Here is a 144,053-nt window from a genome sequence, read left to right as displayed (position 1 = left end):
GCTTGTTACAGCATGGTGTTGGTGTAGTGACAAAATGCAATCAAGCTGTGATCATTTCTCACTACTTCATCTGCATATATATATATATATATATATATATATATATATATATATATATATTTTCATTCACATTCACTCACAGTTAAGGGACCACTACTAATTAATTGCACAAACTGATATATATAGTATATTAATTAAGCACCATTTTATATTTTTATCTTACAATTACCCTTCCATTTCTATTCTAATGACTGTGTATTCATTATGTACACGTAGATCATCGTTATGTAATACGAAGAGGGTGTTTGGCAGCTTATAAGCTCCGACAGATTATAAAATGTTCAAAGAGCTTATAAGATGTAGTTTCTCAAAAGTTTATAAGTTGCCAAAACATGTGTTTGGATAATTGAGCTTATAAGTTAAAATCATTGAAGTACTAATTAATTAATTAACTACGAGGGGGTGGTTGATCGGGATTATAAATTCTTTAAAATAACTTATAAGTTTCTTTAAAATATTTGACAGCATAAGCTAAAGAATTTGATAAGGTTAAGGTTACTTTTAGTGATTGGACTCCTTTTTGAGCTGTAAATTATAAGCACCACTTTTTGAGGTCCATTTCTGTGAGGGGTTTTAGGCCCATTAGAAAGAAAATAAAAAAATTATAATTACACTTGGTAAAAATCATTACTTGGGACGCAACCATTGTATTTTTTTTTTCCGTTTACTGAATACTAATTAATTCTAGAGGAGTATTCGTAATTCAATATTCTCTGTGTGTGTGGTAACTGGTAATTAATTAATAGGCTACAATATTGACAAATGACAATTTGGATCTTAATCTTTAAATTAGTTATTGGTTTTCGTAGTTAGAATGTGAATGTTAGAAAGAAGGGTGAGCAGTAGATTAGAAGAGGGCCTTATGAAATTTTTGAACAAAAAAAGAAATTTGTGTTTTTCATAATAAAAGATAACGTAGGACCATTTCTTTTGTTTGTGCCTATCATGTTGCTTTTGACTTGTTATTTTCGGTATCGCAATGCTTCGAAATTTTGTGGGTTAAGATTTTGAATTACTACGTTTTTTCATATCACAAATCTATATAAAATAGTTCAGTGCCCTAAATTACCAAAAATACTATACATATATATATGTATAAAAGGAGAATCATTAGTAAATATAATAACATACTATTTTCCCGCTAAATCGTATTTTTATTTATGGAAAAAACTTATAATTATATATTATTATTATATAGGGGAGCACTCCAATGAGACCCCTTATTTTAGTGAGATCTTAAACACGATCTCGTACGTTTATTTTATCAATCTTATGGCTGATATTGTACCAAGAGGACGAATTTTTTTTCTCAGAGTTCGAATCCTGGAGGGTGCGAAATATTTTAAATTTCGTTATTGATCAGTATATATTGTCTTATTCATCAGTATATAGAGTATATCTTATTCATTGAAAAATAAAGGTCTCAATGTCTCACGAAAAATAAGGGTCTCATTGGAGTGCACCTCTATATATATGCACATATAGGGAGCGCGGATCATATAAATTCGCCCCTTATTATAGTATATAGATCCCAAATATAGACCACACAATGTGTGTATGTGGCGCACTAGGAGCATGACACGTGGAAAATGTCTTACAAGAGCTTTCAAGGAAAAATACACACAAAGGTAAAACAGGAATAAATTTTTTGAAAATAAAATTAAAAAATATAAATTTTTAAAAAAATTAGTCGATTTTTTTTTTTTTGGGCATGGCCACCGTCATAATTATGTATATATGTGAACATAAATATGTATAAATATAAACATAAATTCTTCTTTTATTCATGAAATTTGTAGTTACACTTTATAGACATCTTCCAATCATTTATTAAAACTTGTTCCCTCCAAACCACATTGCAATTTTAAAGAACAAATGGAGTATAAAATAAAAACTGTTAAATCTTAGATTGTGAATATATATAGTACTCGAGCCCTAGGTAAGTATAGTATATATGTAGTACTCAATTTAATCCATCCATCTCATAGATTCATTGGACTAGATTTTTTGACTTTTTTTTGCATATTTTAAGCTAATTTGTTCTAGTAAGGATATCATTGTAATTCAAAATGTATACAAATATATATGAGGCTAATTGTTTCAAATTTTATTCTCTTTTCATATAGGGATTGTTTGCTTCCTTATAACTCCATAATTCAAATGAAGATAATGGATTAACAAGAAAGAAAACAAATGATCAACATATAAGATTGATTTGATCGGATTTTAAGTGAGAACGAGTGAGAGATCTGCGAAAATGAAAGAAAGAGAAATAATACAAGAATGAAAGACATGCATGTTTCGATTTTAAAATATGCAAAGTTTCCATTTTAAAGCATGTCAAGTGAAGAAGAATAAATTTTAATTAATGCAACTTTTTGATGTATTCAAGTGAGAATGAGGCAAAACCTGACGACCTGTGCAGACAAAGTCGATGGGGAATTAAGTTAATCATACAAAAGTATCCCCATTAATTGGCAAATTTGACCTTATCAATTTAAGTGCAGTAGTGGAATGTGTAAGTCCATGTTACTTCCTCCGTCCCATGAAACATAACACACTTCTTTTCGATACGGAAATTAAAAAATTGATATTTTGTGTGTTAAGCATGGTAGGTGAAAAGTGAAAATGTGAATAAAGGGTGAATTTTTTGTTATTTTTATAAACGTGTCATGCTTCGTGGGACAGATAAAAAAAAACTGTGTCATGCTTCGTGGGACGAAGGGAGTATTTATATTCGTTTATTTTTCATTAAACCTTACCATTTTTTGTGGGTGTGTATTCAAATACATGCAACTTAAGGTGGATGAAACAAAACTTGAGTTTTTCAAATATTATTAAGCTTAAATATTACTCCCTCAGTCTACTTATTTTGACACACTTTTTTTTTTAGTTTGTCCTATTTATAATAACACTTTTCAAAAATAATACTCCCTCCGTCTCATTAGGCTTGTCTCATTTCTTTTGAATATGGTTATTAAAGAGAGTTAAATTAGTGTAGTAAAAGTGTGTAAATGTGTGTGATCATATTATTTGTAGTGTAAAATCATTAACAAAAAGAAAAACAGGACAAGATCAATGGAATGGATGGAGTATATGGTCTCTACCTTCTCTACACGCATTAAATAAGTGGTCCCTATCTACTTTACAGTTTACACTCTTAATATCTTATTTTTAATCTTCATGCCCAAAACAAATGTGTCAAAATTAGGGAATGAGATTCAGTGTACCATATTTTATGTCCCACTTCGTGTCCCACTTTCAATTTTACTTATTTTCTTATATATTTTTTCTTCAAATTCAATTTTATATGCTTTAGTTTAATTTTGTGATTATTAACTAGGATTTATTCCATCAAATTAGGGTATATAATTATTTTTTATTATTTAATTTCACTTTTATTAGCTAATAATTAATTGATAAATTCAAAGTCATGGTATATATTTTTTTAAAAATTTAATTTTTTGAAATAAAATTTAAGTATAATTCATAGTATTATAATAAATTTTATTTTTATAAAAAATATTTTTAAAATAATGAATATAAAAATTGAACATATTGGTACATATAAAATTGTGGGACACTGAATCTCGTTCCAAAAATTAGTGGTTACTATTTAGTTTTCATCTTCACTATTGGTCGAGTGATTAATTGAAGTTAGCTACTAAGAGAACAACCACTTAGGGCAAATGACTACTAAATTTGGGGAAGTGAACATTACTCGCTCACCCAAATTTGGTAATGTTTGGTTTCATGTATTTATATATGTTTTTAAAATTATATTAAATATATTTAAATTATCTACCATACTTATTTAAGGTGGTGCATATTTAAATATTATATTCAAATTTACATTGATTAACATGATTTATGCAATTTTGATTTAATTAATTGTTCAGGTATTTTTAGCTTAATTATTTAAATTCAAATTATTTTGCGATATAAATTTGTTTTAATACTACTTTCTTATTAATAAACAAATTAATCAATTAAGTAAGATGATCAAACAAGTGATAGTGCTCGGGTTGAGGAGTTTGTTGCTCCATATATATAGTAAGGGCAGTTGGATTTTAAACTGCATAAGTTGAGCATTTGTGGTAGCAATTTACTAATTTTGACCATTATCGTTAAAAAAAATATACACTTTTATTTGAATGCCGTTGTTTGGTATGATCACTAAACTAAATATATACCTCCTCGGTCCTTACAATGATTAGAAGAAAGAAATCGAGAAAGATATGATAAATATCTTTGTTAACTACATTTTATTAGGAGGAAGATAATCATTGCCTACTTCCCGAATTTAATAAATCAGCAACATACCTCACACACCAAATCAAATATGTACCTATACCAATTATAAAATAACATTATTTAGGTTATAAGAGACTCTCTGTAAACATAAATTTATGTATTTAGTTTAATAAATACTCCCTCCGTCCCAGCTTTTTGTATCCACTTTTAGTTTTACAAAAAGCTGGGACGGAGGGAGTATAAAATTACGTACAATTTCAATATTTATAGATCAAATGTATTTGTGAGGGTTGCTATCTCTATTTGTTCCTCTGATTCTTCTCTTCAATCTGATTCTTGTTGGTCTTTGAGTAGTCCTTGAGATTTGTTGGAGAAATATGTCTCCGATCTTCTTGGACTTGATCTTTGAGCTTTATGACGTTGATGTGGAGGACTTTGTCTTGCTTCCCAAGTATATGTTGAGCTCGACTTCATCTTTGATTTGAAAGTATATGCCGACGTGCAGGACTTACGCCTTGCTTCCAAAGTATACGCCGATGTGGAGGGCTTCGCCTTGCTTTCAAAGTATGCGTCGAGCTTCAAGCTTTATAACGCCTACGTGGATGACTATCGCCTTGCTTCCAAAGTATATGCTGACGTGGAGGACTTACGCTTTGCTTCCAAGGTATACGCCGATGTGGAGGGCTTCGCCTTGCTTCCAAAGTATGCATCGAGCTTCGAGCTTTATAATGCCTACGTGGATGACTCTTGCCTTGTTTCCGGATCAACGCCAATTTTAAGAAGATTCCATCGAAGAACTTCGTAGGGACACCTTGAAGAACGCCTTGAATGTTGGAGAGAATTCGTAGAGAATTTCTCTTCAACTCTTGAGCTCTTGAATATAATTTTTGGTGTGTTTATACAGAACTGATATGGAGACCCTAATTTATAGTTGTAGGAAGAGTCAGGCTTTGGGCCAAAGCCCACATGATTATGGGCTTAGGGCTGACGTGGCACGATCCTATTGGCTCTTGAAGATTGATATATATCAATATTAGATTTGACTTGCTGCCAAAGAAATTGATCTCTATCTTTGAAATATGGTAATATCTTTATTAATAATATATCATATTTAGTCTTGGATTTCATAAAATTCCAAAATAAACAAAGATATAAAATCAATAAGATATCATTATTTTCTTATAAAATTTTCGTGCCTACACTCTCATCTTGTTTTTCAACCGTGATTTACTCTTTACGTGTGATTAACAGGCTATTGCACATGAACATGAGTTTACCCATTACGTATAATCGTACGGGATGTAACGGTTGCGAGTTTCCATGAAACTAAAAAAATAAGGGTTATGGCGGCCAAAAAATACACGAACTTTGAAAAAATTTACAATTTTCACCTGAACTTTCAATTAAGCTAAAAAAATACATGAATATATACTTTTGTTGCAATTTTCACCTAAGTTTGACTTTCAATGAAATTAAAGCTTAATTGACCGTCGAAATTAAGTCAAATATATTAATTTTTGCTTTCTTAGACTTCCGAGCTTCTAAATATACTCCTCATCATCAAAAGTTAGACCAGCATCAGGTGAACTTTTGACTATCAATTAAGCTCTAATTTCGTCGAAAGTCAAACTCAGGTGAAAATTGTAACAAAAATATAAATTCATGTATTTTTTTTACTTAATTGAAAGATCATGTAAAAATTACAATTTTTTCTAAAATTTCCCATCTTCGTTGAAAATTATAAACGCTAAAGAAATGTGAATATAGTAGCAAGAAATTAGGGTATTTGCAATGTTTGGATTGAGTAGTTTGGAGGCAAACGGTCCCAAAGCATCATTTCCCTCTCACACACCACCTTCTATATATTGTGTGTTGGTATCCAAAGAGGAAACGGACAATTTTACCCAGCTGTGCTTCATCCATCGCCCCTAATCCCACTGGACATTTTTGTCATTTTCATATTTAAAGCCTTCTATCTTTCTCCCCTGTTTCGTCAATTTTTTCTCTTACATTATAATCGGACACTCGTGACCCATATGTTTGTCCTAGGTTTTTTTTATTTATTTATTTCATAACTTCTGATTATTGTACTTAAACCTTTTATGGACAAGAATATTTTCTTTTTTGGACATTATTTTTGCCTGCACTGATATATGAAAGAATAAAATACAGTTTTTATGGCACTTAGGTCGATTAGGTGTACGATTTGGGCTCCTTGCGTTTGTTACTAAATCAATAATTTTAGTGTGTCTGTCTTATTGCTTGTAATAATCAGAGTCTTTTCTCATTCAAGAAAAGGCCCACAACTTGATTTTTTTTTTCTTTTTTCCTTTTTCTTTTGTAGGAGGATTTCTTTTTAGATTCATGATGTAGTAGTACCATATTTATGGATAAGTAAGTTGTTCTAATTATCTTCATGTGTCAATGTCTGTTTATTTCATAAAAAAAGAAAAAGAAAAATGGGCATTAAAAGCAGTCTAATTCTCAAATTTAAATGACATTTGTTTTAGGATTAATTATATTTTATGTTCTCAATTTTTAATGTTTTCTCAAAATGCTCCCAACTCTCGTTTTCTCTTTAAAAATCCCAAATTTTCAACTTTTTCCTATAAAATGTCTTAAACTTTCGTTCCTTATTCAAAAACCCCAAACTTTTAGCGTTTTATAGAAAATATCCTCAACTTTCAGCGTTTTTCAAAAAATGTCTCCTTATACAAAATTCGGCGACGGAATGATGAGTCACCTTAATAGATCTTTAGGCAGAACGATGTCATTTTGTTGGTTGAGGTGGAAAAAAAGAATTCGGCGAAGTAACTCATCATTTTGCTGCCGAATTTTATGTAGTGAAATATTTTTTGAAAAAATGCTGAAAGTTCGGGGTATTTTAATGTAAAACGAGAGTTGAAATATTTTTTGAAAAACATTGAAAATTAGAGATCTTTTATTAAAAAAAATTAAAAATGAAGTTTTGAAGAGAAAATAAAAATTAAAGATATTTATGAATAACGCTAAAAATTAACGACATACAATATGATTAATCTTTTTTCCTTAAATATACACTTCTTGCACATCAAAGCTGAAGACTCCATGCATTTAATTTTACTCACAACATATTTATTAAAAAGGTTAATTGCCTATAAATACATGAACTATACCCAAATTTTGGTTTTTAATCAAATCTATTTTTTTGGTCAAAAAATACATAAATTTTTACTTTTTTGGAATTTAGCCTGACTCCAAAAGTTCGTTGATTAATAACTTAATTATCTGAAGTCCGATATGCAGTTCGAAGGTACAGTTGGAAACATATTAATGATAACTTTCTAATGATATCCATATTATTGAGTTTTGGTCACCGAAAAAAGTCGAAAATCAGAAAAATGCAGAGTTTCATGACATCATTTTTCATGTCATTTTTCGATCACTTACAATGACCAAAACCCAAAATTATAAGTATTATTAGAATGATAATGTCAAGAGCTTTCTAACGGGATATTCGGATTGTCCATCGAACTTCAGACAATCAAGTTATTAACCAAAGAACTTTGAGCTCAGGCCAAATTTCAAAAAATTAAAAATTTATGTATTTTTTGACCAAGAAAATAGATTTGTTTAAAAACCAAAATTCAATTATAGTTCGTGTATTTATAGGCAATTAATCCTTATTAAAAATGTTCTGGCACTTAATTCCAACATCCGATGTTCACTCAATCTAGAATAAGTTTTGTGGCAATGTGATCATTCATTTAGATAACATAATTAGAGTTTTCATATATGGACGCGTTCTCTTTAATTGTAAATTTATCATGAGAAAATGAAAGATAAACAAAATTCCACCCTTTAAATGAGGAATGAGTAAGAGTCAAGTAGGAAATGTGGGAAAAGAAATAAAGAATTTAAAATGTGAAATTTTGTTTATCCTTCATTTTTCTATGATAAATTTACAATCAAATAGAACGCATAAAAAATAAAATATTGTTTTTTTTATAAGAAAACCCCCAATATTTGGTCCAAAAGCTCAAAGTGTCAATTTGGTAATTTTCTCTTATTCCCTTTTCTTTTTCAACTTTTTATCCGTGAATTATATGGAAGACTCTGAATCTCTGATTAACAACTTGACAGACAACATTTCAATATACACGTTTTTTTTTTTGTGCGAACAATGGTCGTGAGAATTATGCGTCATTTCATAGAAGTTGATTCAGAATTTAGTAATATCGTGGGCTGAAAAAATATTTAAATTGACTGTGGCGTCGATGCTATGATAGTGATCGAATAAGTTTGTTTGAGAAAATTGTGTTGAGGTATTCAGTCTGATTTCTTCGCTCGTATCGAGCACTTTATAGTTATAATAATTTTATTTTATTTTTTTGATAATTTTGAATTGGACTAATTTCGAATTGGCTCTAATATAATAATCCCTTCATTTCATTTCAAGTATGTTGTTTTCTTTTTTGTGTTGTCCCACTTCAAGCGTTATGTTCCATTTTAGAAAAAAATTAGATCCAATATTTACTTGTCACCTACTATGTTTGATTAATTAATTGAGAATCTTTAAGATTCACTCTTTTTTAACTTTGCACCCACCCTTTAATAATTTAATTAACTTCATCCTAGATAATTATGTAAAAAAGAAACAAGTTGAAATAGGACGGATAAAGTATATAAGTATAAAAAAAATGGAGCTACATTGGGCTGGATCCACCCATAATTTTATGGACGTTTACTTTGAGTGATACGGTAGATTGCTAAAATATGTAATTTAGTATTTAAAAGATAAAAATTATCAAATAGGTTCAACATTAATAAATTTTAAAAAATAAATAATAAATTAGCTTAGATTATTTTTATCTATTCATCTTATGACTCAAAGTGAACGTCCATGAAAATAATTGAATTGTCTATTCAGGAATAGTTATGGAGTGGATATTCTTCGCATAAAAATAGAGTTTAGAATTCAATATTTATATAGATTTCGAGTTCAAGAGTTCAAGTACCATTTTTTAAAAAATTTAATTTGATGGTTTGTGCTTTTACACAACGATTCTTATCTTACAAAGTTAATACAATGCTCTATTCATTTCGCCACAACATTATAGGAGTATTTGCTTTCTTCTATGAAAAGTATTGTTATATACTCCCTCCGTCCCCAAAATAGGTTCATCTTTGGGGACGGCACGGGTTTTAAGGAAAAATGGTAAAGTGTATTGATAGTGGAGAAAAATATGTTATACTTAATTAGTATTGAGAGTGATGAAAAGGTGAAAAAGTGTTATAATTAGTATTGAGAGTGGTGAAAAAGTGAAAAGTAAGAATAAATAAAGTATTATTAGTGGTGGGGTAGTTGTCCAAAAATGGAAAGAAAGAAAGAGAAACTTATTTGGGAGACATCCCAAAAAGAAAAAAGAGGAACTTATTTCAGGGAGGGAGGGAGTATGTTGTTCCACGCAACTGGTCTTACATATGACTATATGAGACCAATCTTGCATTCTTTGTATTTTTAAATAGTTAAGTTAATGGAATCAGTGATAAATCTCATAATCTTGTTAGTCCAACTAAAGTAGTATAAGTCCTATATTTAATAATAATAAAAAAAACCAAATCATAATTCAACATAATGCTAATGATTAAATACATGAAACTAAGCTTCTAAGTAAAAAATTAAAATAAACTATTAGAAAACATCTAATAATTGAAAAATAATGCGAAGTTTAGGATTTAATTATTCTGTATGAGGTATTATTATGTCAATAGTTAATAGTTAGCTTATTAAACTACCACCACACTTGGCAATACTTTACACAAAGGTTAAAATTTGTGTTAAAATATACGTTACCCCAATTCAAGGATCGTGTTTGTCGCCAAAAGCTAAAAACAGAATCATGCATTTTTTTTAAAGCTTTTCTATTTTTCTCTCTTCTTTAGTAAAGAAAAAAGAAAAAGAGAAAGAGGAAACAACTTTAACTTATTTCTTTATTTCTCTTTGGAAATTAAATATATTTGTTGTTCACAAACTTGGCCTAACAAGGTGTAGTATTTTCTTTTTGTTTTAGAATTATAATAATATATATCTATTATATAATTAAATAAGTCACCCCCACATGCAGGCGGGTGCACGCAGACGAGATTGAACCCAAGACCTCTCATAAATGAGAGTCTTTGAATATCTTAACTTTGATTGCTCGATGAATCTTGTACAAATGAAAATAAAGATTCTGTGTTGTTTGTTCCTCTTTACATGAGTTGCCATGTCCCATGTGCAGAGATAATGTAATGTGGTATCGATGAGTAATCTTTTTGTAAGAAAAAAGAAAAAAGCAGAAACAAAAGATGATAATAAAGAGAAGAAGAAACATGTTTGTCTCCTATAATCATAGAACTAATGTCACGCTCTCCAAATGGGCTGAATCTAAGCCAAATTCTCTGCCTCTTCCATCATTTTTACAAAAAAGAGATTGTGAGGCGTGGAGCTCCACTGCTTTATTTTGCTCAACTCTCTCTCTCTCTCAATTAATAATTTGATACACCTCTCTCCTCTCTCAGTCTCTCTCTCTCTCTCCACTTTGTAAGTGGAGCTTATCAGTATGATTTGCATACTATTGCAGACTCGCAGTCGTATTGCATAGAAAAGAGTTTGCAGGTTGTTACACACAAAACGAAATTTACTTCAAGAGTAGTATAAACACTTACAAATTTTCCTCATCATAAAACTAAAATTACTAATGCCATCACAATTATTTTTGTCATGTGAACATTTAAGACACACTAGTGTATTATGGGCTCGTTTGATACGCGATATGAGATAATGTGTGATATATTTTATTGAAAGTGTATATATATAAAAATACCCACCCCCATAATATGTCTATGAAAAATACCCACCCCCTTACTTTATTAAAATGTCTTTTACTACATGCAATATTAATATAGTGTTTGGTAGAATGCATTAAAATATCCATAAAAATATAATATGTTGTTTAATTGGTATGATGTAGGTGGTATACAGAATCTCTCAAATCAGTATAATATTTTCGAGCTCTTAATTTATAAATGCTTGTGTGCTTCGTATTACCTACTACCAAACAAGATATTAGGGTATCATAGGTATACATACTATACACCCAAATCACCAGTATCAAACGAGCCCTAGAAGTTAAGCTGAATATCATTGTGTTCAAGCTTAATTAATTTATTCTTATGTTGAGCCTCACTGTAGAAGTTCGTACTGCTTGGTGTCTCCTAGGGGACGTGGTCTTAATTGCTATTGGATTTTGATGATTTTTCATTGTTTTTTGTGTAAAGTCTCACACTTTTTTTTACACAAGTACAATTATGTAAGAAAACGTGTAAGCCTTGACCGTCTCACTAAGTAGGTTGCCGCCTTGTAAGCCTTGACCGTCTCATCGGCTCACACAACAAGGTATTTTTGCCTTGTAAGTACATTGATTGAGACATTAAGGGTAAAGTTAGTCCATTTGAGCATAAACACAATAGTTTATAAAAGTGAGCATCTTTCATTACAACTTAACAAAAGTGGGTATTTTAAATTTTTACTATCTTTTTTTTAAATTGTTATTACCCAAAGAAAGGAAAAACACACTCACACTCTAGCCCTCTAGGTGACTCGAACCCACAACCTATTGGTTGGAGGAGAAACGTCTTACCAACAGACTGCGTTTCATCGTCAAATTTTTACTATCTTTTTATCACAACCTAAGAAAAGTTCGTATTTTTAATTTTCATTTAAAATATATTATCTCAACCATTTTATTAAAACCAATGTCCTCAATTCCACCATACAATTTTCGTGGACGGAGGAAGTAATATAAGTTGTATCTAATTATTAATCGGTATATACACTTTAAACTCTAAATTTTTTTCCTACTATCAATTATATCTTAAATTATCTAAAATATACATTTTTCAAATTATGAATTATCGATTTTGTATTAATTAATCCTCCATCAATTTTTCAGAATCGAAAAAAAAAATTAACGTGACTCACCAAATGCACAGTATATATTTTTAAACTCACATGGCACAAAATGACGTCTTTTTGTGTCTTACTAATTGAAAAAAAAAGTCACATCAATTTTTCGTTGCCAAAAAATAGACTGAGGATACAAGTGATACAGAATCGACAGTTCGTGTTTTTTTTTTTTTTGATCAGGAAGAAAGTAATTAGATAAAAAGAGGGAAAGAGCCCGGTACAAGAGGTACCAATGTACAGCAAAACAAAAACCAGCCCACATCAAAACAGAAGCTGATGCGAGCAAAAAGCAGAAAAGGAGCCAAACAGCCTAGCCAAACGAACACAAAACTGAGCCTAATCAGACAGCAAAACATCTAAGAACCAAGTTCTAAAGTCTGAAGAAGAGTGAGCCACCTTATAAGCAATAGTCCAACTCCACACTCTTGACTTGATCTCCGCCAACACTTTGTCCGAGCTCCACTGAACTTGGTTAAATTTACAATCGTTCCTCCATTTCCACAGGCACCAAACACAACAAAACCAAATGCAAGTAAGAAGAGGGCAATCTGATTTCTTTCCGAGATTAGAAAAGAGATGAAGGTGAGACTTAGTATTGGGTGGAAGCGACGAGCTTTTTCCGAGCCATTGTAAAATTTTGTACCAGATTTCTGAAGAATCCGAGCAAACGAAGAAGAGATGGTCTGCGGTTTCTGTCTCTCTCTTACAAAGGATGCAAACTGCGTCGCTGCTCGAGGTGATGACGTTTCTTTTCTGGAGATTATCACACGTTGCCATCCTTCCTTTCAAGATCCTCCATACCATCGTTTTTGCTTTCATCGGTACAGGTGCTTTCCATGTGATTGCGAATTCCGGTTCTTTGTCACAGGTTCTGTCGGATTCAGCAGCCTAACTGAGAGCATCATACGCTGATTTGACCGAAAACGAACCCTTCGGATCAGCCTTCCATCTCCATCCGTCAGATGAACCTGCAAGAACTTCGACATTTTGAATTAATGAAAGAAGGTTAGAGCATTGATCGATTTCCCTCCCTCTCAACTGACGGATCCAGCCAAATTTCCACTCCCAAGCCCCCTCAACCCTCTCCCCCATGTTACGAATAACTCCCCCCTGATCATTGCTAATCCTGAAGAGTCGAGGGAACAGATCCTTAAGACTCTTGTTACCAACCCAAACATGATGCCAAAATAAGAACCCGTCCCCCTCACCGATTTTGACAACAAAATTATCCCTAAGCCATTTTCCGTTCTCTCCACGACTCAAGTCCAACACCCTCTTCCACCACCCCGACCTTGCCCCCCTATTTCCAAGAGCTTGAAAACCTTCACCATCCCACACTAGCTCCCCCCTGCATGCTCTAATCACCCGAACCCACAAAGAATCACGCTCCACAAGGAAGCGCCAGATCCATTTTGACATAAGTGCCTTGTTAAACCAGCCTAAGTCTTTAATCCCAAGTCCTCCAAGACCACGATCTCTACACAGGATCTCCCATTTGACCCAATGAATTTTCCTTTCCTCCACCCCCCTCCCCAAAGAAAGTTACAAAGTAAAGCTCGGATTTGAGATAACAGACATTTGTTCAACAGAGAAAACGACAGTTGGTAGATCGGAATAGACAAGAGAACAGAACGGAGAAGAGTTAACCTCCCAGCAAAAGAGATTTTCCTGTTTTTCCACTTACCAATTCTATTCTTAACCTTCTCCACTAGATAATTCCAATCCGCTGAACTGTAAGTACTCGAACCGATCTTAATGCCAAGATACTTGATAGGAAAGCTGCCCGTCTGACAATCAAGGATCGCTGCCAGTTCGTTGGTTCTTTGAGCATCCAAACCAATTCCCACCATCACGCTTTTATCAAAGTTCACTTTAAGGCCCGAAATCAGCTCAAATAACTTAAGAATGCTTTTAAACGCCCACGAATTTTCTCTCTTATCAGTGGCAATAAGCATCGTATCATCGGCATACTGTAGGTGGGAAATTCGAGTCTCTCCGTTGCCGATAGGAAACGGTTCCAACAGCCCCTTAGAAACCGCCTTTTCCAATAATAGGTGCAACCCTTCAACCACAATGATGAAAAGGAACGGGGAGAGAGGGTCTCCCTGACGGAGTCCTCTCTCAAGCTGGAAATTCCCCGAAGGGCAACCGTTGACAAGAACGTTGGTCGAAGCCGACTGAAGACATCCCGAAATCCACCTTCTCCACTTCGGACTGAAATTCATTTTCTCAAGCATTGTATCAAGAAATTCCCACTCAACGGAATCATAAGCCTTTGCAAAATCAATTTTGAACATAGTAAGACCTTTCTTTCTCCTTTTAGCCTCGGCCACGATCTCGTTAAGCACCACCACTCCATCAAGAATGAACCGCCCTTCGATAAAGGCACTTTGACACTCAGAAACGATGAAGTTCATGACCTGTTTAATTCTGGAAGCAAGAACTTTTGCAATGACCTTGTAAAGGCAGTTGATCAGAGAAATAGGCCTGAAATCTTTCAGCTCAGCAGCACCTTCTTTCTTAGGGATTAAAGCGATGAAAGAAGGGTTACAACCTCTAACCAATCTCCCATGAGAATAAAATTCATTCATAACCTCCAAAAGATCTGCCTTGATAATATCCCAACAATGCTTCATGAAAACAAAATTAAAACCATCAGGGCCTGGGCTCTTTCCCCCTTCGCAATTCCACACTGCTTTTTTAGTCTCCTCCTCTGTGAATGGAGAATCAAGCCACTCTCGATAGTTGTCAGGAATTTTCTTTTCCACAAAGTTATCTGGGAGCAGAGGTCGAACTCGGGGCCTGCTCCGGAACTGAGCTTGAAAGAAAGCTTTAACAACGTTTTTAACCTCAGAAGGTTCATCGATCCATCGATTATTGATCCACAAGCCTGAAATCTCATTTTTAAGTCTTCTACCTTTGATCACCTTATGGAAATAACTGCTATTAACGTCCCCATCGGCAAGCCAACGAACTCTTGATTTTTGGGAGAGTAAGCTGTCTCTATTCTTCAACTGTAAGATCAAATTTGCCGCGGCTTCGTTTCTCTTGATAAGTTCTCCTTCTTCCAACCCGAACGAATCATCAATAACATCCCATCTCTGGATTTCATCCTTCAAGTTTTTTATGTTCACCTCAATAGAACCAAAAGTCGAGGAGTTCCACTTCTTAAGATCTCCCTTTAGCCTCTTCATTTTCTCTTTGAACACAAAGCTTTTCCACCCGAATATGCCACTCCTGTTCCACGAATCTTTTCGACAGTTCGTGTTTTAAAACTATGTTTTTGATAGTCCAAAATATAATCGATTATATGAAAATAATTTGGGGTTTGAAGTGATATTTATCCTTATAACTTTATTATTTCTAAAGTAATAAGTTAGTATTTTACTTATTTAGCTTGTTCGTCAACAGAAACGATCACCGTGGATAAGTATAACGTGTCCACTATTGATGCGATAATTTTAGTTCATATGTTAATTTTATGAGTGGTAGACACATTATACTTGTCACAGTGAATAGATGTTCGTCGATCAACGAGCTTAATACTACAAAACTAAAAGAGTTCGAATAAATTTATTGTTATCTGAATAATTTACAAATAACACACATTGATTGAAGGCTCATAAATCATAAACATTTGATGATTTGAAGTCGATAACTAACGAATCTAACCCACTAAATCCTACTAGAATTGAGAAGCTTTTCTACTCAACATTAACACCCAATAAAGCAATTTTGTTTCCTCTTCTTTTCTCATGTTTTTGGGGCAAGAAGACACGTTTATTTGACCGATCAAATTAACGTTAACTCAAGTGGGTCACACAGAATTCATGTTGTGATTCTTTTTTCACCACGAAAATAATGATGAACAAATGCATCAAGTACAGCAGCCAAAGGGAAAAGATGATGATATAAATGGTCTTTGCAAAAATTCTTTTTTATTGGATAATGGTAATGGGAAGGTGACCAAAACCACTATCAATATCTACGCTACTTTCATTGAAATTCTCACATTCTTCTTTAAATATATATTAAATTTTGGGATTTTATTGAATGGCCAAACTCAGGGAATGTTGGATTCCCCCTCTGTCCTTCGCCATAACTGTGTATACAGTATATACATCAAAAATTCGTATTTCCCAAAGTGAAAAAAATAATTACTATTATCATTATATAAAGTTGAGAGAGAAAATGACAAGATTATGTTGTATACTTACTCCCACATTTACTTTTTCCATGAAATAATATGGCTACCTAGTGAACTCACTGGCCCATGTAGATACTTGGATTTATTTTGTCTGGGCATTATTTTTTATTTTTTTAATTTGTTTTTTGTCTTGATTAACTACTCGAAAATTTTGAAATCTTGAATGAATATCACAAAGATTTTCTTAGACAACAAAAATTTAGATGATGTGGTGGTAATATTTATCCCATCTTAGGCTATACTTTTTTTGAAGTAAAATATTATTTTCCTTGACAAGCACCTGACCCGTGACAGCATGCTAGTTTCCTTTATACAACACAAAAGACTGAGCAACTTTTCTTCTTGGACTGCCAGAAAATGAATTTGCTGCAAAGAATTCAAGAACTCGCTTCTCCTCATCTTGAGATTATTACAACCTCAGACATTGCAAAGCCTCATCTCCTTCACCACTTGCAGTAGAGAGTTTCTACAGCATTCCCTTTTGTTTTGTTTTGTCAATGGAAACGCCAAGAAAGAGTGAAGCAGCGGTTTGGGCCGTCGTGTTTCTTTGCTTTTGGAGCTCTGCAAACGGTTTGCTTTCCGCAAAAGGTGTAAACTTTGAAGGTAAAAGAGAGAGAAAAAATCATGTCCCAGAAATGAAAAATGCTGTCTTGAATATGCTTTAAGGGTGTTGTACCTTCCTTCAACTAGTGTATTTAATTTTCTGTGTTTGTACAGTACAAGCTCTGATGGGGATAAAAGCTGCTTTGAGGGATCCACATGGGGTTCTTGATAATTGGGATGGTGATGCTGTTGATCCATGTAGCTGGACTATGGTCACTTGTTCTTCACAGAATCTTGTGATTGGCCTGTAAGGATTTCTGATGTAGATTTCTCCAAATTTTGGAGGGTTTGAGAAAGATTGCTTTTTTTTTTGGGTTAATTTGGTTATTAGATTGTTGTATTGTGCAGAGGGAGTCCTAGTCAGAATTTATCTGGCACACTGTCTCCTAGCATTGGGAACTTGACTAATCTTCAGATAATGTGAGTGAAAACAATGAATGTTTGAGATTGATGTTTTCACACATTTTCTTGATTGTTATTCTGTGAAAGAGATTTGATTTTTGATGGATGGATTGTTGTATGATAGATTGTTGCAGAACAATAACATAACCGGACCTATTCCATCTGAGCTTGGGAGGCTGTTGAAGCTTCAAACACTTGATCTTTCAAATAATCTGTTTAGGGGCAGCATCCCTCCTGCTTTAGGCCACTTGAAAATTCTTCAGTACATGTGAGAATCGAGCTTCGAATTCTTGAAAATAATTACCAAGAAACATATATAAGTCTGCAAATTGTTTTGAGATCTAATGGTGTCTGTGTTGTTATATCAGGAGGCTCAACAACAACAGTCTCTTTGGAGAGATTCCAATGTCACTAACCAATTTGACTCAGCTTTCTTTAGTGTAAATGAATCCCTTTTCCCTCTTCGATTTTCTTGAAAACTTCTCTATTCTGTCAAGAACTGTGTTTTTTGATGTTGGTGTGTCTTAATTTCAGGGACTTGTCTTACAACAACTTGAGCGGCCCTGTGCCTCGTTTCCCTTCAAAGACGTTCAAGTAAGCCATATGCTATGCTACGCTGTTTTGATCTCGTTGCTATCTGTTTATGTTGTAAGGAATGGAAGTTAGAGAGTTTGGCTTATTTTACTGTGATGGCAGTGTCATTGGGAACCCCTTGATATGTGAGAGAGGTTATGAACCTCAATGTGCTGGCGGCATAGCATTGATGCCAATGTCCATGACCTTAAACACTTCACAAAGTATGATGCAAAATTCCTATCTTGTTGTTCAAATCTTGCATATATATATATATATATATGTCTGTTTATCCTTACATTGCCTTGCATTCTTCTTCTCTGAGCAGCTCTTACCTCTGCCAAATCAAAATATCGCAAGCTTTCCCTTGCAATTGGGACAAGTGTGGCGGCCATCTGTCTGCTTGCTGCTGGATTTGGGCTGTTTTTCTGGAGAAGGCAGAGGCGTAAGCAGCAAAGGTTCTTCGATGTCAATGGTATGAATCCCCAATCCTCATCTGCAGAAGTAGGCTAGGCCAGTTGAGTTCTTGAACTGATCCATACACATCGTGTCAATAATCTCAGATCGTGAGCACGAGGAAGTCTCACTCGGGAACTTGAGGAGGTTTCACTTCAGGCAGCTGCAGCACGCGACGAACAACTTCAGCAGCAAAAACATCCTAGGAAAAGGCGGCTTTGGCAACGTCTACAAGGGCTATCTCCAAGATGGCACGGCCGTGGCTGTGAAGAGGCTCAAAGACGGCAGCACAGCAGGCGGGGAGAGACAGTTCCAAACAGAAGTCGAGATGATCAGCCTTGCTGTTCATCGCAACCTCCTCAGATTGTATGGTTTTTGCATGACAGAAACCGAGAAGCTCTTGGTCTACCCCTACATGTCCAACGGCAGCGTTGCTTCTCGTCTCAAAGGTAAAGCTAGAGATTTAAAAAATCAAAACATAACAAAACAAAACTTGTCCTTGCTTGATTGATCATGTTCATGTATGCTGATGCAGCCAAACCAGTCCTAGACTGGAGCACGAGGAAGCGGATCGCCCTAGGAGCTGCGAGGGGGCTGCTGTACCTCCACGAGCAATGTGACCCGAAGATAATCCACAGAGACGTCAAGGCTGCAAACATACTCCTTGATGACTACTGCGAGGCAGTGGTGGGTGATTTCGGGTTGGCAAAGCTCCTAGACCATCAGGACTCACACGTCACGACTGCTGTGCGTGGCACAGTCGGCCACATAGCCCCCGAGTACCTCTCCACGGGCCAGTCCTCCGAGAAGACCGACGTCTTTGGATTTGGGATCCTTCTCCTTGAACTCATCACTGGGCAGAGAGCACTGCAGTTTGGCAAATCAGCTAATCAGAAGGGAGCAGTTCTTGATTGGGTGAGCCACATTAGTTAGTTTCGATTTGATCTTGTTAGAAAATGTCTCTTACATTGTATATACTACCATTTGCAGGTGAAGAATCTTCACCAAGACAAGAAGCTAGAGGATCTAGTAGACAAAGATCTCAAGAACAACTACGACAGAATCGAGCTAGAGGAGATAGTGAAGGTGGCATTGCTGTGCACACAATATCTTCCCGGGCTGAGGCCGAAGATGTCGGAGGTTGTTCGTATGCTTGAAGGCGATGGGCTTGCAGAGAGATGGGAGGCATCTCAGAGAGTGGACTCACACAAGTTCAAGACACAGGAGCTCTCCTCGTCGGAGCGATATTCCGACCTCACCGATGATTCCTCGTTGCTTGCACAGGCCATAGAGCTCTCTGGTCCGAGATGAGAAGCAACTGCTTGTGATTCTGATCATCACATAATCAGACTTCTCAAAGGGGAACTTCATACAGAGTTATAAATTTGAAAAAGCCCATTTTTCTTCATGTTTGGAAATAGCATACCAAAAATGGTTTGATCTTTCATCATTACTGTATATAGTGTTGGTGTTCTTTGTTAGAGGATAGCTGATTGTTTCTCTTATGCTTGAGTGATTTTGTAAGTTAGAGTGTTTGATTTTTTTTTTCTTTTACTTTTTTGTTATATTTGTGGAAGTAATATATAAACCATTAGTGGTTTGATTATTTATTATGTCTTGTTTATTGCTAAGTATCAATTGTGATGTTCTATTTTATCTCACTTTATTTTTAATTTTTTTTTCACGGATTTTTTTCACTTTAAATTTTAATTTTAATTTTATATTATTATTGATCAACCGACAAAATTGTACCTATTAATTAATAATTGTTCAAGTAAATAAAAAGGCAAATTACGATTAGTACTCAAGCTATTTACCTTGTAACTAAAATGCTCTCTAGGTAATTTATGGGATTTCATATAATATACATACTCCTTCCGTCCGCCAAGATTATGTAAAAATTACTATATTTGGCGTCCGCCAAGATTATGTCACTTTCCTTTTATGGCAATGGTCCCACCATCTTCTTTAATATTTTATCCTTACTAACACTCTTTATTTACAAAAAAACCCACTCAAAACTCAATCTCAACCACACATCTCATAAAGTGGTGGGACCCTTTCTCCACTACATCAAAATCATCACCAATTTTATTAAATCTCGTGCCCAAGCAATTTTACATAATTTTGGCGGACGGAGGGAGTACCTTTTAATTCTACAATATATTTAATACAGTAAAATGTCATTATGTCAACAAATTTCAATTTATATACTAAGGGCCTGTTTGATATGAGTTTATAGGTAGGATAAATTAAATTAATACAGATTAGTGTGATGTTTGATATCATGTGCAGTTAATATGGTCAACTCATACTTAATCCTACTTCTCCATGCTATTTTGTGGGATTAACTCATACTAATAATCCGCCCACCCCCCTCGGATAAATTTAATACTGAGAAGTTGGATAAAAATTGTCACGACCGGACTTAACTAAGGATAGGTAAGCCGGGAAACCGTGACTAGGGAAGGGAAATTAGGAGAGGGGACAGAAAGGGGTGATAAAAAAATTATAAATGAATTAAATTAAGATTTAGACATCATATGAGAATAAGTCACACATATATATAGATAATAACGAGTAATCGGTCATGAGTATCCGATTTAAGTGTTTAAACAATAACTTGATTTGACAATCCAACATAATAGGATAAACTGCATCATAACTGAGTGTTCGCAGCGGAAATGAGAACGTGATACATGTATGAAGACATGTATCGCCAAGAGTTTATTTAGTAAATATGACAAAGCTCCGCACGACACCCCATCATCACTCATCACTGCTCAACCTGCACATTTAGAAATACATGCAGGGCTGAGTACAAAGTACTCAGTAGACATATGCCGAAAATCATATACATACATAATCAATGTAAATTGTCATGCCATTTCAATAGTATAACCAAGGGTTTTTACTTAAAAAGGCCCTAAGCATACTAAATTCATTTGTGATTCTAAAGTTCGTCTGATCAGACTAAGTTCTTTTGTAATCTATCATATCTGAATCTGTATGCCGGAGAGGTGGCCACCTCTCACGGTCACTTGACCGGCCAACCCGCTAGATGACTCACGGTCACTGGTGTACACTAGCCAAGGCAGGATAGCTATCAACTGCTCAAGACCCGAATTCGATTACATGATAACTGGCAAAGCCATATCAGATAGATATCATACTGAAATTAAAACATTTTATGGCAAGACAATACTTGAAATAACTTCAACTCAAAGATTTTGTCATGAAATAACTTGCTTGAATGTAACATTTTAAGCTCATTTGATATATACGAAAGTAATGCCTACCTGATTGCAGTGTTTTGCTACTTAAGACAATGATTCTCTTTCCTTAGCGCGATAGGTTACTCAGGCGCTTTTGTTTATTTGAACCTTTGATAACACGAAACATGTGTTCGAGTGAATAATAGAAAAGATAACAACAAATGCAGTGAATCACTATTCACTCATTTCTCTAACTACCCATATTTCCTTAAACGACTGTATCTAACTCATATACAATGGTTCTTCTTTTATCGAAATACTTCATGTACCTTTGAGGATGTAGGAAAGCCCATTTTATATTATTCCTTTATTTATCCATTATAAATAAAGAATAATTTATAAAATATTTTCCTTTTCCCCATTTAATAATGCCAATCAATATATATATATTGCTATTATTAAAAGAACTAATAAGTCATTAATAAATTCTAATTAATTCCTGATGAAAATTTCATTGTGAGATTTTAGGAACATTTGTAAAAATATTTTAAAATAATAAAAGGAGTTAACTATAAAAGAAATTTTCGAGAAGATCTAATAATTTTAATATTTTAACCATTTAATTAATAAATCTTTAATATTTCATTTATCAACTATTCCATCTAATATAATTTTACCAACAAGTTCTCATGAAATCTTTCTCAGAATATTTATATATCTCAATAGCTCATTTATAAACTAAAAGTGATATTTTATCAACAATAAAACTTTAAAATCCTTAATAAGAATTATTTAGAAACATTTCAATCTCAACAAAACTGTATAGATTCAACTTCAACTAATAAACTGCTTTTACTCCGAACTCGTATGGAGTCGAATTTTATATCAATAGAAACCTCTTTGAGTCTAGTTTAATTGAAAAAAAAGTATGTTGAAAAACTCCAAGTAGTTTAAGAGATATAGCGATTTTCCCATCGCCTACCAGATTCGGCAGTTTCTGCCAACTGAAAGTCCAGATTTTTGAAAACTAGCAAACGTTACCTGAATGAGCTCAAATTTTATATGTAGATAGCTAATACATATATCTTCATAGAATAAAAATTTGAGAGCTAAATATCAACATATGGTTACTGAAATAATTAACTTAATCATCTGCCTCACAACAGTTTTAGCAGATACGGGCAGTAGACTTCTCGAATTTTAAAAGGGTAGTAAACGAAGTTCAAATGATATGAAACTTTGTACGAATATTTATCACACTCCCATCTATACCCCAGAAATTTCTCATAATATAATAGAAACGGGAATGCATCGAAATAAGGGCGTCAACTTACCCTTGTCCAAGTGAGCACTAATGGAAGTTGTTTGCCGGGGTTTTTTTTTCTGGTCGTCGTTCCGCGATGGGGTTTAGCCGCGAAGGTCTACGACTTAGTTTTCCTCGTGCGAGATAGATCAGGCTACACAACGGTGGTTTCTCGATCCTTTTTCGTCGTAAGGATAGTGAGAAACGAAGGCCGTAAGTTGGCCGGTGGCTAAGTCGGGAATTCGACGTTGGCCTCCGAAGGATATTGTGGCCTTTGGTCGGGAAAATATAGAGAAGGTTTCGGCCTTTCGATTGTTGGGTTTGGTAGCCTAAAGATGGAGGAACGAGTACACGTTCTCGGTTCAGAGCCTAGTGGCCGGTCGACGAAGTAATGGCCCGGCGAAGGGAGCTCACTTGAGCTCTTGCAAGTAAAAAAAAACAAATCTCAAACTCTCTCTTGCTCGCTGCACTTCTTCCTTCTGCAGAACTCTCCTCAATTTATAGAGGAGTTTCTGCAGACAACAGAATCAAAATGGTGGAAATTTTGGTACCTGGAGTTGCAACTTTTGAAGATTTGATCGTTGAAATTTATATCCTTTGACAATTGTGATCTTACCGTGAAATTTCTTTCTCGGCGTGCTGAAGCTTTTGAAAATTGTGGATATTGGCGTGATTTTCTTCTCCTACAGGAGACTTTGGGGTGTGATGGAGTTAAGATATACTACAGGAAGAAATCTGCAATCTTTACAATCTCCTTCTGCAGTAATGGTGTATTGGAGGGGAAGATGAATAGTATAGGGAATAGTGTAGGGAATAGTGTAGGGAATAGTGTAGGAATTGATGTGTTGGATGAAAAATCGAGACATACGTGTAGTGCCGTGATCTAGTTTCTCCTAGTTCCTGTAATAATTCTCCAATTCTCGTTTAATAAATACTCGTCGTATTTATATAAATTAAATCCTCAATCTTGAGATTTAATACGTGAAAGTCGGAATTAATTCGCGACTTAATACCTTAACTCATATAATGCGAAATAATAAAATTATTATGCATATGATCTCAAGTTATAATTCTAGCAATTTGATTTAAATAACACGATTTATAAAATCGGTTATAAATCTAAATTTTCTAATAATATTGATTAAATCAATAAACTGGTAAAACAAAGTCTCAAACGTATAGTTAAACCAATAAATTTAATTATTGGTTTCATTCATGACTGAATATTAAATCGCAGCTCTGTATCTCTTATACAGACTTTTGCTGAAATAATATTATCTGAACAAAATAATCACCATAAATAATTAAAAGAATTTTATAACTAATGCACATATTTAATCTAATATGTATTTAAAAGAGCGGGGCATCACATACTACCCCCCTTAAAATAAATTTCGTCCCGAAATTTGCATACCTTCGTTAAACAACTCTGGATATTTTTCTTTCATCTTGTCTTCGAGCTCCCACGTAGCTTCTTCTTGTCCATGGTGCCTCCAAAGAACTTTCACTGAGGTGATTGATTTATTTCGGAGTTGTTGCACCTTTTTATCTAAAATCGCTTCGGGTCTTTCTTCATAGCTCAGGTCTGGATTAAGGATCATCTCATTTTGGTGTATCACGTGCTTTGGATCGAAAACGTACTTCCTAAGTTGTGATACGTGGAAAACATTATGGACATTTCCTAGACTTGGCGGTAATGCCAGCCTGTAAGCCACTGGGCCTATTCTTTCTAGGATCTCATAGGGTCCTATAAATCGGGGTCTAAGTTTCCCTTTAACTCCGAACCTAATGATCCCTTTTGATGGAGAAACTTTCAGAAAGACTTTTTCTCCATTCTCAAATTGTAAGTCAGTTCGGCGTTTATCAGCATATGACTTTTGTCTATCCTGGGCCTCCTTAATCCTCTGTCGGATTTGGCGAACGATTTCAATCATTTCACCTATTGTGTCTGGCCCTAGGATTTTTCTCTCGCCCACTTCATCCCAATAAAGTGGCGATCTACACTTTCTCCCATACAGTGCTTCGTAGGGTGCCATAGCGATAGTCGCTTGGTGACTATTATTATATGCAAACTCGATGAGTGGCAAAATGTGCTCCCAGTTTTCACCCTGGTCTAGCACTACTGTCCTCAGCATATCCTCCAATGTTTGAATCGTTCTTTCAGACTGACCATCTGTCTGTGGGTGAAAAGTTGTACTAAAATTCAATCTTGTGCCCAGTTCTTTTTGTAAACTGATCCAGAATCTGGATGTGAACTTGGAATCTCTGTCCGATGTAATTGACTTTGGCACTCCGTGCAAACGCACAATTTCTCTAACATAAAGTTGAGCTAACTTGTCGGATCCATGGGTGATTGGGATTGGTATAAAGTGCGCACACTTCGTAAGTCTGTCCACAATGACCCATATAGTCGTGTTACCTCGCTTGGATCTTGGCAATCCTGTGACGAAGTCCATTGCTATATCATCCCATTTCCATTCTGGTATCTCCAAGGGTTGTAGTTCCCCGTAAGGCCTTTGGTGTAAGGCTTTCACTTGCTGGCAAGCAAGACATCGTTCAACAAACGAGGCTACATCTCGTTTCATTCCTTCCCACCAGAAATTCTCTTTTAGATCTTGATACATCTTAGTACTTCCCGGGTGGGCAGTATAAGGGGTATCATGGGCTTCGCTCAAGATTTTATTCTTAAGTTCTTCATCTTGAGGAATGCATATCCTTCCTTCAAAGAGTATGGCATTGTCTGGTGCTTCTTGGAAATCTTTGAGATCTCCTAATCTTATCTTTTCCCGTAATTTTTCCATCTTCTCATCCTTTCTTTGTGCTTCTAGCACCATTTTTCTTAAACTAGGTATTGTCTCAACAACGCCTGCTATAGTTCCAGGTGGTTTAATCACTTCTATCTTCATCTTGTCAAATTCTTTTATAAGCTCAACTTCTCTCGTGAGAAGATGTCCTAATTTTGACGAGACTTTTCGGCTTAATGCGTCGGCTACTACATTAGCCTTGCCTGGGTGGTAGTTAATACCACAGTCATAGTCCTTTACTAATTCGAGCCATCTCCTTTGTCTCATGTTTAGATCTTTTTGCTCGAAAAAGTACTTCAGACTTTTGTGATCAGTAAAAATCTCACACCTAACTCCATATAGGTGATGTCTCCAGATTTTTAATGCATGTACTACTGCAGCTAGTTCCAGATCATGAGTCGGATAATTCAACTCATGAGGTCTAAGTTGTCGTGATGCATATGCTATTACCTTGCCATCTTGCATCAACACGCAACCTAGTCCATTTTTGGACGCATCCGTGTAGATTACATATTCTTTGTCTGGTTCGGGGACTGCTAAAACCGGCGCAGTAGTTAGCATCTTCTTGAGTTTTTGGAAACTCTCCTCACACTCGTCCGTCCAAGTATACTTGATCCCCTTCTTGAGCAGTTGCGTCATTGGCCTTGCTATTTTCGAAAATCCTTCAATAAACCTTCGATAATAGCCAGCCAATCCTAAGAAACTCCTGATCTCGTTTGGATTTGTTGGCGACTTCCATTCTTGTACTGCTTCCACTTTAGCAGGATCTACCTTGATTCCTTCTGATGATACGATGTGTCCTAGAAATGTGACTTCTCTCAGCCAAAACTCGCATTTGCTGAATTTGGCGTAGAGTCGTTCATTCCTTAGCGTTTGTAGAGTGGTCCTCAAATGCTCTTTATGTTCTTCTTCATTTTTGGAGTAGATGAGGACGTCATCTATGAACACTAAGACGAACTTGTCCAAGTAGGGGTGAAAAACCCTATTCATGAGATCCATGAATACAGCTGGTGCATTTGTTAGCCCGAATGGCATAACTACGAACTCGTAGTGGCCATACCTTGTTCGAAAAGCTGTTTTGGGTATATCTTCTTGTCTGACCTTCAGTTGATGATAGCCAGATCTCAAGTCGATTTTTGAAAATACACTCGCACCCCTAAGTTGGTCAAACAAATCCTCTATCCTTGGCAAAGGATATTTGTTCTTGAGTGTTAGCTTGTTCAGCTCTCTATAGTCAATGCACATTCTCAAGGTGCCATCTTTCTTTTTGACAAACAAAACTGGTGCTCCCCATGGGGATACACTAGGTCTGATGAAACCTAGGTCCAGTAGTTCCTGCAATTGAATTTTTAGTTCCTCCAATTCTTTTGGAGCCATCCTATACGGTGCCTTTGATACTGGCGCCGCTCCCGGTTCTAAGTCTATGGTAAATTCCACTTGCCTATTAGGTGGCAATCCTGGCAAGTCTTCTGGAAACACATCACGGAATTCTCGTACGATATCCACATCTTCAATTGCTCTTTTTGTCTCAGCTTTCCCGTTTAGGTACACGAGGAATGCCTGAGAGTCCTTCTTATTCATCATCTTTCTTGCTTGTAGGGTGGATATAATTGGTATTCTCCTACCCATTCTTATCCCGTGAAATTCCCAAGCATTTTTCTCTGGAAATTTGAAAGAGATCTTCCGCTCCTTGCATAAGATTGTAGCGTAGTTTTCAGCTAGCCAATCCATTCCTAGGATTATATCAACGTCCGACATCGGTATAACATATACGTTGTTTGCTATGACCTCTAGTGATCCTATGTTCAATTCTAAGTTCGAGCAAACATGCGTTACTGTCATTGTTCCTCCTATTGGTGAAGAGATACTCATGTCCTGATTAGATCTTTCTATTTTGAGTCCTAGGGTGTCCACACATGCACTTGCAATGAAAGAATGTGAAGCACCCGTATCAAACAGAAGTACAACAGGTGTGTTGAGTAGCATGCCCATACCTGCCAGGTTTCCCTGGTTTTTCTCGGGCTGGTTCTGTTTGATAGCATAGGCTCTTGCGTGATACGGTTGCATCTTTTGTTGCTGCTGACGTGGCTGTGGTGTTGTGGCAGCTGTGGTTGATGTGATTGTTGAGGCTGCGGCAATTGCAGATGACGTGGCTGGGGTAGCGCTTGGATAGCTCTCAGATGTGGGGCTTGGAATGGTGGGTTTGGCCTTAAGCTCATCCCGTGTTGCTTATTTGGGCAACGATTTGCATAATGCCCCTTCTGGTTACAGATGTAACAACTATCACTGCCAGCCTTGCAGATTCCACCATGGTTTTTGTTGCACTTTGGGCAGGGTGAAGTTTTCTGTTGGTTGTTCCCCGCCTGATTAGGAGCAACTTGCCTTCCAAAGCCCTGTTGCTGGGGTGGTTGTCCCTGCCATGGTTTCTTCTCAGTTTGGCCATTGTAATTGCCTTCCCATTTTCGTTTCCCTTTGTAGTTCTGGGATTGGGCTTGTGGGGGTGGTGGCATAGGTGTTGCCACTGGTCTTTCCCATGGCATTGCTGCCTCAATGTCTAGAGCTCTACTGAGGGATTCAGTATACGACAACCCTCCATGACTAGCCAAAGCCATCCTGATTTCATGCCTTAGACCGGCACAAAATTTTTCAGCCATTTTCTCGTCTGTATCAACTAGTTCTGGGGCATATCTGGACATGTCGCAAAACATCCTATCATACTGTGTAACCGTCATCCTCCCCTGTTTCAGGTTATAGAATTCCATTTCTTTCTTCTTTCGGTAACTTTTGGGTATATATTTATCATATATCCCAATCTTGAACTGCTCCCAGGTGAGGTTTTCTAGTTGATCAGCTGTCATTGTCTTCATTCTGGCTTCCCACCAGAAGTCAGCCGATCCCGTCAGTTGGAAAGATACACAGGTTAAACGTTCCTGGTCGGTGCAGCGCAGAAAGTTGAAGATGCGTTCGATTGCACGCACCCAAGTTTCAGCCTCAGCTGGATCTCCTGTACCGCTGAATACAGGTGGGTTTTGACGTAAAAACAATTCCTCTATTCTACGTTCTGGCCGTATTGGTTGTGGAGCTATTTCTGGTTCTGGCCCTGGTTCTGGACCTCTTTCATCATTTTGTGGGATTCTTCTCCCACCTCTTGGACGTCCTCTCTTTGGTGGCATTCTGATAAGTCAATATAATATGTTTATTAGTACATGGTAGATGTATTCTAACACTCGTTCATTGCTTCTTCAATTCCTTGTACTAGCTATATCGTATGCAAAACTTTTAAATCAACGAAATATAATAAGTACTTAACACACGAATTTACTGAAGGCGTGAATTTATATATAAGTACTTAAAGATTCTGCCTCCTAGAGGCCTCTTCGAATAATATGGAGTTATAGAACGGTCCATAGGTAGTTACCGTTCCTGTAGTAACAACTTCCTAGATAGATGAATATTACAACCCACGAGTTCGAGATACATCATACAAGCAAATACAACTGCCCTAGACTATCGATCCATGGGAGCTAGCAGACTTGCTCTTCTCCGGATCCTCTTCTGGGTCTTCCTCCGGATCCTCTTCTGGGTCTTCCTCCGGATCCTCTTCGGAGTCGATATCCAGGTAGTAGTCCTCTGTTTCCTCACCCTCTGCCCCGAGCTGAACACGACCACCGAGAAGTCGGATTTTCACCACATCCTTGCAGGGCGTTCCTGCATCGGAGGTCGTAGTACCCTTCTTAAGGGAAAGAGGCTGAGCAGGTAGTGGCTTCCAACTCGTCTTGCCTGGAGTTTTCTTCCTACTTCCCCCAGTGTCATCATGGGCTGGAGTTTTCCCTTTTTCAGCAGTCTTGAGTGCCTGGCGCAAGATCTCACCTTCATCGTTGTCAGTGCCTGCCAGGGCTTTGCCCTTATCAATAAGTTCGCGTGCTTGACGCAAGACTTCTTCTAATTGTTTCATGGCCGCACTGTAAATGGGGTCCTCTTCCCCTGGTGGAGGTGGCTGTATCGGGGGTGTACCGACTGGTGATTGGGGTGGTGGCGTCTCTTTCCTTTGGGTTTTTGGACGTGATGTCCCGGCCTCGAAGTCGTTTCGGCATCGACGACCGAGAACAGACAGTTGTGGGGAAACACTCTGCACTGGGATGGGTGGATCTGCTGTTATAGGAGCCTGAGTAGGCATAAGTGGGGTCCTTTCTTCCGGACGAACTCCAACAGGAGCAAGGTCTCCTGGCCTCATATATGGTCCCCTGAATGCTCTGCCAAAGGCATCATAGGTGTAGTGAATTGCTGCGATGAACCGTGGAAAATCGCCTTCTGGATCAAACGACTCTTCTGCAGTGTGTACGTAGTCACCTGCGAGCTCTGTAGCCCATCCCTGCCAGTCTGGTGGAAGTAATAAGATCAAGCGCATGATCCCGTCATAACCAGTGGCTCCATGGGGATGTGCAGCTTTCCACAGTCGATAATAATGGGCGAGGAACTCTCCTAGGTCATCTCTCCAACAACGTGTGTAGGTTCGGTATTCCCTGAGGATACTTTCAGGACTTGGTCGCCTCGTCATTTGCTTTCTAGCGGTGCGTCGTGTTCTTGCCATCTTTGAAAGAATGACGTTCTATAATTAAACTCATAATAAGTTATTATAGCAGTAGGTTTCTAATTACTCTCATGTATTAACAACACAAGTCGTGATCATATCATAAGTAATATTGGTCTTAATCTCTGACTTATGCATAATTAATAATTCACAAGTCCTAGATCGTGCAGTCATAATCCCAATACTTACATATGTATTGAAATTTTAAGGGTTGAAAGAGATTCAACTCATTGCACAAATAGTAAATCATTCAATGCACTTTTGTCACTACGAGCTTATATAATAAATAATTTTATTGGGTAAGGCAATAGTTGATATGTTTGAACAATTCGAACTATGCCCGTATCATCATGAGTGACACGCTCCGTCATGTCTCTATCTTTATACATCCTCGAGTGACGCCTGATTTTCTTTCTTCTATTGTGTTTTTCATTTCAACTGTAATGAATGATAACTAAATTCATGTATATGTTTTGCTTCTATGTTCTTTGTAAGAGTGATCAAACATTTCTAACGCATCTAAGTTCATCAAGGAATCTACTCAATCATATAGCATGAGATTTAAGCACTTGTACAAACATTTGAAAATACAACTTTCTCAACATTTAATAAATATTTACCTCTGTTTCTCTGTTGAGCAGGATGTTGTGATGAGGTGCTGAGCTTTTGTCAACTGACCTTTCTAACACTAGTATTCAGTAAAGAATAAATTTTGGGATAACTCTTGGGTTCAGAGCAACCGAACTGCTCTGATACCATTCTGTCACGACCGGACTTAACTAAGGATAGGTAAGCCGGGAAACCGTGACTAGGGAAGGGAAATTAGGAGAGGGGACAGAAAGGGGTGATAAAAAAATTATAAATGAATTAAATTAAGATTTAGACATCATATGAGAATAAGTCACACATATATATAGATAATAACGAGTAATCGGTCATGAGTGTCCGATTTAAGTGTTTAAACAATAACTTGATTTGACAATCCAACATAATAGGATAAACTGCATCATAACTGAGTGTTCGCAGCGGAAATGAGAACGTGATACATGTATGAAGACATGTATCGCCAAGAGTTTATTTAGTAAATATGACAAAGCTCCGCACGACACCCCATCATCACTCATCACTGCTCAACCTGCACATTTAGAAATACATGCAGGGCTGAGTACAAAGTACTCAGTAGACATATGCCGAAAATCATATACATACATAATCAATGTAAATTGTCATGCCATTTCAATAGTATAACCAAGGGTTTTTACTTAAAAAGGCCCTAAGCATACTAAATTCATTTGTGATTCTAAAGTTCGTCTGATCAGACTAAGTTCTTTTGTAATCTATCATATCTGAATCTGTATGCCGGAGAGGTGGCCACCTCTCACGGTCACTTGACCGGCCAACCCGCTAGATGACTCACGGTCACTGGTGTACACTAGCCAAGGCAGGATAGCTATCAACTGCTCAAGACCCGAATTCGATTACATGATAACTGGCAAAGCCATATCAGATAGATATCATACTGAAATTAAAACATTTTATGGCAAGACAATACTTGAAATAACTTCAACTCAAAGATTTTGTCATGAAATAACTTGCTTGAATGTAACATTTTAAGCTCATTTGATATATACGAAAGTAATGCCTACCTGATTGCAGTGTTTTGCTACTTAAGACAATGATTCTCTTTCCTTAGCGCGATAGGTTACTCAGGCGCTTTTGTTTATTTGAACCTTTGATAACACGAAACATGTGTTCGAGTGAATAATAGAAAAGATAACAACAAATGCAGTGAATCACTATTCACTCATTTCTCTAACTACCCATATTTCCTTAAACGACTGTATCTAACTCATATACAATGGTTCTTCTTTTATCGAAATACTTCATGTACCTTTGAGGATGTAGGAAAGCCCATTTTATATTATTCCTTTATTTATCCATTATAAATAAAGAATAATTTATAAAATATTTTCCTTTTCCCCATTTAATAATGCCAATCAATATATATATATTGCTATTATTAAAAGAACTAATAAGTCATTAATAAATTCTAATTAATTCCTGATGAAAATTTCATTGTGAGATTTTAGGAACATTTGTAAAAATATTTTAAAATAATAAAAGGAGTTAACTATAAAAGAAATTTTCGAGAAGATCTAATAATTTTAATATTTTAACCATTTAATTAATAAATCTTTAATATTTCATTTATCAACTATTCCATCTAATATAATTTTACCAACAAGTTCTCATGAAATCTTTCTCAGAATATTTATATATCTCAATAGCTCATTTATAAACTAAAAGTGATATTTTATCAACAATAAAACTTTAAAATCCTTAATAAGAATTATTTAGAAACATTTCAATCTCAACAAAACTGTATAGATTCAACTTCAACTAATAAACTGCTTTTACTCCGAACTCGTATGGAGTCGAATTTTATATCAATAGAAACCTCTTTGAGTCTAGTTTAATTGAAAAAAAAGTATGTTGAAAAACTCCAAGTAGTTTAAGAGATATAGCGATTTTCCCATCGCCTACCAGATTCGGCAGTTTCTGCCAACTGAAAGTCCAGATTTTTGAAAACTAGCAAACGTTACCTGAATGAGCTCAAATTTTATATGTAGATAGCTAATACATATATCTTCATAGAATAAAAATTTGAGAGCTAAATATCAACATATGGTTACTGAAATAATTAACTTAATCATCTGCCTCACAACAGTTTTAGCAGATACGGGCAGTAGACTTCTCGAATTTTAAAAGGGTAGTAAACGAAGTTCAAATGATATGAAACTTTGTACGAATATTTATCACACTCCCATCTATACCCCAGAAATTTCTCATAATATAATAGAAACGGGAATGCATCGAAATAAGGGCGTCAACTTACCCTTGTCCAAGTGAGCACTAATGGAAGTTGTTTGCCGGGGTTTTTTTTTCTGGTCGTCGTTCCGCGATGGGGTTTAGCCGCGAAGGTCTACGACTTAGTTTTCCTCGTGCGAGATAGATCAGGCTACACAACGGTGGTTTCTCGATCCTTTTTCGTCGTAAGGATAGTGAGAAACGAAGGCCGTAAGTTGGCCGGTGGCTAAGTCGGGAATTCGACGTTGGCCTCCGAAGGATATTGTGGCCTTTGGTCGGGAAAATATAGAGAAGGTTTCGGCCTTTCGATTGTTGGGTTTGGTAGCCTAAAGATGGAGGAACGAGTACACGTTCTCGGTTCAGAGCCTAGTGGCCGGTCGACGAAGTAATGGCCCGGCGAAGGGAGCTCACTTGAGCTCTTGCAAGTAAAAAAAAACAAATCTCAAACTCTCTCTTGCTCGCTGCACTTCTTCCTTCTGCAGAACTCTCCTCAATTTATAGAGGAGTTTCTGCAGACAACAAAATCAAAATGGTGGAAATTTTGGTACCTGGAGTTGCAACTTTTGAAGATTTGATCGTTGAAATTTATATCCTTTGACAATTGTGATCTTACCGTGAAATTTCTTTCTCGGCGTGCTGAAGCTTTTGAAAATTGTGGATATTGGCGTGATTTTCTTCTCCTACAGGAGACTTTGGGGTGTGATGGAGTTAAGATATACTACAGGAAGAAATCTGCAATCTTTACAATCTCCTTCTGCAGTAATGGTGTATTGGAGGGGAAGATGAATAGTATAGGGAATAGTGTAGGGAATAGTGTAGGAAATAGTGTAGGAATTGATGTGTTGGATGAAAAATCGAGACATACGTGTAGTGCCGTGATCTAGTTTCTCCTAGTTCCTGTAATAATTCTCCAATTCTCGTTTAATAAATACTCGTCGTATTTATATAAATTAAATCCTCAATCTTGAGATTTAATACGTGAAAGTCGGAATTAATTCGCGACTTAATACCTTAACTCATATAATGCGAAATAATAAAATTATTATGCATATGATCTCAAGTTATAATTCTAGCAATTTGATTTAAATAACACGATTTATAAAATCGGTTATAAATCTAAATTTTCTAATAATATTGATTAAATCAATAAACTGGTAAAACAAAGTCTCAAACGTATAGTTAAACCAATAAATTTAATTATTGGTTTCATTCATGACTGAATATTAAATCGCAGCTCTGTATCTCTTATACAGACTTTTGCTGAAATAATATTATCTGAACAAAATAATCACCATAAATAATTAAAAGAATTTTATAACTAATGCACATATTTAATCTAATATGTATTTAAAAGAGCGGGGCATCACAAAAATTCTGCTACCCTTCCTCACGCATATCGATGCAAATGCCCAAGTAATGGTGGACACACATGATATTTTTAAAATTATGTGAGGATAGTTTTGGTATTAGATAATATAATCCAACATAATCCTATGGATATCAAACATAATATAGGATTAAGTAGCCATGATATCAAACACCCATGAAATAATATAAATCCACACTAATCCACACTAATTTCTCAAGATAATTTTAATCATAATCAATCCTAAACTGCAAATCAAACTGCCCCTAAACTAAAAAATTCAATAATTATCGTCTAAAAAAATCAATAATTATGTTTGTACATAGATAATGAATTACTAGAAAAGATAAACTAAACTAAAGTAGCGATATTTAAAAAAAAATAAAAAAGAAAAACAAGAGTGAATTCAAGAAAAGAACTTTTATCGATTGATAATCAAAATTTCCCAAATTGAACTGAACCCTTCCGAGTTCCCAGCCCACCGACTTGTTGCAAATCCACTCATCCTCCACCCGCCGCCGCCGCCGCCGCCGCCGCTCCACATCTTCGTTTTTTTGCTGGTCGATATCTTCACTGCTCGTTGCACCGCGCTTCAGCTCCAGCCCAGGTATTTCAGTGACACTTAGGCTACTATATGGCTCTGATAGTCAAGAGATATTAAGCTCCTAATTAGGCCCCAAAGAATTATATGTTCTTAGTTAAAGTTGAAGTAAATGAAATATGTAATTAACAGCATTGTCATTCCATTCCAAATGCGTTGTGATGTTCGTACTTTATCGTTAGAATTTAGTTTTTGTTGGATTTTGTTGTAGAAATTCAAGTTTATGTTTGGAGGTTGCAACTGTTAAACTAGCTTTCTTTTCGATCCAGCACAGTTCGTTTAAGCATAAAGAGCTTTTTTTTGGAGCTCAGCTGACATACTACGAATATCTTTCGAGCTGAACTCGATTTCAATTCGTGTAACTAAAACCCTAATATAACGATTCAACCCTGACATTCCATTTGCTTCGTAGTTTGATTGGATTTTAGGGTTAGAATTCACTGACTCTATTGAGTTTATTTATGTGTACATCAGATTCTAATTAGAGAGAATTTGGGGATCAAGATGGAGTGCGTGGTTCAGGGAATTATAGAGACTAAGGTAAGTTAACAGAGAATCATTTTCTATGATTGGAGTAGAATATTTGACGAATATGTTTATTTTACTGCTTGAATTTAAACTTTTTTGTCAATGTTTCCGATTTCTTTTGTTGTCTTGTACTATCTTTTTGTGCTTTCACAGCTGCATATGTTCATTGTTCAGATCCAATTATGCTTATGATGATGAAGTTGAACATTGGAAAATGTAGATTAGTTGTGGACTCCTATAGGAAGGAGTCAGAGAACCAATTTTCCATTTCTGTTATTCTTATTCTATTTTTTGCTTTTAGAAACTCTGGGAATGTTTTGCTTAATTTTAATTTTCCTTCATTTCCTGAAATGTATTTTCCATCATTTTGACGCATTAGTTACTATACTATTTCTCAGCACGTTGAAGCCCTGGAGATTCTTCTTCAAGGACTTTGTGGCGTTCATAGAGAGAGTTTGACGGTTCACGAATTGTGTTTGAAAAGTGTACCCAATCTTGGTATAGATCGTTCCGTGTTTTTCTGTGTTCAGCTATGCATGGTTTTACATAATTGCTATATCCTTAATCTTTAATCAAAATGTTTATATACTTTCATCTTAATGAACTTAGTATGTCTCACAAATTCTTAGCTAGTTGAATCTAATGGATGGTGTAAGTTATATTGTGTAGTGAGATTTGTTCGTTATTTCCATTAGGATTGGTATCATCAGAAGTCCGACTTTTATGTGACCTCGAGCAGCCTGAACCCACATGGTAAGATGCGAGAGTCTTCCATCAAATGCATTCGTGTTATTAGCTGTACAAAAAGAAATGGTAATGAATATTGTTTAATATGCAGGACTGTCCGACACATTGGTGGTGCTATGAGGGGTGCTGGCGCTGAGCAAATTTCGGTGCTTGTAAGGACTATGGCAGAAAGTAAAGTAAGCAAAAATGCTCTCCGCTTATTTTATGCTCTTGGATACAAATTAGACCACGAGCTGCTGAGAGTAGGATTTTCCTTCCAATTCCAAAGAGGTACTCAGATAACAGTGACGGTGTCTTCAGTAAATAAGATGCTGAAACTTCATGCAACTGACGATGCTGTCCCTGTTACACCTGGTATTCAGCTGGTTGAAGTAACAGCCCCTGCATCATCAGAGAACTATACTGAAGTCGTTGGAGCTGTATCATCTTTTTGTGAATTTCTAGCGCCGTAAGTGCATAAAGTATTTCTTATTCTTGTGCTAGAGATGTTTGAATGCGAACTTTGCAGTCCCAAGTCCTTGTTAATTGAGTGCTTCACAAAGTAACAAGTTTACTTATGGTATCATAACAAATTATACAGTCTTTCCTGTACATGGATTAATTGCAGAGCCGATCATTACACCTTATGAAATGTGGGCTGTTATCTTAGTTTTGGGAACTGGCTAGAGTTAATTGAAACCAAAGGCACAGACTGATGATATGAAAACCACATACCTGTTAGCAAATTAAGTCAAATTTCTTCCTGTATCCCTATATGCAATTTTTTCCAGGTTCAAAAATTGCAGGATGTAACTTAGGCTCATTTGAGGCAATTCCATTTTTTTCTGTTACTGGTTTTAATAGTTGGAAGTGCAAAGAGATTCTTACTCATGTTTATCTTAATCCTTGGCTTTCATTATTAAGTTCTCATTGCTTTTTTGTCTCAGAGATTATGCTGGGATATGATCTTACAATCTATACATTGTTCCATTTTCAGACTGCTCCATCTATCAAAACCCGGCGTATCAACAGGAGTTGTTCCCACAGCTGCTGCAGCGGCTGCATCTCTGATGTCAGATGGTGGAGGCACAACGCTATAATGGAGGTACTTGAAATTGTGGGCATCGAAACTTAGTTTTTCCTTCGCTTCCTGTGCCCCCCCCCTCCCATCGGCCGCCCTCTTAGCGTATAATAATATACAAGTTGCAACTACTCCATTCTAATTGTCAGAGTTGTCTTAGTTCATTTAACGTGTGTAGGGGAATGGTTCACGTCCCTCTAATTTTCCCCTATTGTTTTTATTCAAGAGATCATACATTGAAGCTTGAGATATGCGTAGTGCTGGATCTTGGATCAATGAGAAGATCGAGGTATTAAATTTTATGCAACTGAGTTTTGCAATGTGTAGGTTTTAAAGTTTTACCGCTATTCAAAATGTTTGCGAATTCTGAGTAAGCGTGGATGCTCATCATCTTCCCTACTTTTGTTATGCCGTTGGAATCATCAGACACCAGCAATTTGGAGTAAAACTTTTATGTGTATTTTTCATAAAAGAACTCAACGATCGAGTATCCTCGAAATGAGCCTATTGGAGTGGGACGAAGGGAGTATTAGTTAATGAAGTGAAATTAAATGATAAAAAATAATTATATATCCTAATTATGTGGAATAAATTTTAATTAATAATCACAAAATTAAAGTATATGAAATCAAAATTAGATAAAAAATATATAAAAATAAATAAAATTAAAAATGGGACATCAACAACTGTAATACACTGAGGGGATGTTTGGTTTTCAGTAAAGGATTATGTTGGATAATTTGTAACCAGGATATTTAGCATAGATAATGACATATTATTAATATTGAGTTAGTGTTTGCTATCATGGCTAAATACAGAATATCCTGGTTTAAGTTAATCCTAGGGGGAGGTGGTATTATTAGTGTGGGTTATTCCCACAAAATAATATAAAGAGGTGGGATAAAGTTGGAGTTGACCGTATTAATATAACATAATATCAAACACTACACAAATCTGTATTAACTAACTTATCCTGGATATAAACCAATATCAAACAGGCCCTGAATGGTTAAATTATGGGTTCCACTTGTACCAAACAAACTGCGACACGTCCAACTTCCATGTACTGCTGATTTGTTCTTATCACAATCCCACATCGACATACAAATCCACATATACATATACATAATTAAGCAATTTGAAACCGAGCAGATGATCATCCAGCAAGCCACCACCCCCTCCCCCTCCCCCGCCCCAGCCGCCGGCGGAGCAGGGCGGCGGTATCCACCGATTCCGTTCATCTTCATCGCCATGGCTCTGATGTTGTTGCTCGTGATCTCTGCGCTCATCCTTCTCGCTTGCGCTTACGTCAAATCCAAAAACGAGAGCTCGCAAAAAGACGTGCACGCTTTTCAGCCGGAAATAATGGAGCATCGAGTAGTCGTCATTATGGCCGGAGAAACTCGCCCCACACACCTCGCCACTCACAGTAATCCCTTAGCTTTAAATTAAATTAATGGTTCCTTAATTACTTGTATAATCTTCAATTTACTTAAATCCACATCTTTTTTTTTGGATTGGCCAACGGGAGCTTGTAAACAGAGATGAGCCTGATTTTGTGATATGTTGAAGAAAATGTTTGGTTTATAGTTGATAATTACTTGAGTTTGAGTAGATTATTGCTTGGTTTCGAAATATTTATAAAAATAAATTGAATGAGCCCCTTCATGACAAAACTTCGAAATATCTTCCCATACACTATAAACAATAAATAGTTATAACATGGTCCTTTTTTTTATTTGTTGTATGATTCATAGTTCTAAAAATTAAATTTAAATTTGTTTATAAGGATGCGTTTACTTTAGTTATAAAACTTTTGTTGGAAAAAGATGGATAAAAAAAGATGAGAAAATATTATATTTTTCTCTTTTTTTTATCATATGTTTACTAAAGATGAAAAGATAAGAACATGCTAAAAAATATTTTCACGCTCCTATCTTAGAATAATATTATCCAATATTGGAGAGAAAAAAGTGAAAATTGGTTGCCCGGAAAAATATTCCATCCTGCCCATAAAAAAATTAGTAAAAAGGTGAAAATGGTGGAAAATATGTGAAAATATATTTTTTCTCTTTTTTTCCATCAAAGTAAACACACACTAATAATAATAATAATAATAATAATAATAATAATAATACTCCCTCCGTCCCACTGTATCTGAGACTCTTTCTATTTTGGGCGTCCCACTGTAAGTGAGACTCTTCTTTTTTGGGTAAAAGTTTTTCCCTTTAAATACCTTTTCACTTTTTCACCTACATATAAAATACATTTTTTTAATTCTCGTGTAAAAAAAAAGTCTCACTTACAATAGTGGGACATAGGGAGTAATAAACAAGGAACACCACAGTTGTGAACTTGTGATCTCAAATAGTTGGGTCGCCCACTCATAAAAAAGAAACGCAATAATCATCGAAATAATATTCATCTAAAAACCTTTCCCAAAATATTGACGTTCGCGAAATTCGTCTCAATTATTTTCTAAATAATGAGCTACTATCTAGAACAAGATTTTCCAATTGATGATGTAATGACAAAAACAATCAAATAATAATAACATAGGGTGACTTAACAATCAACTTTTAACTAATATATTAATTTTCATCCATAAAGGAATCGCTCAAGTTGATTATTGCATTGCATATACCCATTCGCCACAAAATGGAATGTCTAGTGGAATTACATTCAAGAAATACAATACAATAATAGTAACTTGTGCGACATGATTTATGCGGCACGTCATTTACAAATAATTTGTGTTTCAAATGCGACAAACATAATAATTCTTGAAAATGAAATTATTATTTCTTCTAGTACGTTTTCTGTGGGCAACAAGCGCAGCTAATTTGGGGGACTTGCATTTTACATTTAACTAGCTAGTATGACCATTCGTGCGATGCACGACGAACATCGAACTCAATCACATGTTTTAAATAAAAATATATAAATATTAGATAAATTATAATTAAACAAAAAATATATTTTAAAAATAAATTAAAGATAAACCTCATCAATTACAAATTTTAACTTTGTATAATGTGTAATGATAATCATAGTTATTAAATAATCTCAAATTTTTTGATAATAAAAATTAACATTACACATTATTATTATAGAGTATTACACGACATATTAAATGTATAAATATTCTCATGGACTAACATCAATAAAAACAAATTATAAAATTTTAGCGAAGAGAGAGAAAATAAAATATCTAAAAATTTTCATAACTTATTCGTTTTAAATTCATTTTTGATGATTTTTTTTTACCATATTAAAAAACTTGTCACAAAATTAAATTTAAGATGCATATTGAATATTTTTTTTCATAAATAAAATTTTGTGATGTTTAGAAAATAATTAAAATTATAAAAAAAAAAGAGAAAATATTGAAAAATTCGGTGGATGAAGAGAGAGAAAAAATAGAAGGAAAAAATGGAGGACAAAACTCCTCTTTTATATATTATATAGATTGCTTTGCTGATTTGTTTTTTTTTTTGTCCTTTTATACATCAAAGTTGAAAAATAATTCTGTGTGCGACCTTCATCAACAAGGAAAAATTTCACAGTTAGAATCTAAAATAATTCTGGGGGCAACCTTTTTTGAGGAAATTTGCACTTGGGATTCAAAATAAGTCTATGTTTTTAAATGTTTCATTTTTATATTAGTAGTTTTAAAATAGCAAAAGCACATCATTGGAGTACTTTTTTCGACTAGCAGGCCATTGTATTGTAAAATTCGATATATCCGACTATTATTTGATGTTTTTTTTAAATTGGATTCGTATTTTTTTCAATTAAATAAGTTAAAGAAAACATATACAGTATATACTCCGCTAATTGTTTTACTAATTGTTTTTTAAAATTATTCGTCAAATCGAACACCGCTAAACGCCGCCGTCATTTCGATGAAAACCACAGCATGACGTCTCAAAAAAATAAAAAAAATAAATGATAGCATGATACGAAAATAAAAGCCTATGACAATGAATAAAATAAAATAAAAAACTGTATGTGGACATAACCTGCGTACATACATTAGAAGAAAATAGTTAGTGCTACTAAAATATGCATCATTGGCAGCACTGGCAGATTTATGGAGTGTTAAGTGAGCTTCAGCACCCCAATTAAAGAAATAAAAAAATATATTTTATTCTTAATATTTTATTGGAATTTTCGGTTTTAATTAGTTCTTTCATTTTTTATTTTGTGTTCACCCCTAATAGTCTACTCCCTCCGTTTTATAAAAATTGAATTATAAAAATTGAATGACAATTTAATGATTATAATAAAAATTGAAAGTTTAGTTGTACTATATTTTATATATTTTTTTCCTTTTTCCTATTTATCCATGAATTACATTTTTTTAAATCTATTTTTTCCTAATCTAAAATTATGAAGATTGGCTAATTACAAAAAAAAAATTATATACATATCAAATTAAATATCACGACAAAAGCTTTAATTTGATATTTTTTATATAAATATTGAATTTAAAATGTTAAAGGCATTTTTTTTAAATGAAAAAAAAACTATCACGTCTCTAGTCTCTAATCTTTTTTGGAACAAGTCAAATTTTCAATTATTTTTCTTTTAACTTATTTTCTTTTCCTATTTTTTTTTACCTTTTTCATAATATCAATTTTATTATTGTAATTTATTTATTTTCTATATCCAACTCAAATAGTATATTTCACTAATTTATTTTTATATGATAACTGAGTTAGTATCCATTTTATATAGTATAATAAATATAATAAAATACTATTTCTCGTAATACTTTATTTAATTATAACAAGTTTGGAATTAATTTTTAAACTATTACTAATATTTGTTTCCCTTTTTCTTACATAGCTTATGTTGATTTGTTGATTAATTGGTGATGTAATCAATCACCTCCATGAAAAGCAAATGAAAACAACGGATTGTAATTGTCTTTTTTTTTTTTGAAACTATTACGAAATTTCCCAATTAAAGCACCACAGCAGAAACAAAGCTGGAACCTACTATTTTGCCGAGTCACCGATAAGATCAATACGATGCTTTCTCAGATTTTCATCATTTTTTTTCTTCTCACTTTTATAATAGATTTCTAAAATTAATCTGACTATTTCCATAAAATAGAAAGTAGCCTTCTCCAATCTTTATATCAATTAGCGCGAGAGCAAATAATTTAAGTTGAAAACGCCCCCTCGGCCCCTCTCCATCATGGTATTTCAATTTAAAATGTGAGCTCTAGACCCCTCTTTTCTTTCCTTTCTTTTTTTTTTGTTTTGATAAATTTCACAAAAAATAAAAATAAATTAAATACCGCACATAAAAATGGCAATAATACCTGCGGGTTTGGATACCCGTGGGTACCCGCCCCTAATAGATCAGATATGGAGGTGAAATTTCGAGACGGATTCGAGGGCGGGTATAAAACTTATATCCGAATCGGGTTCGGGCGTATACGTACCCGTTCCGATTGTATTTTTATATGTTTGATGGAGTTTTTGTTAGAAGATATATTTTGAGTTTTTTTATATATTTAATGGGATGGATAAATGCTTGTTGTATAAGAAAATCTTGCAAAATAAATAAATAAATTGGTCGGTGCCCGACGTCGAGTACCCTTCCTCTGTTAGATAATCCTCGCCCTGGTTTAAATTAATTCGGTATGAAGGCGGGTATGGGAGTAATGTTTTGAGGCGGGTATGAGGGTGGAAAAGAAATCCCTGCGCCGAACCCGCCCCGTTGCCATTCCTAACCGCACGACTATGGACTCGAACCTAGGACCTCAGGCATTGGACATCAATTATCTACCGCTAGATCAACACATGCACACGGATCCCTCTTTTCTAACTATTTTACAGATAGGTTAACTTATACCCAGAATCTATTTACCATATTACAATTAATTAATTTCAGAGATTAAAGAAAAACAAAAAATGTATTGTTTGTCCAATTAATGTTAACTAACCAGCTGGTAATTGACATATTTTAGGGAGGAAAAACAGAAATTGGGTATGTCTATGAATGGATTAGGTTGATGGAAATTTGTGGCGTCTCGGGCATGTATTCTTGAAGACGTTGAAAAGGTTGTTGCAAATGCCATCTCATCTGTTGCATTTATTTGCTGTGCCTCAATTAGTCTAAATGAGGCTGCAATTTTTCACACCAATCAATATTTTTTTAAGTGGAAGACATGTATTGTTGGAATTTAAAATTGTCTGCAATTCTTCTATTGCTAGGTTATAATATAATTTCATTTTTTTTTTCTTCTCGTGGGGTCTTCTTCGAGTTGACAACATATGATTTGGAGTCTTCTTTTTATTACTCCGTTGGTCCTTTAAAAAAAGTCATTATTCTTTTGTTTGAAGTATCCATGAAAAATAATCTTATACTATTTATATATACTATCTCATAATATATTATTTTCTACTATATATTAATTAATTAATTTATTCTATTATATGGTGTGATCCCGTTTCCACTTATGATATATTAACTTTTATTAAAATTCGTTACACCCATTTACGACTATTTTTATAGGATAGAGTAGTTTTTTAGAAAAAAAGTGAAAGAGTTAAAAGTATTTACATTTATATAATATAAATATTTAAAGACCATTTTGATAAATTATTATTATTATTAGTATTATTAAGAAGAAGAATGATATGCTACTCAACTTCTGTGAGCATCTTAAAAATTATTATTAGGAGTATATTATATGGAGTATTTATAAATGGCATAAAAATATTTACGATGTATTTTATCCCGTCCGATTAATATTTAGTACTCCATCCGTCCCATTATAAATGTCTCACTTTTTATAATGAGATGTCTCATTACAAATATCTCATTCCTTTTTTTGCAACATATTCTCTCTCTATACCTAATGTTTAAATAATTTTCACCAACTCACTTTATTATTTAATTACATATTTCTTAATATATGTGTCCAGAAGTAATGGGACATCTGTAATGGGTCGGAGGGAGCTAGTAATTTGGTGTAAGGGTAAAAAGATGATAAACCTTTGCGAAGAGATATAAATATTAATTCCTTCAAAGATGAAGTATATAAAAAGAAATGAGAAATTTTCGTTTAACGTGTTGGTGACTGTGTGTGAAAGATCAAGGGAAGAAAGGAGGTATTATCATTTGAAATTTTTTGGATTGCGTAACTTTGGGGGAATGCAGTTTTGCCTTATCAAGTTTTATCGTAACCTCCTTTAAGAAAAAAAACCAAAAAGTTTTATTGTAAGCCATCATGCATGTTTCTTCTTGTTCTTCTTTATTTATTTATTTATTTTTGTAACCCATATTTATAGTTCATCTTAAGTTTCAATTCTTGGATATTTGAAATAAACTGGATTAAGAAAAGACTAAGTAATTTCACAACATTTCCAAGTCTTTTCAAATTAGCATATTTTATGCCTTAGTTTTGAGTGGGAAAATGAGTTATGGTATCCTTTATTAGTTTGATGAAAGAGTCATCAAACAACTTTCGCACTTTACAAAGCAAAAGACATTTCCGTGCAAATTATTTAATTAGCAAACAGATTTGTGCTGCTTAATGGGCAGTGACTCGGCTTCAACACCCTATATTTGAAACAAATCACGCAACTATGAAATTAATTGTATAGTAATCATAATTAGTATATTGTTTTTGGTAACATAATTGAATATATTTAGCCAACTCAACTGGGAATCTTTATTTACTTGACTCCAAATTTTGCTTTTATCTTTTACTCTATTTTTTTTTCCAGGGGTTCACCCCTTTCCTCGTAATAAAATTTGTCTGGGGTGGGGTTGATCCACCAAATAGTTAAGAGTCTATAACAATCACTATCAAACTATCTAAAAATATAGAAATATATCATCAAATATGAGTATTTTGACCCGTTATATAATTCGACACACGTACGTTTTTATAAATTTATTTCAGTGAATTATTCAAAACAATTAATGTATTTTGCAACGTGACTTTATAACACTATCTTGTGTGAATTTGCAATCGTTTTATCTATAACACTATCTTGTGTGAATTTGCAATGTACAAATGCTGCAAGATAATTACATAAATGTTTATGGATTTCCATATGATCAACAATCGTTAAGTATCGCTTTTTTTTTTTTTCTTTTTTTTTGGGAGAAAAATCGTTAATTAAGTATCACTTAATTGCCTAAAATGTAATATTAGGTGGGAAAGGAAGCATAATGGTGGTTTATTTCATAGACGATGTCAAGTTGGATGAATATTTTTAAAAAACTACGCTATAAAACTTCAAAATGCAAATTCACGGTGCAGATTGTAAACAGTGAGATTTAGCGTTCAAACTTGATAGTCTCCGAAATTGCAAGTTTTTGGATTTGGATTTGATTGAAAGTGATGAATGAGGATAATTGTGTCCATCCTTTTATGGTGAAAAATAAAATGAATTTTGGGAGGCAAATATTAAAATGGGGAAAGTGAAAAATAGTTGTGGTGGCCGGCAACTAAGTGCGAAGACAATATTTACGTTAGTGGGAGGGCCAAGTAACGAGATGAGATCCAATGTCCCACAATTTTATGTGTGCCACTGTGTCCCATTCTTATATCTATTATTTTAAAAATATTTTTTGTAAAAATAAAATTTATTATGATACTATGAATTATATTTAATTTTTATTTTAAAAAATTAAATTTTTTAAAAAGTATATACCATGATTTTGAATCGATCAACCTATTATTAACTAATAAAAGTGAAATTAAATGATAAAAAATAATTATATACCCTAAATGGATGGAATAAACCCTAGTTAATAATCACAAAATTAAACTAAAGCATATAAAGTTGAAATTGAAGAAAAAATATATAAGAAAATAAATAAAATTGAAAGTGGGACACAAAGTGGGACATAAAGTGTGGTACACTGAATCTCATTCCCAAGTAACAGCTACTCGGAAGCCCCATTCTGCTCACATTTTCTAAACCTAATAAATATAATATGATGTAAAATAAATTAAATTACATAGCATAAGACTCTATTAATCCACGTTTATAAAATTGTAATAGTAATTTTCTTATGAGTTTATTATTATCGTACTTCACCGGCCAAAAGATAGCATCGTTTTGTAAGAATGATTAAAAATTTAAAATCCTATATATAGTGTAAATATGTAGTAGATCACATGCGTATATAATGGGCCTTAATTTGAAATTTTATTTAATTCCATCCTCACACAAATTTAGAAAAAATATGCTTCCTTCATCTTAATTATATAAATTGATTGAATTTTATATAATACGCAAGAATTAAAAAAAATCATTGAAAAAGAAAATTATACAAATAACTTCCTAATATGTTCATATTTATTCTTTGGTTCAATGTTTCAATGCTAGTGTTATAAAGACATTATCTTTTATAAAAATCAACTTATATATTTAAAAGATTTGAAAAAGATTAACAAATCTATATATATAATTGGGATGGAGGGAGTATAAGACATTTGAAGGAAAAAAAAAATAGTTAAACAAACACCCGCTACTATATCCTTATTTACTCATCTAAAATAAAATATTACTCCATCTGTTTCATTAAGTATGACTCCGTACTTTGGGGCGTGATTATTAAGAAGAATAGTGAATAAAAGATACAAAAATTGTAGATAGCTAGTGGTGGATCCCATAATTTTTTGTAAAAGAGAATAGTTTTTATTTTTGGAATGGACATACCACTATTAATGGGACAGACTAAAAAAAAAAGTGAGCCGTTGAGACAGAGGGATAATAACTTTTCACAAAATTAATAAAGAAATATTAGTCAAGTTCTTCTTCTTTTGAATTTTGACAAGTGGGGAAGAGGATTTGGTGATTTTGTTTTTAATTTACTAACCCATATTTTTTAAAAAAATTACTTACAATTTCAGTAAACTTGTGAATTCAGTCGAAGTAAAAGAAAAAATAAAAAAAATGGGACACTCTCTTTTCACGCGGTTAGATCATATTATCCTCATCATATTCAGATCCAAACCTAGCATACAAGCAATGCCATATTTGAAATTCACTCAAAATCGAGAAAAGTAACTTTTATATTAAAGGACTTTCTCAATATTTTTTTTATACTAATACCTTTTTCTTATATAAAAGTGCTTTCCTGTTTTCATAAAATAAATTTTAATTTATTCTATAACAACCCATATACACGTTTCACTATTGAAATTTAATCTAGCCTTACGCGATTTTGTGGAATTAAATAAAAACAAAAAATAAAGTAATCCTCAATTATTTTTGTAATGTTTTACCCTTTCTTATAGCCAAAAATTAAACACCTTTTTTTTTAGGAAAGAAAAATCACTAAACTAATTATCAAACTACTCCCTCTGTCCCACTATAACTGAGACTCTTTCTATTTTGAGTGTCTCATCATAAGCGAGATTCTTTTCTTTTTGGGTAAAAGTTTGTGACAATACATAGTAGTAGCATTTTTGATAAAATAAATAAGTTTTGTATCACACCCCATAAAAAAATAAGTTTTGTAGCACATTTGACCTAAAGTACATAAGTACAAGTCAATAAAGTGAATGATAGTGACATATTAGTTATTTTTGATTTAAAAATAAGAAAGTAAAACCAAAATCTGATTCTCTCTCTATTCACGTTAAAATGGCGTGATTTTATGTGAGAAATTTTGATTCCCATAAGGCTGATATCTTGTGTACATGAATTTATGGGTGACATATTATGGGTGCACATGAATTTATGGCGTGATTTTATGTGGGAATTAAAACCATATCACACGGTTGTTGGGTGCATTTATACCAACTCAAAGTCATACACACTTGTTAAGGAAACAACCTTAAATTTACGAACTTAATTGGTCCGTACACGGTTGCTGGTAGGTAGTTAATGAAGAATACCAACCAAATGTTCATTCATCACTCATTTGAACAAGAAAGAAGAAGAAAATCCTCTCGAAACACATACACGGTAGTACACGGTTGCTCCGAATATAAAAAAAAAATCATCTAAAGGCTTGTATTACATAAGGTATGTGAAATACATATTTTTTTTTAAATTTCGTCTGTACACGGTTTGTGTTCTTGAGTACACGGTTGTACACGGTTTGTATTTTAGTGATTTTTTGTTGTTTATTTCAATAATTATGTTATATATATGACTTATTACATGTTTTGGACTAAAAACGGCATAAAAAAACACTCTGTACGCAAATTATCTTATTTTTGAACCCTTAGTGTTCTGCTGTACACGGTTAGGGTTTCCGTGTACACGGTTGTGTACACGGTTGTACACGGTGGTCGAATTTGCTGTACACGGTTGGGTTGAATATGATTTTGATGTTATTTTTAGCATGTTTGTATATTCAGTTGATGTATTGGGGTACACGGTTTCCTGTTTGTGTATTTAAATGTTGTATTTTTGTCGTTTTGAAGCAGATGTCGTTTCAAGCAATCGTTATACGGCACAGTGGTCAGTGGAAATTAACCGAGTATGAAGGAGGCGATGAGGTTGTCGTGTACATGTCTAAGGAAGACCTTTGTCATGCGAAGTTGATGCAAGAGGTGCACGATCAATTAAACGAGGATGGTCGATCCACTTATATGCTTTTCTACACATCGACCACGGACGAAGGGCGAAAAATAAAAGTGGCTTTGAAGACTGATTCGGATTTGAACCGGCTGATTTCCGAGCATAAGAAATATCCCGTTGTTTACGTGATCGAGAAGGGCAAACAATCTGCGGCTCCGGTTCCTCAGACTCAAGAGCGGGTATATTATGAGGGACATCGGTCTACTATGTTTCCTATTGAGACGGACATTGGAAGAAGTATCCCTACACACGATGATAGTAGGGATGATTCATCGTCGCAGGAGGAGGAAGACGAGTCCGAGTCTTCGGATGAGGAAGAAGAGGCGATACGACGCAGAGAGATATTGGATTCAGTGTCGACTGAACAGGAAGCGTGGAGACAGACAGGGCCTCAGAATTTCACATCGGATGATCAGCCCGATGTCGAGCCTCGTGTTGGAGTTCAGCAGCTTGAGGCACGTGATTGGGGGATTCCAGTCCTCGATTTTGACGATGCGCCGGCATTAGGTTGGGAGGATTCTAACGTATTGGAGAGCGGGATATTATCAGTGGGGGCTCTATTCCGGTCGAAGGATGATTTGGCAATCGCTGTTGGCCTGTACCATATGGAGAATCACGTGGAGTACGCCGTGCATCGTTCCAGTACGACCCGTTTGTGGTTTGTTTGCAAGCATGGCAACGGTTGTCCGTTCATGCTGCGAGCCGTTCAGAGTGCATCGATCTGGAGAGTGATCAAGGTGGTGATGCATCATACCTGCCACATGGATTTGAATCGCACTGCCCCGAGACAGATTCCGGCGAGGGTTGTTGGAAGATATTTTGCACGGAAATTGGTAGGCGAGGGGGTCGTTTTGAAGCCGAAGGAGATGATGTCAGAGATGCAGCGCTTATTCGGTATTGAGATCAATTACAGCTTCGCTCTCCGTGCAAGAAACATCGCGATTGAGATGACGTATGGTGATTTTGGGAACTCGTATCAGATGCTCCCATCGTATTTGTATATGCTGAGAATGAGTAATCCCGGCACATTATACGACCTTGAGATGAAGGATGATGGCAAGTTCCATCATATGTTTGTTGCACTTGGACAGAGCGTGGCTGCCTTTGAGAAGGGTTACTTGAGGCCGGTCATCGTCGTAGACGAGACCCATCTGAAGGGAAGGAACGGCGGCATTTTGTTCGTCGCTGTTACAAAGGATGGGAACGAAGCAATATTTCCTCTCGCAGTTGGGCTTGGTCCTATCGAGAACGACGAGTCTTGGACTTGGTTCTTCCACCGACTGCGGACTTGCTTTGGTCAGCCGGATGATCTCTTGATTGTGTCTGATCAGCACAAGAGCATCAGAAATGCTGTGGAGTGTGTCTACCCGAACGTCCCTCACGGGTTGTGCTATTACCATATCCAGAAGAATCTCGCGCATTATGGGCAGCATGTAGCTGCAGTCTTCAAAGCAGCGGCATATTCCTATCGATCAGACGATTTTCAAAGGAATTTTTCTGCGCTTCAAGTACTGAAAGTCAACGCGTACACACGCCTCGACACTATTGGTGTGGAGAGATGGGCCAGGTCCAAGTGCCCTGTACGACGCACGAGCTTCATGACGTCGAATGCTGCCGAGACGATGAACAGTAGACTGTTGTGGGCACGACGCCTCCCGGTTGCTTCATTGATCGAGACCTATCGAGCCATTATGGAGAAATGGTTCGATAGGCGACGCATCTCGGCTGCATCGAGGTCACATGAGTTGACTGAGGTAGTAGAGGGAAAGTTGCATGTGGTTGTCGAAGCGGGTCGGCAATTGGCTGTTCGAGGGACGACGACGCACATGTTTAGTGTTGAGGATGATCATGCATTCTACATTGTCGATCTCGAGAATCGGACTTGTAGTTGTGCTCAGTTCGACCTGGATGACATTCCGTGTCGTCATGCTTGTGCCGCTATCCGGTGACACTCAGCCTGCACAAAGATGAATCGATCATTTCTCATTATTCGTTAATCATAACATAATAAAAGGATTGAAACTGTAAAAAACAACAATAATTACCTCATGAGCATCAAAAAAGTGGGTGAAGTCAGAAGCCGACTTCCAAGTCGTCCAGTTCACCAATCGTGGCATCTGCAACCTCGTGTCACGCATCCCACACGCGCGGCCCAACCTCGGAATGGCCTCGTACGACCAAATCTGTAATGCCCATATGGGCCCATAGAAGTGGTACGTCTTCCTATTACCGGTAATCTCGTTGGGATGCTTCTTCAACACACTCATCCCATGACACAAAATCTGGAATGAGTAAGAGCCCCACGGGAAGTCGGACCATGCCTGATCTTCCTCTACCAGTGCCCACACCCAATCGTGCACGTATTTATAATCCCGACAGAAGATGAGATCATACGCCACGAGAATATTGGCCGCCTTCAAATAATCCTCGGCACTGTTGCCCAGACTGCGGCTCACGAACCGCTTCCGCAGATCCTTCACTTCCACCTTCTTGCCTTTCAAAACTCGGTGCCATAGACTCTGCTTCCCAACACGGTGATCCACATCAGGATCAAAACGCTGCGGGGATGGCCCGAAACACAACCCCGTCACCAGACAATACTCCACTGCGCCGAATCGAATGTCGTGTCCACCAACGTGGAACCACTTCTCCCACGGACCGAATGCTTCGTCATACAACTCCCGTGCAAGAAGATGGTGCAGTGCGGCATTCGCACTATCCTGCCTCTTCAACTGAAGTAAATGCCCAAACGGACCTTGATTAAATTGTTCCAATCGCTGGTAGTGCGTCAGACAGGTCTCCACTTCCTTCAGTGTCGTGTCCTTTACATAGTGATTGATTCGTCCGGCATAACCTTGCATGCACGGACGTAACCAAACATGCCTCGGAGGCTGCAATTAATTCAAAAAGATGATCAGTATCAAAAAATATCAACCGTGTACAGATTCTAGACCAACCGTGTACAACCGTGTACGATTATAGACCAACCGTGTACAACCGTTTCAGATTATAGACCAACCGTGTACAACCGTGTACAACCGTGTACGGATGAACAAACCGTGTACGGTTGTACACGGTTTGTTCATACACGAAAAATACATCTATACGTTGAAAATACATAATTAGGGCATATTAAATCAATTAATACTAATCGTGTAACATAAATACCTAATCGTGTACAACCGTGTACTGAAGAACCATACACGGTTGTACACGGTTGTTCAAATTACTTTCCAGAATCAAAATTTCACAAATTACCAACATTATGCCATACATAAACACCTAATAATCAACTATTGTGCACAATTTAACAATACAAAACACATAAATTCAAATTTTAACAAATATAGTTCACGGTTACTTACCGGATTCGGCGTCGGGTATTTTTCCCTCCTCGATGTACTCGGGCGATGGCCTCGTTCTACAGGCTGTTCTTCCTCTCTGGAGTAGTCGGATTCAGTTTCACTCATTGTTAATTGAGAAGATAGAATAATTCACCAAGTTGTTTTTGCTCTATTATGGAGTACACGGCTTTGGGGTTTCAATTTTCAAACCACACACGGTACACACACGGTAGGTAGTTTGTAGAAAATAGTGAGAGGCGTGAAATTGGGTGAAATTTTGCTCTCAAATTGGGTGAAATTTGAGCTTGTACAAGAGAGGGAAATGGTGTGCACACACGGTTTCACTTGGAAATTTTCTTGAGCAAAAGAGTGAGAGGCGTGAAAATTCTGTGCATACACGGGAGGCTAGGGTTCGTGTAGGAAGAGAGAGAAAAAGACAATATAGGACAAAATTGATTTTGATAGAAGATTCGAAAATTGACTTACTTTTTCATTTGAAGTGTTGTGGCCGAGATTTTGTGGGGATGTGGACATTTTTAATAATTTTTTTTATTAGATATTGAGAGAGAGAAGTGATATATGTGGGGACCATTAGATATTGAGAGAGAATGTGCTATAAAACTTATTTTTTTATGAGCCTTGATACTTAACTTATTTATTTTATAGAAAGTGCTACATAAAAATCTCACCTAAAAGTTTTACCCTTTAAATACGTTTCCACTTTTTTCATCTACACACAAAATACACATTTCTTAATTTCTGTGTCCAAAAAAAGGGTCTGACTTATAGTGGAACGGAGGGAGTAATAAAAATAAAAAGTTGTTAGCAAGAACTGTTTTACTTTTCTATCTCTCTACTATGCATATGGCGCATAAGGTGAAGTGGAAGAGATAATGACGACATGCTCCTAATGAAGTATATATGATGTTTCTAAAACAGTGTATTTGGCAGCTCTCTATAAATAAAGCTCATCTCTTCCTCCCCTCTCACCCACCAACTTTCCACACAAGAAAACACTCACACTTCTAGAGAGAGAGAGAGATGAGGAGTCCACCCCAACCATCTTCTACCCAAGAATTCTGGCATTGGAATTCTCCTCTCCCATACCTCTTCGTCGGATTAGGCCTCATGATTCTACTCATCAGCGTCGCCCTAATCTTCCTCGCTTGCTCATTCCGCAAGCGCTCTCCCGCCCAAAAGGCGCCGCCGCCCTCCGCCGCCCCCTCCCTCGCCGACAACACGCCCAAGATCGTCGTCATCATGGCCGGAGACGACAACCCCACGCATCTCGCTATTCCCGCCCCCGCCGCCGCGGCTCCATTCTCAACCTCTCAAACCTGCGTTTGCCAACTCTGATTTCAGCCGGCGGCGACGAAAATTTTTGTAATGCTCTAACAAATTTAGGAAAATTTTGGTTTAGATTATCTCCGTCTCGCTGTAATAATTGGTGGAGGCTTTTTTTTTTTTTTTTTTTTTACTTTTTTATCTTTTTACTGCGGAGATCCTCGGGAAAGTAAACTTGATAGATGAGCATAAATATATGAGTTTCTCAAGAAATTTTTGACTAAAATCTCCTTTGCAATTATACATTTTATTTTGTTTGAAAGTAGGATTTTGTGTTGTTTGGTTGTTGATTTTCTTGACACAATTTGAAGAAGATATGAATTCCATTGGGATTTCATGGTTGGATTTGATGATCTTAAACGTTACATTTTGTTGTAATTGAATTCTAAACTTTTGTTGTAAATTTGAAAGGCCGAGAATACAAAATAATCTCTTTCCATATTGGGGCAATTAACAAAATACTAATCTCTTAATCATGGTGTTGATATTAAAGTAATAAGATTATACTCCTATATGCTAACACATCATAATCATATCATCCAAATCACCCAAATATGATTTGTATTCATTACTGAATTTGTAGTGTGAGTTTTCTCTCTTCTTTATGACCTCTCAATTTCAAGAGATATATGCAATCAACCTAACGTGTCCAATCATGAGTTGTTTATAACACTTAATTCTTGACATGACAACGAATTGATTCTTGTAATGAATAGAAACCATTGTCACAAACACATATGAAATCATAAAGGAATTTCACTATCCAATCGGTGTTTAACGAATTAATTCTAGATTAATATTGTCAAGTTTTAATTTAAAACATTTAGGACGGTTTGCTTTAATTGATCAAATACATAAATTGTGTATTTTAATCTTTAAATAGATGCAAATCAAATAAAATTAACACCACAAATTTTTCCGTGTGATGTCTGCACGGGAGACTTCCTCAATTAATTAACTCAAATATTTTAAAAGTTTAATCCATTTTAATAAATAATGAAATAATTTATACTCCATTATTTTTATTTATATTAGATTAATTTTCAAATGTAAACGCTCTCTTATATTTTATTGAGTCTTACAAGAGGAACCTTTTTTTTTGTAATTATTTATTAAAAATGAACTTTGAAGAAATCATAAATAATAGCTTGGTTCATCTGTAATTATGATCTGCGCGCGGCGACTAGAATATGATTCCAACATAATATTGATAATAAAGCAAAGTGGAAAGGGTTCGGATAGTTATTTATTATCTTCTTTTTAGGCCTTTTTCTTCAATCAAACTGAAACTTCACCTCACAAATTAATTCTGCTTTCTTTTTTTCAGGTAGAATCATCAAAGAATAAATATTTTGCATCCATGTCCATCATCATTGACAGGAACATATAAGAATTTGAGGGTTACATGTCATTTCAGTGGAAATTGTGGGTTTTGATATTCATTCGGATTATTATAATTTAATACTCCCTCCGTCCCACTATATCTGAGACTCTTTCTATTTAAAGTGTCCCACTGTAAGTGAGACTCTTTCATTTTTTGGTAAAAAATTTACCTACATTTTCACTTTTCACATACAAATAAAATACACTTTTTCTTAATTTCTGTATTAAAAAAAAAGGTCTCCCGTATAGTGGGACAGAGGGAGTATTTTCTAAAGTCGCATTTAATTGTGGTGAATCGAATTATTAATTACTTCCTCTAATTTTGAGAAAGTGTCTTCTAATTAGAGATTGAGTCCTGGAAGTTAATTGAGTTCGGATCGAGCTGTGCTTGCCAACTAAGAATTTGTTAATTTGATTCTTTCTTGTGGTGTAATTCACACCTTAAACTTTTCCAAATTAATTTTATTGAGGAGTTATTAATTAATCATTTGAAGTTATTCTTATTATTCGTAAAAATATCTAAAGCGCCACTTAATAAAAATCCGAGGGGGTTGATTTAACATTAATTTGATCAATAATAAAATCCTAATAATATATTACGGCAACTAATACGATGCAATTATATATAGTATCTATAATAAATCGGGTATCGTATATTTACAGAGACTGATATGACGAAAACATAATGAGTAATTCAACATAAGTACTCACTCAATATTCAAGCAAATAAACAAGGAAATTATGATGAACTAAAACTAAACAGAAATAAAATAAAATCAACTAACAGTAAAAGAAAAAAAAATAAAGACACAAGACTGATCCTAAGAAATGCAACTACACCAATTAAATTTACACAATTAACCTCTCTCTACAAAGACCCTTGTGCAAACAAGGATTTACGCCAGCTTTGCTCATCGAGATTGGAAGGAATTGAGTTAATTGATCCTAAGGAGTTTCTCACTACGATAAACTTATGCGAAATATATACAGCCTCTCCAGGGATCACGGTGCAGCAAGGGGAATATGAATTTTCTAATCAAAATAGCTTGAAGACATGACATATTTGGAATGTCTTTAGAAGTGCTTCGAGCCTTGAGGACAAGGCTGTTTTCAAGAGCGAAGGAATTGATACAGATCATTATTTAGTTATAATTATATATTGTTTCTTTAATTTATTTAGTTATTTAGGGTTAGAATAAAGTAATCAGTCAGACTTTTGTGTGGGCTCCAAGATATTTCTTGGACCTCAAGTTTCTGTTTAAATAAGTTAATAGTGAATTAGGGTTAGAGAGAGATAGAGAGATAAACGTTATAGTTAGTTTTTTATATTCCTTTCATCTAATTTCTTACTTTTCATTCTTCCACAAAAAAATTCTTTATCTATTTTTAGATTATACTCCACCATTTATAATACTCTATTTATCCTTATTTTTTCATACTTATATATAAATAAAAATGAGTACAAAGAATACTCGATCCAAAAAATATATGAGACATCACAAGTCGAGAAGAAGACTTGTTAGAAAAACAACGGCTTGGATCAACAAACCAATCGTGAATTCTCATTACTAGAAGATATACAGAAAACATGGAGAGATGGGTATAGTAAATTTAGTGATAAAAGCTTTTTGCTTTTATTCTATTTAATTTTAAGGTAGGGCAACGTCTGTAGACCATGGGATGCGGCGGCTCGAGTACGCAAAGAATTAATGATGAGTTTCGAGAATTTCTTTTGCTTTTTGTTTGTATTTAGATAATAGAATAGAGGCCAAAGGGTGGGTGGCTGCTTTAACTTAACCATTTAATTTTTCTATGCATTTTTGTTTTCAGATACTGTGAATAATGGGAGACACTTGTGCTCTATTAATGCCTGCCTGCCTCTCTCTCTCTCTCATTTGTATTAATGGCATTTCAAATGTGAACAAATCTGGTGAACGCACACAGACAAAAAATCATGATATATAGGATAGTCAGCCTCTTATTATTATTTATTAAGTATTTTGCACATATTATTAATGAGAATTGTATGATTCATGCCCATGTTTAGGTTCACGCATGGCTACAATATGCATCAGATCACAAAAAAATTAAAGAAAAAAATGTTCAAAATATATGTATTGTTTGGGGGACGATACGAATTTTAAGAAATATTTGGTACATAATGGGATGAAGGAATATTTTTTATGACTTATTTCTATAAAACAATTGCTTTATTTGGATGTCACATTTCAATATATAGCAAACATCTTAATATAACTCATATTTACACCATTTATTATTGTGACCGACAAGTAATTATTTCATCTTACCCATAGTTAGTTTTCTCTCCTATTAGTTTTGACAAGTATACCCTAAAAAAGATTATATTCTATATCCTATTTTAACAACTGTTTCTGAACCTTAAGGCCTATTCAAATGCGACGAAGGAAGTAAGTAAGTAACACCTATTAAAATGTAATTTGTCTATAAGATTTTCTTGGAAATGTTATGGCAAAAAGTTGTAGAGCAAACTAAGTAGTGGCATTTTCTTTCATTAATTCAAGATATAATATTTTTTTATGTTTAATTCAAAAGTTAAAATTTCTTAATTAATGAGCTAGTATAAGAGTGAAATCCGAACATGAATATGTTTTTAATTTCAAAATATATACTTAAAAAAATCGGACGGGCCAAAAAGGCAAAAAGCCTTGGACTTTTTGGCCCCGAAGCATAATCGGCCCAACGGATCATCTGGACGAGCTTTTAGGCCTGATTTTTTTTGGACTTCTATTTTATCGAGCCCAACTGGCCTTTTAAATTTGGGCTTTAATTTTAATGCGTTCTAGATAAATTTTCGCTTATATATAATAGCCTGCAAACCATACACAAACAATAAATTACATTTGAAAAATCAAATTGATAAAAATGTTAGTGTAATTTGAATTAAAAAAATTTAATTGATCTCACCTCAGCGTACTCACTACACCACTCGACCATTCCCAAGTCCCAACCTCCATCTTCTAAATCTTGCTTTCTTTGTCTCTAGTTGTAGCCAATTCAACCTAAGTTTCTAAAAGCCTCAATTTTTTCATTGTGCTACCTCATATATTATTATTATTATTATTATTATTATTATTATTATTATTATTATTATTATTATGGGGTTATGGCAAAAAAAAAACACGAATTTTGAAAAAAATTGTAATTTTTGCCTGAACTTTCAATTAAGCCAAAATGTACATGAATTTATATTTTTGTTGCAATTTTCACTTAAGTTTGACTTTCACCTGATTTGAGTCTAACTTCTGATGATGATGGGTATTTAGAAGCCCGGAGGTCTAAGAAAAAACAAAATTTAATATATTTGACTTAATTTCGATTGTCAATTAAGCTCAATTTCGTTGAAAGTCAAACTCAGGTGAAAATTGCAACAAAAATATAAATTCATGTATTTTTTAGTTTAATTGAAAGTTCAGGTGAAAATTGCATTTTTTTTTGCCATAACCGCTTATTATTATTATTATTCAAAAATAAGACACGCCGAGAAAGGAGGGGAATCCTTTTAAGATGCGGAAAATATGCCTTCGTAGTCCCGATTTCCGTAACTAGGTTTGAATAGGCTCTCTTTTTTTCTCTTTTTTTATTTATTTTTTATTTATTTTTTTAGTTTTGAGGTAAAAAAAAGGTTTGAATAGGCTTTAAAAAGTGGAAGAATCTAATGATTATTAGATGAGTTAGTATTAAAAATTTCAATAAATCTATGTAGCCACATTGTGGCCACCCACACACTACTATAATAAGAAATTTTTTGATTTACTTAATTTATTTTTTAAAATAAAAATAGGATTTAGTTATTTTATTATATTCTCTACATTGTACAATTTTTTTTAATTTTTTTTTTGCATTTTTATTTTTAATTTATTTTTTAATAAAAATAAAAAAGTTATCAAAAAATTACAAAAAAATAACTACAATGTAGAGAATATAATAAAATAACTAAATCTTATTTTTATTTTAAAAAATAAGTTAAATAAATTAAATTATTTTCTATTTAGGTAAATTGTGGGTGCCCACAATGTGGCTGTTTAGCCTCACTCTAAAAATTTAGTGGACGCCGCGGGCAGCAGCTGTAACAAATTTATGAGTTTTGACAATATTTAAGAATCATTCGACTCACAAATGAAAGCCACTATGTTCTCTCGCTCCAAATCAACAGTACACCCACAACAATATTTCTTTTTTCTGAAAAAAAAAACCCCCCATTTCTTTTTGCTAACATATTCCTTCGCATATTCTTTTTTATGTACTACTTCATAAATGATGGTAGTACAAGCTTTTTCATCTCGATTATGTTAGTACACTCCACTATAATTAAGGATTACAGATTCATCTCCATTTATTTAAATTTTTTTAGGGGGTCAATTTATTTAAATTAATATACTTCTTTTTATGCACTACTTCATAAATAATGGTAGTACAACCCTTTTCATCTCGATTAATTATGTTGGTGCACTCGATTATAATCAATAATTGATCGAGATTCATGTCAATTTATTAAATTACTAATACTTATGTAATCAGTTTTGCTAGCAATTAGGTAAGATTTGATAAAATTAGCCCTAACTCGTTCTAAGTGGCAAGGCCTATCCTAAATTGAAATTTTAGATGATCTGAATCAATTGTTTTTTTTTTTAATCATTGATTCAATATGGGATAATTACATATATAAGAGACTCATTTCATTTGCGCGAATTTATTACCCTTCCTTTTGTCTTTATGTTGAGCGCATGTCATTTTTAGTATTAAAACTAGTACATCCTCTCGTGCGATGCACGGGACACGATATATTTATTTATTTTTAAAATTTTAATTTATATAAATATATTACTTCCTCCATCCCATTCTAATAGGTTCGTTTTCCTTTTTGAGACGTCTCACTCCAATAGGCTTATTTTTCATTTTCAGTAAAGAAAATGTATTTAATTGGTGTAAACCACGCCACTTACTCCTGAAAAGTAAGTTTTTTAATCTCCGTGCCTAAAAAAAGTGAGCTTATTGGAGTGGGACGAAGGGAGTATTATTTATGAGTTAAATTAATTAATAACAAAAAAATTCTGTTAATTTAAATATTACTATTTGATAATTTATCAACTTAATGAGTAGGAGTATAAGTATTAAATTTGATGAGTATTGTATAATAATTAAATTTACTAATTATAAGGCATATAATTTAAGTGAATCTCATTTTGAGCAAATAACACTAAAACTATCAATAACAATATTAATAGACGTCATATAATAATTTTGGGCTCTTAAAAGTACGAACTGCATTATTATTAAAAGTTCATATTTAAATAGCCCAAAAATAATTACAAAAATAGAAAAAATACGAATAATATAAAAACAAAATATAACAACAAATATGTTTATACAAACAAATAAATAATTTGTAATATTATTAAATAAATCTATATTACATTTTAAATTCTAATTTTAAGATAAATAACTATTTTTTTACAAATTCATATTCAAATTTCCTTCTCCTTAATTGCATTAAATTAAAATAATTATAATCAAACAATCATGTAAGTTTTTTTGCAAGAAAAAAAAAAGACATTTAATTATTTTTTCACCAACAAACTAAAACAACTCATCTTTTATAGTATTATATAAAGATGTATATACTTTATGTCAAATCTTAGAAAAAAAATATATTATAATGATATTTTTCTATCTTTCTAATATTATAAATATATGAAGAAAGAAAGAGAGTAAAATAAAATGGTTCAAATAAGTTCAAAGAAAGGAGAATATAAAATAGAACCTAAACCTTGTATATTAAAGATTATACATAACACAAACTTAACAAATTTTGGTATTTTTTTAAAAAATTAAAATTTATATAGTTCAAAATATTATCTACTCTATCTCAAATTTGAGATAGTTCTTTGATATTTGATTATTATTTTCTATAAAATTAAAATTAATAAATATTTTTATAATATCGTCTCAACGTTTGTTGATAATAGTGCATCATATTTTTTAATTAAAAAGTTTTTATTTACATATTTTTATGTTATGTTTGATAAAGTAATCCAACGAATAAATTTGATGTTTTATTTGTTCTTTTTATCAAAAGAGAAGAGAACATGATAAATTTTGTGGAGAGAGATTAATATATAGATAATATAATAACGTGGAGTGAATAAGGAGAGAGGGGAAAAAATGAAAGAATATAGAAAAAGAAAGAGGAGAGAGAAATATAATCACTTTAAAATTTTAAATTATAATAACTTATTTATTTCAAATTCACATTTAATGATTTTTATATCAAAATAAAAATTTTGTCATGATCTTTAATTTAAGATACATGTCGAATATATTTTCATAAATTAAATTTAAAGATTTTTAGAAAATCATCTAAATATGAAAAATAGGTTAAAAGAGAGAAAAGTTTGGAATTGAGAAAAAATGGGTGAATGTATAAGAAAATGAGGAGAGAGAAAATATGGGAAAAATTGATAATAGATGAAGCGTAACTTATCTCACATTTATACTTTTCTCTCTCCTCTCATCCCACTCTCTTTTAATTTCTAAACTTTTATCCTTAATTGACATTATAATTGCAAAAATGCCATTGAATTGGCGGGAAGAAAACTGGTGTTTTATATTATATATAGATGACATCGTATGTACAGTGCAAGGTCCCGTCTGTATGCGGTGTAGTATCTTATTCATGTGTCTATTCTTTTTTCTTGAAGATGAATCAAATTAAATTTTTATTTATTAAATAAAATCCTAACATATATAAAATTAAAAATGTCAGACGTGGCTGTCAAAAAAAAAAATGTCAGACGTGTTTGGTGGGCTAAAGAAACTTATATGAAATAATTGAAAGAGTTAGGGCTAATTTTAATTTAAACTTGCATGCTGCCCTAACTTGCTACCCGCGAGTTGGATTTAAACTAATGTCTATAATTTCGAAAAGGAAAAATATTATAAATAGGTTTTTGAACTTCTATAGTATTTTTCTTTATTTGGTCATTTTTTTTTTATAAATGTGTTTTCAATTAATTATAATTGGGTTCTAGATTTGTGCTGTGTGCCGCTCGATTTAGAACTAAATTATGTAACACGACACAAATTTGCTGACTAAATTGAATCAAATGAAACTTTGCGGATTTAATAATGACTTGGTACAAAATTTGTGACCCATTGAGCCACAAGAAAGTTTGAGAATTGAAGTATTAAATTTCTTTTTTATTTGAATTGGAGAATTTGAAGAATTGGGTAAATAATCATGAAGACATATCATATGGTAAAGGGAAATCACTCATCAACTATGCATGTTCAACAACTATAATCCAACATAACAAACTTTCCATTCACTCACTCTTCAACTTGAAGAAATTTAAGGCTGTTCAATATATGAGAGAAAATCAAAATGAAACACCAAGATCACTAGAACAATACACAAAACAATTAGAAAGCACCATAAAATTTGAGTTTGAGTTTATCTAATAAACTAGTTGAAGGAAACTTCAATGTTCTTGAATCCAATAGACGACATTTAAAGAGTTATGCCAAGACTTTATTCCATGGAAAATACAAAACAACAAACCTCAATTATCGATCTTCTTAGCGATCTTAAACCACTCGGTATGGAAGGCGCCGGGGATATCGATCCTCTCATACGTATGCGCGCCAAAATAGTCTCGTTGAGCCTGCACCAGATTGGCCGGAAGTCTCGCCCTTCTGTAGGTGTCGAAGTAGGCAAGACTAGCAGACATACCGGGGGTGCTGATGCCGTGGCTGATTGAAAGGGCCACGACTCTTCTCCAAGCCGACTGCCTCTCCATGATCTCCTTGGCGAACTCAGGGTCCACGAGCAGGTTGGCAAGATCTGCGTTCCTGTCGTATGCCTTCTTGATGCGATCCAAGAAGATGGCACGTATGATGCAGCCGCCCTTCCAGATCCTGGCCAGCTCGCCCAGCTTCAAGCCCCATCCCATCTCGATGCTCTTTGCACGAATGAGATTCATTCCTTGAGCGTAGCTGCATATCTTGGACGCGTACAGAGCTTGCCTCACGTCGTGGATCAACTTCTCCTTGTTGACCTCCTCGGGAGATATGATCTCTCCGAAGTTGAAGACTTTGGCAGCTTCGGTTCTCTCCTCCTTCAAACCACTCATGAATCTTGAATCTAGAGAGGCTTCGATGGTGGGGGCTGCAATCGACAGTTCTGCAGCTTGCTGAACTGTCCATTTACCGGTACCTTTCATTCCGGTCTTGTCCAACACCTTGTCGACCAAATACCCGTCTCCCTTATCGTCCTTGATGCCAAAGATGTCCGCAGTGATCTCAATCAAGAAGCTCTGAAGCTCCCCGTTGTTCCACTCCGTGAAGACCTTTTTGAGCTCCTCATTCGACAGTTTTCCAACTGATTTCAGCACGTCATAAGCCTCGGAAATCAGCTGCATGTCACCATACTCGATTCCGTTATGGATCATCTTGACAAAGTTTCCGGATCCTCCTTTACCGATGTAGGTCACGCAGGGACCACTATCAGGAACTTGGGCTGCTACCTTGAGAACGATGTCTTCTATGTATTTGTAGGCTTCGATCGATCCTCCAGGCATCATTGAAGGTCCGTTTCGAGCACCCTCTTCGCCACCAGAAACTCCCATACCAAGGTAGAGAAGGCCTAATTCAGCCATGGCTTTCTCCCTTCTCTCAGTATTCTCATACCACTCGTTTCCACCATCGATGATGCAATCACCTTTCTCCATATAGGCAGAGAGCGTTTTGATGGTTTGATCAACCGGAGCCCCAGCCTTGACAAGCATGATGATCACACGAGGTTTTTGGATCGAGTTGACAAATGATTCGGGATCATGGAAGCCAAACACCGGAAGATTTCCTTCCACTTTTGCTCTTTCAATAGTCTCATCAACTTTAGATGTAGTCCGATTGTAGACAGAAATCGGAAAGCCTTTCTCCGCAATGTTGAGGGCCAAGTTTTGTCCCATAACAGCAAGGCCAGCAAGGCCTATTCTGGTCAGTTTTGAAGATTTCTCAGCCATCCTTTCTCCTATCCAAAATAATAAAGAGGAATTGTCAAATTCTTAGAAGTAGTATGTGCTATCTGATAAAATGATTCTAAATATCAATGAGAAACTAGAAATTTTGAATGCAAAATGTGCATTTGCATCAAGAAAGCAAGAACAAAATCTAGAAACAGATTTCAAAAAAGAAGAAAGTAACAACAATTTTTCTCAACATCTAACCATTGGAAGCCTCAGATTAAAGAGAGGCCCATAACATCGGTTTTGCAAGAAAGTAACTAGAATTTTTCTCAACATCTAACCATTGGAAACCTCAGATTAAAGAAAGGCCAATAACATCGGTTTTGCACGACCATTCATTCGTTAAGAAGGGGAAACCCTTCTTCATTTCGTCTGATTCGAGGGGAAATGGGTAAATTATGTTCTCACGAAGCAGAGCTTTTTCTTTGTTCTTCTAAATAACAAAGTGGATTCTTTATCCAATTATTGAAAATTCAATAGCTAGAGTTCACTAAAACAATACAATCCACGCAAATAGATTAGAGGCATTTCCCATTTCAGGCACTAATTTATCTTTAACATCTAATTTGAACTGAAATTCATTCAATTAACAATAAAATTTGGATTAATTCGATCAGATCTCACACTTGCCACACAACTACTATCCTGATCAGCAATCTTTTGATTTAAAATCGTGATGGGATTTAAACAAAGCACAAGAGTTCACATGATTGTATCCCATCAAATAAAGCCAAGATAAGATCAAGAACTTTGATAGCTTAATCCGACAAAATCCAACCCAATCACTTCGATTCCCAATTCTACAGTTGAATCAGAAAAATAAAATTTAACCCAAAACGATCAAAAAGGAAGGAATTCCGAAAACGAAAGAAATGACAACAAACAAATAGAGAAAAGATAGCACAAAATCAAGTCCAATGGAATCAACTTTCAAAAAGGTAAAAACTTCATAAAAATTCCTCCACTTTTTGCTAAGAAGAAGGTAAAATTAGATCAGAAAAAGAAGCCAAACCTTTTGCTTTTCTGCTACAACTGAATTTGACTAGGCAAGAGCGAAACCAATGGGTGTAGCTGCACAACAAAGATCTGCAGATTTTGAAGAGAGAAAACAACGTATTAATTGGAGTAATTAATGGGAGAAGAAAACAAATAAAAGGATCTATAAAATATGGCAGTACAAAAATGTTGAACGCCTGTGAACTGATGCGGGTCAAATTCGGCCAACTACCTTTTCCTACCGATATTGCTCCTTCATGGTTGTTGGGCTGCGGTTGGTGGGAGATCTTCTTTTTTTATTTTTTATTAAGTTTATTATTCCATTAAAATTCTACAAATCCTTTTATTTTTGGAACAATAGCTAAGACAAGAGCTCATCTTTTTATAAATTAACAACTGGGATGGAGGTGAATTTTGATTCAGACAGTCGATTTACTGCAAAAATTTGATTTTTTTTTATGTTTGGTTTTGTTTACTTTTTCTGGTAGTAATTATTTTGTGGTGGGCGGGGGTTATTTTGGGAAACTCTAGCAATGTTGCCTGTGTTTGTGTGTGAATGTTTTACTCGAAGAAAGTTGTACCATCTAGACCACCATTCTTTATTGTGGAAAATTATTAAATTATTATATTTATAGCCTTAATTTTCAATAAATTTCAATCTACATCCATAATGTTGATTTACTTATTATATAATCTGACTTTTTATAAATTATTTAATTATAATCGCAATCACACTAAAATTATACTCCATCCGTCCCACGAAACTTGAGCGATTTCTTTTCGACACGAATTTTAAAGAGTTAGTATTTTGTGTGTTAAATATGATAGTGAAAAAAATGAAAATATGAATAAATGGAAAAACTTTTATCATATAAGGAAAGTGCTGAAGCTTCGCGAGACAATCGAAAAAAAATATTGCTTAAGTTTTGCGGGACGGAGGGAGTAATAATAGCTCTTCTTTATCGAAACTAGTCAAACTAGTACATCCGGCTCGTGCGATACACGACCAACATCAAAATCGAGTGATATTTTAAATATGCATATTAAACATAATTTAAATATAAGTAAATGCAAACATGAATCTCAATAAAAAATTATCCACGGTATAATCTTTATAAAAAAACATGAATATGAAAATATATGAATTTTCAATTTTTGAAATACTAATTAATTGATTTTAATTGATAATGTGTTTAAATATATAAGTTCATCAAAAAAATAAGTATAAATGATAATGAGCATCATTATTTATGATGTAATATACAAAACTATTTATGTGCATATAGTTTAATATATTTTTAGAATGCATATTTAAATCATATTTATGTGGTCATTTTGTTTAAATAATTTTTTTAAAAATAAAGTTCTATAAAACATCCAAAGATTTGATTTTGCATAACAGACTTGATTTTTTTTTCATAAATAAAATTGATCAATTTATTAAGTTTGATTTTATAATATTGAATAATGATATTGCATTATTTAGTTGGGCTTTGCTTTTAATAATAAAAATAATACCTAAAAAATATTCTATCGGCGAGTCATAAGTGTATACATGTCATGTGATTTGAATAAACATGACAACAATTATTTTTATATGCATCAAAAAATTTGTTTGTATTATATTACCGACAAATATTTTTCATTATGGGTTAGTGGAAAATAAAAGGTTGGACATGAGATATGTGTTGTTCATTTTTAACTGATTATGTATTTTATGTATTATAATTGTTATGATATGATTATTTCTTATTCATGTATTTTATGTATTATAATTGTTAACTATCTCTTATTTATTATGTATATTATGTGTTTGTTCATAGTCTCAGTTTTCACGAAAAGATGTGATTCTCACTTTAATCTAACTTTATGGAGTATTAGTATATAGGGGTAATTGCCCCTAAATAAATTAACTTTGATCATTTTATAGAATTGCACATCACATTTAAAATCTGCCTCCTTTACATAATCTTTCTTCTTTTTCTGAAATTGCACATGGTCAGCCAACCACCGATCGGAAAAATGACGTGGACGCCGGAAATGTCATTTTTCCGATCGGTGGTTGGCTGACCATGTGCAATTTCAGAAAAGAAGAAGAAGAAAGGTTATGTATTAGGAGGCAGATTTTAAAGGTGATGTGCAATTCCAGAAAATGAGCAAAGGTAATGTATTTAGGGGCAATTACCCCCTATATATATATATATATATATATATAGTATTATCTAAAATAATAGTACATAATTTATGATAATGCTCTAATGCTTCCATATTATAATATTTTCACATATTATGATAATACTTCTTTTGGTATCTATAGTAAATTATACCATATAAAAATCAATTATCCATATTAGTTCTAATTCATGAAAATACTATTTGACCATTTTTTTTAAAGATATATCATTAGGCCCAAAAAGCATGACTATGGACTCTATGAGTCTATGACTCTCTCTCCTATTTATTTATAGTTAATCTTTTAGCCATTCAACGCGCGGTGGCCAGGCATGAAAACGCCTTATTATACTTGTTTTTCTTGTTTTTAAGATTTAAGTTTTTTAGTTTTAAAAAGTTTATGATTTATTTTAGTTTTATTTAATTATGTTTAGAAATTAATTTTATTTTATAGTTAAATAATTTCGTGATTTCGGATTTATGCAATTGTGAGATCAAACTATGTTTATTGGCGTTGTTCAAATTATTAGTATGTATTTATTTATCGATTCAGTGTGTAATGAATTCTTGAATAATGTGTATTAATGATATCCTACCAAGATGGACAGATGGTGCATATATTGAAGTTGTAATATAAGTGGTAATTGATTCAATCCTATTGACTCGTCAAACTTTAGAAATTATGTCAACGGTATAATTAAACAAATTTAAATTCCTAATAATAAATATATTAGGCAAACTCAAAATTAATAAAATTGTATTCAAATCAAGAAAACACTCATTTTGAACTATAAGATTAGCAAAACATACTTTCACATTTAATACTGCACTAATTAAAGTCTATTCTAAAGAAGGCAAACTCACGATCACAGCAAAGTCAAAGAGGAATCATAATATGTATGGGTTAATTGCCCCTAAATACACCACTTTTCCTTGAATTCTACAATTGCACATCACCTTTAAATTCACCCCAAAATACATCACCTTTATATTTTTTCTGTTTTTGCACATGACTAAAAAAATCCTCAAGAAATAAATTAAAGTGTTAATTTATAAATTTAAATATCTTTTCAACAGCGGAAATATAATAAAATAAAATTCTTTATTGATTTTTATAAAGAATTTTATTTCATTATATTTCCGCGGCTAAAAAGATGTTTAAATTTATATTTAACACTTTAATTAGATTAGGGTGTTACCACTTTAAATGACGTGGCTTCCGGATTGGTAAAATTGTGTCGTTTTGAATGTTATGATCGTATGTGTTACCATTTTATTAACGTGGACAATAATTGCATATTCCCACACTAAGTATACTATGCATGCTTATCCCATATATAATATTTCAGGTAAATGACATTGGTGGCGCGTGGAGAGTCGAATGGGCGCGTCGAACCTCTTAAAAAAATGTTTCTTTCAAACTCATTATATTATTCATGTGGTACTTTGATTATTGTAACTCTAAATTCCAAATTATATCGAATTCGTGTGAAATTTATTAAAATAAAAGTTTCATTTTATTTTCTTAATGTCATGACTTGTTTATTTTTTTAATTCAAGTTCTTTCTAAAAATTTATTAGAGAATTTATTTCTTTACGAAAATACTTATTTATATATATATATATATGATTTTAAACTTTATAAAGAATTTTATTTTATTATATTTCCGCTGCTAAAAAGATATTTAAATTTATAAATTAACACTTTAATTTATTTCTTGAGGATTTTTTAGTCATGTGCAAAAACAGAAAAAATATAAAAGTGATGTATTTTGGGGCGGATTTAAAGGTGATGTGCAATTGTAGAATTTAAGGAAATGTGGTGTATTTAGGGGTGGATTTTAAAGGTGATGTGCAATTGTAGAATTCAAGGAAATGTGGTATATCCTGAAGGGGTTCATAAAAATAAATAATTTAAATGCATGCAATATGCATATACATATTTGATTAACTAGTACCTCATATTTAATTCAAGATATATCATTTTTTATATTTAATTCAAAAAACTAAAATTTCTCAATTAGTGAGCTAGCATGAGAGTGAAATCTGAACATGAATATGTTCATAATTCTTTTTTATTTTAAATTTTAAAATATATAATTATATAAGTAAATATTATAAGTTAATCATTAAAAAAAATCAAACAGACCAAAAAACTCAAAAACCCCGGACTTTTTAGCCCCAAAGTCTAATCGGCCCAACGACTTTTTAAGGCCTGATTTTTTTGGGCCTCTATTTTATTGAGCCCGACTAATCTTATATCTGAGTAAGTTGGGCCGTCTCATCGGATCGGACTAATTTTGCCAGCTCTAATTATATTTGAGTAATTAAATGAAAATCTTTAAGATTCTTGGCTTTTTAATTTTTCACGATACTATTTAATGATTTAATTAACCTCCTCCTATATAATTATGCCTAAAAAAAAAATTACTACTTGGAGTTGGTATGGAAATGAGGAGTATAACTAATGAGTTTTACTTCAACAAACCCTTGATTCGTTACAATCACGCAATATATTTTGGGGAAATGAAAATGAAAATAAAAAATAAAAGAAAATAAAAACTACAGAACGGCTTCAGCGTTTGAAACATCTGCAGAAACGAATTCAAACCCTGGAACTCTCCTAGCTGAGGAGGTACGTGGGATTTGAATATTTTCAAATTGAAACTGTAATTCTCGCAAATCAGTTTTAGTTATGAGCTGCTGAAATTATTTGCAGGTGAAATTACGGAGTTGCAATTTCATTATCCAGATTAAATCCCTAATGCTCGGTGAATTTCTATTCCTTAATTGCCATTTTCTTCATGGAAACCTTATATGGCAATGTCGCATGATTTGTCTTCGAAATAGAATATATTTTCATCGTTAGTATAAATCAATACTGTTTGAAGAGAAGAATTCGTAGATAAAGCTGATATGTGGCTTTGAAAATTGAAGATGGTGAGATTAATGCACAGTGTGTTCCCTAGATGCCGAACTGAATATGACTTGGAGGAATTCAAGTGGTCCCTAAGTGCCACACCGAACATATTTATTAGCCAAAACTGAATCATCTGTGATGTTTTGCCTTATTGTCTGCTTGGTGAATTTGAAAAACAGCAAATGTTTCTGTTTGGTCATTCATTTTCCGTAGCGTAGCTTGTGGAAATAGTGCATGACACTCTGAGGAAATTGTCTCCATTTTACTTTTTTTACTCACTTGTTTGTGCATCATGTCTTTGTATTTAGTTTTTCTATATTTAGGTATTGGTTGCTATGTTTGGAAGTGTCTGAATTGGGTATCTGAAATTGTGTCGGGGCAGTTGCTTGTTCGGATTCAGAGACTGATTCTTGTTGCAGTTCGTGCTTTTTAGTAGTGCCTGCGTCTGTCAGTAGATATTTACTAAGTGGTCGCAGTTCAGAAATTTTGGCGTCTGTGTTGTGGAGGAATCTAATCCCAGGACTTAAAAATAAATTTAGCCTTTTGACAATATCATTGGATTTATTAAATTAGATTTTATTGCAGCATAACTGTTATCTCATACGATACGAATAATAACTGGATTTTGTTTCATATTGATCGAGACAACGCCAATGGGTTAAAGGGATTAAGATAAGACGAAATAATAGCATCTCTCTCAGCAACAAAACAGGAAACGCAAGAAGAAAGTTGAGTACTTATTCATGCTTAAGCCAATTCACTGCTGGGATCGTCATCAAGCTCTCGTAAGCTAGGATAAGGACTGTTCAGCTGCATGTCAGTAAGCATTTGACGAAGCTCTGAAGCTTCTTCTTTGAGTTGAGTATTTTCCTGGAGTACTTGGTCATGACGCTCTGATACATGGTTCAGTTTGTCTATGAGCTGGTGATTCTCGTTACGGAGCCAGACTACTTGTGTCCAAAGCTCATCCAAGTGTTTCTGTTTGCGCATGCGTGATCGTCTTGCAGATTCTCTGTTTGAAATCATTCTTCTTTGCTTCCTCTCGTTTATTATGCTTAGTTGTTGCTCATCTGCTTCATCAGACGTCGAATTACTGCTGAAACATGTTGTCTGAGGATTGAATTCTTGAAGTTGGGGTGTGGCATGGAGGTTATATAAAGGGTTGGGGAACCTGCTAAACTGATAAGCTGGTGGGTAGTTACTGGTTGAGCCAAAATTGGGAGGATATTGTGCTGAGTTTGAAGGAAATAACAAATGAAGCTCAGCAATCTCATTGGGTTGCATTGCTTCAATGGAACTAGGCGGATTTTCTGAGATGAGGTTGTGGAACAAGTTTATGGGAGATCTCAGAAAGAAGTCTTGCTGGTAGTTGAAGGCGAAGGAAACTAGTGGGAAGGGGTAGATTTATAGAATGCCAAAAAGGTAGTTTGGCCCCATCATATGAAATTAGAGTACTGTAGAATTCCTCAAAAAAATGAGAATGCAGGACTGACACCAAACTGTTAGTGGCCTTATAAGCTCTCATATATTCATCTATGTAACATGATGTATTAGTCTATGCATCAGGGTTAATTGTGTCCATGTACACACCGGTTGTATGTTGCATGATACCCATGGACCATATGTAGGCAATCTATACAAGTTGAATTAATATTTAGATGAGAATTGGATAATCTCATGAAAAAAAATGCTTACATGTGGGGGAGTTCATAATTGGGATTATAATAATTGATTTGGGGAATGTTGTGGAAAGAATGGCCCAGTACGAAATGGAATGTGAAGTCAATTTAGAAAAATGGTTTTAATTGTCAGCCTAGATTAGAAGTTTTCAACTAAACATTGGTCTGAAGCCAGCAATGTTCAAGGACATAAATGAATAGGAGGATACTGAGGCAGCACAATCCCTTTTCTGAAAGTGGAAAACTTGCATAAAAGAAATTGGTGACTCAACAACCACTTTTCTGGAACCATATTTAATATTTAAGATATTATATATTCTTTACATGATCAAATTTCAATATATCAGATGAAAACCCTTACCTGAAGCACATTGCAGGAAGCATAAGCAGTGTACTTTGGTAGAAAGGAATGTTTTAGACGCAAAATTTATTACTTGATATCACGTTTCTTATTTCGTGTGCCATCTGGACACTGAAAACTGCATTTGATTTATTATTGATGTGGTGTAAAGCTGGATAGTATATAGTGTATGATTAGTTATTTGTTTGATTCTTTAGCATTTCTTTGCACCACATGTATATTTTTAGAGAAGAAAATCCTGCATTTTATAATATTGGCAAGCTGTAAAGCTGTATAAGTACAAATAATATAATTAATTATTAGCTAGATTGTATTGATTCTTTAATCCTTTAAATTTTGCATAGAACTGCTTTTGTCATTCTAGCAGAATTGGGTGAACAGAATGATCCATTTGCTAATGTGGCTTGAACTGCTATGCTGCAAACTTTTCCACTATGTTGTACTACATTTACTCCCAAACACGTATGTACGTGTATGAGAAATATGAAATTTTAGCATTCTCTGTTAGCTGAGTAACATCAGATGATAAAGAAGTTGAGGTGGTTTAAGTGTTCCCAGGTCGGATTGTGGAATCATGATGTGAACAGATTTAGTATTTTCACTATTTTGGCATATTAAATGTTTTAGTTTATGGTTTAAACATTAGGTAGATATTTGCAAGTTGATGATTCTTTCAGAGTCTTCAAAATTAGTCAAGATGATTTATGTTATACCAAGATAATGTGAGAAGTCCATTAATTGATGTTTTTATAGTCATGATGAGCTTCTTACCGAGTCTAATGCTGCAAGGGTTTAGTGTTCACGGAGTATTTTCCATTTGGTTAAGCAAATTAGTGCTGATTTGAGAATCTCCCTGATCTAGATCACTTTTGCAGGATATGAGGTTCTATTTTAGCCACACAACCAACACTTTTATGCAGTTTGGAAAATCATGTACGGTTTGTGGTGGGATGGGACAATGGGTAGGTGATTAATGTATGGGTGTACTTTAAATTGTATTCATCCACTAGAAAAAGGAAATGTGTAATGCCTCAAGTAGAAGAATTCTTATGGAGTTAATTGCTTTCCTGATATTGGGTTGAGTGGCCTCAGTAGTCAACAATACCATTAGACGAAATCTGACTCCTCTTTCTTTTCTTGTCTCTATTGCTCCCTGTTTTATTGTTGCCTCTTCCTATATTTCATTTTCCTTGCCAATGGAAGTCATTTCCCCATATTGGCGATAAAGAGGCTGAAGATGATTAATGTGGTTGAATACGTACATCAGCCCCACTTTTTTGTCTACTGTACTTGTATGCCATTTTCTCGATAGATAGTCCACAGTAATTACCATCAACATGATGTCCCTTTTACTATCCTTGTATATTTTATTTTGTTTTTTATTTTTATTTTCTAGTCACTGCTTCATTTATCTGTTGTACATAAGTATATACACAAATTCTTAATGTTTGTGATTTAGATTTGGTCTCAGTATGTCTATAGATTTTTCTTGAGAATGAGATAATGTTTCTTTCAGGATGCCTCTAAACATTATTGTAATCTCCTCCACAAATTCATCAACCTTTGCCGAAGTTTCTTTTTATTTTTTTGACCAAGTGACGAAGCCTTTTCTTGGTAGACTAATCTATAGACTCTAATAGGATGCCTGTCATTTCATTTGTTTTATGTTCATCTTTTTAGTCCAGATTGAGCAGAAGCGTCGTAGGCGTCCTAACAATGATTTTATTTGAACCTTGGAGAATTTTAGTAGCATGCCCAGTAAATAATCTAACAGAGTACATTGTTTACGCCACTTGATTTGGCTTAATTGTGATAGCTTATGTATCAAGTTTTCTATGTAGGTTGATGGATTGTCAAGCAGCTTATATGGGCAAACAGTGGTTGGAAAATGGTCCAACACCAAACAAGTTCCTTTTGATGCAGGTAAATATCTCCAATACAAATACCCCAAATCCAAATATTAGTATGATATCTAATATGGTGCAAAAAGGAGGTGAATTTAATAGTGAGAACTCCACTAGAAGTAATTAATTTCTAGTTATATATCAGGATTTCTATAGAGACAATTTCTGGTAACTTAGTCAAACACATTTGCCAATTAAAAATGAAAGATTTGGAGACGTAAGATATCTTTTTCTTCTTCCTATCTTTCTCCCACACTAGAGAGAGAGAGAGAGAGAGATAATACCAATAATAAAGGGAGGAAAAGAAAAAGATGGAGTTGGCTGATGTGAAAGAAATGATTAAATACCAATTACCCACTTGAGGCACAATACCCCGTCAGCATATCTTATCTATCTTTCAGAAAATATGCTTGTATCCCATCATTTTTACTAAGTAACCTCTATGTTGCACTCATTTCATATTATTTTGCAGAAAAAACAGAAATATAATAGCTGTAAGAGGCTTTGGAAGAGTTAAATTGGGCAGGAGAATCCAATACATAGAGACAGTGTCCTAAACCAACGGTCAGGGTATTCCACGGGGGGTGCTGGATTTAACATCTGACTTTGCCCCTTTTTAGAATCAAATACAATTTTTTTTTTTACTAAATGTGAATAGAGGTTGGGCAGACTGGGAAAGTGCAGGGTGCACGATGATCTTCCCTTGCTGGGCCCTAGGTTACAAGCCCGCGTGGGGGTGTTGGGTACACCAACTCACCCCCCCCCCCCCCCCCCCTTCCCCCAAGTGCATGGCTCCACAGCACTTTAACCACATGTGTCGACCACACGTCGGTGCTTTTTGTTACATAAAAAATCAAAGTAGAGATTAGAGATTGGATGTATAAAAGAATAATATACGTTTTAGTGAAATTCTTAAAATGCTGGTTCCTTTACTAAATGATGGTGATTGGACATGGAAATTTAAGAGTAGAGAAATTAGTAGATCTTTCTGATTATTTGATAGGGCCAGAGGGTTCAGGTGCTCTAGTCTATGATGGGGTTCTCAAATTTGTGGTACTGTCATTTGTTACCATATGCAAGCCATTTGTGCACCCCACTCAAGTAACCTATGCTAAAGTTTTTCTTTCAGGTATTCAAAGCATTTCATTTCTTTACAACAATCATGTGTTGATCCCAATCAGTTTTTGTCTCAACTTGCAGCTGCCCTTAGGCTTAGCCTTAGTTTACTCTCTCTCTCTCCCCCTAATTTTGCGGGTAATGGATGTTTTGAAGTAATTGTATAAGCTTTGTACATTATACATATCATACTATGGTGTCTAATAAGTTTTGTAGTGTATATACGAGTGTGAGGATTACAGCTAATTAACTTATAACTTTTGTACGTCTCAAAAAAAAAAAAACTTGTAACTTTTGTAGTGTATATATGGTAGTTTGCTAGTTAGTGTAATACATTTATAAATATTCTTTTGGTAATTACTAGTTACTATTTGCTAGGATCTCTTGGTCTTACGTGTGTCATTTGTCTAGTTCTTTATAAGATTTTATTTTATTTAATAGGATCTTATTGGTATTTCATAAAAAAATAGGATCATATTGGTATTTGAATTGTTAATTTGTCAAAGACTCAAAATATGACTATTGTAAATAAGTTTCTTTTTGCTACATTTGGTGTTGTAACCTAAACAGGACAATTTAAAAAAAAAAATGTTTTAACGGATTACGTGTAGGTTCCAAACATTTTATTGTATTTTTTTCATTTATTATTGTAACCCTTCTCTTATTCTCATTACTGCTACTTTGTAGTATAACTTATATTGTATTTACACGATAATCAGATAATCGAACATCAAAAGTTTAATTTGATACATGGACTTCACTATTGGGTAAGTTTTTCTTTGTAAAACTAAAAATAAAAAGAGTGTAGGCACCAATTTTTTTTTTTGATAAATTACATAAATAAATAAAGATTTTTAAAGACCGCGCGACGGACGATTCGAACCCAGAACCTCAAGGTCTTGGGTATTAACTTTCTACCATTAGGTCAAAACACAACATCAATTCTCGTGTTCGAGCAAGTTTAGGCACAAGTTGTATTTATTCGCTGCTTAATGCATAGATGTATTAAATTTTAATTCTTTTATGTTAATTTATATTTTTATTTAATCAGTTTTTTTTAAATAAATAAAAAAAATCTATACGCTTCAGTTTTGACTTGAACCCTTCATGCTATAGCTTGTTGGGGCGGCAGCAATGAAATCCCATTTCCTAATCATGCAGGCCTATAGCTGACCACTTTTACAAAATTACATGATAAGCTAATACTTTCATATTTGCGAAGCTAATAGAAAACTTTTAAATTATTTCTTAAAATGTGAGTCAACTTCATTAAACGAAGATGTGTGATATATTGCTGCAGAGGCTTATTAACCAGATTCCTTTTTAAATCATATCTTGTCATTTCTTAGAATTTATTTTTTCTTTCTTTCTAATTAGATGTTAAATGAAAAGTAAGAGACAAAAGTCATGCGTTTCCGCTTTTATTGTATATAAATCATGTGATTCATGCGAAATTACGCTTGGCCACGTGATATTTTATCTACGCGCCAAATCAAGATTTGTTAATCGGGTTTCTCCATTAGAAACTAGTTAATATTTTATTTTCTCTCTATATTGTTAACATAGTCTAGCATATTAAAATAAACTATTGAACATAGTCTACCATATATACATAAATATTATATATGTCTAATATATGTGTATGTGTGTGTTCGGTCATATTCCCTCCGTCTCACTTAAAATGTCTCAAAATTATAGAATTATTCATAGTTTTGAGACATTTACAGTGGGACGGGAGAGTAATAAACACGAGTCGTGATATAAGAATTAGGAACCTATTTTAATCGTATAAGAGCCAGGAAAATAAAAGGGTATTTTTATCACATTCTTTTGTGAAAATAGTTAGGGGATCACTTGATATCATGTCTTCTGGTCTCTGTGTCTCAATTCATAATATCACGGGGGACCATTAATTCCATTATTTTACTCTTTTATTACTCATATAAACTAGACTGCCTAATATTATATAAATAGCTTTACTCTTTTGTAAAAACAACATTATAAATGGATAATATTAGCATTAGTTTTCTGAAAAAATAGCATCATGTTTCCTGTAATTGATCTTTCAGTTCTGATAATTAACCCTCGACTATTTTCTTCGTACATCATATTCAAAGCTACAAAATTTCTATAAGAATTTCTATACTTTGGTTAACTTATGTGTTTTATATTTCAAATTATGGCCATTCAACGTCAATTAACCTAAATACTCTTTGTCCCATGAAATTAGTTTACCTTCAAGCTTCACATAGATTAAAAAATACTATATATTTTATGCTTTTGGAAAACACAATCTATATGCAATTATTCTATCTTACTCTCATTTATTGCACTACGTACCATTTAAAAAAAACATTGAATAAGATTATTTTAGAATAAAGTGGTTAATGCATGCTGCCAAAAGCCTCATATTCAAGTTCACTATGATGCGATTTTTAAAATTTTAAAAAATACTAATCTTGCCAAAATAAATCAGCAACAATGTAGGGAATCGGTGGTGGCTACAGCTGTGAACGGCCTAGAGCTTAGTAGTGTCTGTGGGGACGGGTTGGAGCGCGGCGGTATCAGGCAGACGAGGCGAGGCTAAGAGTGGGGACGAGCTGGAGAGGAGCAATGTTGGCGGGATTAGAGCTCGGATGCGCTAGAGTGAGGGACGATCGCGGGGCGCCGGGTAGAGGAGGGGGAACGGCCACGCGGCGCAGTATAGCTTGAGCGAAACATGACGGTGGCTGGCTGGGGAGTGAAGGCGGGCGGTGATGAGATAGATTTAGGGTTTGAATTAGATATAAAATATTTTTTTTTAAAAAAATACTATTATCAGCAGATTAATGACATTTATAATTTTTTTTTAATAAAGTAGTAATATTCTCGACGGATTAACGACGAGTACAATAAAAAAATAAAAAATAAATTAATATTCTCGACGGATTAACAACATGAATAACAAAAAATAAAATAGTTTTTTAATAAATAGAGATTGACATGATGTAATGACGAAAAAAACAAAAATATAAAATATTTTTTTTTAATAAACACTAAATATTAACGAGGTTTAATGAAGAGAAAATAAAATTATAAAAATAATTAATGTTTTAATAAATTAATAATTTACAATGGATTAACGATGAAAAATTAAAAATAAAATTATTTTTTAAAATAAATTACTAACTTATGATGGATTCATGATGGTTTAATTACGGTGTCAAATTTTTCAAAAAATAAACATAAAAAGGATTTTAAAATAGTTTTTTTTAAAATATTTTAAAAATAGGTCGTTCCGTCTCTAATTCGTCATCAGGTTTACCTTTTTAAGGACAATATTTTTGTTTTCTCATCGTTAATATTCGTCATTAATCAACAAGTTTTTTTGTAGTGAATAATTCCATAGGAGAGTAGAAAAATACATAAAATTGGAAGTTATACATTATTGTTTTGTTTGAGATGCACTACTAATATTGGTTCGGTCACAATTATAAATACAGCATTGTTGGTTTGTGTGATTCACAAGAATCACAACGCAAATATGTTAACAAACATTACTATTACAAACAAATTTAATAACAAACTAATATACTTTTTTAGAGTTAGAATTATTATTCACGAAAAGGATTTTTTTTCTTGCTTGTATACGGGGAGCTCTCCTCCGATGAGCTGTGATTATGACCTGTATGAGAGCATAATTTCAAGCACAATCAGAGAGAGAAGAATCGGAGATCTGGTCGCGCCGCTGCCGCATCGGGAACGCCGTTGCCGCTTCGAGAAGGTCACTGACTGAGGATCGTGCGGGAGAGAACGCCGAAGGATTCGCCGCCGCGCCGCTGCTGCTGGAGAAAGATCGCGTCGATGCTGCTGGAGGAAGAACGTTGCGCTACTGCTGCACTGAAAACGTCGCTGTCGCTGAGAGAACATCGTGTGCTTCGCTGTGAGGGAACGACAATTTGAAATTGGGGAGAGAGAAACTGATGATACTATAACAGATCTGCCGCCGACCTTCGTGCGCACCGCCAGCCGCCGTTCAGACGCCGTTCAGAGCTCAGCCGCCGTCCCAGATCTGCCGCTTCTCATAACAGATCTGTGAGTGTTGTCTCCTCTCAACTCTCAAGCTTTCGTCGATCCAGACAGCCACAGCCCAGCCGTTGACCACAGACAAAGCCCAGCAGTCAACCTCCGCACGCATCGCCAGAGCTCAGCCGCCGACCTTCGTGCGCACCGCCAGCCGCCGTCCCAGATCTGCCGCTTCCCATAACAGATCTGCCGCCTCCCAATCGAGTGAGTGATCTGTTGTAAAGCATCCCATGGCTATTTGAGGTTGATGAACTGTGATTATGCTAAATATGGATGTGAACTGAATTGAGTGCTTGAGATAACAAATTACCTCGATTGTGTTCAACTGATTGGTTGTTGTTGGAGTTGAGTGAATGGTGATGACAGATTGTTGGTAAATGATAATGGCAGAATAGTTCCAATTTAAGAGATGGGAGATGAGGTATGGAGAGAGGTGAGGAGACGAGGGGTGGTGAGGACCGGACAAGATGGGATGGTGAAGAAGCAGTTAAACCAAAAGACTCAAAGGTTTTCGAAACATTGGAAAGAAAGAGACGAGAATGAAGCAAAAAGAGTTACATTCTTTTTCAACAACATTCCAGAAGAATGTAGCTTCGATTTTTTGAGGAGAAAGTTCGGTTCCGTGAGAGAACCGACAGACATCTTTTGTCCAAGAAAGAGAGACAAAAAAGGGAAACCTTTCGGTTTTGTTCGCTTCGAAGATGTGGAAGATAGGGACGGTTTGCTAGTGCAGTTGAATAAGTTGTGGATTGGGAGCTATAAAATTAGGGTGTTCAAACCGAGATTCGAGAGAGAAGTGAAGGTCCAAGGAAGTAAAGGGAAGGGAATAAAATCTGACGCAGGTAGAAAGCCGGAAAAGCATAAGCTCGTGCATGCCGCAAAAAGGATGATGGGGGTTTCTTTTAAGGAGGTACTCACTGGATCCAAAGAAGGAGAGTCAGGACTTTCAGATTTGCTTCAGTTTAAAACTTCGGATGAGGAAACACGATGGCTAGATGGAGCTTTCACGGGTTTCATCAAAAATGAGTTCTTGTGGGAAGAGATTAATGAGGAAATCAATAGTGAAAGTGCTGGCAAACTGAAAGTGACGACGATGGGAGGAAATTTGGTGTTGATTCGTAGTGTCTGCGACGCGCCAACAGAAAAAGTTTTAACGGAGATGGATGAATGGAGTGAGTTCTGGTTTCAATGGAAGAGGAAATGGAACGTTGTGGATGTGTTTCAACAACGAGTTGTGTGGACGAGGTGGGCCGGGATTCCACTACATGCATGGAATCCTCGTTTCTTTGAGTTGGCAACTGCAAAGTTCGGTCGGGTGTTGAAGATGCATGAGAAGACGAAAGAAAAAGAAAAATTGGATGTTGCTTTGATTCAAATATCCACGGGCCTTAGATCCATTGATCAAGTGACGGAGTGTTGTATTAATGGAGCAAGGTTCACGTTTCGCATTGAGGAAATTCACGAGAATCCTTTCACTTCCATGATCGGAGAGTCGGAGCTCGAGGATTCGGGGTCGGATTCGGGATGGACGAGCGGGGATGATTCCATGGATCCGGCATCTGCAACCTTCGGAGATCGGAACGAGAGCGGTGAAAGGGATGGTGATGTTTCGGTTCTCCAAGAAATCATCGTTCCGTCTCCTTTGTTCCAAACCGTTGAAGACACGTTTGTTGAGGAAACTAATTTTGAGGGGGCGGTGAAGGGAGGATCGAAAATGCTTTTAAATTTGGTTGAGGTCGAAGGTGAGACTCAGCCATTCGTTAAGGATGGGCAGATGGACTGCCACGCTTTTCAAAGTCCAAATCAGATTTTGGAGGAACAGAATTGGACCGACTTTCAGAATGTACAGGAAAAAAGTCCAACTGGTGGCTTTACTGGTGTTTCTCTTGATGGGCCACGAAGAAGCGTTTATGAGGGAGGTCCTACTTTAATGTCGACCCAAGCGCAAGGAGAGAATAGAAGCCCTATTCCGGAAAGGGAAGAAGCCGATTCAGTTGTGTACAGTGATTGTCAAGGTGCCAAAAATGTGGTGGAGGACAAGGCGTGGAATGAGGAAGGGCAAAGGATCGAAGTCAACGAGCTTCAGATATTAAGCTCTGAGGAACAAAGTCGTTCAAAGCAAAGCAAAAGGTATTCAAAGCAAAGCAAAAGGTTTGGTGAACAAAATTCAAAAGGAAAAAAAGGGAGAGAAAAGAAAAAGAATAGAGCCAGGGAGAAAGAGAAATGGGAACACTTCATTTCAGATTTAGAGCCAATTGATGGAAGGGGGGAGGAAGTGGCAGAGCAGGAAAGACAGGGGGAGAACGAAGAAGGGCATGAGACGACAGTTGGGGAGCAAATTTCAGGTCAGCAGATCTGGGATTTTGGAAAGAAGATCGGGCTTTCAAGTCAAATTCCAGACGAAGATGTTGCTCGACAGATTGAGGCGCAAGGTAATTTTCTTTCTTGCGTAAATGCTAGGAGTATTTTGAGGAATGTTTAATGAATTTGTTATCTTATAACATTCGGGGCTTGGGGAGTGTTGCGAAGCAGAGAGATGTTACTGATTTGGTGAAAGGGCAGAAGATCGATTTTTGTTGCTTGCAGGAGACAAAGATGGAGGTGTTCAGGGATTTGTTTTGTAAATCTTGGTGGGGGTCTAATTATACAGACAGAGCGATTAGGAATTCGGAGGGAAGGGCAGGAGGAATTGTATGCTTGTGGAATAGGGAGGTTTTCGAAGCTTCTAGTACGTGGGATTTACCGGGGGCGGTGGTGGTGAATGGTAGGTACAAGGAGGGTGATATTTTATGTTGCATCATCAACGTGTACGCACCAGTCGGCACAGGGGATAAGCGGATCTTGTGGGATGTCTTAAGCTCAATTGTGGAACAAAATACGGATAGGAGTGTATGTATCTTGGGCGACTTTAACTCAGTTAGGAGGAGGGATGAACGTGTGGGCAGTGGGGAGACGTTTTGCGCGGCTGATGCAAGAAGTTTTGAAGAATTTATTCAGGGGAACGATTTGGAGGAAATTAAAACTCAAGGCCGGAAGTTTACTTGGCACAAACCAAATGGAAAGTGCAAGAGTAAGATTGATCGCTTCCTCGTTAATGAGAATTGGCTGGCTGCTTGGGAACGGACGTCGGCACGAGGACTTCAACGTTCAATTTCGGATCACTGTCCGATTATTCTCACTACAAGATCGGAGGATTGGGGACCAAGACCTTTTCGGTTCCTCAATGCATGGGTGAATCATTCGGAGTTCGAGGAGATGGTCAAGCAGGTTTGGACAGGGACTAAGGTGGGGGGATGGAGATTTTTTGAGGTTAAGGAGAAACTAAAGAAACTAAAAGAGGCCTTGAAGGTGTGGAATCGGACATCTTTCGGTGAGATTGATCACAAAATTAAAGAACTTCAGAAGGAACTTCAAGAGAAAGATAAGGTGGACGAACAGAGAGGTCTTCAAGAATCAGAGGTGATTAAGAGAAATGAGATTCAAGCCCTGCTCTCCCTTCAACTGAAGAATAAACAGATGATGCTGCAACAGAAAGCCAAAATCAAATGGCTCAAAGAGGGAGACATTAATTCGGGTTTTTTCCATAGGGCAATTCGTGGGAGACGTGTTAAAAACGAGATTGGCGGAATGCTCTTTGATAACTCGTGGATATCTAAACCGGAAGAGGTTAAAGCAAGAGTGAGAAATCATTTTGAAGCTTTTTTCAAAAGGAATGAACGACTGATGCCCGATTTCCCCCTGGACTTCATGAGGAGGAAAATTTCAAATGACGAGAGGCAGTGGCTGATCAGGGATTTTGATCTGGACGAGATTAAAGAAGCAGTTTGGAGCTGTAGTGGAGACAAGAGTCCGGGACCCGATGGATTTAACTTCACATTCTGGAGAGCGGCGTGGCACGTGGTTAAAGAGGACTTACTCCAGGTTTTGAAGGAATTTCATGAAAGCGGCAAAATACCGAAAGGTGGTAACGCCTCTTTTATTGTTTTGATTCCGAAGAAAGAAGGGGCTGGGTCGCTCGATGATTTTCGCCCAATTTCTCTTATCACTAGCTTGTTCAAAATTGTGGCTAAAATCCTGGCTGAGAGATTGAAGAGGGTTATGGGGTCGATCATTTCCGATAATCAAAGTGCTTTTGTCAAGGGTAGCTTCATCCTAGATGGGGTGGTTATCCTGAATGAAGCTATTTTTGAGGCAAAAAAGAAGAGAGTGGGCCGTATTTTCTTCAAGATTGACTTTGCAAAAGCATACGACTCTGTGCAATGGGATTTCTTGGATATGCTTCTAGATCGACTTAACTTTGACGGAGTTTGGAGGAAGTGGATTAAAGGGTGTCTGGAATCTGGAATGGCAAGTGTATTGGTGAACGGGTCATCGACGGGAGAATTCAAAATGGAGAGAGGTTTGAGACAGGGTGACCCATTGTCACCTTTCCTGTTCCTTATCGTGGCGGAAGGCCTTAACGAGTTCATTGAAAGAGCAACGGAGAGGCAGTTCCTGGTCCCGGCGAAGATTGGCAAGGATAAAGTGCCCATTTCACATCTACAGTACGCGGACGATACTATCTTCTTGTTGGAGGCAGATGACAAGAATATGGAGAGCGTAAAAAAACTCCTGATTCTCTTTCAGTTCGCCTCGGGTTTAGCTGTAAATTTCGACAAAAGTTGTCTTCTGACAGTGGGAGTGGATGAGGCAGTTGAGAGGAGATGGGCATCGCTCCTCATGTGCAAGATCGGTTCCTTTCCGTGCAACTACTTGGGTACTAAAGTGGGGGGGCGCAGCAATGGTGTTGGAGATTGGAAGTTTTTGATTGAAAAAGTTTCAAACAAAGTGGCAAGCTGGAAGAAGAGACACCTTTCATTGGCAGGGCGAATTACTCTAGTCAAGTCGGTGTTGCAATCCATCCCGGTATATCAATTATCCCTCGCTTTCATACCTAAAGCGGTGATTAAGGAACTTAATTCACTGTTCACCAAATTTTTGTGGGGAGGAGGCACACAGATGGGGGGTATCACTTGGTTCAAGTGGAATGCCTTGTGCCTAAACAAGGATTCAGGAGGTCTGGGGTTTCGGAATATCGATTGGTTTAATCAGGTCCTGTTAAGTAAGTGGCTCTGGAGATTTTTAGGGGAGGGGAAAGCTCTGTGGGTAAGGGTGATCAAATCGATTTATGGGGGGCTAGTGTGGGGGGAAGGGGGTGAATGTTCGGTGGCGGGAAGAGGTGGACAGAAAGGGTGGTGGCAGAAAATTGTGGATAAGGTAGGAGGAAGGAGAGATCGGTGGTTCATCAATAATTTGAGGCGAAGAATTGGGGATGGGCTTGATACCAGCTTTTGGGAGGATGTGTGGGCGGTTGACAAACCCCTTAAGTTTGTGTTTCCGAGACTGTATAATTTGAGCCTGAACAAGAAAAGGCTGGTTGGTGAAAGTGGATTTTGGGAAGGAGGGTCGTGGGTGTGGAGGGTGGAGTGGAGGAGGGAGTTAAGGGAGAGGGAGAAAGGGTTTGCGGAGGATCTCCAGTTGGTTATAGCTGATTTTGTTCCTTGTGTAGATGTAATAGACGGATGGAACTGGAAGGCGACACCAGATGGATGCTTCACAATCAAGTCGGCATATGAAATTGTGGCAAAAACAAGAGAGGAGCAACAAGTTTTACCTTTGGAGATGGCAAAGGTTTGGAAGGCCCCAACACCAAATAAAGCCAAGGTGACGGCATGGAGATGTCTTAGAAACAGATTGGCAACATGTGATAATCTGAGTAGAAGAAATGTCCAGATCAGCGTGGAGGAGAGATGGTGCAATGCCTGTGTTTCTAGTGAGGAAACGACGGAACACCTGTTCCTCTATTGTCCTAAAGCAGCGGCGGTGTGGGACCAGATCTTTCAATGGCTTGACATCAAAACGGCAAATCCGAGAGGTATTTTTCAACACTTCATTTCTTTCATTGCGGCTGGAAAAAAGAAGAGAGAAAGAAGACTGCTTAAAGCTTTGTGGGTGGGAACAGTGTGGTTGCTCTGGGAAAGCAGGAATGATAGTCGTTTCCGGGACAAGGCTTGGGATATTGATAGACTTGTTTTACAGATTAAGGGGAGACTTTGGAGTTGGAACGAGGCCTACAAAATCGTGGAGTTAGGAATTACTTTTACTTCTTGGTGTTCCAAAGACTTCAAACTTGTTTTGTTGTTTTGATTGGCATTCCTGATGCCTTGATCCCTTTTCTTTTAATAAAATTTTTACTTTACTGATCAAAAAAAAAAACTTTTTTAGAGTTAGAAAGTAGCAAATACTAGTATATGTTAACGAAAACTATTTGAATTATTTGATGTATTTTTATACTGAATGATTGAGATGAGTTTCTAGTTTTCGTGTTCTGATGTTGAACTATTATTTAGTATAAGGTTCACGTCTCTATTCCTCCAACAAAACACTCACAACTTTTCATTTCTTTTTTTCTTTTCTTTTTCTTTTTTTTCTTTGAGGAAAACAACCACAACTTTTTTAGGCAACTTGAATCCACTTTAGCTATTTCATTTCAGCAGAAAAAAGTGCACTCAAATTTCTGTATAAATGCTAAAGCAAGAATTGATTAGCATTCCCCATTAATAGTGACTAATATACACTTCATCCGTGTCACTGTATCTGAGACTCTTTCTATTTAAGGCGTCCCATTGTAAGTGAGACTCTTTCTTTTTTTCATAAAGATTTTACCATTTAAACATATTTTCACTTTTTCAACTACAAACAAAATACATTTTTCTTAATTTTCGTGTTAAAAAAAAGTCTCACATACAGTGGGACAGAGGGAGTACAAATATTGACACATAAATTTTCTTTTCATTCTGTCTTTATCCTCTATTAATTAGTTGCAGCGCCACAGGTATAATACACTACATATGAGTATCAATTTATAAAATGTATAAAACTAAAATACAAGGCATATGGTAGCAAGAAAATCCGAACTAATTAAAATTAAAATATTAAGATTTAATCCTAATTCATAATGAGGCAGCAGATCCAAAATAAAGAGCAATAATTAAGAGGATAAGATCATTTTGTGCAAACCCTTAGGTGAAATGCATTTTCTACTGTTTTTTAGTATTTCGAATTAAATATTATAATACAAGAGCTTTATAAAGTTAATTTGCCAAATTGGTGCAATAATGATTAATGAGGTATCATATGTGTGCAATAATTTGCCAAATTGCCAAATTATTGCATTTTGAAATTATTATCATTATTTTGGAGTGATTAGTAGAAAATTAATGCGCTTACGTAGTTGCTGTAAGTTTCTTTTTCCACTAACGATGTGGATAGAAAAAGGTGTTTAGTTATAAATAGCAAACGGCAACTGCTCTTCTTCACTAATTTTGGTGTTAACAAAACATTTTGCTGATTTTTCATGTTTTTTTTTCTTCCTTTCCCACTTTTTAGTGTCGTTGTTTGTTTCTGCTGCTGTAAGTATAAATAAAATGTCACTGTTTCACCTAACACGTGTCGCCACGACCATGCATGTTTCTTGAGATTTCATAACATGGAATTTGTATCTGTTTTAGGTAATTATTTTCGTTTTAGGGGGCCGGATTAATATTAATAAATAGGGAGAAGTAGCAAATAGCCCCCTATCATACAATCTCCTGACACTTTTACCTCCTTATCTTTTGATTTTAGGCTGCTAGCCCCTCAATATATCATAAAGAGTGCAAACGCGGTATTTTTCTTTTTTTTTTGTAATTTTTTACTAATATTTCTTACTATAAGCATATAATTTTTTTTGAATTTAAATTTAAATGTTTGTAATATTTTTTTAGATAAAATCATTTTTGAATACACGCAATACAAGGTTATCTTTGTTATGTTTTATTTTTATATACTATATATTATTTGGTACGATTTTTTTTTTTGTTTATAATATATATGTATATTAAATCTCATCTAACTTTAATTGTTACAAGAACGTAGTGAAAGTGTGTGTGTGTATTAAAAAATGATTTTATTTAAAAAAATATTACAAACATTTAAATTTAAATTCAAAAAAAAATTATATGCTTATAGTAAGAAATATGAAATAAAAAAATAAAAAATACTTAACGGTGTTAAGTGTCCGTTAAGAGTAGGGGGCATTTTGCACTCTTTATGACATGTTGAGGTGCTAACAGCCCAAAATCAAAAGATAGGGAGGTAAACGTGTTAGGGGGTTGTATGATATGGAGCTATTTGATACTTTCCCTAATAAATAAAAAGGGCAATTACCCCTAAATACATTACATTTCCTAATTTTCTGGAATTACACATCACCTTTAAAATCCGCCTCATGATTTATGCTTAATTTACTCTATTTTTAAGGGTTTGTTTGTGCATGTTTTAAGATAATCTTCTGGAAATTGGTGCGTTTATGGTGTATTTTATGCTTTGCAGGAGATTTAGGCTTTCGAGATGGAAGAATGCAGTTTTGAATGAATTTTGAAGAATTTGGCGTTCTCCAGGTGTTCTGGTTTCCAGAGCAGAGGAACCGACATTTCCAGAGCAGAGAAATCACCATTCCTCTGGAGTCAGAGAAATCAAAGTTTAGTGTAGCGAAATCCGCGAACGCCAGAGAAATCGAAGCGAGCGCGGAAACGCCAGAGGACTCATGAGGCGCCAGAGGAGGCGCCATTCCGGAGCACTAGTCAGAGCAGAGAAATCAAATCGGCAGAGGAGTCGAGGCCAGAGGATTCCCTTCCCCGCTGTCAGAGGAGTCGTTTTCCCTCTGACAGGGAAGTCGCCCAGGTCAGAGAAATCATCAGTCCATTACAGCGGAATCGAGAATGCCAGAGCAGAGGAATCACCCATTCCTCTGCAGAAAAGCGTCAGAGCGGAAGACACTCCGCTGGCGACCCATTCCGCTAGCGATACCATTCCTCTGGCGATAACAGGGAAATCATCCATTCCACTGGCGAGAGCTGCGAAGTTGGCAAAAGTGGGAGTATTTTCCGGAGCGCGCATCCAGCTGGAGAGTTGCCTTATTTCACACGATTCTATTACCTTTAATTCTACTTTGCATGGCAACTTCCATGGTGATCCGAAGGAAATCTGAAGCTTATAAATAGGTCCTCTTTTGACCTATTGAGCACCAACACACATCCGAGAACCCTAGCATTCATACTTTAGTTTTTAGCTTTAGAATTTTATTGCTTTCTAGTTTTAAGGCTTGGATCAAGATTGAAGATTCAAGTCGCTACTTCAGTTTTATTCGGTTTTTATATAATTCAGTTTTTACAATTGCATTCTATTTAATTATGTTTATGTTTTATTTAAGCATGTCTGGCTAGTTTCCTTTAGCTGATTCTGGGGTTTGTAAATAGTTGATTGAATTTTTGTGATTTGTTTGTTAATACCTTTGTGCCTTCCAGTTTATGATTCATAATTTCTGGTGCTTGATTTCTTGTGAATTATCTGATCAATAGTTTGCATGTTTAGCTTTTCGGTTTGAGACCTAGCGGAGATAACTGTTTAGCGGATTCAGGAATGTATGATATGATTTTAACCTTGAGACCTAGCGGAGATAGGTGGATCATAGGGAGCTATTCTTAGGAGCTATTGGGAGTTAGTAGATTTTCTTGAGACCTAACGGAGATAGAGAATTTATTAATCTACGATCATTGCTGCTCTAGCGAGAGTAATTGGTTAATTAAGCGATCTCTCATCATAACTGGATTAAATTGGTACATAGGATTAATAGATTTATTGTGTAGATTTAATTGATGAATTTACTACCCTAGGATCAGTTGTCTTTTAATACTTGATTTTTCCTACGTGATTTTAATTATTGTTATTAGTGTTTTAGTTTAAGTTAATTAAACTTTCCTTCTTTCGTTTGCCTGAATATTACTAGAGTTTAATTAGGATTACTTAGAGTGATTCGTTATAATAGTCCCTGTGGATACGATACTCGGTTACTTGTTATTTGTGCTACAATTGCACCGTGTTAGTTGCGGTAATTTGTTGCTAATAATTTAGTGATCACCTCATAATACATAACATTTCTCTTTTTTTCTGGAATTTACCATGGCCAACCAACTACCAAACGTAAAAATGATGTGGCACGCCGGAAAAAATTTTAATTGATGTGGCAGTCATATAGGAAATTACACTTTTTTTTCTTCTATTAAATATTAATTTTTCAGATTTTAGGTCAAACCCACTTATTTTCCTAAATTCGAAATCTGCCTATTTCAAAATTACTGCTAATCTGTACTCGCCGCATCAATTACCCTAATTTGGGTTTGACGGCGCGGCCACATCAGAATGTGAACCATACATGAAAGCTTGACTATGGGGAAATGAAAGTGATTCCCCCTATTTTCCAACTCGTAATTCCCCCTAAATAAAAATAATAAAATTAATTCATTTTTTACGTAGATGGACTAAAATTTTGGAACATCACAAGGTTCTTGATAACTTCTATTATTTAAATTAATTTTACTAAAAGAGTGAAATTAAAAATACTCAATTATACATCCCATTAACATGCAAAGTAAACGTCTCCTTACAGTAAAATGATTGTTGATGTCTTATATAAAATGGTTGAATTACATTCTTCTTCTATTTTATTTTTTAAAATAAAATTTGGTAGCACGTGCACGTTTATAAATAAATTTGGTCCTTTAACTTTCGGTGACCGTCTTGCCCTAGATTTGGAATTTTAACAAGTAATCCAGTCGTATATTTATTCCAATTTTCTATCGAAGAGTTGTTAGGTCTTTTTTTTTTTTAATAAAATTTTAATTTAATAATTATTCCAATTTGCGTTTGCTCCTCAAATCGATTATTTTTTATAAGTAAATTTTATCTGAAAAAGATATGCACATGTAACTTTCTTTAGCTGCAAGGATATTTTACCTTTTAATCTAATCTGAGGTTTCTTTTAGAATATTTAATACTTGTGTTTGATATTGGCTAATACACTGTATTAGCTAATTTAATACAGATCAATCTAGTGTTTGGTATTATTTAGTAATAATACGCATGATCCGATTTAATCCCACGACCCAATATTATTAATCCAGATTTCTTAGGATTAATAATACCACCTCCCCCTAGGATTAATTTAAACCAGGATATTTTGTATTTAGCCATGATAACAAACACCAACTTAGTATTAATAATTTGTCATTATCCACGCTAAATATCCTGATTACAAATTATCCTACATAATCCTTTACCGAAAACCAAACGAGTACGTATCTTTTCTATTTTAAGTTTCTTTTAGGAAAAGAAAAAAAGAAGTAAAAGAGAAGTGTACTGATTATGTACAAAATGTATGACACGTTTCGCAAAGAAGCTAAGGATTACATATTGTGTTCAATTCAATGCTAGCCATATATATGTCAATGCTATCTACTATAATCGAACTTATTCAACGTTAGCCACATAATATTAGGGTTGGGTGATAAAATTCTCATTTATTGTAAAATCTATTATAATTGCCTCCTCTATAAAATTTGAATTCAAAACCACGAACATGTAAATACTTTATAAATTAAAGACGGGAGGGGTTACCGTGAGAACACCTCTTAAAATAAGAAACAAGAACTAAAAAAAATATATGAATTTTATGTAGAACACACATATGAATTCGTTGTATAAAGGTATGAATTGCGAAAAATTATTTTTTGTTATCTTTGAGATTCGAACTTAGGACCATGAATTCATTCAACATGACGATGAATCAACCGTAGTCTTGATGATCTAAAGGCTGAAAATGATTCTTATTTTATATTTTAAGAACTGTACTTATTTTAGGCCTCCCCTAAAAATATATCATATCGATCATACATATACTTTAAATGTCGTCAAGTCCGTGCAGTTCGTAATTTTAAGTTATCGAGAATTTTATTTAAACCACTACTTATATATATAACTACATCGAAAGAAATAAAATCATAATTATTATGCTCTCTAATAGGACCATAATTTTTATTTAAGAGGTGATCTTGGGTACACCCGGGTGTACCGTACAACCGGATTATATCTTCACTAAAATTTTGACCCATATCCTGATTTGAATCCATATCCTGACCCAACCCATATAAATAACACTATTATGGATACGGGTCAACCCGGTTGTACGGTACACCCAGGTGTACCCAAGATTTTGTGTTTATTTAAAAAGGGTAAAATAATTCATATCTTATATCGGGTTGATCTTATGAAAGTTGGAAAAAGTAAATAACATAAAAAAAAAAGTCTCCCGTCACTGAAAAAAGACAAAGGTGTAAAAAGGAGGATTGACATCAAATTAATGTGATTAGAGAAAAATATGATTAAGTGGAGATTGGATAAAATAAAAAATTATTTTAAAATATTAGAAATCATTCTGTGAAAATCTATAATGAATTTATCACATTGTTGAATGAAGTCGTGGTCAGAATTCAAATTACGTGTGGGTTAAAAATTCCATATTTTTGAATTTAACATCTTTTAGAGCAAATTCATCATGTTTTAAAGAGAAGTCATATATTATCATAGTTTGTAGTTCCTATTTCAAAATAAATTTGTAGTCCAATCTTGCCGAATTATAAAGTGTATATATACATCCTTTGAAATAGTTCCCTAAGTTTGTATTGAATAGTTTATATGTATTTATTAGGTCATAAAGTGAACTTATGTATTTAGCAGGGGCGGTTCTGGGGGCGTGCGAGGTGGTCGATCGCACAGGGCCCCGAAAAAATAGGGGCCCCAAAAATATAGATCCACATATATATTATGTATATATTAAATAGAACCTATAGAATCATTAAATTGTGTAAGGTAGTGCAGTGGGGAAGGGGCCTTTTTTTAGACTTTGTTTATCTGTGATCGAATCCTACTTGTGGCAAATTTTTGCGATTTTTTTTTTTCAGCTTCTTTTTTTCTTTAGCGATTTTTCATTTCTAATTATTTTTGCGATTTATTTATCATGGCAGCACGAGGTACACTATTATTTTCTGAAACTTTTTTTTTCAGCTTCTTTTTTTTTTTAGCGATTTTTCATTTCTAAAGATTATAAAGCAAGGTAATTTCTTTAAATTTTATAAGTAGATCAACACTTTGTTAGTGAATGATATAATTTTTTATTTATTAAGTGAATTCGTGGGACGGAGGGAGAATTGTTTAATCAAATATTTTTCTTTCATCTTATCTTTTCTTCCAGCGATTTTTCAATTCTAGAGTTATCAAGGTAATTTCTTTAAAACTTGTAAGTAGAGCAAATTTCTTTAAAAGTGTGAATGACATAGTTTTTTTATATATTTGTTAAGTAATTTGACAAAAAATATATTATTTAATCAAATATTTTTATAATACATTTTTTTTAAATTACGAATAGAGGGCCCAAATTTAAGAATTCGCATAGGGCCTATGTTTGCCCAGCCCCGCCCCTGGTATTTAGGATATTCATATGAGTGGTTGTAAGATTGGAGAAATAACATATATAAATATTCAGGCAATATATATATATCAAGTATAGCTTCAAATCATCACTAACATTTGCAAATATTTCACACAAATAAAAATATATATTCATGAGATCTTAATTTTTTCAGAGGCATGATCAAGGCGGTAGCTTGAGTCCCTCGAGGGCAAAACCAACTATGGGCGGCTATGTAATCTAATAATTATAATAAAAGAATGAAATATTATTTTAAAATATAGAATAGCATTAAGATTTAAGAATGAAGTACACAATATTCATATATAAAAAGGGTCGAGTGAATTTTCTTTTTTCTTTTTTCTTTTTCTTTTTCATTTTCTTTTAAAAAACTTGAGGTTACAAATACGGGAAGAAATAGAATAGATGTATTAATTAGGGATTACAATGATAACAATGCTAGTAAGAATTTTCTTTTAAATGTTTGCCATACATATAGAGATGCTAACAAGTTTGCGCATAGCTTAGCTCAATATGCAAGATCTCGTTCTGAGTCAGTTTGTTGGACTCGTAATTTCTCTAGATGGCTTGAGAATATTGTTTCGGATGATATTTCATTAATGAATTCTTTGATTAAGCCCTCAAAAGAAAAATAAATTAGGGATTACAATGATGAAAATCGCAAGTTGTAGGCAGTAGGATGCTACATTTTGTTTAGGGTTGTGAAACAAAGGTGATATGCACCCTTTTGTGTGGACACAATTAGTATTGTGGTGCCTAGTCTGTTTATTTTCATGATTCTACATACGTTATTTTCACTCCTATAATTTTCTTGACATGATAAGAATAAAATCATTTTATTTTATGCTAAATGGGATCATTAAAAAAATCTTTCGAAATAGACATGAGTCGGTTGATGGGTGGTTTTCTTTATCAATTTTCTAATCTATAACAAAACAAAATCCAAGTCCTTTTCTTCTAGATTTTAGTTTGATATGGCTACATAGGTTTTAGAGGAGAGGCCAAGTTTTAAGTTTATTGTGGGCTAAAAATTATGGAATGTCGATCGGAAGTCTGAACATTAAGGATAACAATATTGTAGAGTTTAATAAATTAAAGGTTTTTTTTTACTTGAATAAATTAACGATTAAAAAAATTAAATTATGCACTTATATTTACCTTCACAGAAACATAATCAATTTTGCTCGGCTACCCTTATTGTGGGATCTAAATATATATATATATTTTTTTCTGAACTATAAAAAAAGAGGTACTCTTCTATGCAACCGGTTCCACCGTGTAACTGGTTTCTGAATGACACTTGTATGTTGAAGTAGTGTCATTCAGAAATATTTAAGTGTCATTTCCCGAATGAAGTAGTGTCATTCTGGAAACTAATTGCACGGTGCAACCGGTTGTACATGAGTATTTGTGATGAAAAAAAACACGGCTTGTATAACTAATTAACTATTTTTTTTTTTGATCAGACAAAGTCATGTTAGATGTAAATTAACTATTTTAATATCTCGCAAGTATTACATATAGGAAGTGAATTTTGGGTGGATCATGTAGAACCGAGCAAAGTCATTAAAAATCAAACAAACTAAAATAAAACCGTGATTTCTATTTTCTAATCACTTTGCAATACTCAATTATACAAATCACTTTATTGAGGAGGTAAGAAAACAAAATGGTAAAACTAACTAAAAAAATATTGAACTCCACTACAAATTTGAAACAAGATACTATATTGGAGCTATCTAGCCTTTTCCATCCCTAAAAATTAAAATAATCGTGCTTCCTATCCTATAAATTCACTTTACACAACACATTTGGTGCAATTGGATTATTTCTTTAATTTAAAAAACTAGATTTACTTTTTTGTGGTTTTCTTTATTAGCTTCATTTAAAATTGAATGAGATGATGTCAAAACATAGTCACATATTCAATACGAGAATGATTGAGGCAATAATCCTGAGCCCCCCCCCCCCCCCCCCACCTCTTAAAATTATCCTAGTGCTACTAAAATGGCTGGTTGAAAAAAAATGCTATAACACATTCTAATAAATTAATAATCATGGCTTTCTAGAGGGATTATTAAGTGCTTTATCTGATTGGGGCACTTATATATATCCTAACCATTTCAATTTAACAACTTTATCAAATTTAGTTTATATTTTACGTTTGAGATATTTTTTTTTCCATTGAACATAGCTATTCTAATTTTCATTTCCTGAATTTCTTTCCCATTTTATGTGTGTGGTGGGGGAAGTACAAAAATAGCCAATTTTATTGTTATAAATTTATAATATCAGGATTACAAATGGACCAATTATTCGAGACCTATTTGGTTCTTCTCAATAAATGCTAATTTGAGCTAGTGAATTAAAAGAACCAAGCTCTAATTTGACTGTATTCGGCTCATTAGCTCATGAACGTAATTTAATTTAAAAATTAAAATTTATAAACTAGATACAACTTATAAATTAAACTGTAATTAGAAATACTTGTATAAAATTTCTAGCAAGATTTAATTGTTATATAATGAATATACTATGTTATTGTGAATAAAAAGATTTTTTAGATCTTTTAAGTTTATCTATCCACATACGGATATATGCATCTTATTTTCTTTAGTTTCCCTTCTATCTTTTGATAAAATTGTGATTTTTAGGTTTTGTAATAATTAAATTTGAAAAACTTTAGGTTAAACTCGTATCACTAAATCGGTGAAGCCCAAGTAGAATAGGTTGAGGGACAAAGTATAGTAATATTTGACCTATTTTCATCCCTCTCTCAAAAGTCAAAAGGTAGTATTAACAAAGAAAATAAAAAGATCAAAACGAGAAGTCAAGGATGAAATTCGAAGATCGTTGAATATGTTGAGGCTCATAAGAAAAGCATTTTCAACCCCATTTATTTAAGGGTTATTAGCATTTAAATGTACCAACTTGCAGGTAGTTGAATTTTGCACATAAACTTTGAAAATAGTCAAAAAAATACATGAACTTTAATATTGTAGCAACTCTACCACAAAGCTGATTTGACAAGTCGGAATATCGATATGTACTCATCGGATGTTTTAAAAACAACATCATATAGATAATCTGTAAACGACATTGTTTTGAGAGAATTTACAAAACACTAAACCTGAAAATCGTAGGGTTTCTACAAACTTTGAATGTCTAGAAATTAAATTTGTGGTAAAATTACTACAATATTAAAGTTCATGTATTTTTTACTCTTTTCAATGTCCATGTGCAAAACCAGACTACCTCTAAAGTTGGTGTATTTAGACGCCAATAACTCTTTATTTAACTACTAGTACCAACTCTTCTATCCTCCAACAATCCCTACTTTGCAATATGTTTCACACCTAAGTGATGCATTTAAATATGCCATTCAAACCTAAAGAACCTAGACTCATTTTATTTCAAAAGGGATTGCAGTTGGGAGACCACGAGATGCTTCTAACATATGTTACTCAACAAAATTGGTTACATCGTTGATTCAGTTGAGACCAAGGGGGGCTCAGGTAGTGGCAAAACTACTTTTGCCACAGGGTGACCAAAACTATTTCTGCAAACATCTGTTGTCCTAATGAAATTTTTGCTACTCGATCTCAGCTTCGTGAGACGGTCTTACACAAGATCTCCTCTATATAGATACCGTCTCTGAAATTCCGGTTGAGTAGAAATCCTATAGCAGGCCTAAAAAGGATCCCTAAATGATCATTGTGTATAATATAGGCAAAGTTCCTCAACTGAAATTAGATATAACCCTGCAGTTTAGGTTCAGACACGACGGTCTTATTGGTTATATCTATGCTACATCTAGTGAACTACAACAAGAACTCAATTTATTATATGACAAACGATATTGAATTCATTCAAAGGGGATGTTTTCCATATCATACACAATGTTGAAAACTATGTCTATATATAAAGTTAAACAGAGGGATTGACCAACATATGAAAGAGAACTGCTAGTCATAACAATCATAGAAAAAGTAAATCAATAGTTGGGAAAATTAACTTAAACATGTGCCAAAAGATATGCAGAAAACATTTCCTCAAACATAGGAGTTTGATCCATGAATCATCCCAATGTGCAAAAAAGAAGCTAACATAATAGTCTTGAATAAAAGAATGTGACCTCGAATTACTTCACCAGCATCCAGCAACGCGATAGTTCATAGCTCTACTCAAGTAACTAGAATTTTCTTCCATATATTGTGGGAGGGCTAGCTAGGGCACTGATCAATTGAAAATTCTGCAACTCATCACCTTCACACAAGTCCTACACTATTTTCCAAACTGACAGACCACCAATTCCAGATGTGATCACTAAAGCCATATTGAAAAATTATTCATTAAGTTCAACGACCCATAGAAACGAAGAAGACCCTGCAAGATCATGCTTCCAACTAGTAGTCTCTATGATTGCTATCTCCTAATGCTGTATATAACAAGCTAGTTTCATACCATGGATCCATATCACTTGCAATGCACTATCAACACCTCACCACTTGGAAATACATGTGAATGAATTTATACATACCAGAAAAAGGAGTCTCTAAACCATATTCTAAAGCACTGGAAATGCCTTTTCAAGGCAGAAGTTCAAAATTGTACCTGAGCTCCAAATCATCAAACAAGTGACCAGCACTTCCACTACGAAGTCTCCCTCTCTCGCTCTTCCTCTTCTCGTAGTCAGCATCATCCGTTGGCAACTCGTGCCTACACACGGGGCACGTGTTCCTTATACTAAGCCACGGCAGAATGCAGTCCCCATGGTAGAGATGACAACAAGGCAGCCTAGTCACCTTCTCCCCAATCGCAACCTCGTCCTTACAAACAGCACAAACGACTACGCTATTGTTCTGCTCGACATCCTCCTTTGTCAACACCAAGGAAGGCAGATTCTTGACAACGGATTTTGCAGCCGGGGGGCTGCCTTTCGATGCGTTGTCATTCTCCACCAACTGCCCGAAAAGGGCATCGTATTCCATAGTCATGATATAATCTTCTGGAAGATTAATATGCGAAAGAGATTCATCCCCATTGATGATGCTGTTTTCTTCCGGAATCTCGAAATCAAGATTCCTATCTAGATTATCCACTGCCAACAGAACTTCCCATGCTACATTCCGCCCTACCTCTGGTCTCTCACCATCATCACCTAAGCTCGAATTCTCAATATCCGAGGAAGAAATATCGGAAACCGAAATTTCTTCGATTCCATTTATCATCATATTCATACTCTCCCTCCCATCGTATCGAATTCTCTCACTAACCTCCTCCCATTCGAACTCCTCTCTATCGTTCTCACCTGCGTGATACCTATGATTTCTAACTCCAAACAAATTATAATCATCATCATCATCGTTAGTAAATCCAGCATTTACCTCGAATTCCTCAGTATCAGACTCCGAATCCATGCTGACCACCCGTAGACCCGGTCCGAATCCGAATTCCATGCCCAGATCCTCAACCCGGCGCGATTCGAGCTGCCAAATTATATCCTCCGCCGGGTGCGCGTGGCGTGGCTCGAACAGATCTGTCACGTAATTCATCTGGTCATCGTCTTCTTCGCCTCCGACGAAGAAGCAATTGGGGTCCTCGTACTCGCACCCCAAATTCTCGGTTTCCGAGTTCAATTCGAACCCTAGATCAAACGACGTCGCGTAGTCGTCGAAGAAAGAGGGATTTGAAGAATTGTGCGGTGGGGAGAATGAATCGAAAACGAAAGGATGCGGCTGATTGTAGAATTCTTCTTCCTCGTGCAGGGCGTCTTCGAGTTGGGACCTAATGGTCGTCGCGGCGGGTCGCCGGGACGGCCGTTGCCGGTGGAGATTTGAGACCTCCGCCATAGGAGCAATCTTTTAGTTAGAGAAATTGATGAGTGGTTTCGGCTTCTGATTTTATTTTATTTTTACTTTTTTATCTGAATTGAATTTAATTCATTTTGTTCGTCTGTTGTGGAAAAAAATAGGAGTAGTTTTCTCGGTCTTTTTAAAACTTTCCTTGACTGCTTCTTCTCTGATTACTAATAATCAATTTTAAATTACGAAAATTGTAATTTTGTAAAATTTTAATGAAGAGAGAAATAAAATATTTTAGATTTTAAATTTTTCATAACTTATTCGTTTTAAATTTACTTTTGATGATATTTTTATCGTATTAAATTTAAGATGCATATTGAATATTATTTTTTTATAATTTAAATTTAAGGATTTTTTGAAATAATTATAAGAAAAAAACAAGAGGAGGAAGAAAAATATAGTGAAAAAATTTGTGGGAAAATATAGAGAAGTTAAATGGAACCAAAAAAAAAAGTTTTTTTTTATATATTAAATAGATTGGAGTATCTTTTAACACTAAAATGAACCGATGCGATTTTGGGCCGTGAGAGTCTTGAAAACATAAGGGCTCAGGGTGTGCAAACCCAACCCGGACCCGTCGAACCCGCCCGGACCGACGGGTTCGGTCCAGACCGAACCGGCCCACTATAGGTGTTTGGTCCGGGTTGGGTCTTATTTTGAGGACCGAAAGTTTTTCGGGTCGGTCCGGGTCGAACCCGGTCGAAACCCGGCGAACCCGGAACCGACCCATGCTATTAAAAATTTAATATTTAATATTTATATTTAATAATTAATAATAATAATAATAATATAATATTAATCTAACTTCTAACCCTAAGAATACTAACTGAAAAATAGGTGGAAAAATAGGGGGGGGGGGAAATAAAGTTTTGGTATTGTATTTTTAATGTTTTAGATCTAAAAAATAGGTGGAAAAATAGGAAAAAATAAAAAATAAAAAAAATTAGGCTATTAGTGGGTCTGACCCGGACCGAACCGGACCCGTTGCTCGGGTTCGGTCCGGTCCCGGGTCGGCCCGCTCGAAAATTTCGGTCCGGGTCGGTCCGTTTTTCTAAAAATTTCAGGTCTACAAACCCGGCGGGTCGGTCCGGGTCCGACCCGCTGCACACCCCTAGAAATATATAATTCTATATAAATATTGTGTGTATAATTATTGTCTTGAAAAAATAAGGGCTCAAGAAATATATAAGTCTATATAAATGTTGTGTGTATAATTATTCGAACCTTTATAATTTTTGAAGTGTTTAATAATATTGCTTATAGTAGTAAAAGTTATTTACTACACCTTGTAACATTTTTTGTCTGTGAATTTTTGTATCGTCCAAGTTTAGAGCAATACAATACCTTTATTACAAATTATTTTTTATATTTTCACGTTTTGTTTTTATTAATTATTGATTTATTGTTAATAGTTTTAATTGATCAAATTTTAATGGCAAATTTTTATATATAAGGTAACTCCTTTAAAATTTTCAATTATGTTTTATACTTTCAATTTTTTATTTTCATTACTTATTGAATTATTGTTAATAGTTTTAATTGATGAAATTCTAATTGACAAAAAGATGTATTCACTCCGTCCACACAAAAAAAGTCCTAAGTAAAGACAACACGAATTTTTTTAAAAAATTAGTTACTTATTTAATGAGTGGAAAAATGACTCCACACAATTAGTGAAAGAAAGGGTCTCACAAATTAAAAAATTGTAGGTCCATGAATGACAAAAAAGAATTATGATATATTTTTGTGGATGGACAAAAATGATAAAATTATAATTTTTTTCTTTTTGTGGACATAAGGAGTATTATCTAATTAAATATTTTTGATTTGTAATTTATTTATCAACTTTAATAGAAAATCCAAATTTAAGTATTCGCTCGCACCCTACGTTTTCTCAGCCCCACCTTTAAAAATGAATAAAAAAAAATAGTCGTAAGCCAAGTTGGTACTCACTCGTCATCATTGTAAAATAACCTAAATAGTTAACTCCAATTTTGGTTATTATTTCTTGTAAGAAACAAATTGCTTGGCTTGCAAATGTTGGCACGGCAGTTTGAGCACTTTCTAATGTATAAGATGATTCATTGCAGCTTTGTCAAAGCCGATTTCTCACCAAATAAAACAGTATTTGTGCATCAAAAACAAGTGCTTCACTGCTTCCTATCTCAATCAACATATATGGATTCTATTATGGCGATTAAAAATTTACAGACACAAATCTTACTGGGCATATTTGATAGGTCGTTGGGATAAGCTAAGATAGATAAAACTTAAGATATATGCAGCAGATAAACTAAGATTGATATCGTATATTAATGTTCGGTAGTTAAATATGAAATAGAAATAACATGAATTAATTATTTGTATCTTAGATTAAAATCTAGAATGAGTTAAGAAATTATAATTTAACTTTATATAAATTTAAACAAATAATTAAAAAAAAAATTATCGGGTCCTTGCGGTATCCTATCTCTTAAATAAGATATACTTCCTCCGTCCGCGATATCGTTTCTACATTTGTCATTTCGATCCATCCGCGATATCGTTTTCACTTTCATTTATAGAAGTAGGGTCCACAAACTTCCACTCACAGCAATAGTGGGACTCAAACTCCATTCACTACAATATTCATTACTATGCACTACTTTTCTTAAAACACGCGTCACCCACAATGTGAAAACGATATCGCGAACGGAGGGAGTATATACTATATCTGGACTATATCTTGTCTAAAGAGGAACGAAGTGAGTATCTTTTGTTTTGTAAGCCCAATAGGGGAATCCCATTCCTAATTTCATGAACTCCAAATTTGGGCCGAACTAACTTAAAAAATCGAAATAAAGGCCCACGACATGATCTCTTCTCACCCTCGTCAGAAACACAGGAAACCTTCTCTCTTAAATCCGGCGAAGGCAACACTCAGTCCCTTCTCTCTGGATTCTCGGCAAATCGGTTCAGATTGAGAACAGGAAAACAAACTTCGGCCATGACCAAACCGACAACCGTGTCTGTGGGTTTAGTTTGTTAATTGTAGATTAAATGCTCCCAGTTGGAGTGTGCTATTAAAGTGTTCGACAGAATGCCTGAAAGAGATTGCATGTCTTGGACCATGCTGATTTCTGGATATTTTGTTAATGGGAAAATGGGGTTGGCGCAGCGCAGTCATATTTCGAAATGATGCCCGAGAGAAATATGATTTCTTTGGACTTGTTTGATTTCAGTAATGTGGTGATTGGAAATGCTACATGCATGCATTAAAAATGGTCGAGTTTATAAAAAATACACCCTCCGTCCGCGATATCATTTTCACATTGTGGACGGCGCCGATTTTAAGAAGAGTGGAGTTTGAGTCTCATTATTGTTGTGAATGTAAGTTTGTTCACCCTACTTCTATAAATGGAAGTGGGAACGATATTGCGGACAGAGAGAGTAATAATTAACTTTTATGAGTTCTACTATTTTATTTAATTCACATATTTTAGTTAATCTTCGTGTCGAAAAGAAATAAGCTATTTTTGACGGGACGGAGGAATATAGAACAAGATTAAAACTCACGGCATTGGAAAACATGGTCCTCTCTTGGTGGGGCACGCTAGTTGTGGAAAAGAAATTATTGGTGTAACGCCATTGACTTGCTCCAAGTAAGTCTTTGGCAGTTTGGCACCACTTTTATCCTCTTAGTTGCCTCAAATCTGCTAAACATGGCCCTTACTCACTACAACGATGATGTCCCACGCTCTTTCTCTTTACCTGGTCTTGCTCACCTGCATATTTTCAACAGTCCAAATCAGCAGCGCCTTCACGCCGCCGGCCTACATCGCCACGGAGTTGATCCTCCTCAGCTGCGGCGCGTCGACAATCACAAACGACACCAGCCTCCGGAGTTGGGTCGGCGATACCCGTTCAAGATTCATGCCATCAAACGCCTCCTCCATATCTTCAGCTTACGAAGCTTCCACTATGGACCCTTCGGTTCCTTTAGTCCCTTACCAGACTGCTCGTCTCTTCCATTCCGCTTTCACATACACTTTTCCGCTCGCCACAGGCAAGATATTCCTCCGTCTTTACTTCTACCCCGACGCCTACTCCCACTACAACACTTCTCAATCAGTTTTCTCTCTCTTTGCAAATGATTTCACTTTATTAACATACTTCAGCGCCTTTCTTTATTCCAAGTACAACTCACTTCCTTCTTTCAACAAAGAGTTCATCATTAACATCGACCAACAGCAGGGACTGAGACTAACATTCTCCCCGAATCCAAATTTCTTTGCTTTCGTCAACGGGATTGAAATCGTTTCGGTTCCGGATAAACTCTACTTCGATGTGCCAATCAAGGACAACGCGTATCTCGAAGGTGTGACGTATCTGCAACTGCAAAACAATACGTCTTTGGAAAATCTCTACCGCCTCAATGTTGGCGGCGGCGCCGTCGGAATTGCAGACGACAGCGGCATGTTCCGGGGATGGTCCCCAGATAATGATTTCATATTCGGAGCGGAGTATGGTTACACTCCCCACCTTGAGAATACCGTGATCAAGTACACGCGAGAAACTCCTCCTTACAGTGCGCCGCCGATCGTGTACACGTCTGCGAGAGTGATGGCGAACACCACCATAAGTCTGGAGTGGGGATTCCCTGTGGATTCTGGGTCTTACTATCTCCTCAGACTCCATTTCTGCGAGTTCACGCTCGACGTCACCAAGCAAAACCAGAGGGTGTTCACCGTTGCTATCAATAATCAGACGGCTGAGATCGAGGTCGACGTCATTACTTTGGCCGGCGGCCATGATATTCCCATCTTCAGAGACTATGTAACGTGGGTTCCCGACGACGGTCGTCGTGGAAAGCAAGACCTGCGGCTTTCTTTGTTTCCGATGCTTGATGGAATTCCGAAGTATGAGAGCGCTCTGTTGAACGGGTTAGAAATATTTAAACTCGGTGATGCGAAAGGGAGCCTTGCAGCCGTCCCGGAGCTCACGCCGCCGCCGCGGAAGAGAAAGAGTATAATTTACGCTGTTACAGGGAGTGTAGCCGGAGTTGTTACGGTGGTTGCAGCCATTGCCTTCTTGATCTTCCGGCGGCGGCGGAAAATGAAGGACTCGGCGACGAGCGTCGCCAAGTCATCGACGGGGTCAAGCTGGTCCATCGCCAGAACTAGCGGATCAGCTGCCATCTCCCTGCCTACCGATCTCTGCAGATACTTCTCCTTCGACGACATCAAAACCGCCACCCGCAACTTCGACCACAACTTCGTCATCGGCAAGGGAGGCTTCGGCAACGTCTACAAAGGCCTCATCGACCACGCCACCACCACCGTCGCGATCAAGAGGCTCAACCCTTCCTCCAGCCAAGGCGCCTGCGAGTTCCTCACCGAGATCGAGATGCTCTCCAAGCTCCGCCACCTCCACCTGGTCTCCCTCATCGGCTACTGCGACGACGACGGCGAGATGATCCTCGTCTACGACTACATGGCCCACGGCTCCCTCCGCGACCACATCATCAACAACTCCGAGAATTCACCATTAACGTGGAAGCAGCGCCTCCAAATTTCCATGGGCGCTGCAAAAGGACTGCAATATCTCCACAGCGGCACCAAGCACGCCATCATCCACCGCGACGTCAAGTCCACCAACATCCTTCTCGACCACAACTGGGTGGCCAAGATTTCAGATTTCGGGCTCTCCAAAAAGGGACACTCGAACGATTCCTTCACGCACATCAGCACCAACGTCAAAGGCACCTTCGGCTACTTGGATCCCAAATACCTTTCAACTAATCAGTTGACCAGAAAATCCGATGTGTACGCATTTGGAGTGGTTCTCTTCGAACTTCTCTCTGGAAGGCCTGCCGTGGATGTGAGGCTCGACGAGGAGCAACATAGCCTGGCCGGATGGGCTCGATTTTGTGTGCGTGAAGGGCAAGTGGATCGACTCATCGACACAAACCTCGCGGGGCAGATTTCAGCAGCTTGTTTGAATGTATTTGTTGGAATAGCAGGGAGATGCATACACATTCAGCCACTAGAGAGGCCTACTATGGCAGATGTGGTGATGGGCCTCGAATTAGCGCTCGCGTTACAGCTGACAACAGAAGTGGAAGACATAACTGATCACTCTCAACAAGAATCTGTAGCACCACAAACAATCAAAGTGAAGGGTGAATTAGAAGAGACGAAATTAAAATAACAAGTAGTTTTTGTCGATCAACATCGATAGGTAGTCTTGCCAAGTGACAAATGTTTGTCAGTGTAGATTTGTTTTCTCTATATTTTGGGGCCTCGAATTCGCATTGCAGCTTTGTGTAAGTAGTAAAATGAGCACTAAGTTGTTTCAGCCTAGCTGGTGTTTCAATCTGACGGGTTTTTTAGCTCATCATTCAACGTTCATTTCCTGCGGCTCTGATTAGATTTCTAGTTGTATATGTAAAACTATACGATTTGGATCAATCTAAACTCTCCTCGCTATCAAGATCAACGATAACAGAAAGAAAAATGACAAAAGGGATTTACGTGGTTCGGTTGCGAACAACCTACATCCACGACAGACGAAACTGAATTCACTAAACTCAAGAAAGAAAACAAAGATTACAATGAATTGCTTCGAGCTCAATGATAGCTGCGCTTGGCAATATTTCTCTCACTCTCTGTTTTTCTCTACTCTCATTCACATACAAGGAATGCGTAAAAAACTAACTCTAGAAGCTAGAAAGAAATCTTTATGTACTCAGATGTAATCCGGTGCATGATCAACGACTGTGATCATAATGTCAAATAACCACCTTTGCATGCATCTCAGGCAATCAGTTATACGAGCTATAATCCACTGAGCCGCGAGTGTACTATGATGCAGATCATTATTTAGTTATAGTTAATTAGTATATTGTTTCTTTAATTAGTATATTGTTTCTTTAATATGACCAAACCAACAACTGGAGTTTGCTATCAAAGTGTTCGACAGAATGCCTGAAAGGGGTTGCGTGTCTTGAATGGGAAAATGGGGCTGGCGCAGCGCAGTCATATTTCGAAATGATGCCCGAGAGAAATGTGATTTCTTGGACTTGTTTGATTTCAGCCATTTTTGAGGAAATATAGAAAAAGATTAAAACTCGTGGCATTGAAAACATGGCCCTCTCTTGGTGGGACACGCTAGTTGTGGAAAACAAATTATTGGTGTAACGCCATTGACTTGGTCCATGCAAGTCTTTGGCACCACTTTTTATCCTTTTCATTTGCAGGCCTCAAAATTGGTAAACAAGGCTCTTTCTCGTTACAACGATGATGTCCCACTCTCTTTACCTGTTCTTGCTCACCTCTATATTTTCAATAGTCCAAATCAGCGGCGCCTCCACGCCGGCCTACACCGCCACGGACTTAATCCTCCTCAGCTGCGGCGCGTCGACAATCGCAAACCACACCAGCCTCCGGAGTTGGGACAGCGATACCCGTTCAAGATTCATGCCATCAAACGCCGCCTCCATATCTTCAGCTTCCGAAGCTTCCACTATGGAACCTTCGGTTTTTCCAGTTCCTTACCAGACTGCTCGTCTCTTCCATTCCCCCTTCACATACACTTTTCCGCTCACCACAGGCCAGAAATTCCTCCGCCTTTACTTCTACCCCCACTACAACACTTCTCAATCACTTTTCTCTCTCTTTCCAAATAATTTAATTTTAAATTTAAATAAATAATTAAAAAAAAGAATTATATATCTGGATTATATCTTGTCTAAAGAGGAACGAAGTGAGTATCTTTTATTTCGTAAGCCCATCCAAATTTGGGCCGAACTAACTTAAAAAATAAAATTATGGCCCAAGACATGATGTCTTCTCACCCTTGTCAGAAACACAGGAAACCTTGTCTCTTAAATCCGGCGAAGGCTCCCCCGTCCAACACTCAGTCCTTCTCTGTGGATTCTCGGCAAATCGGTTCAGATTGAGAATAGGAAAACAAATCTCTGTCATGACCAAACTAACAGCTGTGTCTGTGGGTTTAGTTTGTTAATTGTAGATTAAATGCTCCCAGTTGGAGTGTGCTATTAAAGTGTTCGACAGAATGCCTGAAAGGGATTGCGTGTCTTGGACCATGCTGATTTCTGGATATTCGGTTAATGGGAAAATGGGGTTGGCGCAGCGCAGTCATTTTTCGAAAGGTGATGCGCGAGAGAAGTGTGATTTCTTTGGACTTGTTTGATTTCAGTAATGTGGTGATTGGGAATGCTATATGTATGCATTAAAAATGGTCGAGTTTATAAAAAATACACCCTCCGTCCGCGATATCATTTTCACATTGTGACGGCGCCGATTTTAAGAAAAGTGGTGGATAATAGTTGAAATATAGTAAGAGTGAGTGAAGTTTGAGTCTCATTATTATTATGAATGTAAGTTTGTTCACCCTACTTCTATAAATGGAGGTGGAAACGATATCACGGACAGAGAGAGTAATAATTAACTTTTATGAGTCCTACTATTTTATTTAATTCACATATTTTAGTTAATCTTCGTGTCGAAAAGAAATAAGCTATTTTTGAGGGGACGGAGGAATATAGAACAAGATTAAAACTCAAGGCATTGGAAAACATGGTCCTCTCTTGGTGGGGCACGCTAGTTGTGGAAAAGAAATTATTGGTGTAACGCCATTGACTTGGTCCAAGTAAGTCTTTGGCACCACTTTTTATCCTTTTAGTTGCCTCAAATCTGCTAAAACAAGGCCCCTACTCACTACAACGATGATGTCCCACGCTCTTCACCTGTTCTTGCTCACCTCTATATTTTCAACAGCCCAAATCAGCAGCGCCTCCACGCCGGCCTACACCGCCACGGAGTTGATCCTCCTCAGCTGCGGCGCGTCGACAATCGCAAACGACACCAGCCTCCGGAGTTGGGTCAGCGATACCGGTTCAAGATACATGCCATCAAACGCCGCCTCCATATCTTCAGCTTCCGAAGCTTCCACTATGGACCCTTCGGTTTTTGCAGTCCCTTACCAGACTGCTCGTCTCATCCATTCCCCCTTCACATACACTTTTCCGCTCACCACAGGCCAGAAATTCCTCCGTCTTTACTTCTACGCCAACGCCTACGCCCACTACAACACTTCTCAATCACTTTTCTCTCTCACTGCGAATTCTTTCACCCTATTGAGAAACTTCAGTGCTTTCCTTTACTTCAAGAACAATTCATATCCTTCTTTTAAGAAAGAGTTCATCATTAACATCGACCAACAGCAGAGACTGAGACTAACATTCTCCCCGAATCCAAATTCCTTCGCTTTCATCAACGGAATTGAAATAGTTTCAATTCCGGATAAACCCTACTTCAAGGGAAACGATGTGACAATCAAGGACGTGTATCTCAACGGTCAGACGTATCTGCAAAACAACACGGCTTTGGAAAATCTCTACCGCCTCAATGTCGGCGGCGATGCCGTCGAAATTGCACACGACAGCGGCCCCCGCGGCATGTTCCGGCGGTGGACCCCAGATGATGATTTCATATTCGGAGTCTTTGGTGGGTGGACGCCGCATACAGAAAGAGTTTCCCTGTTAGAATACACCACCACAACTCCTGCGTATACAGCTCCGCCTATGGTATACACATCTGCTAGAATAGTGGACTTCCAATTCGGAACAAGTTTAGATTGGGGCTTCCCTGTTGATTCTGGATTCTTGTATCTGCTCCGCTTCCACTTTTGTCAAGCTATGTATCAAAACGACTGTGTGTTTACATTATACATCAATAACAAGGAAGCGGAAAACGAACTCGATGTTATCCTCTTGGCCGGTGGCTCTTATATTCCCACCTTCAGAGACTACGTTACAAGGGTTCCTGATGACGGATATAGTGGAAAGCAAGACCTGCGCCTACATTTGGAAGCTTTCTTTGAGAAACAAAACACACTTGCCTGCGCGTCGCTAAATGGCTTAGAAATTTTCAAACTCAATGATTCCACAGGGAGTTTTGCAGCCACCAACCTCGAGCTCATGGTGGATTCTTCTCCGCCGGCGAAGAAGAAAAACGGCGTTGTGACATATGCTGTCGTAGGGAGTGTTGTCGGCGTACTTGCGGTGGTTGCAGCCATTGGCTTCTTCATTCTCCGGCGGCGGCAGAAAATGAAGGACGCGGCCACGAGCATCACCAAGTCATCGTGGGCAACACTTTCCACCGCCAGAACTAGCGGATCATCAGCTGCCATCTCCCTGCCCTCCGATCTCTGCAGATACTTCTCCTTCGACGACATCAAAACCGCCACCCGCAACTTCGACCACAACTTCATCATCGGCAGGGGAGGCTTCGGCAACGTTTTCAAAGGCCTCATTGACAACGCCACCACCACCGTCGCGATCAAGAGGCTCAACCCCTCCTCCAGCCAAGGCGCCCGCGAGTTCCTCACCGAGATCGAGATGCTCTCCAAGCTCCGCCACCTCCACCTGGTCTCCCTCATCGGCTACTGCGACGACGACGGTGAGATGATCCTCGTCTACGACTACATGGCCAACGGCTCCCTCCGCGACCACATCATCAACAACTCCGAGAATCCACCATTAATGTGGAAGCAGCGCCTCCAAATTTCCATGGGCGCTGCAATAGGACTGCACTATCTCCACAGCGGCACCAAGCACGCCATCATCCACCGCGACGTCAAGTCCACCAACATCCTTCTCGACCACAACTGGGTGGCCAAGATTTCAGATTTCGGGCTCTCCAAAAAGGGACACTCGAACGATTCCTTCACGCACATCAGCACCAACGTCAAAGGCACCTTCGGCTACTTGGATCCCAAATACCTTTCAACCAATCAATTGACCAGAAAATCCGATGTGTACGCATTTGGAGTGGTTCTCTTCGAACTTCTCTCTGGAAGGCCTGCCGTGGATGTGAGGCTCGACGAGGAGCAACATAGCCTGGCCGGATGGGCTCGATTTTGTGTGCGTGAAGGGCAAGTGGATCGACTCATCGACGCAAACCTCGCGGGGCAGATTTCAGCAGCTTGTTTGAATGTATTTGTTGGAATAGCAGGGAGATGCATACACATTCAGCCACTAGAGAGGCCTACTATGGCAGATGTGGTGATGGGCCTCGAATTAGCGCTCGCGTTACAGCTGACAATAGAGGTGGAAGACATAACTGATCACTCTCAACAAGAATCTGTAGCACCACAAACAATCAAAGTGAAGTGTGAATTAGAAGAGACGAAATTAAAATAACATGTAGTTTTTGTATCAACATCGATAGGTAGTCTTGCCAAGTGACAAATGTATGTCAGTGTAGATTTGTTTTCTCTATATTTTGGTAGGCCTGGGAATCGGGTCGGGTTCGGGTACCCTACCCGAAAAAATCGGGTACCCGAACCCGAAAATTCCCAAAACCCTATACCCGATCCCGACCCCAAAAACGAAATCGGGTACCCGAGTCGGGTATTCGGGTACCCTAATTACACGGTCAAAATTATCTCTTCCAAGTCAACTGCACAAATCGAAATCTATATTAAAAAAAAAAAAAAGAAGAAGAAGAAGCTCACCTATAACCTGTCGTAGCTGTCGTCGAAGCTCGAAGGCTGCACCTGCACGGCTGCTGCGGCGGCGAACGGCGGGGCGAGGGTCGCGGTGGGAGTTGCGGCTTCGTGGGAGTTTGGGACTGCGGAGGCTGGGACGACTGGCGAGGGGCGCCGCCTCCCACGCCGGGCTGGAGACTAGAGTGGCGAGTGGGGCGGCCGGGCGGCGGGCGGGGCTGGACTCTGGAGTGAGAGATTAGGGTCGGCTGGGACTTGGGAGTTTGGGAATTGGGATGAATCGAACGATTTGGGAATTGGGGAGGACGAAACAGAACAGGGGCCGGGTGATGTGTGTATTTTAGCTACCTAGTTTAGTGTGCGTTTCACCGTGGTTTCATGTGATATTACATAGTTTGCTATGTTTTGGCGCAGGAATGAGAAGAATTGGAGATGGAGCTGCTGATTGGGAGAAATTGGAGAAAGACGAGCTTGCAACGGAGATTCGACGTGGAGATGGAAGATAGTAGAGATTGGGGTTTTAATTACTTGTTATATTTTAATAAAGCTCAAAACTCTTAGTTTTATTTTATTTTGGACTTAATTAGGTAAAAGGGCCGAAACCCATTTTGTTAGATCAAGCGGCGCCCTGTAGGGATTTATTTCCTAAATTTTGAAGAGAGGCGCCACATGCATGCATAGATAGCATATATATAGTTTAGGTTTAATTCACTTTTAGACACATTCACTTTTACTTACAGTAGCCGCAAACTTTGAATTCAAAATAGCAGTTGACTTTTAGTTTTTTTTATGCAATCTTTAATTTCCATGCAATTTGCTCTTACGTCTTTAGCACTTGATTCATAGCTTGTTAGATTAAATTTTGTTTTCAAATTCGAGAATTGCGGCTGGACTTGGATCAAGGCAGACGAGTATTGGGTTAATTCAAGTTTGATTTATTTCTTGCAATTTATTTCTCAGCTTTATTCGCATATTCAGTATGTTTATTTTTATTTATTTGATTGTTTTTATTTTAAGCATGAGTAGCTAAATCTTTTAATTCGGCGAGAATAATGAAACTCTAATTTAATGATCTGTGAGACCTAATTGGTTTAAAATTGATTCCGATTAATTCCTAGGTTCCAAGATAATTCTGATTTTATTTAAGCCTGATCAACTTAAGTTTAATTGGATTACAGTCAATTAGTTCCTGACAATCCGTAATTGTATGAATAGGGCTGATTAGTGATAAAGCTACCGTGTTCGTAGTAGGAATAAATTGGTGGATTAATTATTACTAGCGTATCTAGGATAATTGGTCTAAATTGGGTTCCTTCATCTTAATGCTATTAGAATATTAAATCTAGGTCTGGCGTCTCCAGCTAGGTTATATTTTAATAAGGCAAATAAGCAGGTCTGGCGTCTCCAGCTGTTTATCGACATAGTAAGTAGGAATTGAGGTACGTCCGTTGCGTTTCACGGTATCCTATAACTGGTTGGTTGATAGGGATTAATTAATCTTTGCGTCGATGATCAGAGCTTTGAATTAGTGTGGATTTATTCGAGCCGAGTTACCTTTTATTGATTATTTTCAAGAGTTATTTAATTTAATTTAATTTGCTTTCTTAGTTAATTAATTTTCTCAAAATTAAGGCGTGGTGGCATCACCGTTTTTATAGATTTAGGGATTTGAATGATTTTTAACTGCTCTCTGTGGGATCGACCATACTTGCCATTATACTAATTTATTTTGGTAATTCCGCAGGAATTATTTGGTGGTTGGCGACGTCCACCAAATTGGCGCCGTTGCCGGGGAGCGGTGTTAATTAATTCTTTTCCCTTTGTCTATTTTTTTTCTTTGTTTATGAGCAGATCGTCCAAGCCAAACCTCCTCTTCGATAGTGAAATTGAGAAGACCGCGAAGAAGCTAAGGAAGGAGGCGAAGGCGAGGAAGCTACTAGATCTGCTGGATTCGCAGGCTGACCTTCCCATTCGACCAGAACAGTTCGTCGAGGAGAAACCCAGTTCTGTAGCTGCGGAAGAGGTTCTGTTTGCCCAAACAAACCACGACTCGGAGACAGAATCAGACTGTGAAGAAGAAACCGACTCAATTTCGGTTGCAAGTATTGAGAGTGACATGGCTGACGATCCGAGACTGTGCGATCTCTCCAGCCATGAAGCTGATGACCCCCCCAACCCCGATCCGGATGCCGGCGGCTGCTACTGCTATAGAAATTAAGCTTGGATTGCTTAATGTTCTTCCTAAGTACTACGAGAAGAAAGGAGAAGATCCATATAATTTCCTGAGCGAATTCATCAAGATCTGCAAGGTACAGAAGCGCCCCACTGATGTAACGGAGGAACACTTCAAATTAGCTGTTTTTTCCTTCACCATGATAGCAGAGGCGAACTCTTGGTTCGCGAGTCTCCCACCGTATTCTATCACTACATGGGCGGAGATGAAAAGGCTATTCCTGGAGCACTTTTTCCCTCCCACCAAGACGAACGCGCTGAAGAAGGAGATCAGTGGTGCAAAGCAGGAGTATGATGAATCGTTAAGCGCCTACTGGACCGGATTTAGGAGATTGGTGGATAGTTGCCCAAACCCCAAGTTTTTCGAGGGTGACTTGTTGCAGTATTTCTACCAAGGGATGACCGTTGACACTAAGAATTTGGTGAACTCAGCAAGTGGAGGGGGATTTTCCCAAAACACGGTGAGTGAAGCCAAAAGATTAATTCAACACTTGGTGGAAGCTACGAGGAAATATGAGGAGCCGCGCATCCAACTGCTCAAGAAAGCTGCTCAAGCTAGTTCATCAGAATTTGAGGAGAAGTTCGAAGCAAGGATGGGGAAATTGGAGAGAATGTTGAGTACTGTGGTGGAGAAGGTTGCAACCGCTGGACAACTGACAGAAAAGCCATGTGGAGCATGCGGTAATTCAGGCCACACGAGTTTGCAATGCACAGGGGATGAGGAAGAGTATCAAGCCCATGCAAATTCTTCCCACAATTTTTACAGCTGTGACGCGCCACTGCCCCATTTGCCCAAACGGGACCAGTACGCGAACAATCACAATGCTCCATGGAGAAACCATCCCAATTTCCGATGGAGAGATCCCGAGCCGAAGCAACCACTAACGATGCAGCAGCCAAAGCAGCAAAACTATCGTCCTTCACATCAAAGGACGGGGTATCAAGCTCCACAAGCTCAGCAACATCCTCCCGAGAAGCAAGGCAAGTCACTTGAGGAGATGATGGCGGATTTGATTGGCAACCAACAATTTCTGCAAAATAATGTGCAACAGCTTCAACAATCTCAAGCCGAGCAGAAGGTGCAAATCGAAGGACTATCCCGTCAGATGTCTCAGCTCGCCACATCCATGAATCAGCTTAAGGGAAATAATGGAGCTTTGCCATCTCAAGTTCATGTGAATCCCAAGGAGAATGTCAACAAGATCACCTTGAGGAGCGGTACAGAGTTGGACGGACCGACACCCCAGAACTCTCAAGATGGACCGCAGGCCGATTCTGGAGTCGAATTTCGTGTGGAGGAATTCGAGCGTTCTGTTGGCACAAAGGATTCAGTCATTCAGCAGGTAGAACAGCCCGGTTTGGCCAAACAGACCAAGGGGCCGACAGCTGAGCAGAAAGGGAAATGAGCAGTACTTGAATCCAACGAAGAAGAGCAGACCAAGCTCTCTAAACATTTGAGCTCACATGATCCCAAAGTTGCAACATCAGTCCCCTTTCCAGGAAGATTGGCGAGGAAGAAGCCGGAAGATGAACTCATTGATTTTGTGAAGATCTTTGGCAAACTTGAAGTGAATCTTCCATTCTTGCAAGCGTTGAAAATCCCTCATTTTGGGAAATTTGTGAAGGACTTCATAACTGGAAAGTCCAAGGCAACTGGTAAGATTGTGATGGGTGAGAACGTCTCAGCTGCACTCAAGAAGGAGTTACCCGCCAAGTGCAAAGATCCTGGTATGTTTTCTCTCCCCATTTACATTGGTGATACTAGGATCGAGAATGCTATGTGTGACTTAGGAGCGTCTATCAATGTTATGCCTCTCACTGTTTACAATAGATTGTCGGGTGTAGAATTGGTAGACACTAGAGTGGTCATTCAGTTAGCCGATAGGTCTTGTGTTTATCCCGAGGGTTTGCTTGAGCATGTTCTTGTGAGTGTGAATAATTTTGTTTATCCTGCCGATTTCTATGTGGTGAGGATTTGTGGAGTGCAATCTAAGGGTTCAACGGGAGTCCTTTTAGGTCGTCCGTTCTTAAGAACTGCAAAGTCGATCATAGATGTTAGTAATGGCATGATTTGTCTGGATTATCATGGGGAGAAATACACTTTTAGTATGGATGATGCCATAAAAACTCCGAATGATGCTGAAAATGCTTATTCTATTGATATGATTGACCCTCTTGTCCAAGAATTTCTTGAGACCGAATTCATGCAGGATAAGTTGGAGCTCACTATGATCAAGAGTTGGACAGATTTTGATGCTTAAGGGATGAACGATGCAGAGATCAAGGAGGCTATCATGTCTCTATATGCACAACCGGAGGTGGTCAGTTCGGGAAGCCAGTTCTGTTTGCCCAAACAGATACCGTACGACAGACCGCTGAGATCCGATGAAAAGCCGCCTGAACTGGAGCTCAAGCCTCTTCCTCTGAATCTGAAGTATGTCTACTTGGGGGATGCTGATACTCTTCCAGTCATCATCAGCAGCGATCTGACCGCAAGCCAGGAGCAGCAGTTGATCACCGTGCTTAAGAGGCACAAGAAGGCTATTGGGTGGACATTGGCGGACATCACTGGTATAAGCCCTGACATATGTCAACATTACATCTTGATGGAGCCGGATGCTAAGCCTGTTAGAGATCCGCAGAGGAAGTTGAATCCGAACATGAGGGAGATCGTGCTTAAGGAGATTCTAAAGCTTCTCGCTTTGGGAATCATTTATCCTATCTCTGACAGCAAGTGGGTGAGCCCGATTCACATGGTTCCAAAGAAGTCGGGATTGCAAGTGGTTGAGAACGAGAAGAATGAGTTGGTGCCAATGCGTCTTGTGACTGGATGGCGGATGTGCATCGATTATCGGAAGTTAAATGCAGCCACTCACAAGGACCATTTTCCTCTACCATTCATTGATCAGATGTTGGAGCGCCTGGCTGGACAATCATTCTTTTGCTTCTTGGATGGGTATAGTGGCTATTTTCAAATTCATGTCAACCAAGAAGATCAAGAGAAGACTACCTTCACCTGCCCGTTTGGAACATATGCCTGCAAGAGGATGCCGTTTGGATTGTGCAATGCACCTGGCACTTTCCAAAGATGTATGATGAGCATTTTTTCTGATTTGATCGAGAAGAGCATCGAGATCTTTATGGACGATTTTACAGTTTATGGAGCATCGTTTGAGGGCTGCCTTGACAACTTGGAGAAGGTTTTGACACGTTGTGTAGAGAAGAATCTGATCTTGAATTTTGAAAAGTGTCATTTTATGGTCAAGGAGGGCATCGTTTTAGGCCATGTTGTTTCAGAAAGGGGGATTCAAGTGGACAAGGCAAATGTGGATTTGATAGCGAAGCTGCCATACCCTAAAAATGTGAAGGAGATTCGAGGTTTTCTTGGTCACGCTGGATTCTACAGACGATTCATCAAGGATTTTGCAAAGATCGCGCAACCATTGACACATCTGCTGCAGAATGATGTTTCGTTTGCCCTAACAGACGACTGCAAGCAGGCATTTGACTTGTTGAAAACCAAGTTGACCACGGCTCCGATTATGCAACCACCTGACTGGAACCTTCCTTTTGAGCTCATGTGCGACGCTAGTGACCATGCTGTGGGTGCGGTGCTTGGACAAAAGATGGGGAAGGAGAGCCATGTAATTTATTACGCTTCAAAGACGTTGAATCCTGCCCAATGCAACTATGCAACAACAGAAAAAGAGATGTTGGCGATTATTTTTGCCTTTGAAAAGTTTCGTTCATATCTTTTGGGGGCGAAAATAATTGTCTACACGGACCATGCCGCATTGAAGTTTCTACTATCAAAGAAGGAGTCTAAACCACGTTTGATTAGATGGATTCTTTTGTTGCAGGAGTTTGATTGGGAGATTCGGGATAAGAAGGGAGCGGAGAATCATGTGGCTGACCATTTAAGTCGTTTAGTCCAGCAAGAGGAAGATGAGATCCCTATCAACGAAGCTTTCCCAGAAGAGCATCTTTATGCTATCCAGACCTGTTCAGCTGTCTGTTTGCCCAAACAGAGCCCTCTATCCGAGCCAGCAGCACGTTCAATCGTTGTCAAGGGTAATCCCGAACCTTGGTTTGCCGATATTGTCAATTACTTGACATCTGGACAATTTCCATCTCTGTTCACAAAGGCGCAGCGGATGAAACTAAGGAGTGAGTGTAAGTATTATTTCTGGGATGAGCCTTATTTGTGGAAGGTTGGAGCCGATCAAGTTATACGCCGATGCATTCCCGAGGCAGAACAACAGGAAATTCTCTTGCACTGCCACTCTCTCGCTTGTGGAGGACACTTTGGCCCAAAGAGGACAGCTAGGAAGGTACTCGATTCAGGATTCTTCTGGCCCACGTTGAATAGAAGTGCATATTTGTTTTGCAAAAGCTGTGGGAGATGTCAACTGACCGGGAGCATTTCCAAACGAGATGAGATGCCTCAAGTTCCGCTGATTTTTTGTGAGGTATTCGATGTGTGGGGGATGGATTTTATGGGGCCGTTTCCGAGTTCATTCGAAAATCTCTACATATTGCTCGCCGTCGACTATGTCTCGAAATGGGTAGAAGCGAAAGCCACCAGAACGAATGACTCCAAGGTGGTCGCTGCGTTCTTGAAATCTCATATCTTCACAAGGTATGGAGTGCCGCGAGCAGTGATAAGCGATCAAGGGACTCATTTTTGCAACCGCACGATTGAAGCTTTGATGCGGAAGTATGGAGTTCAACATAGATTGGCTACTCCCTATCATCCTCAAACAAACGGGCAAGCCGAAGTTTCTAATCGAGAGATAAAGCAAATCTTGGAGAAGACGGTGAATCCATCAAGGAAGGATTGGAGTTCAAGACTAGACGATGCATTGTGGGCTTATCGAACAACCACAAAACTCCCATTGGCATGTCACCTTATCGCTTGATTTTTGGGAAGATGTGTCACTTACCTGTTGGATTGGAGCATAGAGCATATTGGGCAATCAAGAAGGTGAACATGCAATCGCCCAAGTGTGAGGAGGAGAGGAGATTTCAACTTCAAGAGTTGGAGGAGCTTCGTCTTGAAGCTTATGACGCAGCGGCGTGGTACAAGGATCGCACCAAGATGTGGCACGACAAGAATTTGCGAGGATGGACGGGCACGTAGCAGCATTGCAGGAGAGCATAGCTAACCTGAGCGCCACGATCAGACAGGAGCTGCGGCGGCAGCGCGAGCGGTGATTCCCTTCATTTTTCCTTTTATTTTTGTTTGTTCTTGTGTTAGTTTTTCTGTTTTGAGTGTTGTTCTGTGTTTTTCGTTGCCCTTTACTTATGCTTTATTTTGTTTTGCTTGAGGGCAAGCAAAATTTAAGTGTGAGGGGGAGGGCGTTGTTGAGTCTTTGCTTGTTAAGTCGGTTTATGTTGAGTCTTGTGAGTCTTCTAGCCAAAGTAATTGATAAGTTCAGTTGTTGGAGCATGCTGTTAGATTGAATATGTGTGATAACTTGATTTTTCCCTACTTAAGAATTGAGAACTTGTGATTGACAGTGTGTGTTTTGATTACATGATGTCTGGAATGACAAAATAAGGGCGATGGGTGAATCTAAACTACACATAAGTGAGGTATTGAGCTTAATAGAGTAGAGCACCCTCTACTAATTTTTGTTTTGAGAGATTTGATGATCCATGAAGTCGTGATATCAAGTGTGTCATATGTGGTGAATGATAAGAGGCACTAGGGTAGCCATTTGGCCTGCTTTTGAATTCCTACCCATACACTAACCCCTAGTGAGCCATGTTTGAGCCTTGCCGTGATTGTTCATATTAGTCACTATATATATATAGCCAAGGCCTATTTTTTGTGAACCTTCTCTTTGGTCCCATTGTGCATGTTAGAATTGAATTACATCCTAATTGAAATTTTGAGGAATGTGCATAAGGATGCTTGTTTGCCCAAACAGAACTTGAGCCGAAATTACATTCTGAATCTAGGACAGATGGTCTGTTTGGCCGAACAGAGGATGATGATTGACAGTTGGGCAGATTGTTTTGATGTACTCTTTGCATGATTGTATTGTTTTAATGAAGTGGTGCAGAAAAAAGAAAAAAAAAAGATGAAAAAAAACAGAAAAAAAAGAAAAAAAAAAAACAGAAAAAAGAGAGAAAATAAAGGTTGCACCAAGGTTGAATGAGTATACATGCATTGAGTTGTTTGATGGTTGTTGCCCATAGTTGAGTTGGAAGTTGCTCCTCATATGTTCAGAATTCTTTGGGTGTGATTTGATTCGAGCATGCACAATATTTGATCTTCAATGTTTGAGCTTAGGACCCCTAGGATCTTGCCTACATCATTGATAGTCCTTAGCCCCATTACAACCAAAGAAGAAAGACCTTTTTGAGCCATAATGTGACTGCGAAATATCATGACTAATTGGAGTTTCTTCTTGTGTGAGAATTACCTTATCTTATAGAGAGATTGAATGAGCGTGAGAGTGCACTCATTGTTGCCTAATTTGGACTAGATTGATGATGAAAACACACTTTGGAGGTTCATGTTCTTAGTTCGAGAGTTGGGAAGTGATGGTGAATTGCATGATTCGATTTGATAGACTGTTGCATTTCTGATGCTTTGATGTTGCTTGGCTAGTCGTTTGGTTTGTTCGTGTCTTGTCTCATTTTCCTTTCTACTTTCTTGTTCTTTGCGTGTGTTGTTGTGTCTGTTTTCAGGTCGTTCGTTTCTAGAGTCTTCGTGTCAAGGAAGGGAGTTGCTTCTAGGGGCTGAATTTCACCATTAATACTTCTCTTATTTCATACTTGAGGACAAGTATGATCTAAGTGTGAGGGAATTTGATGTGTGTATTTTAGCTACCTAGTTTAGTGTGCGTTTCACTGTGGTTTCATGTGATATTACATAGTTTGCTATGTTTTGGCGCAGGAATGAGAAGAATTGGAGATGGAGCTGCTGATTGGGAGAAATTGGAGAAAGACGAGCTTGCAACGGAGATTCGACGTGGAGATGGAAGATAGTAGAGATTGGGGTTTTAATTACTTGTTATATTTTAATAAAGCTCAAAACTCTTAGTTTTATTTTATTTTGGACTTAATTAGGTAAAAGGGCCGAAGCCCATTTTGTTAGATCAAGCGGCGCCCTGTAGGGATTTATTTCCTAAATTTTGGAGAGAGGCGCCGCATGCATGCATAGATAGCATATATATAGTTTAGGTTTAATTCACTTTTAGACACATTCACTTTTACTTACAGTAGCCGCAAACTTTGAATTCAAAATAGCAGTTGACTTTTAGTTTTTTTTATGCAATCTTTAATTTCCATGCAATTTGCTCTTACGTCTTTAGCACTTGATTCATAGCTTGTTAGATTAAATTTTGTTTTCAAATTCGAGAATTGCGGCTGGACTTGGATCAAGGCAGACGAGTATTGGGTTAATTCAAGTTTGATTTATTTCTTGCAATTTATTTCTCAGCTTTATTCGCATATTCAGTATGTTTATTTTTATTTATTTGATTGTTTTTATTTTAAGCATGAGTAGCTAAATCTTTTAATTCGGCGAGAATAATGAAACTCTAATTTAATGATCTGTGAAACCTAATTGGTTTAAAATTGATTCCGATTAATTCCTAGGTTCCAAGATAATTCTGATTTTATTTAAGCCTGATCAACTTAAGTTTAATTGGATTACAGTCAATTAGTTCCTGTCAATCCGTAATTGTTGGAATAGGGCTGATTAGTGATAAAGCTACCGTGTTCGTAGTAGGAATAAATTGGTGGATTAATTATTACTAGCGTATCTAGGATAATTGGTCTAAATTGGGTTCCTTCATCTTAATGCTATTAGAATATTAAATCTAGGTCTGGTGTCTCCAGCTAGGTTATATTTTAATAAGGAAAATAAGCAGGTCTGACGTCTTCAGCTGTTTATCGACACAATAAGTAGGAATTGGGGTACGTCCGTTGCGTTTCACGGTATCCTATAACTGGTTGGTTGATAGGGATTAATTAATCTTTGCGTCGATGATCAGAGCTTTGAATTAGTGTGGATTTATTCGAGCCGAGTTACCTTTTATTGATTATTTTCAAGAGTTATTTAATTTAATTTAATTTGCTTTCTAAGTTAATTAATTTTCTCAACGTGGTGGCATCACCGTTTTTATAGATTTAAGGGTTTGAATGATTTTTAACTGCTCTCTGTGGGATCGACCCTGCTTGCCATTATACTAATTTATTTTGGTAATTCCGCAGGAATTATTTGGTGGTTGGCGACGTCCACCACCGGGCTAGGGTAAGGGTTTAGTCATTTAGTTTTCATATTTAACTAGTGTTATACCCGCGCGATGCGCGGTCAATATTTCTTTCATAATTAGCACAATAAAAAATGCATAATGATAAGTGTTTAATAGACGAAGCTGATTTTATCTTACTTTGTAAGTGTCATAAATTACATTATTAATAATGTAATCAAATTACTAATTCATTGTACATAAGGAAAATAATAGATATATTAATATTTTATTAAAATAATTTATTTATTTATTTGTAATGATTGAATATAACTTATAAGTTATACTTCATATTGGAGGAAATATTTAAACACGGCAACTCTTGAAAGATCTCTTTTTTCTTTTATTTTATGCATTAATATTATCGATACAATTATAACATATATTTTTTTCTTTACATTACATTATATATATATATATATATATATATATATATGTGTGTGTGTGTGTGTGTGTTTGAGTAATACAATTTTTTTATATAATTTTTCTAACTTGCTTTAAGAATATACACTAATAAATAAATATGATAGAAAGACATGCAAAAGGCAAAAATTCATTGCAAGTTTTTGAACACTTATTTGTACACAACATTTGTAGTAGATGTACTGTCTACATCATCTTCCTTAATGATTAAAATTTTCAATCCACTTCGACATGTGACTCGTGAGACAGTTACATACAATTGGCCGTGACTAAAAACTGGTTTTTTTTGTAGTTATAATAAAATTAAAAATTTATTTATAAAAGTATATTAAAAAAGTAACATTTAATTTGAAATCAATTTTAAAATTGGGTGACAATTTTGTAGTTATAATAAAATTAAAAATTTATTTATAAATTATATATCAATCTTATAAAATATAAAAATATTTTCTCGTGCATTGCACGGGGTGCAAAATTATAGTATATATATAATATATTGTTTGATTCTTACAAAAGCATTAATTTCATACAAAAGCACGGAGTAGTACTTTTTAGGGGCAAATATTTACGTATTAATCCTTTATCAATAAGTGAAAAAAAAAAAAAAAAACTTAATCACGTTTGTATACAGAATATCCAAACTAATTGAGCCCAAACTATATATATATATATATAGAACTAAAAAAAAAACAACTCAAAACCTACTATAAGTCAAAAGCTAATGGGAATTGCCGTCAAAATGCATTCCTCAAAAAAACTAAATAGAAAAATCGTTCCTCTTTTTACACCCAAAAAATCAGAATCAATTTGTCTTCCTTCTGCCTCTCCATTGTTCCTCTTTTTCTCTATTTCACATTTGCCTCGACGCCGTTCGTCTCTCTCCGCATCCACGCGGCCGCCTATCCTCTCTCTGCCTCTGCGCGCTTTCTCAACATGGGCTCGCGCTCAGCACACCGTTCGCCGCCTCGCCGCCTCCATGCCCATCGATTCTCTTCATTGAAAGGTATTACCTCAATTGTGATTATAATTTGTTTAGAAATTATCATTTGTTTGAGAATATCAATCAAATTCGCCTCACACTTTATTTTATTAGAGATTGATGCTTCATATTTGGTGTGGGAGTATATTTTCAGTTGAGAGATGTTTCATACTTGATTCTACTATATTTGCAGTTAAAGAACATATTCAGTTTAGTGAAATCCAATAACAATGTTCTTGCTACTGCTGAAGAAAATCTCATAATTAAGATGCTTAGAAGACTTGTTTTTGCATGTATGCTTTTTGTGGTTAAAGAAAGTATCGAAAATCAGTGCATTGAGTTACATCTATGAACATTTGTTTTAAGTATGGTAATGCTTCGATTTATTTTGTTGATTATTCTGATAGAGAATTTTATTTTACACGCATTTCAATAATCCAGTTCCTCCCGGTTCAAAAGTGGGGATATCAAAGAAATAGGAGGAATAATGAAGCAGGATGATGAGTTAAGCAGAGGTACTATACTATTTATCATCAGTGGTGTGTCCCAACACTTTATCATGTCTCCTTGTAGCTATAAAAAAATAAAGCATGTTTGTTGAGGTGCTGTGAATTACCAATATGCATGACTAAATATTTGAACTAATACTATAGATATAAAGCCCACCCAAGACTAACAAAATACCTTGAGGATAATAACCCCACGAAAGAGGTAAAAGTATAACAATCTGTTACCTTGATTGTTAGAAATCCTTCATTTATTCTGATTAAAAAAAAAAAAAATCCTTCATTTATTGTACTTGATAACTTATGTATTGAAAATATTTAAAAAAAAATTATAATAAAAAAAATCACTCAATCAGCATGAACTAATGCTGCTAAGTTACTAATTTGAAACTAAGTTTCAAATACTAAGTTACTTAATTGAAAATTTCCATAATTGCATAAATGCATTACCAAATTTAGTAGTCATCATATTCGACTGAATGACAAAATGTAAGAGCAAATAACATAGATGTATGCCCTTGCTAACAAAATAGTTACCAAAAATATGAACTAATTAGGCCAAGTTCTCCCACAGACAAAAATAATTTGAAGATCTTAAAATAACAATCTAGATTTTCTCTGTCTTAATCTTGATGTTTCGCTTCTTTTGTAATTTAGTTGCAAAAAATGCATCATCCAGTGACCTCTTTACTTGCCCATCATCACACCATTCATCTCCAACCTCCTTACTTGATGGAGTCTCTGTTGGAGTCTCATCTTCAACCTTATCTTTCACTAAATTGGAGCCTTCAATCTTTGAAACGCAATTAGACTCCTGTATTTGGCATTACATATATACATGTCAGAATTTAAGAAAAATGGAATAGATATAATTTAACTGTAAAATGTTATTACTTATTAATACAAACCTGACTATCTAAGCCACTTGTAGAATAGGTTGATATAATTGTTTCATCATCTGTAATTTTGGACACGCTATAACCATCACGATGAAAAGGTGTACATTCTTGAGACTTCGGTTGGATCTTGAACAAAAACTTGTGGTCCAACAAAGCTTTGGGGATTTCATTAGGAAAGTCATCCACATTTTCTCCCTAAAAAAATTTGTGAGAACTTATTAAAATGGGATGAACTTACACATAATATTGTATAATGATTTATATTTATACCTCTGAATTAACTTCTAAGTCTGCAGCAGCCTTTCCTATAACTTGCTTGCACTCTCTATCCTAGAGCAGAAATTGTGCTCTACCAGTATCGTCCTTCACATGAACCTTAATTTTGTACCTGTCCAATACATTTACAACGCAACATTAATACAAGTTAATCCTAAATATTTAATAAAGATTATAAATAGTTACCTAAGAGTGGCTGATTCATAATGTGCACTGCAATGTTTACAATAGAATTGACGTTCATCTTTGATCATTTTCTTCATACATCTCTTGCAAGAAAGATAGGACCAACCATAATCCCAATCTATGCGATCAATAGTACCAATAATCCAAGAGCATCCTGACTGTGATAAATAAGTTGTTTGAAAAGTATGAAATTTAAAGTTTGAAGTTAAAAATAGATCTGCACATTTCTAAAAAAAGGTAGCATATCTAACCTCATCATCAAATAATATATCCTCAATTGTCTTAAGGTTGCTCATTCCTTCAAAGAGATCATCATTGCTTAAAGTGCATTTTGCTCCTTGTGAGATACTACTATTATTAGTAGTATTTAAACTGGATTCTTTCACAAGCCTTATACACATAATAAGGAAATAAAAATCAACACAATACTATTTTACATATGTAAAAGAAGTATCTATTAATGTTACAATATGTTACCTCTCCCTGAAATCATTGATTTCAGGCACATCTGCATTCAACAGCAAGTTGGTGACATTGAAAGCATTACATGCTCTAATTTCACCTGCATTATATGTTTAAATATATGAAGTAGGTATGTGTCTAGATTTATACGTGCAAATTTATAAGATTTAATATGAGCAGTTTTACGTAATATGCACTATTTGATAGTCTCCATACCTCTATAGATACTTGTCTTGCAAAATTGCACAATGAGAATATTAGTATCTTGATTTTCTTTTTCAAATAATTTCAAGAAGTCATCCACGTAATTCTCCCATAGAGTGCAATAGAGTCTTCTCCTCCTTCACATCAATTGGTTCACTTACAAAATGCAGAACAACATATTATATAATGCATTAGAAATGAAACAATTTAGGATTATTTACTCGGTGTCTTCAAGAGTGAGCTCGATTAGTTTTTTTTGTTCTCCAGTAGATGATGTCCGAATTTGTACTTCCCCTGGATGCACCAACACTCCAATGATATCTGCATAAACATGCAACTTTTAGTATATATCTATTAGTATAAAATTGATACTGAAAATATCATAAATGAATAAAAGTTTTTGTATACCAAATAATGAGCCATTGTATAAGTTATCTTTTACTTGAACCTCCTCAAATGATTTGAATGAAAATCTTTTCATTGGAAAATTCTGAACAAATAGTTCATGTATCTTTGTGTCTTCACATAGTATGATCTTGTACTTGTGTGTAGTAAGCTTGTTCTTCTTTGTGTTGTGCACGACCTTGAAATTTTTTATTCCATACACCAATCCTTCCACCAATTGATCTTTGAAGGTGGCAATGAGATTCTTGGGAATGGTAGCCTCAATTCTATCTCCTTATACAAATCATATAAAAAAGAATGTTAGTTTTTCATGGAAAATGTGTGCACTGCTCTTAAGAAAATTGGGGGCTACAAATGACAATTTTTCAAAGTTCTCATACTTGAAAATCATGAAGAATGCATTCCCAACTAACGATTTCTTCTTTGTTTGTAAATGAAGGATTTCCATAGGAGCGGACCAGTCGAACTTTGACGCCAAATGTGGTTCTTGAGTCATCCAAATCACAAATGGAAGACCACATACTGGGCATGAATCCAAATATGAAGCTAAAAAATCTACAAAGCAACGAAGTATATTATTTATTCTTGTTTGAGTGTGAAAAAAATGATAGGAACTTGTTTTGTCGAAATAAAAATCGAAACATGTATTGATAAATTAGATTTTACCGATAGTGTGTTTACTTACTTTTGAAATCTTTTGTGGTTGCAGGATTTGTGATGTTTGCTGATTTCCTGGACGGTGAGGAGAGATTTGTTGTATGTAATTTGACAGCTTTTTGCAAAATTGTTAAGCTTTTGTATATAATGTTTATTTATAAGGATAGAGCGACCTTTCAAATTCTGTAGTATGTTGGGCGGTGGCCTGAATAATAATATCTATTACTATATATGACATAGAAAATTGTTACACTTTTAACTTTTTGTTGGGCGGTGGCTGTAATAATTGTTTTGAATATTGAGCCTCTTGCATGTTTAATTGTTGGGCAGCCATGCATCTTTGGGCGGTTACTATTATTTAATTGTATTGCATGGAATTTGGAAAGCCATGCATTTTAGGCGGTTATTGCATGTATTTTGGGAGAGAGATTGCAAGGCAATTGTTTTGGCTTTAATATAGTAGTAGATTTAATTACTAGTTTAAAATTTATTAATTAAAATATCGGGTAATTCGGGTATACCCGATTATTTCAGCCCCTAAATACCCGATCCCGAATTAATCGGGTATAGGGTACCCGATACCCGATTTTTTCGGGTCGGGTATCGGGTACCCGATCCCGAACTTCCCAAGCCTATATTTTGGGGCCTCGAATTCGCATTGCAGCTTTGTGCAAGTAGTAAAATGAGCAGTAAGTTGTTTCAGCTTACCACATGTATCAGCCTAGCTGGTGTTTCAATCTGACGGGTTTTTTAGCTCATCATTCAACGTTCATTTCCTGCGGCTCTGATTAGATTTCTAGTTGTATATGTAAAACTATACGATTTGGATCACTCTAAACTCTCCTCGCAATCAAGATCAACGATAATAGAAAGAACAATGACAAAAGGGATTTACGTGGTTCGGTTGCGAACAACCTACGTCCACGATAGACGAAACTGAATTCACTAAATTCAAGAAAGAAAACAAAGATTACAATGAATTGCTTCGAGCTTGACAAACATGGTTTTCGTACCTCAATTCCACATGTTTTGTTATCATTTCCCTTCATGTTTTGCTTGTGAATGCTTGTTTGTGCCCGAATATTTAGTTTTATGAAGATTTGATGTCTTGGTGTAGTTTTGGAGTAATTTCAGGAAAAATCAAGGATTAATTGGACGATTTTGAAGATATGAGATTGAAGTACGTCTCGAGAGAAATCCGTGAGCGCAAACGGCGACCAAATCCGAATCCGGACGAGGGAGAACGGAGCAAAACGAGCGGACTGCGCAAAACGCCCAGTACCCCGCGGTCACCACCCGCAGCCGCGGGGTGGTACCGCGGGTCAGCTGCCCCCGACTCCAGGAGACACCCGCGGTCACCACCCACGGCCGCGGGATGGGACCGCAGGTCCCCTGAGCATCCCCCACGTTTGAAGGCCGCGGACGCGGGCCGTGACTGCGGGAAAAGGGCGGGGCTTCCCCCAAGTGGGCCACAGACGTGATTTTGAGCCCTAAAACCCCATTTCCCCCCCATTCCTCACATCATTCATCTTCTTCAACATTCAATACACCTTCCTACCTCCAAACTACACTCAACCCCCATTAATACTCCTTGCTACCCATTTGAAGAAGGCATTGAAGAGGAGAGAGGATTGAAGCAAGCTTTTCAATAGGATTTGTTCATTGGTGGACGTCGTATACCACCAAATAATTCCTGCAGAATTACCAAAATAAATTAATACAATGGCAAGCAGGGTCGATCCCACAGAGAGCAGTTAAAATTCATTCAAATCCCTAAGTCTAGAAAATCGGTGATGCCACCACGCCTTAAATTTAAGAGGAGTTAATTAAACTAAGAATGCAGAATTAAATCAAATAAAATACGCTTGAAGTAAATATATGAAAAGGGTAATTCGGCTCAAATAAATCCACTCTAATTTAACTCTGATCCTCGACGCAATAATTAATCAATCCCTATTAACCAACCAGTTATAGGATACCGTGAAACGCAACGGACGTACCCCAATTCCTACTTACTGTGTTGATAAACAGCTGGAGACGCCAGACCTGCTTATTTCCCTTATTAAAATATAACCTAGCTGGAGACGCCAGACCTAGATTTAATATTCTAACAGCATTAAGATGAAGGAACCCAATTTATATCAATTATTCTAGAGACGCTAGTAATAACTAATATACCAATTAATTCCCCCTACGAACACGGTAGTTGTATCACTAATTAGTCCAATTCCAACAATTACGGATTGGCAGGAACTAATTGACTGTAATCCAATTAAACTTAAGTTGATCAGGCTTAAATAAAATTAGAATAACTAATATACCAATTAATTCCCCCTACGAACACGGTAGTTGTATCACTAATTAGTCCAATTCCAACAATTACGGATTGGCAGGAACTAATTGACTGTAATCCAATTAAACTTAAGTTGATCAGGCTTAAATAAAATCCTCCTCTGTTCGGCCAAACAGACCATCCGTCCTAGATTAAAATGCAATTTCGGCTCGGTTCTGTTTGGGCAAACAAGTATCCTTATGCACATTCCTCAAAAATTCACTTAAGATGTAATTCAATTCTAACATGCACAATGGGACCAAAAAGAAGGTTCACAAAAAACAGGCCTTGGCTATATATATATAATGACTAATATGAACAATCACGGCAAGGCTCAAACATGGCTCACTAGGGGTTAGTGTATGGTTAAGAATTCAAACACAGGCCAAATGGCTACCCTAGTGCCTCTTATCATTTACCACATATGACACACTTGATATCACGACTTCATGGATCATCAAATCTCTCAAAACAAAAATTAGTAGAGAGTGCTCTACTCTATTTAAGCTCAATACCTCACTTATGTGTAGTTTAGATTCACTCATTAACCTTATTTTGTCATTCCAGACATCATGTAATCAAAACACACATTGTCAATCACAAGCTCTTAATTCTTAAGTCGGGAAAGATCAAATTATCACACATTTTCAATCTAACAGCATGCTCTACAACTGCACTTATCAATTACCTTGGCTAGAAGACTCACAAGACTCAACATAAACTGACTTAACAAGCAAAGACTCAACAACGCCCCCCCTCACACTTAAATTTTGCTTGCTCTCAAGCAAAACAAAATAAAGCATAAGTAAAGGGCAACGAAAAACACAGAACAACACTCAAAACATAAAAACTAACACAAGAACAAACAAAACGAAAAGGAAAAAGGAAAGGAATCACCGCGTGCGCTGCCGCCGCAGCTCCTGTCTGATCGTGGTGCTCAGGTTGGCTTCTCATCGGATCTCAGTGGTCTGTCGTACGGTGTCTGTTTGGGCAAACAGAACTGGCTTCCCGAACTGACCATCTCCGGTTGTGCATAAAGAGACATGATGGCCTCCTTGACCTCTGCATCGTTCATCCCTTGAGCATCAAAATCTGTCCAACTCTTTATCATAGTGAGCTCCAACTTATCCTGCATGAATTCGGTCTCAAGAAATTCTTGGACGAGAGGGTCAATCACATCAATAGAATAAGCATTTTCAGCATCATTAGGATTTTTCATGGCATCATCCATACTAAAAGTGTATTTCTCCCCATGATAATCCAGACAAATCGTGCCATTACTAACATCTATGATTGACTTTGTAGTTCTTAGGAACGGACGACCTAAAAGGATCCCCGTTGAACCCTTAGATTGCACTCCACTCATCCTCACCACATAGAAATCGGCAGGATAAACAAAATTATTCACACTCACAAGAACATTCTCAAGCAAACCTTCGGGATAAACACAAGACCTATCGGCTAACTGAATGACTACTCTAGTATCTACCAATTCTACACCCGACAATCTATTGTAAACAGTGAGAGGCATAACATTGATAGACGCTCCTAAGTCACACATAGCATTCTCGATCCTAGTATCACCAATGTAAATGGGGAGAGAAAACATACCGGGATCTTTGCACTTGGCGGGTAACTCCTTCTTGAGTGCAGCTGAGACGTTCTCGCCCATCACAATCTTACCAGTTGCCTTGGAATTTCCAGCTATGAAGTCCTTCACAAATTTCCCAAAAGGAGGGATTTTCAACGCTTGCAAGAATGGAAGATTCACTTCAAGTTTGCCGAAGATCTTCACAAAATCGATGAGCTCCTCCTCCGGCTTCTTCTTCGCCAATCTTCCTAGAAAGGGAACTGATATTGCAGCCTTAGGGTCAGGTAGGCTCGAAGGTTTAGAGACCTTGGGTTGCTCCTCCTCGGTGGATTCAAGTACTGCTCCTTTCCCTTTCTGCTCAGCTGTCGGCCCCTTGTTCTGTTTGGCCAAACGGGACTGTTCTGCCTGTTGAATGACTGGATCTGTCGTACCAACAGAACGCTCGAATTCCTCCACATGAAATTCGACTCCAGAATCTACATGCGGTCCATCTTGAGATTTCTGGGTTGTCGGTCCGTCCAACTCTGTACCGCTCCTCAGGGTGATCTTGTTGACATTCTCCTTGGGATTCACATGAACTTGAGATGGCAAAGTCCCATTATTTCCCTTAAGCTGATTCATGGATGTGGCGAGCTGAGACATCTGACGGGATAGTCCTTCGATTTGCACCTTCTGCTCGGCTTGAGATTGTTGAAGCTGTTGCACATTATTTTGCAGAAATTGCTGGTTGCCAATCAAATCCGCCATCATCTCCTCTAGTGACTTGCCTTGCTTCTCGGGAGGATGTTGCTGAGCTTGTGGAGCTTGATACCCCGTCCTTTGATGTGGAGGACGGTAGTTTTGCTGTTGTGGTTGCTGCGTCGTTGGTGGTTGCTTCGGCTCGGGATCTCTCCATCGGAAATTAGGATGGTTTCTCCATGGAGCATTGTGATTGTTCGCGTACTGGTCCCGTTTGGGCAAATGGGGCAGTGGCACGTCACAGCTATAAAAATTATGGGAAGAATTCGCTTGAGCTTGATATTCTTCCTCACCCCCTGTGCACTGCAAGCTCGTATGGCCAAAGTTTCCACACGCTCCACATGGTTTTTCCGTCGGTTGTCCAGCGCTCGCCACTTTCTCCACCACAGTGCTTAGCATTCTCTCTATCCTTCCCAATCTCTCTTCGAACTTGTCATCCAAATTTGAGGAGCTTGCTTGCGCATCTTTCTTGAGCATTTGAATGCGTGGCTCATCATACTCCCTCGTTGCATCCACCAAGTGCTGAATCAATCGTTTGGCTTCACTCACAGTATTCTGGGAAAACCCTCCTCCACTCGATGAATTCACAAGGTTTTTAGTATCCACGGTCATCCCCTGATAGAAGTACTGCAGCAAATCCCCATCCGAAAACTTATGGTTGGGGCAACTGTCCACCAATCTCCTAAATCGAGTCCAGTAGGTGCTCAATGACTCGTCGTACTCCTGCTTCACTCCACTAATTTCTTTCTTCAGCGCATTCGTCTTGGTGGGCGGAAAAAAATGTTCCAAGAATAGCTTTTTCATCTCTGCCCACGTAGTGATAGAATTGGGAGGAAGACTCGCGAACCAAGAGTTCGCCTCTGCTGTCATGGTGAAGGGGAATGCCGCCAATCTGAAGTGTTCCTCCGTTACATCAGTGGGGCGCTTCTGTACCTTGCAGATCTTGATGAATTCGCTCAGGAAGTTGTATGGATCTTCTCCTTTCTTCCCATAGTACTTAGGAAGAACATTAAGCAACCCAAGCTTAATTTCTATAGCAGTAGCAGCCGCCGGCATCCGGATCGGGGTTGGGGGGTGATCAGCTTCGTGGCTGGAGAGATCGCACAATCTTGAATCGTCAGCCATGTCACTCTCAGTACTTGCAACCGAACTCAAGTCGGTTTCTTCTTCACAATCTGATTATGTCCCCGAGTCGTGGTCTGTTTGGGCAAACAGAACCTCTTCAGCAGCGACAGAACTGGGTTTCTCCTCGATGAACTGTTCCAGTCGAACGGGAGGGTCAGCCTGCGAATCCAGCAGATCCAGTAGCTTCCTCGCCTTCGCCTCCTTCCTTAACTTCTTCGCGGTCTTCTCAATTTCACTATCGAAAAGGAGGTTGGGCTTGGACGATCTGCTCATAAACAGGAAAATAAAAAAAAGAAAAATAGACAAAGGGAAAAGAAATAATTAACACCGCTCCCCGGCAACGGCGCCAATTTGGTGGACGTCGTATACCACCAAATAATTCCTGCAGAATTACCAAAATAAATTAATACAATGGCAAGCAGGGTCGATCCCACATAGAGCAGTTAAAATTCATTCAAATCCCTAAGTCTAGAAAATCGGTGATGCCACCACGCCTTAAATTTAAGAGGAGTTAATTAAACTAAGAATGCAGAATTAAATCAAATAAAATACGCTTGAAGTAAATATATGAAAAGGGTAATTCGGCTCAAATAAATCCACTCTAATTCAACTCTGATCCTCGACGCAATAATTAATCAATCCCTATTAACCAACCAGTTATAGGATACCGTGAAACGCAACGGACGTACCCCAATTCCTACTTACTGTGTCGATAAACAGCTGGAGACGCCAGACCTGCTTATTTCCCTTATTAAAATATAACCTAGCTGGAGACGCCAGACCTAGATTTAATATTCTAACAACATTAAGATGAAGGAACCCAATTTATATCAATTATTCTAGAGACGCTAGTAATAACTAATATACCAATTAATTCCCCCTACGAACACGGTAGTTGTATCACTAATTAGTCCAATTCCAATAATTACGGATTGGCAGGAACTAATTGACTGTAATCCAATTAAACTTAAGTTGATCAGGCTTAAATAAAATCAGAATTATCTTGGAACCTAGGAATTAATCGGAATCAATAGGAATCAATTTTAAACCAATTAGGTCTCACAGATCATTAAATTAGAGTTTCATTATTCTCGCCGAATTAAAAGAATTAGCTACTCATGCTTAAAATAAAAACAATCAAATAAATAAAAATAAACATAAATAAATAACGAACAATAGTAAGAAAATAAATTGCACGAATTGAAATAACCCTTGAATCAAACCCAAAAAAAAAAACTCGTTGCCTTCTTGATCCAATTCCAGCCGCTATTTGATGAGCCAATAAACAAGAATTAAACTAAATAAAGCTATGAAATCAAGAACTAGTACGTGAGAATCGAAAATTGCATGGAAATTAAAGAGTGCATGGAATAAAGAAAAAGTCAACTATTCTATTAGATCAAATATTGCGGCTGAGTGTTTCAAAAGTGAATGTGTAAGTCAGAAATATAAAACCTAATCTAATATATATATCCCTAACTATGCGGCCTAACAAAATAAGGAAATAAATTCCTAACTACGCCGCTTAACAAAAAAATAACATGGGCTTCGGCCCTAAACTTAATTAATACTCAAAATAAAATAAAATTAAGAGTTTTGGGCTTCCTAAAAAAAATATAACAAGTAAATTAAAAGCCCAATCTCTACTTTCTTCCATCTTCACGTCAAATCCCATCGACAGCTCGGCTTTCTCCAATTTCTTCCAATTATCAACTCCATTTCTACTTCTTCAAATTCCTGCGCCAAAACATAGCAAAACATGTAATATCACATGAAACCACGGCAAAACGCACACTAAACTAGGTAGCTAAAATACACACATCATTCATTCTTTCTATCTCTTTCATTTATGTTTTCTTTTTTTTGGGTATGTTATTGTTGAACATGATAGGCCAATTTCTCTTTGATTTGGGGATTAGGCTAGATGGTTATTGTAATGGATTGATTATTTGTGCTCAATATAAATCTTGTTTGTTCCTTTGCACATTATCTTTTCAAACCCTTGCTTTATTTCTTGTATGGTTTGTTGGCCACATTCTATGCATTTCTAATTTGCAATTTGAATCGGTAGATGATTATTGCAATAGATAAGGTGTTTGAAACATATCAATTCGATAACCGGGAGGTTGAGAGTTGGGTGAGAGTATGTCGATCTTTGTGTGCTTTTGGGAGTTATACGTTAGAAGTTGACTGGGGACGGCAACTATGACCCGTAGTCTACCGTTCTAGTCGTCCGGGAGGGGGCTAGAACTAGTTGGGAGATCACTCTAGATAATTAGGATTGTCAAGATTAGTATTGAGCTATAATTGAAGTCTTTTGCTTAACCATCGATGCCTAGTCCCTAAATCGTCTTAATCATTACATTAGTCCACGTTGCTTACTTGTTTTCATTTGTCTTTGCACTTGTTAAGTATTTAGTTAGATAATCAAACCAATCACTCCATCGTTTAGTCTAAATAGTCTAGTAAAATGAATTAGGATAATCACTAGATTGAACTACTAATCCTTGTGGGATACGACCTTGTTTCCATATATTACAACTACCCGTATACTTGCGGCGTGGTGAAAATATTAGCGAACAGAGCTCAATGATAGCTGCGCTTAGCAATATTTCTCTCTCTCTCTGTTGTTCTCTACTCTCATTCACATACAAGGAATGCGTAAAAAACTAACTCTAGAAGCTAGAAAGAAATCTTTATGTACTCAGATGTAATCCGGTGCATGATCAACGGCTGTGATCATACTGTCAAATAACCACCTTTGCATGCATCTCGGGCAGTCAGTTATACGAGCTATAATCCACTGAGCCGCGAGTTTACTACACCAGTGAACTTTGAGCACAAATCCAACTGTATATATACTTGGTGCATAGTAGTTATCTTGTATGTTTTTTTTTAATTTGACAAAAAGATGTACTCCATACGTTCACAAAAAAAGGATATACAAAGAAAAAAGCAGTAGAGATAATTAATGAAAGAAAGGGCCTCAAATTAAAAAAATGGTAGGTCTATGAATGACAAAAAAGGATTATAATATATTTTTTGGATGAACGAAAATGATAAATTTGTGATTTTTTTTATAGACGTAAGGAGTATTATCTAATTAAATATTTTTGATTTGTAATTTATTCTTCAACTATGATACTAAACCCAAATTTAAGTATTCGCTCGCACCCTGCGGTTTCTCCAGATGGGATCCTCTGCCCCATAATTTAGCGTGTACCACTTTTTTTTTAAGCGAGTGTGTACCACTCTTAATTTGTCTATTTTTTAATTATTTGTTGTAAAAATATAAAGTATTATTATATTATGAACTCTAATTAATCTTTATAACTAAAAATTGAAATTTAAAAAAATTATATACCCTAACTTTGAATTAATTAACTTAAATAATTAATTATTAATTCAAATAAATATAAAAAATTAATTATAAACCCTAATTGCATGGGTGAACCCTTGTTAATTATCTTCTTATTATATTAAAGCATAATAAATTAAAATTGAAGAAAATATAATTAAAAATTATAATAAATTAAGAGTGGTACACACTAAATTATGGGACAGAGGATCCCATGTGCGATTTCTCAACCCCACCTTTAAAAATGAATAAAAAAATAGTTGTAAGCCAAGTTGGTACTTACTCATCATTGTAAAATAACCTAAATAGTGGCTTAACTCCGATTTTGGTTATTACTAGAATACCCCCATTCGTGTGATTCACGACAGAATGATAGATTTAAAAAAAAATACATAAAAGCTAATAATGAAATATCGAAATATAAACAAATACAAAATATATTTTAAAAGTAAATATAATAATTCACATCAATTACTCAATAAAATCATGAATTTAAAATGTAAATTTTCAATTTATACAAACTGTAATGATAATTATAGTTATTAAATAATTTTAAAAAGGAATAATTGCGTGAAAATACACAAACTTTGCCAAAAATCCATATTTGACGCGAAGTTAGGATTTTACATTTTAATACACCAACTTTCGTTGTTGTCTAAATTTGACGCGACTTAATTCTTAAAAATTCAAAAAACAACCACTTTTTGTAAATAATTATACAAAGACCCACTTATGTTATTATTTGGGACATTTAAACCAAAACAAGATATTTCCTTATGATGTTTTCTTTTAATCTTTGATCCGCGCCTAAAATGGTTTAAAAGAAAACATCATAAGGAAATATCTTGTTTTGGTTCAAATGTCCCAAATTATAACATAAGTGGGTCTTTGTATAATTATTTTCAAAAAGGGGTTATTTTTTGAATTTTTAAGAATTAAGTCGCGTCAAATTTGGACAACAACGAAAGTTGGTGTATTAAAATGTAAAATCCTAACTTCGCGTCAAATATGGATTTTTGGCAAAGTTTGTGTATTTAGGTGCAATTTTCCCTTTTAAAAATTATTCGGTAATGAAACTTTGCATTGTGCATATTATTATATAGTATTATTCATCATAATAAATATTTTTATACACACACAAATAAAAAGTTGTAAATTTTTAATGAAGAGACATAAAATAAAATATTTTAAAATTTTCACAACTTATTAATTTTACATTTATTTTTAATAATTTTAATACTATATTAAATTTAAGATATAAATTGATTATTTTTCAATTAATCAAATTTGATGATGTTTAGAAAATATTAAATTTTTTTAAAAAAATAGTGGAAGAAGAGAGGGAAAAAATGGAGAGAAAAAATTCCTCTTTTATACTCCCTCCGTCCCGCCCAAGATGCTATATATTCCTTTTCGGGCCATCCAACGAAGATGCTACATTTCTATATTTGGCAAAAATAAGGAATTTTAAACACTTAATTAACACTAATTAAGTATTTCTTTATTACCTTATCTCTCCTACTTTATCACTTTATTATCTTCTCTTCCTTACTTTATCATTTTATTACTTTCTCTCTTCTACTTTATCACTTTATTATTACACACTTAAAACATTAATATACAACTCCTTAAATCCTGTGCCGAAAAGCAAATGTAACGTCTTGGCCGGGACGGAGGGAGTATATTATATAGATTTCTTGCAAGAAACAAAATGCTTGGCTTGCAAATGTTGGCACACGGCAGTTTGGGCACTTTCTAATGTATAAGATGATTCATTGCAGCTTTTGTCAAAGCCGATTTCTCAACCTAATAAGACAGTATTTGTGCATCAAAACAAGTGCTTCACTGCTTCCTATCTCAATCAACATATATGGATTCTATTATGGCGATTAAAAATTTACCGACACAAATCTTACTGGGCATATTTGATAGGGTCATTGGGATAAGTTAAGATAGATAAAACAAAAGATACACAGTAAATAAACTAAGATTGATATCGTATATTTATGTTTGGTAGTTAAATGTGAAATAGAAATAACATGAATTAATTATTTGGTATCTTAGATTAAAATCTAGAATAAGTTAAGAAATTATAATTTAACTTTATATAAATTTAAATAAATAATTAAAAAAAATAATTTTTATCGGGCCCTTGCGCTATCCTATCTCTTAAATACTATACATCTTTGTCTAGGATGATTCTATTCATAGCCCCCATTTTACTCTTTATAGCCAAATATTTAATAAAATATTAAAGTTATTAATATGTGTACTATTATGTCCCTTTAGCCCCCAATTTAATTTACATATAACTCGTCTCTCTAAAAATATGATTAGAAAATACACGCACTGGAATTTAGCATTAATTGCAATTAAATTTCTCTTTCTTTATCTGTAACTGCATTTCTCTCTTGCTCTTGCACACATTGCGCCACGTTTCATTTAGGGGTGTGTAGACAATTAAATTGTCGTCGAATTAAATCATGGCACGTGTAAATTCATGAATTAAATATTCAATTATATTTTCTATTTTATTAAATGGGATTTTATTCCTAATTAAATAGATATATATGATTAATATTTAATAAAATGAATTAATGGGCTTATTGGCCACTTAAGGCCCTAAGGCCCATGCATGAAGGCCCAAAGCTCATAAAGCCCATGAAGCCCATCTCTAAAATCTATAAATAGAGGTGTTGGGGTGCTCATTATAACGACTCGAAGGAGCGGAAGATCGAAGAGCATAAAGAATTCTCTCTAGTATCACAAGTTGAAGTGGAAGATTGAGGAGTTCAAAGAATTCTATCAAGTATCAAGTATTCATCAAGTATCCTTCAAATCTTCAATATCTTCAAGGCAACATTCAAGTATCCTTCGAACATTCAAGTATTTGAGCATTCAAATCTTCAAGTATCCTTCGAATCTTCAAGTATTTGAGCGTTCAAATCTTCAAGTGTCTTCAAGAATTCTATCAAGTCTTCAAGTATTCTTCAAGTATCTTCAAGTGATCAAACCTTCAAATCTTCAAGTGATCAAGGCGTTCTTACAAATTCCAAGAACGATCTTCTTCAAATCAAATCAACCAAGTCCCAAAGCTTCAAGGCGTTCTTACAAATTCTAAGGACGTTCTTCAAATCAAATCAAATCAAGTTCGAAAGCTTCAAGGCGTTCTTACAAAATTCTAAGGACGTTCTTCAAATCAAATCAAATCAAGTTCGAAAGCTTCAAGGCGTTCTTACAAAATTCTAAGGACGTTCTTCTCAAATCAAATCAAGTTCAACGTTCAATCCAAAATCATGACTTAAGTCCTTTGGATTGGCGTCATCAAAACAAGTATTTCAAGAACCTTCGAGTTTGTTCAAGAATCAAATGGAAGAGAAGAATCAGAGGATTAACTAGAGATTGCAACCCGCATAAATCTATCTATCAAATTCTATCAAATTATCTTTGTGACGCGTTTTGTATTTTATCAAATTGAAATACAAAAATTTGTGTTTACAAATTTTGGCACGCCCAGTGGGACATCTCTACCTCTCATCTCTACTCTTCACCAAAAATCTTGAACTATGTCTACTCAATCAAATGCAGCTGCTCCAGCTTCATCCAAAGCTTCTTCGGCAAACGTTGGTATGATCACGCGAAGCAAATCGAAATCATTGCAAGGAGTGTCCAAGCCGATCTTTCATCTTCCATCTATCCATGAAGAAGATGACAACTTTGAGAAAAGCTTCACATTCCCCACTGAAAATTATCAACTCCATGCAAGTGTCATGATGACAAACACTTCCACCATGGAGGAACAACTCTTGAACTTGACAAAGATGGTTGAATCTCTAACCAAGCACATCCAAGAGCAAGATGCCCAGATTGCAAAGCTCAAAGGAGAAAAAGGAGATTCAAGCCACGCCAACAACGATAAGGAAGGCGAAGAAAGCAAAGAAGATGGAGAGAATAACGATGAAGAAATCTCCAAAGACAAGCCAAAGAGTGATGGAAAAAGGCCTTCAGGAAATGATACTCTCTTCTCGTCTGGTGGCCTCATTCCCATCGACCAACTCAAAGAGTTCATCGAAGCAACAATGAAGAATAACTCCGGTGGAAGCTCCAAATCATCGTTGACTTACTCCAAGCCATATACTCGGCGAATTGACAGTATGAGGATGCCTCTTGGCTATCAACCACCAAAATTTCAACAGTTTGATGGCAAAGGAAATCCGAGACAACATGTGGCTCATTTCATTGAAACATGCAACAACGCTGGTACTTATGGAGATCATTTGGTCAAACAGTTTGTTCGCTCATTGAAAGGTAATGCCTTTGATTGGTACACCGACTTAGAATCAAACTCAATTGATAGTTGGGAACAACTGGAGCATGAGTTCCTCAACCGCTTCTATAGCACTAGAAGAACTGTCAGCATGGTGGAGCTCACAAGTTCGCGTCAATTCAAAGAAGAGCCAGTCATTGATTACATCAACCGATGGAGAAACCTTTGTCTCAACTGCAAGGACCGATTGTCTGAATCATCTGCCATCGAAATGTGTATTCAAGGGATGCATTGGGGCTTGCAATACATCTTGCGAGGAATCCAGCCTAGAACATTCGAAGAACTTGCTACAAGAGCGCATGACATGGAGTTGAGCATGATGGCAAGCGGGATCGAAGGACCACCCATCCGAGAACCTCGCAAATTCAAGCCAGAATTCAAGAAAGAAAGCAAATCATCTGATGAAGCACCAAATAAGGAATCCATGGCGATTAAGGCAACTTCGGTAAAATTCTTAAAGAGAGAAGCTGGACAAGAAGGCAACCAGAACACTTCACGAGACAATCAGAACTCTTCCCGAGACATGGGGCAAAGAAGATCTACCTTGAAAGAAATGCAACAAAAGCAATACCCTTTCTTAGACTCTGATGTTTCAGGAATTTTTGATGACCTGCTCAAAGAAAAGCTTATCGAGTTGCCAGAAATGAAGCGACCAAATGAAGCAGGGAGGACAGATGATCCAAGTTACTGCAAATACCATCGTCTGGTTGGGCACCCCATACATGATTGCTTCATCTTCAAAGACAGGGTCATGCGTTTAGCTCGAGAAGGGAAAATATCTCTTGAAGAAGACGCTACTGCTGTAAATATGGTCTCCACCGACTTGAATGACATCATAGAAGGTATTGAAGCTCTATATGATACATCCAACCAAGTAGATGAAGAACCTGAGATCAACATGGATGAAGACAATGATGCATTGGCAATCACATTCTCCAATGAAGACTTGCAGCTTGGATTCGAACCTCATAACAGGCCATTGTTCGTGAGTTGTTATACACAGGAGCAGAAAGTCAATCGAATTCTCATCGATGGAGGCTCAGCGGTCAATATTTTGCCACTAAGAACTTTGAAGCAATTGGGAATCCAAGTAGATGAGCTGTCAAAAAGTCGATTGATGATCCAAGGTTTCAATCATGAAGGGCAAAGAGCTCTTGGAACTATAAGGTTGCGATTGCTGATGCAGGACATGGATTCGACGGCGTTGCTTCATGTTATCGATGCCAAGACGTCCTACAATATGCTTCTGGGTCGACCATGGCTTCATGAAAATGGTGTTGTTCCTTCTACATTGCACCAATGCTTCAAGTACTATCAAAATGGCGCCGTAAGAAAAGTGGTTGGTGATCAAAAGCCGTTTACGGAAGCAGAGTCACATTTCGCCGATGCTCAATTCTATTTGGAAAGAACCAAAGTCTCAATGGTGAAAGATGATACATCACATGACGAGTTGAGATCTTGCCAGGAGAAAAAGAAGGAAGAACCTTTTCTAAAGATGGAAGGATTCACCATGCCTTTAACGAAGATTAATGCCAAGAAGCCAATTCTCCAACCATTTGAAGGGTTTGTCCGACCAAAGCAAAGTGGCGTCACAGAACATGAAGATCTCTCAAACAAAGAACTCTCAAAGCACTTTGGTCCGAAGGCATATAAACTCCTCGTGAATGCTGGATACAATCCTCAAGAAAGCTCTATGTCAAGGTCTCATTTGGAAAAGACTGATAACGCAGGCCAAAACTCCAAAGCAGGTTTGGGATATACAGTGCAGAGTCCCGTTCGTATCGCCATCAAAAGAGCTGCCACTAACTATACTAGCACCCAACAAACCCTGGAATCTTCAAACATTCAAACGGTTTCTGTTTTCAAAATGATGGGTAGAAGAGAAGCTCAACGAGTATCTGTCTTTAAAAGACTTGGCAAAGGTACATCATGGAAACGAAGCAAGACAAAAGGGAGTGATGAATTGCACATAACAGAGAAATGGAGAAGTTTGATCACTCCTCGAATGAAGAGATACACCACTTTGATTATGTCATGTGGGAAAGAAATGAAAGCTCGAATGAAGACCACCATCTTCACACGAGATGCCATAGATCAAGAAGATAGAGAAAGTGTGGCTTTCTCTTACTACACTACTAATAGTGCTAGTAATTCAGTTCCTCTTCCTCATACTACTCAAAGTCAAGTGCACCGTGAAATTGCAAGTCTCGTTAGAAGTGGCGTTATCACAGCAGACGTCGCAGAAAATATAGCCTTCATACGCCAGAGAAATGAAAGCATAAAGAAGTGTTTTGATTGCAAAGATCATCGCCGAAAAGATGAAGACATTGTCACAGCAAACCATATCACCTCCTGCGAAAAAATGGTCGTTGGAGAAGAGAATTCGCACTTGAGCCCCAAAGAACTGGAAACTCTGGATGAAGAGAGAATAGAAGTCCAGCAAAAATTGGAATACTATCAAGCTCTTCCTTCAAAGATCCTTCAACAAAGCAGTGCGAGCGCCCTCTTTTCAAATTGGAGACATGGCCCTCGCTGCAAGGAGGCCAATTGTTATCACTCTCAAAGGAAAGTTCTTGAAGTACTACTATCCTTGAAGGGTGGTAGAAGTTGAAGCATGTACATATGTATATAGTTCCAAAAAAATATATATATATATATATATAGAAAAACCAAAAAAAAAAAAAAATGGAAAGCATAAAAAGCCAAAAAAAATAGAAAAGCAGAAAAGCAAAAAATGAGTCAGATGAAGAAAAGCAACAAAATGGAGTGTATGAAGACAGCTCCTTGACGCACGAGCCTAAACTGCATGTTACTCCTGGCCCGCATGAGTATAAACTGTGCACGGCACCCATTTTCAAACACTTGTTGATCCTATGAACTACGTTTTGACTTGATCCCTTTCAAAAGGGTACGTAGGCAGCTTAGATAATTTCTAGGTTCAGTCATGAATTGTGTTTGGCTCTTTTCAATTTATATCATCAAAGTTATGATTTAAGTTGATTATGTGAAGCCGAATATGTCTCAAATTGGGAAGAAAATCAAGCCATCAAAAGAAGCACAAGCATTTGGAGAAGATGTCAAAATATCCATCACAAACCAAATAAAAATCATCAAGAGAGAAATGATAGAAATTGCGGTTTGCACCAATACTAAGCAAATGGGTCTTGATCCTCCAAAGTTCTCTGAGCAAAGATCAAAAGTGACTCTGAAGTCTTCAAAATTCCGCAGCATTTCCTCATCAACATGTGCAACTTTATGTTTGTCAAAATCTCTTTTGAATTCTGGGATTGCACCTCGGACAATATGAAAGGAGGCACTATCTTGCTTGAAGGACAACGTCATCTCTGTCTTCCACCTCTCTATCATAGCAAGCACTTCCTTGATCAAAGCAATTCGGACGATAGCTTCATTCTCCTTGGCTTAAGCATCAAGAAGAAAATACTCAATCTTCTCGAGCCGTTGTGCAGAATTCTCCCAACTTCGTGAGATGCCAAACATAACAACAACCTCACTCAAACCAGATTTAAACAATCCCAGGCCTGAGCGCACCCAAGACCTGTCAAAGAATTGAGTCATGTGGCATTGAGGTCGGCTATGCATAGACAACTTCACTTCTCTCCAAGCTAAAGTTGAATTCGTTCGTGGAGTTGAAACACATGTTCGCCAAACATAATAGAACACCATTGAGTCATCTAGCCTGCTCGAATGCGCGCAAAGAGAAAATGTAACCAGCAATCTTCAAAGGTTGGACTCACAATGGCCCAGATCCGAGCGCACCCGAAATCTGATTAAAAGCCAATTGAACCACCTGAAGTGCAAAGTAAACATCACTCAAATAAGGTCTTAGATGGTCTGCTGCCAGATTTTTGGACGAACTCTCTGAGGATGGTCTTTAGTCGGAATGATGGAGTCTGAAAAAAAAAATGACAATAGATTCCAAACTTTGCAAATACTCAAAGCATCTCGTTTGGGGCAAAATCCGCCATCAAGTTGGTTGATAAGACTGCGTCAATCCTGAACATAACCCTCCAAGGTTGTATCACCAAGCTTTCGCTGCTGCCAACTGCAAAAAAAAAAAAAAAAAAAAAAAAAATTCATATTGAGAATTTACTTTTATAAAAAAAAAATGTGAATTTTGAGTTATTGAATTGCAATAAAGGAGACTTAAAAAGGAAATTCTAAGAGAGGATTAAGAATTGGCATGAGCCTGATCAATCTGGACCTTACTACGGAAATGGGCTAGATGAGATTTGGGCCTGTTTAGATAATTGGCTGAAAAAAAAAGGAGCCCAATTTTCCTTTTCTCCAAAGAAAAAGGCCCAACTCAGAAATTTCTCTCTCAAAATAGAGGCCCATCAGCCTGAAACCATCTCTTTCTCTCTCTGGAAGTCGCCGCTTCGTGTAGCCATCGCCACCGAACTTTGCCACGTCTCGCCGGAGAATATGTCGCAAAAAGGGGCAGCAATAAGGAGCCACTCACACCGCCGTTTCTCTCCACGCTCGACGCGATCAAAGAACTTCCTCACCGAGGACAACCCCAACTCAACCTCCATTTGCTACACAACCTTCCCCGCAGCAGCAGATAACAACTCGTCTCTCCTTCCGCCGACGTTGCTGCTCTGAAATCGATGAGGACCCTCCGCTCGCGTCTGGATAAGCAAGGTCTACGAACAGACTCTCACCGCCATCATCGTACACACATGCACGACGCTGATCCGTTCCTTTTCTTGAATCCGGCGTCGCGCCGCCGCATAGC

At 36.3% G+C, this 144,053-nt stretch overlaps 11 protein-coding genes and 2 long non-coding RNA genes across 19 annotated transcripts; 7 read left to right on the top strand and 6 right to left on the bottom strand.

Moving 5' to 3' along the window:
* Positions 1-16,511: 16,511 nt before the first annotated feature.
* On the top strand, positions 16,512-20,151 carry LOC130989788 (protein NSP-INTERACTING KINASE 1-like). Its single transcript, XM_057913888.1, has 11 exons — positions 16,512-17,114; positions 17,229-17,361; positions 17,463-17,534; positions 17,641-17,784; positions 17,885-17,956; positions 18,051-18,110; positions 18,213-18,313; positions 18,418-18,564; positions 18,653-18,994; positions 19,081-19,460; positions 19,536-20,151. Exons 1-11 carry the CDS (start codon positions 17,009-17,011, stop codon positions 19,854-19,856), a joined length of 1,878 nt encoding a protein of 625 aa, XP_057769871.1. The 5' UTR covers positions 16,512-17,008; the 3' UTR covers positions 19,857-20,151.
* Positions 20,152-35,087: 14,936 nt separating this feature from the next.
* LOC130989786 (mediator of RNA polymerase II transcription subunit 18) lies at positions 35,088-38,002 on the top strand. 3 transcript variants are annotated; one of them, XM_057913886.1, is made up of 7 exons: positions 35,088-35,299; positions 35,768-35,833; positions 36,220-36,319; positions 36,517-36,574; positions 36,660-37,016; positions 37,545-37,652; positions 37,956-38,002. In XM_057913886.1, the coding sequence occupies exons 2-6, from the start codon at positions 35,798-35,800 to the stop codon at positions 37,645-37,647; spliced, it is 654 nt and encodes a 217-aa protein (XP_057769869.1). In that variant the 5' UTR covers positions 35,088-35,299; positions 35,768-35,797; the 3' UTR covers positions 37,648-37,652; positions 37,956-38,002. The 3 variants fall into 3 exon arrangements, with proteins under 3 accessions (XP_057769869.1, XP_057769868.1, XP_057769870.1); XM_057913885.1 differs by lacking the exon at positions 37,956-38,002 and adding an exon at positions 37,855-37,935; XM_057913887.1 differs by lacking the exon at positions 37,956-38,002 and having other exon boundaries at positions 35,091-35,299; positions 35,763-35,833; positions 37,545-37,935.
* Positions 38,003-49,047: 11,045 nt separating this feature from the next.
* LOC130991006 (uncharacterized) lies at positions 49,048-51,150 on the top strand. The gene has a single exon (XM_057915211.1). It carries the CDS (start codon positions 49,048-49,050, stop codon positions 51,148-51,150), a length of 2,103 nt encoding a protein of 700 aa, XP_057771194.1.
* Positions 51,151-51,177: 27 nt separating this feature from the next.
* Positions 51,178-53,196, bottom strand: LOC130991005 (uncharacterized). The gene is made up of 3 exons (XM_057915210.1): positions 52,567-53,196; positions 51,247-52,092; positions 51,178-51,183 (listed from the first exon to the last, which is right to left on the bottom strand). Exons 1-3 carry the CDS (start codon positions 52,669-52,671, stop codon positions 51,178-51,180), a joined length of 957 nt encoding a protein of 318 aa, XP_057771193.1. The 5' UTR covers positions 52,672-53,196.
* Positions 53,197-62,652: 9,456 nt separating this feature from the next.
* On the bottom strand, positions 62,653-65,870 carry LOC130989779 (6-phosphogluconate dehydrogenase, decarboxylating 1). Of its 2 annotated transcripts, none has more exons than XM_057913880.1 (3): positions 65,566-65,870; positions 65,350-65,423; positions 62,653-64,342 (listed from the first exon to the last, which is right to left on the bottom strand). In XM_057913880.1, exon 3 carries the CDS (start codon positions 64,332-64,334, stop codon positions 62,874-62,876), a length of 1,461 nt encoding a protein of 486 aa, XP_057769863.1. In that variant the 5' UTR covers positions 64,335-64,342; positions 65,350-65,423; positions 65,566-65,870; the 3' UTR covers positions 62,653-62,873. The 2 variants fall into 2 exon arrangements, with proteins under 2 accessions (XP_057769863.1, XP_057769862.1); XM_057913879.1 differs by having other exon boundaries at positions 65,516-65,567.
* Positions 65,871-70,089: 4,219 nt separating this feature from the next.
* On the top strand, positions 70,090-75,848 carry LOC130989784 (uncharacterized). Of its 4 annotated transcripts, XR_009090747.1 has the most exons (4): positions 70,090-70,140; positions 70,225-70,276; positions 74,307-74,388; positions 74,842-75,707. It is a non-coding gene; the product is annotated as an uncharacterized LOC130989784 (long non-coding RNA). The 4 variants fall into 4 exon arrangements; XR_009090748.1 differs by having other exon boundaries at positions 74,307-75,848; XR_009090746.1 differs by lacking the exon at positions 70,090-70,140 and having other exon boundaries at positions 70,160-70,276.
* Positions 70,981-72,562, bottom strand: LOC130989782 (basic leucine zipper 43-like). The gene has a single exon (XM_057913884.1). It carries the CDS (start codon positions 71,707-71,709, stop codon positions 71,173-71,175), a length of 537 nt encoding a protein of 178 aa, XP_057769867.1. The 5' UTR covers positions 71,710-72,562; the 3' UTR covers positions 70,981-71,172.
* A 21,059-nt stretch (positions 75,849-96,907) lies between the features above and the next one.
* On the bottom strand, positions 96,908-98,944 carry LOC130989780 (E3 ubiquitin-protein ligase CIP8-like). Its single transcript, XM_057913881.1, has one exon. The coding sequence runs from the start codon at positions 98,805-98,807 to the stop codon at positions 97,545-97,547; it is 1,263 nt and encodes a 420-aa protein (XP_057769864.1). The 5' UTR covers positions 98,808-98,944; the 3' UTR covers positions 96,908-97,544.
* A 3,339-nt stretch (positions 98,945-102,283) lies between these two features.
* On the top strand, positions 102,284-110,253 carry LOC130991004 (uncharacterized). Its single transcript, XM_057915209.1, has 3 exons — positions 102,284-105,002; positions 106,830-106,942; positions 107,505-110,253. The coding sequence occupies exons 1-3, from the start codon at positions 102,543-102,545 to the stop codon at positions 110,023-110,025; spliced, it is 5,094 nt and encodes a 1,697-aa protein (XP_057771192.1). The 5' UTR covers positions 102,284-102,542; the 3' UTR covers positions 110,026-110,253.
* Positions 110,254-112,960: 2,707 nt separating this feature from the next.
* Positions 112,961-114,823, top strand: LOC130991003 (uncharacterized). The gene is made up of 3 exons (XM_057915208.1): positions 112,961-113,243; positions 113,631-113,918; positions 114,051-114,823. The coding sequence occupies exons 1-3, from the start codon at positions 112,961-112,963 to the stop codon at positions 114,821-114,823; spliced, it is 1,344 nt and encodes a 447-aa protein (XP_057771191.1).
* Positions 114,824-121,582: 6,759 nt separating this feature from the next.
* Positions 121,583-122,832, top strand: LOC130989783 (uncharacterized). The gene is made up of 2 exons (XR_009090744.1): positions 121,583-122,255; positions 122,673-122,832. It is a non-coding gene; the product is annotated as an uncharacterized LOC130989783 (long non-coding RNA).
* A 310-nt stretch (positions 122,833-123,142) lies between these two features.
* Positions 123,143-125,980, bottom strand: LOC130989781 (uncharacterized). The gene is made up of 11 exons (XM_057913883.1): positions 125,855-125,980; positions 125,552-125,724; positions 125,173-125,445; positions 124,986-125,085; positions 124,777-124,901; positions 124,576-124,660; positions 124,350-124,488; positions 124,099-124,256; positions 123,907-124,024; positions 123,646-123,831; positions 123,143-123,551 (listed from the first exon to the last, which is right to left on the bottom strand). The coding sequence occupies exons 2-9, from the start codon at positions 125,697-125,699 to the stop codon at positions 123,967-123,969; spliced, it is 1,086 nt and encodes a 361-aa protein (XP_057769866.1). The 5' UTR covers positions 125,700-125,724; positions 125,855-125,980; the 3' UTR covers positions 123,143-123,551; positions 123,646-123,831; positions 123,907-123,966.
* A 3,115-nt stretch (positions 125,981-129,095) lies between these two features.
* On the bottom strand, positions 129,096-131,291 carry LOC130991002 (uncharacterized). The gene is made up of 2 exons (XM_057915207.1): positions 130,781-131,291; positions 129,096-130,429 (listed from the first exon to the last, which is right to left on the bottom strand). Exons 1-2 carry the CDS (start codon positions 131,289-131,291, stop codon positions 129,096-129,098), a joined length of 1,845 nt encoding a protein of 614 aa, XP_057771190.1.
* Positions 131,292-144,053: the final 12,762 nt, after the last annotated feature.

Source organism: Salvia miltiorrhiza, chromosome 6 (assembly GCF_028751815.1).
Source record: "Salvia miltiorrhiza cultivar Shanhuang (shh) chromosome 6, IMPLAD_Smil_shh, whole genome shotgun sequence".
NCBI classification, from domain to species: domain Eukaryota; kingdom Viridiplantae; phylum Streptophyta; class Magnoliopsida; order Lamiales; family Lamiaceae; genus Salvia; species Salvia miltiorrhiza.
This window is presented reverse-complemented; position numbering and strand designations above follow the sequence as displayed.

Excerpts from the sequence above, each read along its gene's own strand:
- LOC130989788 (XM_057913888.1), top strand. The coding sequence starts at position 17,009 with ATGGAAACGCCAAGAAAGAGTGAAGCAGCGGTTTGGGCCGTCGTGTTT. Across the intron at positions 17,535-17,640 it reads TTGACTAATCTTCAGATAAT|ATTGTTGCAGAACAATAACA; the intron begins GTGAGTGAAAAC and ends GTTGTATGATAG. Across the intron at positions 17,957-18,050 it reads TTGACTCAGCTTTCTTTAGT|GGACTTGTCTTACAACAACT; the intron begins GTAAATGAATCC and ends TCTTAATTTCAG.
- LOC130989786 (XM_057913886.1), top strand. The coding sequence starts at position 35,798 with ATGGAGTGCGTGGTTCAGGGAATTATAGAGACTAAG. Across the intron at positions 36,320-36,516 it reads GAAAAGTGTACCCAATCTTG|GATTGGTATCATCAGAAGTC; the intron begins GTATAGATCGTT and ends TATTTCCATTAG. Across the intron at positions 36,575-36,659 it reads GAGCAGCCTGAACCCACATG|GACTGTCCGACACATTGGTG; the intron begins GTAAGATGCGAG and ends TTTAATATGCAG.
- LOC130991006 (XM_057915211.1), top strand. The coding sequence starts at position 49,048 with ATGTCGTTTCAAGCAATCGTTATACGGCACAGTGGTCAGTGGAAATTA.
- LOC130991005 (XM_057915210.1), bottom strand. The coding sequence starts at position 52,671 with ATGAGTGAAACTGAATCCGACTACTCCAGAGAGGAAGAACAGCCTGTA. Across the intron at positions 52,093-52,566 it reads AATACCCGACGCCGAATCCG|CCTCCGAGGCATGTTTGGTT; the intron begins GTAAGTAACCGT and ends AATTAATTGCAG.
- LOC130989779 (XM_057913880.1), bottom strand. The coding sequence starts at position 64,334 with ATGGCTGAGAAATCTTCAAAACTGACCAGAATAGGCCTTGCTGGCCTT.
- LOC130989782 (XM_057913884.1), bottom strand. The coding sequence starts at position 71,709 with ATGCAACCCAATGAGATTGCTGAGCTTCATTTGTTATTTCCTTCAAAC.
- LOC130989780 (XM_057913881.1), bottom strand. The coding sequence starts at position 98,807 with ATGGCGGAGGTCTCAAATCTCCACCGGCAACGGCCGTCCCGGCGACCC.
- LOC130991004 (XM_057915209.1), top strand. The coding sequence starts at position 102,543 with ATGATGTCCCACGCTCTTTCTCTTTACCTGGTCTTGCTCACCTGCATA. Across the intron at positions 105,003-106,829 it reads AATTAGAAGAGACGAAATTA|ATTAAATGCTCCCAGTTGGA; the intron begins AAATAACAAGTA and ends TGTTAATTGTAG. Across the intron at positions 106,943-107,504 it reads TCGGTTAATGGGAAAATGGG|TTGCCTCAAATCTGCTAAAA; the intron begins GTTGGCGCAGCG and ends TTATCCTTTTAG.
- LOC130991003 (XM_057915208.1), top strand. The coding sequence starts at position 112,961 with ATGACCGTTGACACTAAGAATTTGGTGAACTCAGCAAGTGGAGGGGGA. Across the intron at positions 113,244-113,630 it reads AAAGCCATGTGGAGCATGCG|CCGAGCAGAAGGTGCAAATC; the intron begins GTAATTCAGGCC and ends AACAATCTCAAG. Across the intron at positions 113,919-114,050 it reads TCAGCAGGTAGAACAGCCCG|TCCCCTTTCCAGGAAGATTG; the intron begins GTTTGGCCAAAC and ends TTGCAACATCAG.
- LOC130989781 (XM_057913883.1), bottom strand. The coding sequence starts at position 125,699 with ATGCCCAGTATGTGGTCTTCCATTTGTGATTTGGATGACTCAAGAACC. Across the intron at positions 125,086-125,172 it reads ATACAATGGCTCATTATTTG|ATATCATTGGAGTGTTGGTG; the intron begins GTATACAAAAAC and ends ATGTTTATGCAG. Across the intron at positions 124,902-124,985 it reads CTCACTCTTGAAGACACCGA|GAGGAGAAGACTCTATTGCA; the intron begins GTAAATAATCCT and ends ATTGATGTGAAG.
- LOC130991002 (XM_057915207.1), bottom strand. The coding sequence starts at position 131,291 with ATGAAAAAGCTATTCTTGGAACATTTTTTTCCGCCCACCAAGACGAAT. Across the intron at positions 130,430-130,780 it reads GAGCTTGCAGTGCACAGGGG|CCGAGCAGAAGGTGCAAATC; the intron begins GTGAGGAAGAAT and ends AACAATCTCAAG.